Genomic DNA, 144179 nt, shown 5'->3' with positions numbered 1-144179 from the left:
TACAAATTTTTATAGTACTCCTAACATTTTTTAAGCCATTTTTTTAAATTATTTTGCATAGGATAAAATATTTTTTGTAATATAATTTAAAAAAATTTATTAAAAAATATTCATGAGCTATTAAAAATGGACAAAAGAGTATTGTATGGAATTCGAATTGATAGATCACAAATTACTGTGTGTAATTCGAACCTAGCTGGTTCGAATTAGTGTGTGCGTGTATTTGTATATAATTTCGAACCTAGCTGGTTCTAATTATGTAGAAATGGAGTTCGAATTTAGTTGGTTCGAACTACATATAAACGTGTATTGGTGGATTCATGAAGCAGTTTTCGTTTTGACTTATTAGTATAAAATTTTGCTCCCCTTGACTTATTATTATGATTTGTCCAAAAAAATATTAGGGTTTTTATTCAAAATAGGATTATTTAGTGTAATTATAGGTGGGTAAATTTTACAAGTTAATATGCACGGTGTGTATAACACATGTCAAGCTGTAACAACACCTCCTTGCATGTTGTATCCTTATTTTCTGCACATTTACAATACTGAATACACTTTAAATATCAATATTCAACCAAAATATTATTTTTATCTTCATATTAAAAATAATTTCTGCCAAATATTTTCTCTAATTAATGTGGTAGCTATAATATTTTTTTTACTGCCCACAAAATCTTTTAATCTAATAGACCAACAATTAATCTGTTGCAAATTTAAATTACATTTAAAAATTTATTATTTACTAATGAATTATTGTATACATAAAGCAAGATTTGAATCAGACACTTGCGTGAGTGGAAAAGAGATATTCAACAATTCAAATTAATTTGGTAATTTTTTTTGTTGGGTCTTGAGTTAGTTTGGTAGTTATAATCTATAATCATAAATAGTAATAAAAAGAAGAGTAAAACCCTTCTCCGGTCCCTAACTATTTATGAAATTGACCTGGCGCCCCCTTATCATTGGAAATTAACAACGCGGTCCTTAACCATTCTCTCCGTGTGACCAAAAGGACCCTCTTACCGGTACTTCCGGTTACTTTTTACCCGAAAACCGGCAAGAGGGTCCTTCCTGTCACACGAGAAAATGGATAAGGACCGTATTATTATTTTCTAATGGTCAGAGGACACCAGGTCCTTTTCTAGATAGTTAGGGACTAAATATTTTAATAGTAGGGTTGCACGTAGAGACTAAATATTCTTTTTAGATTTTTAGAAGTGATATTTGTTTCATTCAAATGTTCGTGATATGACGAATTAATTTTAATTTAATTTTACGTATTTAAATTTTGTTTATTTAGTTACTAATTGGAATTTTATGTCAGAGGGTTTAGAGTTTTCTTTATTTAACCTAAAGTTGAGTGAGTTTCTTCGATTTAATTTCTAAACCAGTGAACAAATTAGATTGAGGTATTTCTTTCTTGTTGCATCAAGAAATTGAATAAAAAATTAACTGATTCTTTTTGTATTCAATTTCTTGATGCAACAAGAAAGAAATACCTCAATATAATTTGTTCACTGATTTGAAAATTAAATCGAAAAAACTCACTCAACTTTAGGTTAAATAAAGAAAACTCTAAATCCTCTGACATAAAATTTAAATTAGTAACTAAATAAACAAAATTAAAATACGTAAAATTAAATTAAAATTAATTCGTCATATTACGAACATTTGGATAAAACAAATATCACTTCTAAAAATCTAAAAAGAATATTTATTCTCTACGTGTAACCCTACTATTAAAATTATGGTTGATGAATTTAATTCCACTAATAAAAAAAGCAGTTTAATTTTTTTAGGAAAAGGTGTATGAAATAATACTCTTGAACTAACTTTTTTTTTTAAGTTCAACAATATAGAACATACATGTCGTTCTTAAAACCCTAAATCCAAGACATAATAATGCTTAATCAACCCAAATAATTATCACTTTTGTGTTAAGTCTTGTTGTTAATGATTTCGTACTATCTATTAAATTTAACGTTGTTTGCTCTACCTCCACATGTAAAATATGGGAGAATGCATTAGATGCAAAACTTAAAACAATGCTTTTTTTTATTTATTTTCTAATTTTAAGTAAAATCCCTCCCCGGTCCCCTCACCATTAGAAAATAACAACGCGGTCCTTAACCATTCTTTCCGTGTGACCGAAAGGTCCTTCTTAACCGGAAGTACCGGTAAGAGGGTCCTTTTGGTCACACGGAGAGAATGGTTAAGGACCGCGTTGTTAATTTCCAATGGTGAGGGGGCGCCAGGTCAATTTCGTAAATGGTTAAGGACCGGGGAGGGGTTTTACTCTAAAAAGAATTCTAGCAAGCGCATATTCAACTTTAATCCCTCAGCCTGATAGATCAAGGATTAATTTATTGTGGATCTGAACTTTATTTAAAGATTTGTCGCTAGCCAATGGATTACTGTGTACATAAGGCAAGATTTAAACCATCGACACTTGTTTAAGCGGATGAGTAAACTAACCACTCAACTAATCCAAGTTGGTTAATTTTTTTTTTTATTTGGTTGTTGTGGTGCTGTGAACTTTATTCCCTTGATACCACGGCCCAGACTTTATTGGAATAATAGAGCCCATCTAATAAACTTGAGGCCTATTCTCAATTCAATCTAAGTTTCTGTTTTGCCACCACATTCTGCCTTCTTTTAATGACTTTCACACCATGATTTGCTGTTGCAAATTATTTATGTTAATGTTTGCACAGCTTTATGTACATATTTTCTTTTGTAGATTTTTTTAGATATATAAAAAAAATATTTTAACTTTTTTCATTTCTTATAAATAACTTTTAACATAAAAAAATATAAAAAAATACATAAAAAGATAATAGATATAACATTTTTCTATGTTAATGTCCCTCTAATTCAGTGCTATAACTTGTGAGCAATAAACTAATGTTAATACATTTTAGCCTTCACAGTTAGGGTAGAAGGTGTACCCTATTCTATTCTACCCGCACCTCATATATAACATATATTTTATTAAGGAAGTGAGAGTTGAACCCACAATCTTTTTTATGTAATGACTTATAATAAGTAAACAATCACTAAACTAGTTAGTTAATTTAGTAATTTAAAGCACTAATTTTTTATTTTTTATGTTATTAATATGTATAAAATTAAAAATGATTGAATTTTATATTTACTTTAAAAAAAATTGATATTTCTACGGATAGAATAGAATAGGATAGGGTTTAGAACTTTAGGGTGTAGGTAGAGTTAGGATTGAGAGATTCTCAACCTGCAGGTAGAGTTAGGATAGAGTCCAAACTCTACCTACTCTATTCATTGCAAGTCCTATTCACAGTAGTTCACATCCAAAAGTGATTCCATTAACTTTACCCAATGGTTAGGGTTTTTAGGGTTTTGAAGGACTTGTCAAAAGCTAACTCACTTAGGGCTAGTTTGGTTAAACTTTTTAAATAAGTTCTTTTGAAAAAAGAGTTTAAAATATAAAGACTTTTATTATAATAATTTTTAAATAAGTTATTTTGTATTTAAAAAGTTATTATAAAAGTCCTTGTTTTAAAGTTGTGCATTAAATAGAAGTAATAAAATAACTTTTAAAAATAAGAGAAATCACATTTTTTAATTTCTTCAAAAACTCTTAAATAATTTTTTAAAAAATTAAAAATTTATCTAAAAAATTATACCAAACACTATTAATATAACTTTTTATAAGTCAAAAACTAAAAAAAAAAAATAACTTTTGGAATTTTCCAAAAGCGAACCTTATTCTTACAATCTTACTTATTATATTAGGCAGCTTCTTCGTTATTCCACTAACATAACAAATGCAGGAACCCGATACCCTGAGCACAAGCTTCGCATTCAAAATCAACATCCGATAGTGACGAATTTCATGGATGCGATGCCCATCATTCTGCCTCTAATAATTTTATTCTTTGTCCGTAATATGATTATCTCCTATATATATTTGTGGACCCATTCCAATTTCCAAGACAGCACTTGTCACTCCCTTGTCTTAACTAGGACCAACCGCATCTAAAAAATCAAGCACATTTTTTGATAGCGGTAATATTAGAAAAATAAAACAATTTTAATTTTATTTTATTTTATATTTATTAATTTTAATAATATTATAAAAATTTTAATTATTTTTAACTAATTTTTTGTTTACTAACCATTTTCATTTTCCTAATTCACTACTAGTAGTAAAATTAAATTATGCACTAACCAGTTATCAAACATCAAATTACAGAAATAACATTTAAACTCGAGTCATAAATGTCAATTATAATAACAAAAATTATAAAAAATATTTAATAACAAAAAAATAATCAAAAACAAAAAAAAATTATAAAAATAATTAATAAATATTAAATAAAATAAATTCTAACTATTTTTATTAAGACAAACGATTAACAAAAGAGATAAAATTATGGAGAGTGCTAAGGAAACAATGAAAATTTTGAATAAGAACAACTACCAATTAAATAAAAATACACTACATTCTAATTTAATGCTACTAATCAAATTTACCCTTTTAACCCTATTAATTCACATTATTTACACATTGTTCAAAAATTTTGTTGGTTACTTATACTTTTCTTAAAATTATTTCCCCCCACTCCTTTCTCTTTTCTTAGTTCTACAAATGCAAATAAGTCCGGAAGAAAAATTTATACCCTACATTTATTCCGTTTCTTACCATACAAGATAAAGTTCATCTTTCCAATTGAAAGATATAAAGATAGGAGCCGAAATGGCATATATTGTTAGGCATGAATCCCTTTGGCTTTACAAAAGCATAGCACTTTATACTTTTAGAGGAGAATGATAAAGTCATTTGCTGCATCAATAAGTGCCATGCGTTCAAACTTGCAATTTTTTATTCTCGTCTGACAACGGTCCAAGCAGACAACTAAATTACTAAATTACATTCGAAATTCTACGTCATTCACAGAACCAAAAGAGTTTGGATTAGCAGAAAGAAGAAGAAACAGAGTCTCGTCATTAATTATATATTCCGGTTTAGTTTATCTAAATTCATAAAATGACCTTACTTTACCTTAGCTTAGCTTGAAGTGCACACAAGACAGTAACCAAGAAATTCTCACAAACTGTTTATCTCTATAATAATTTCTGGTTGGGAAAGAAATAACAAAAGAACTGAAAGAACAGGAAGAAGAGAAATAAGACATATATAAAACTAACTTTATTACAGTTAAAAAAAGTCGAAAGAGGAGGGCATTGCATGGCATATTGTATAGCGGCTAGTTGTTCAGACATCGACATGGCAAGGTGGAGCACCAAGAAGAGGAACCTGACCAACAAAGCCTTTCTTCAAACCCATGACAAGGTCGCACCTCACATAGAGGCCGTAGTGAGCGGTCTTAATGGCACCAGCCTTCCACCTCAGCCTGCCAAGGAGCACCACTCTCAGGCCCACAACTCCATATGCCTGGTCCACCATTAGACCATTGGAAACCTCCGCAGAGACGGGAACCGGGGTGCCTCCGATGACGGGGGCCACAGAGACGGTGCTGTGCTTGTCCTGGTGGAGGGGGGGCAGCATGACCTGCTGCGTGATGGCCTGGTTCCTGTAGGACACGAAGGCGGAGAACCTGTCCAGGTAGAGGGAGACGCGCCTGTTTGGGTTCCGAATGAGGAGGGTGAACTGCATGGTGGTGGACATGAATGGCGGGGTGGTTGTGTTGAGGGAGTAGATGGCGGCGCCCACCACTTTGAAGCGGGGTTTGTAGGGACGGTAGACGAGCCAGAGAACGAGGAGAGTGATGCCAGCAAGGAGGAGGAAGATGGTGAGGAAGGCGCACATAGAGCGTTTGGCGGCTGAAGAATCGTTCTTGTGGGGAGACCCCATGGGGGGTTTGTCCGTGTAGTAGTCTTGTTCGGTGTCTTTGAGAGGAGGAAGATGGTGATGTTGGTACGGTGGCTGTGGCTGTGGCTGTGGAGGTAGCTGTGGGGGTGGAGGGGTTGGTGCTCGAGTTGGAGGAGGGCGGCACTCTTCTGCTGCCATGGGAGTGAGTGCGTGCTGTCTCTAGTTAAAGAAAAAATGAATGAATACCAAGTTTGACAAAGACATACAACGAGAAAGAGAAGTGTGGAGAGGAAAGTCAAGCTTTGGCTCCAGCAGGACTTAATGGACCACAAAAAAAGTTATAAAAGGACTAAAGGAGGGTGGAAATGGGAATTGAATCACTTTGGAATTAAAGTGCATGACCCTAGACCCCAGTTTATCCTTCTAATTTAGATCAATGTTCCAGCCAGCAGTGATCACTCCTTTAACCTCAGACCGTGTGAAAAAGAATTAGGACTTATGTCTTGCTGCTTTCTATGTTTTACCGTTTTACCTCGCTCATTTATTCTATTTTCTTTTTCTTATTTTGCTTTTATTAGTCTCCTAGTGAAATGCAAAAATGTAGAGCATTATTAACGTGGGATGAAAATTTATCATGAATTCAGAAAAATGTAGAAACCAATACGTACTAAATGTATTTGTAGTCATTATTTTAAATTTTTAATTTCTTCACTTGAGTTGTAAGTACTAAGTAGTGTCACAACTGGCTTTTTTTTTTTACTTTCACAACTGACTTTTGACTCCTTTATTTTATGCTCCTTAGTCAAGGCCCACAGCTGAAAATTAAAAGACCAGGTCACCGTCTGCTTAAGTACGTCCATTTTTATTGTGTTTATAAACATCAAGAATTACTATTTTTTTTCTCTCCATTTAAGAACCATAAGATAAGATATGAAGCAAATAGGTAGACGTGTACTATTTGTATTATTAAAAAAGAAACAAAAGCGGAAGTGGACGAGCTGGGATGGAAAAAAGAGCCAAAGAAGGCGATGTGGCTGTTTTTAGGCCCTTTCACCGACAAGGGGATAAGCTTCGACGTTTGGAAAAATGAACAGTTTCAAGTGCTTATGTGTTTTCACTTCAATGATACACCCGTTTCCGTTTGGCATGCGTCGTCAGATCCAACAGCTCCCTAACATGCTCTGCATCCCACAGGTGGTAACCATATATCGCATACAATTTCTACACGTCAGTAATATTATTGCTAAACAAAACTCATCCAACTCTTCAATACGCCCAAACTTCTTACTGCTGCATGTGATGAATGCTAATGTATCTCCAGCAATCAAAATATTTACGTTAAATTTGATGGGAAAAATAAGAGAAATGAGTTTGAAAAGATATGATTATACCATTATACGACTGAACGCTTGCCGAGGCATAAGGTTTCAACCTATTCATACAGAAGCATACTACCTATACAACTACAGCCTAATTCTTCATCCAACAATAACCAAACCAAAACTTTAGATCAATACCACTAAATAATTACAATCCTAAATATCTAATAGGAAGTCAATGTAACAAGCAAGAAGAAACCACTAAGAATGCTAATATCAAACAGGATACACAAGACACGAACTTTATCAACCTACAGTTAACCCTTCTTGAGGCAAATCAGTATTTGAAGTCAATAATGAAGGTAACTTTAAAACGAACAAATTTCAGGAGCCACCTACACCTGCTACTGGATGATCATTTTGCACCTGGCGAACGAACTGCCCTTTCACCCTAGGGCGCTGCTCTGCCAGTCTTTTCCGGCTCTGATATCGAACCTACACAAAAATGAGCAATAAGCATCAGAAAAGTTTGCATCTATGGCATTTAGTGAAAAGTGAAAAACATTCAATTGGAAGTTCAAAACTAGCTCAAACAATTGATTGCATCAATGATAAAATAACGTCAGTTTGAAATGCTAATGTATGGTGATCTCAAGAACATACGGCTACAACTGCACTCACAGCATGGTTGCAGTACCTTCTTCTCGTAGCATCTCTCCTTCCTCTTCAGCCGAAACTTTGTTAGAGCTGCTTCTCTTTGGCTGCTCCGATGAGAATCTGTCCCTCTGAATCCATCATGACTATGTTGACTACTATCAGCAAAACTTTCAGGGTTGTTCTTAGTTACAACAGCTGAAGTAGCATTTGCATCACTTCCGCTGCCTATGCTTCCATATGCACCGCTGCTATTATGATTTTCAAGGTAAAAACTAGTACTTGCACTCTGACCACCAGCAGCAACAGAGTCATGCCTAACACAATCCAACTTGCTTTGATCATTTCCATTTTGATCAGAAGTGTAGGTGGCATCATCCGAGCATTGATGACATTCTGAATTGTCAGTTTCAGGGTTGGAATGAGAAGCAGCACTAGTGGGAAATGGAGAATTTTCTTTCTTGGACACTGGTTTCGGAGTCCATATGGGATGCACAGCTGATTGTGCACAGGGCATACGAGGGAAAGCATTGGCATGCCTCATAGAGTTATGATCAGAAGAAACACCAGTAGCACAAGAGAATCCAAGTTCATTGTTTGGTGATTTTGGTTCAATTTGGCCAGTCTGAGTGACCAAAGTGGTCATGTTCTGTTTATCTTGAATTTTATCACCGTGCTGATGATGAGTATGTGTATTTTCAGATGACTTATGGGATTCATGAGAATTACAACTGACACTTGATAGTTTAGCAGAAGTAATTGATTGAGATGGGAAAAGGGGCTGCAACAACTTACTGCTGCTATACCTGCACATGGGTATTGTATCACACATTTTATTAGAAATTCTATAATGTACTTTACTATTTTGTTCCAACAGATGAATGGGACACATGCTCCGGAATCTAAGGGAATACTATATTTTGGGTTACAAAAATTCAATCATGTACAGTTTGCAAATAATAAATCAAGGCATTCAAATTTAGTTAATTCAAACAATTCTTCAAGTTGCTGAGGATAAAGCACACCCCTATTACTACTATCTCTCTAAAGCATGGCAAAAATTACCATCATTTGTGAGCTTCGACTATAAATCCATGCTCTCAAAGATGTTTGTCCTATCCACCATATAAACTTCATTTTTCTTTTCTTAATAAAATTTGTTTCTTTGCTAGCACCCAATACATAAATAAAAAAGAAGAATTATTAAGTCTCTCTTAGTTATTTGATTTCAGTCACGTACTCAAAATCACAGGCAAATAACATACTCACCAAGAAAAGGCCGATGCAGTTGAATGGTTCAATATTTTCCTTTCTTCCAGTGCAGGCTTACATGAGCTACTAGGAGAATCTCTTCTTAAAGAAAGTCCCAATTGTGTATCAAAAACTGACTTGAATGCGTTGTCAGCATTGAAACTACAAATTTCACCCGTGCTCTTTGGAGAATTCTCAAATGTAGCAATCAAGTCAATTGCCCCTGTAGAAGGTTCTACCAGTGTATCATTGCATTTGTTGATCTCGGTATTAATATGAGGATGGGCTTTGCTTAATTCTGTTCTTAAAACTTCATCTTCATTTTCTGTTTCATCACAATCAAAGCCTTGATCTAGCCTTACACCTGTCGCATTAAGAGTTTTGTAGCACCTTGTAGCATCGGATACAAACATATTTGATTTCTCTGCAATAAATATGAACTATAAAATATCAGAAAATGAGGGCAAAAATTTGAACAAAAGTGGACAATACAAGAAAATTACAAACCACCGGATTCACTATAGTGCGTAGCTGATTCCCTTTCAAATTTGGTAGCCTCTTCATGCTTCACTGTGTCAATATCAATCAACTTCGAGGAACTTTTCAACGGGGACGTAACCTGCATATTTTTCATAGATGCATTCTCAGCTTCCAATAACGGTGAAGCACAAGTGCTCTGCACAAAACTTGACAGTACATGCAATTTCATGAAGCCAGCCTACTCTAGAAGGGAAATTTCATTGAGCTGTGATAGCTTCATATATGCATTGCACAAGTCTAATAGAACTTCAGGTATATAATTAGCATGGTTAAGAGTCAAAAGCAGTTTTATCCCATTTAAAATATAAAAAAAAAAAGGAGGGACAAGGGGAAAAGGGGGGTGGTTTCACAGTTTCCTAACACATTGAAAACTATAGGGGGATAAGGGAACACTTACTTGAGCATCACTTGCTTTCTCACCACTGTACTCTTTATTTTTCTGTGGGGAAGCCACAGAACCACTAGAATTATTGCTCGTAGCATTGTTTTCTGCAGCAACTTCAAATTTATTCTGCGGCAATGTTAAACTCTGATGGGACCGGCTAATCTGAATAAATAAATTAATGATTGAAATTAGAGGGAAAAAATTAAGCAAATAAAAGTCGATTTACTAAGCCCCCAATAAAAGATAAGATATGCACAAAATGTTGCTAGAAGAATATCGAAGAATTTAACATACAGCATGCCTTCTCCATACGTGCTGCCATAAGTTCCGTAGCTCATTCCTTCGAATGGGTTTTATAAGAAAATCAGCCGCACCTTTCAGCATGCATTTGAATACCATGCTAATTGAATCATTAGTAGACATCACTGCAAAACAATGAGAAATAGAAAATACACCTGAGATCACTATCCAGTTGAATTAAACAAGATTTAGTAACGTATGACGACAACATACTTATGACAGGAATGGTTTTGCAGATGTCATGCTCCATTATCAACGTGAGAAGTGAAAATCCAGATATTGACGGCAACTCCACTTCTGTTAATATAAGATCAATCTCAGGTGCTTTGCTCTTCAATGTCTCCCATGCCTTTAGGCCATCAGGAACTGCAGCAACTGTATGTGAAAACTAAAATTAGAAGATCCTGTGTGTTATACTTAAAGGAAAACATACAACTTCAACGCTGAAGCTTGAAGGATATAGCATTACTGGTGCCTACAAATTTAGAATACAACATGAAACTACTCTCTGTATGATTGAAGTTTGTAAGAATTATGTTTATCAACACATTGAGTTTTGATTAGTTTATGTAGCACTCAGATAAAGCTTTTAAAGCCAGACGCTCGATCCATTGAGCATTTTAGAAATTGATTTCCTCATAACAAGATAAACCAATCCATCCCTCAGCCAACAAGCTATGGATATATGGGAACCGAATAATCAGATTAAAAGATGCAAGTGTAACCATAAAGCTAAGGAAGACAGTGGATCGGTGGATCCATAGATGAATTGACCCACAGCACTGATTCGTTCCCTCACTAATGAAAGAATTGTCTTTATTCCTGACTCTAGAATTGACTTGATCGTGTTAGGGATGCATGATTCAAAGCCTTATGTGCTTAATTTTACTTTTCCTCTTTTTATTTCTATTAGTTTGAGTATAATTTTTCTTGGAGCATACAAGAGTGCTGAAAATGAAGTTGAAGTTGATACCATCTCAGATCCTTAAATATCTCCTTTAATAGTTTAGGGAGTCAAATTATGATCATAATAAATAAATACAGGTAAAAGGATGGAGTAATTTAGAACAGGATTTAAGTAGGAAGAAGAAGTACCTTTGTAACTGCATTTTCGGAGAAGGGCGGATATGATCTGGCGAGTAGAATCATCGGCTTCAACAAGCAACACTCTGAGCGCCATCCGAGGGAGAAACCTCTCCCACCTAACCACCACGTCCCCCGGTGGCGCATTCTCGTCCTTCAGCTTCTTGATCTGCTCCTCCTGCATTTGCATCTGAATCAGCTTCAAATTCAACTTCCCTTGTCAGCACTCAACGCCAGTGACACGTCATTCATCCATTCTCAAACAGCGTGCTGCCATGGTCAAATTCAGAGACCAAAGAAACAAAATCCGCATCAAACAGAAAAACCCTAAAAGACAAAGACAGAGACAAAAGCAGAAAGTAAAAGAAGCAGGAGCAGCTGAAGAAGACGAAGGAGGAGGATGAAAGGAAAATGAACCTCATCCTTAAATTAATTTAGAGGCTTTAATTTTCTCAAGTGTTGAGGAGTTTGTGTAGCTGTAGAGCAAGAGACGTGAAAATATCTGAAAAGTCCGCCAAATCGAGTGGAGGCAAAACGAGAGAGAGAGAGAGAGAGAGAGAGAGAGTTCAACACAACACAGTTAGAGTGGACGAGACACCACAGCGTTGGTTTAGCACCGCGAAAATCACAACAAATATCTTTCCTTTTTTCTTTTCTTACTTGTGAGTCACTCCATCCATCCACCCGCTTTGTTCTTGTTGAATCAAAACGTGGGCCGCCATTGGGGGCTGTCCGCTGACGTGCCTTCTTCTCCACCATTCCTTCCTGATTTTTTCATTCACATCCATGGGCTCCACCCTCTCCGCACGTGTCACTCTCTCCCACCTTCTCTTCTTTTCCCGCACTATTTTATTCTTCCCAATTTACCAAGCTTCCAATATGCTCCATTCATTATTTTATTTTATTTTATCTTTTCATTCGTTATAATAAACATATGTCATAGGTTTGTTTATCAATACCTACACTTCAATTTTTTAGACCATACGAACCAGAAGAATACAATAATGTGAGGATATAATAAAGTAATTTCGGTGCTAGGTGAAGAGAGATATTTTTGGGGTAAGAATGCCACGTAAGCGCCGTGCCACCACACTTTCTTTTGGATTGTGAGAAATCATGTGGTAGGGACTCAGACACGTGGGACGCCGAATGGAACCTTCCAGAAAGTTGTGTGGTTCTTCCGAATTACTGTCTCGTTCTCAGCAGCCACTAGCCAGCAGCCCCGGTGCAGTGTGCATCCTGTTCATTTTATTGATTATCAATATTTATTTTTCTTTCGCTTTCGATTTCCTTTCCACCACTCGTTTTTCTTTCTCACGTTTTCTATTTTCGTTGCTCCACTACAAGTTTAAATTGTACGACATCGGTAACACCGATCATCTATTTCTGTTGAAATTGACTCCACTTATACTTTTGAACAATTGAAGTGGTCCCGTTAAGGTTTATGAACCAGACAAATTGTTAGGTAAAAAACAGTTTGGATATTAAAAACATCCTTATATTTTTTAGTCGTACATATATTAACTTAATGACTATTGTTCGTATCTTTTTGCAGAGGTTACGAGCTGATAAATTCAAAGATTTTAATTTGATTATTTGAGCAACGTTGATATTAGGCTAAAAGGGCAATATGCGAAAATACTCTAATGCCTAAATTAAGTAGTGTTCTCAAGGTGATTGTAATGAACAATCTCAGTTGCTTTAATGACGGTTCTATCAATCAATGTTATTTTATATATCACTTTTTCTTTTCAGAAAATTTTCACATTTTTAAAAGGCTGATTTTTATGGTAATGGAAAATATGAGTGTGTAGTCATCTATTATGGGGTATGGTGTGCTTCACCATAATGTGGGGCAGCTTTATGTGACATTAGACAGGAGCAATTCGGACCATACGAATTGCTATGAATAAAATATATGGTGCAAATCGGACGGTCCGATTTTTTAGAAGGGAAAATTTGAATTTTAGATGGTGCAATTCGAACCGTCCGTTTTGTTTTTTTTTTTAATAAATAGGAAAATCAAATCGTAGGGTCCGATTTGATTATTATAAGAATTTTTTGAACGAATTTGAACAACTCGTAGGGTCCGATCTGTGGGGTTATATGTATATAAAAATGTGTAACTCATAGATAAGGCAGAGAGCGTCTTCTTCCCCACACCGTGTGTTCTTCTGTGTTTTTATACTTCTTCTGGTTCTTTTTCTTTCTTATGAGGTTAAAAAAAATTGATTGTGAGGGTTCTGTTTTTGTTTAGGTTGTTGAGGAAAATGAATGATAGAGTTCTTTTAAGAGTATATTATTTTAGTCAGATTTTGTTAGAAATATTTGAAGGAGTAAAATTTATTTGTGAAAATCCATTAGATGTTGTTATTCCCTTCACAATCTCATTTGAAGAGCTGAAAGGTGTCATATATGAGAAGATAGATTCTGCGATGTCAAGGAATATATCATGTATTTTATACAGATATCCCATCACAGTATTTGGTGGATTCGTTCAATTTCAAACCAAATATATAACCGATGAAGCGAGTATGCAAGAGATGTTTTCAATGTATATTGAAAGTCGTGGCCAGATGTCGTTCATCGAGCTGTACATTGAATTCGAACAATCTGAGGCTGACTGAAATATTATACGAGAAGATTACAATAGTGACAGTGAGGAAGAGTTCGAAAGCAATTATGAAGCTGTGGATCCAAATGGAGATGAAGATCAAGGTGATGGCACCACGGCTCCAAATGTGACAGACGTGGCAAATGCACTAGCAAATGAAGTGCTGTTCGAGGAGCCATCTTTCATGCGAGTGTTGGATTTGGAAGCCATGCATGCTCCGGAATTTTCAGATTACATGAGCGCCGGTACGTAATTGCCTATTATTATAAGACGAATTAGAATTCCGTAATAAATTATATTCAGTGATAGAGCAAATAGTTAAGTGACATGTGAAAGTATATTTAATTAGCATTTGTTTATGTGTTGAATAAGTTAAGTGTAGAATAATAATATTGTATGTTAGTTATTAATGGAGCAAATAGTTAAGTGACATGTGAGAATATATTCAATTAGCACTTGTGCAGGTGTTTATGTAGTTAAATGTAGGGCAATAAAAATTTTTGGTTAGTCATTGATGTAGTTAAATATTATTTACTATTTGTTAAACAATATTTATTTATGTATTTATGTATTTTATTTATTATTTTGTTAAGATTGAGATAATAACCTGATGTAGAGTTTAATAATATGACCATAAATGTATTGAGTGTTTGACTTACCTTTAATTTCGGTTATTAAATTTTCGTATGGCTGCCGTCATGGCAGAAGTCCCTCTTGTTGCAGATGGTGAATTTGCTGTGGGGATAGAATTCAGTTCAAGGGAAGCTGTTATTAGGGCGATGAAAGAGTATGCCATCTGGAGAAGTGTAAACTATCGGGTGTATGAGTCAGAGCCGATGACCTTTTATGCCAAGTGTACACAGTAAGGGGATGGGTGTGATTGGCTTATCAGGGTTAGCATGATCAGCAGAAAGTACTATTGGATTATTAGGAGGTATAATGGTAGTCACACTTGTACCAAAGCCACCATTTCTCAGGATCATTTGAAGCTGGATTCTAACACAATTGCAGAAGCAATAAAGCCGTTGGTTGAGGCTGACCCCTCCTTAAAGGTAAAATCAGTTATTGCAGAAGTGCAATCGAAGTTCAATTACACTGTCAGTTATCGGAAAGCATGGTTGGCTAAGCAAAAGTCAGTAGAAAAAATATTTGGAGGTTAGGAAGCATCTTACGAAGCTTTGCCGATTTGGTTTAAGGCCATGTGTCATAAGGAGCCATCAGTTATCGTCCATTTTGAGACTATGCCTGCATACCAAGGCGATGCCTTGGTAAATGATATCCGGGTGTTGCATCGAGTCTTTTGGAGTTATTACCCCTGCATTAGAGCATTTAGACATTGTAAGCCAGTTGTCCAGGTGGATGGGACTCACTTGTACGGAAAGTATAAGGGTTGTTTGTTAGTGGCAGTGTCACAGGATGGTAACAACAATATCGTCCCAATTTCATTTGCTATTGTGGAGGGAGAGACTTCTGATGCGTGGCACTTTTTCCTTAGTAACATGCGACAACATGTTGTGACTCGGGATGGTGTAGGGCTGATATCCGACCGACACGAATCCATCAATGCAGCTGTGGTTCGCAGTAACGGAGCATGGTCACCTCCTCGAGCTTTCCACATGTTTTGCATCAGGCATATAGAGTCAAATTTACTGAGAAAATTCAAAGCACCGTACCTACAAAAACTTGTCATTAATATAGGTAAATTGTGTATTTCAAAGTTTGTTATCAAAAGGGATACCTTCAATAAGTGTTTCGTAACCCATTTATTTTTTATTGGTCGCCATTATGCAGGGTATTCGAGGACGGTGCGCGAGTACGAAGTGCATTATCAGCGGTTATGAGAACGGGGTGAGACTTACACTAACTGGTTAAATCGAATCCCCCGGGAACAGTATGCATTAGCATTTGATGGTGGCTACCGATGGGGTCACATGACGACGAATTTAGTAGAATGCATCAACTCAGTCTTGAAGGGTGCACGCAATCTCCCCATCACTGCACTTGTCAAAGCAACATTCTACAGGCTTAATGAGTTGTTCACTAGAAAAAGATCTGAGGCGGAGGCTCGGATTAGTGCTGGTCATATTTTTTCTGAACTTGTGACCTCAAAATTGCATGCAAACCAACTTGCATCAGGGAACATCTAGGTTAATTGCTTCGACAGGCAGAATGAGGTCTTTGAAGTGCGTGAGATGCCAAGTGGGTTGGAGTATGCCGTTGACCTTCGTCGGCACCGATGTGACTGTGGTGAGTTCCAGGTGAACCGGATTCCGTGTCGGCATGTGTTTGCATATTGTGCAAATCAAAGATTGGATTGGCAAGTGTACGTTCATGATGTGTATAAGATGGACCAAGTTCGACGGGTTTACCGAGCTAGGTTTAGGCCACTGGGGAACCCAACTACGTGGCCTGCATACAACGGGCCGCGATTCGTACCGAATCCGTACCTCCAGCGCGTAACGAAAGGTCGCCCCAGGATGATGCGCTTCTTGAACGAGATGGACACGCGAATGCTGCGTCGTCCAAGGCGATGTAGGTAATGTGGGGCCGAGGGACACAATTGTAGTAGATGTCGTCAGTCAGTTGGTGCAAGTGGCGGGGATAATGCTCAGTAGAACTATATATATTAGGATATTTGAAACCTTATATCTTATATGAATCTACTCTAAGATATGCGTGTATTTAGAATTATATATTATGTTGTTTGAAATGTGAATTTAGATTTATGTATCAATCTATTCAATGGCAAATGTGAGTTTAGCATTGTTATGAAAACCGAACCGGACCGGTCAGTTCAATCGGTTTAACCAGAGACCGATCATCTGGTCGGTTGGTTGTGCTGTAAAAACTGTACCAGCAAAAAACGGTTCTCGCAAAAATAGTAATTTGCTGCTATATCTCAGTCTAATGTGAGCACTACATAAATCGTACTTGATATATAATTAAGTTAATTCATACATAGAAAAGTGAAATGAAATATAAAGTACACAACATCTATTTTCTCATTGCCCACTTTACATCTTTCACGAAACTCTTGCATTTCTTCGCGGCCTTTTTGAACACGGACGGAGTGAATCGATTAGCACTACGACGAGGCAGATCAACCCTGAGATTGTACCCTTTTCCTGTGTCATCTAGAGTGCGTCCCTCACCTAGAACCAACATAATTAGACAGACCATCTTAACATGATTATATTAACATCAAACACAAACATGTTATAATCCATTGACCTAACAAGTCCTATAATATAATCAACTAAACATAGAGACCACATATGAACATATTATAATCAATTGACCAAACAAGTCCTATAATATAATCAACTAAAAATAGATACCACATATGAACATAGTATAATCAATTGACCAAACAAGTCCTATAATATAATCCACTCAATCCTTGATATTACATATGAACATATTATAAACAAGTGATTGGCTAGTAAAGCAAAAAAAGAACCTGCATCATCACCATCATCAGGTGAATCATTACGGGATTCGAGGTCCTCGTCCATTTCCTCATCTTCCTCATCATCATCGTCCTCGTCATCTGGTTCATCAACCAGATACTCATCAGTCTCTTTCTCAAGTGTGTTGGTATTTTCTTCAATCAGAGTCATGGAAACACGATTAGGATTTTGACTATTCAGAACCCCTCGACCACCGTCACTCCTACTAAAGTCACCAGATACCAACCCTCCAGAAGCACATGACGAAGTGCGGTAACCAATCCTTGCATCCAATGAATACCTACCCGGCATGAAGTCAGCCTAATGGCCATAATGTGACTGCCCTGCATCTGTAGCTATGATATCAGGCTGCTGATCATATTGTGATTGGCCTGCATCTGCAACCATGAACCCAAGCAACTGGCTAAAAGAACCACCGTCTCCTGAGTCAAACTGTGGCACAGTCCAATACTGCTGATGCATTGGGTTTGACAGGGTAAATTGTGTCTGTGGCACATATTGGCTAGACTACTGAGGTTGTTCCTGTGGAGGTAGAGGCGGAGGTGGAGGTGGCGGTGAGTTTGGCTCCTGCTCCTCAACCTCTTCATTCTCTTGATCCACATCATCCATACCCTGGTCATCCTCGTCATTCTCTTGAACCACAAGATCGGACAAGTTCAAATGGTTGCCATATTTTGTTCGGTACCAGTGCATGTAAATATCTAACGGATGCTGTGGACCATCAACCTCAGTCGGAACGTGATTATACCTTTTTGTCCACTGCATCACCCAAAATTAATGACTCGTGGCTGTGGCCTAGTTAAGATTCTTAGGGCCAGTCAGGACTTCTCCGTGTGCCTTGTCTAGACTTCGTTCTTGATGAGGAACTCCCTGCACAAAACCAAACTGTCGCTTACACCGATCGGTTGCATGCCACTCAATGCATTCAAAAGATACCAACAGAACCGTAGCACTCCACACAACTGAGTGCATGTAGATGTCTGCAGAAATTATGTCCGGATCCACTCGATCCACAACATAAGCAACCCACACAAACTGTGAAAAATAAACTAAATTGTGTATTACAATCGGAATAACAATAACACTGCAACCCCAAACCGAATAATTCTTTAATGAAAATATACCTGGCCTTCCTAAAGTGAGCAAGTTTTATATACCTAAAGCGTCGGTCGCCACACTCCCAGTTACGCCACCTAATATCGCTTAATTAATTAACAGGATTGGATTATAAATATGAAGATACGGAGTAAATGTAAGATTTAGTTACCTGTTTGCAAGCAGAAAACTACGAGGTTCCCTAGGAACCGGCGCTAGAAATGGCAACCGAATCCAAGCCCAAACGAGAAGTAGTGTTAGCGAACTGTCGATCTTCTTATAGTCAAAACGAGATGCCCTGCATAACGCCCTGTATAGATGTGCGAGGCAAGCCTATCCCCAACTGAACTGTGCGATACTGCCAAAGTCACGAAGTAAAGGCAGAAATTTTTAGTGCACAGATGACCCCGACTTGTCTCCCAACAATATCGTATCGAGCAATAGCATAATGTGGCACTTCACGTACCTCTGTTTATTTTCTTTGTCAGTCAACTGTAACCGTTCTTTTAGATCCCGGAGCCACGTTAGCTTTATACCGCTTCCTCTACATTCTGACCTTCTCGGTGCAGCCCCAAATTGGTGCAAACACTCCGCATCTAAAGCTTCAACACTGCTGATAGTCATCCCTGTTACTGGAAGACCGTCCGTCAGAAGACCAAGAATCATAGCCACATCTTCAAGTGTCATAGCACATTCACCAATCGGAAGGTGAAAGGTATGTGTATCTGGATGCCACCGTTCGACTAAAGCATTTACAAGTGCTTTTTGACACTGAACTAAATTTGAGATGCATGATAAAAACCAATAAAACGTAAATGCTCCTCCACCATATCATCGTACCGATCCGGAGGGATAGGATGATCACACGTTAACATCCGTAAACTCTACAAAAACATAAATTATAATAAAAAAAAACTAGAACAACCAATATTATCAACAAATCATTACTACTAAATACAACAACATACTTAACTCAATTAAAAACATAGCGGTAAACAAATAATTACTATCAAAAAGCAAACACATTACATTATTATATTTTAAACTACTACTACTACTACTACTAATAATAATAATAATAATAATAATAATAATAATAATAATAATAATAATATCACCGTTATTGGCCCTAAATTTAAACCACTAACAACCTATGATTAAATTAATAATAATAATAATAATAATAATAATAATATCACCGTCACTGACCCTAAATTTAAACTACTAACAACCTATGATTAAATTTTTAATACTAATAATAACTATAATTCTAAATTACTAATAATAATAATAATAATAATAATAATAATAATAATAATATATTATTATTATTATTATTATTATTATTATTATTATTATTATTATTATTAAAAATTTAATTATAGGTTGTTAGTAGTTTAAATTTAGGGTTTAATTATAGGTTGTTAGTAGTTTAAATTTAGGGTCAATGACGGTAATAATAATAATAATAATAATAATAATAATAATAATAATAATAATAATAATAATAATAATAATGTTATCACTGAGATATGTTTTTCAAATTGACCTAACAAGAATAATTATAATATAACTAAATTAACAACAATAATTATAATTCTAAATTAATAATAACAATAAAATTAATTAATCATCGTAATAATAATAGTAATAACATTTTCATAGGAACGTTGAGCTAGTAACAGCAGCAACAATTATTATAACTCTCAAATAATAATAATAATAATAATAATAATAATAATAATATCACTAATATGTTCTTAACTTGAGCTACTAACAATAATACCTATAATTAAGTTTCTAATAATATTATTTATATTTTTTAAAAAATTAAAAAATAAATTAATTAACAAACTTACATCATCGGGATGGCTGAGATATTTTATAATATGAAGCTCAGGACGATCAATATCTTTAGATTTTAGTTTTTTTGACATTATAATTTTTTTTTTTACTCACTTTGGGAAGAAGAAGAAGATCTGGAGGAGGAAGGGTGTAACACCCTACCATACAGGGTCTTATGCTTAAGTCATAATTGCGAGATGGCAAGGTATTACGACCTCTAGAATTAAAATTTAGTACGTATAGTAGTATGAATGATTGATTATAACTAGGAGCCTTTATAGAAAAAGGGGTAAACAAAAATCGTAACTCGAAAGCGCAACACTCCGATCGATAACGTAACGAACAGGGATAAGCTAACGCGAGATTATATATATACAAAAGAGTGTCAAAAACGGGAATATCAAAACTCAAATCCGGATGCGAAGATAACCGGTCCGAGCATAGCAATATATACATATAATAAAATAAGGAAACCCCAAAGGAAACCCAAAGGGACACAAAAACAGAGAACCTAGTCTCCAAAATCCCCTCTAAGAGGAGTCATCACAGTTTGTATTATTCAATGGAGATAAAAGTATCTAAGAGAAATCATAAAATCAAAACAGAGTCCCGAGAACAAGGATCTTCGCTAATCCAGAAGTCTCCAGCATGCCTCAACGAGAAGCCTCGCGTCCTGCATCTAAAAACCACAAAATCCGCATGGGTGAGAACCAGAGGTCCCCAGCATAGTAACAGTTCCCCATATATAACATGTAATAATAGAGGAAAGCCGAAGGCAATCCTAGGACTTCCTCCAGATAATATTAAAGCTTATAAACAAGCTAAACCATAAGTGGCAACTGACTAAAGATCCTTCAGTCTAACTAATACTTCCCTTTCCAATTCCTTCAGACCTCCCAACCACCAGTAGGAGTATAATGTAGCAAACACAGCTAAATCAAACAAGAGATATACAAATAGGAACAGATAAGGCATTTAGACAATTAGCAAGTAATATGCAGTCAAATAGGCAATCTCAAACAATTCATATAGTATGCATATGATGAATGCCTGTCCCTAGTGACTGATGATATCATCTGTCGGTTATAGAGCCAACCCGACAAGTCCTGGTAGCTAACCATTGGACTGTCCCTCTGTCGTGTCTCCTCAACTCGAGTTATACTCAACAAATCGTGATTATAATCATGATCTATATCCATCACCCTCACTGGTGAATATTTATGGGGGTGAGCTCATCCGGGGCTTTCACAGTACCTGGCCACCCTGACGACATAGGGTCAAAAGAGCTTCGAGTCTCAACTTGGCGCACATAGTAGCTAGCCACTGCTTCCTCCCAGGGAAACCCTCATCTCCGATAGTATGCAAACATTCACAATTCATTCAACAGCATATATGCATTTATACTTAGCCATAATCATGGCTCTGCCGTAACACGGCAATGATCCAGCCATCCGGCTCACTGTTAAATCCATAACCAGCCAATTCATTAACAATTACGGCCCTTCGGCCCACGGTATAACAAGCACTTCCACCGCCATCCTCCACATCTCACATAATCATCTTTGATCCTCATTGATCATTCATTTTTCCCTTGCTTCACTCGTAAGTTACCACATTCACTAGCTCCTTGTCTCATTGCTAGGCATATCGTAATGATTTAAGACATAAGTGGTGAGATCGGAGGCTTAGAAGTATGAAATTTGGCCTTTAAAACTCAAAAATCAACTTTGGGATGAAAACAGGGCCACGCGTACGCGCACTCCACGCGCACGCGTGGATGGCCACAAAACTCATTGACGCGCAAGCGTCATACGTGCGGATGCGTGGATTGAAAAATTGCCAAACGACGCGCAAGCGTCAGCCACGCGTACGCGTGGGTGCTCTTGCGCCCCAGGCACAAAACTGGCACAACTTTGGCACAATTCTCGGAAAATAGCTGGGCATTTGGTGCAGTGTATTGACGCGCCCGCGAACACCACGCGCACGCATGGATGGTACTTTCTTGAAGAACGGCGCGTACGCGCCAAGTGCGCCTACGTGCGGAGGGTCATTCTGCTAAAAATTTTCTAAGTTAAAAGCTGCAGAATTCACAGATTCAACCCTAATCTTTCGACGGACATAACTTTCTCATTTTAAATCGTTTTCCGCCCGTTCTTCCAGCGGCGTGGACATCCCGGATCCAATTTCATTTCTAAACAAGTTTGGTACAAAATGGGGATCCATAGTCTAAGTTATGTCTCATCAAAACATGCCCGAAAACCATGTTTTCATACAAAATCACAATGTGCCATTCAAAACAAACCATTTTCAACTCTTTTCAAAATCAACCAAAAATGCCAATTTTGCCTTTTTTGAAATCAATCAAAATGTACCAAAATCAACATCAATCCATCCTCAACTCACACATTGACACTTTACCAAAATTCCCAAAACCACCGTCCAACCATTTTAACACTTCTCAATCAAATGGCTACAGGGCAAACACAATATCATATCACACATCCTACCTTATCCCAATTTCCGATAATACCATTTCCAAATCAAACATCATTATACATAATCATCATCATACTCACCATCAACATGGTACCACCCACCAATTCAACCTCAATCATTCATCAAACATATATCACAACATGCAGTTTCTCATATATCACACAATCAAGGCATCAATATTCATAATCACATATATGATCACATGATATATCTCAACCATTCAACAACATCATCAATTCAATGTCTATCTTAGGGCCTCTAGCCTAAGTATTTCCTACCATATTACATATTAGATACGAGAAACCGAGACCATACCTTAGCCGATTTCCCAAGCTCAACCGGAGCACTTCCAAACCACTTGTCCACAAGTCCTCTAGTTCTCAACACCTCCAAGAACAGATTTTTACCACCAAAAATCCCTTTTCAAGCTTTCCAAGGTCTCAATCAAGCCCCAATATTCACATATACACAACCTAAGCCACAATCATCATACCCATACACAACATCTCAATACCCAAACATCATAGAACAACAAATTACACTAGGGTTGAGAATCTTACCATACCCAAGGTCCAAGGAGACAAGATTAACCTTCTCCTTTAAGAGAGTTGGGTCCTATAACATCAAAGAGCCCAAAATCTCAACATTTTTGCTCATGAAACTCGAAATCAAAGCTGGAAATTCGAAGAGCAAAACGTGGCTTACCTCAAGATTGATTGTATGGGTTTTGTAGAGCTCTTCGTGGTGAACGCGTGGCCGCAAACGGTGCAGCAATCAGAGCTCTAGATCAAAAGTTATGGTGGTTTGAAGAACAAATGAAAGAAAGAACTTGAGAGAGTGTTCTTCCCTCCATGACCTCCATTTCAGCATGTTTCTTGAGTGTAGTGATGAGAGAGAGTGCTGAAATGAGTGTATTAGGTTTAGTTTAGTTGGGCTAAGGGCCCACTTTGGGTCCGGTTGGCCCGGTTTGGCCCGTTCGGTCCAATCTTGGTCCGATTTCTATAAAATTGGTACCGAAATTCTCGTCTCAATCTCCTCTATCATATTTAGCCATAAAAATCACATTTTTTGGCTTTCTAGAATAAATTCTCATTTATGGGTTAATTGGCCATTAATTAACCGGGTTTTACATTCTACCCACCTAATTGGGAATTTTGCCCACAAAATTTAAATTCAATTACTTGAGAATAAGTGCGGATAATCTGTTCGCACCTCCGACTCAAGTTCCCAAGTGTGTTCCTCAACACCGTCTCGACTCCAAGCCACTTTGACTAATGAAACCTCTCTTCCACGCAACCGTTTGATACTAGTATCATCAATTCTGACTGGAGCCACTGAAAGCGTCAAATCTTCTCTTAACTGAACCGATTCCGGTTCTAACACATGGCTAGCATCAGGAGTATACTTCCGAAGCTGTGACACATGAAACACGTCATGCAGGTTCGAAAGATGAGGCGGTAGAGCCATCCGATATGCCACCGGTCCAATCCTCTCTAAGATCTGAAATGGACCAATGTATCGAGGATTCAACTTCTTCGCTTTAATTGCCCTACCTACTCCTGTGGTTGGAGTAACCTTAAGAAAAACATGATCTCCTTCCACAAATTCCAAGGGCTTCCGCCTCTGATCGGCGTAACTCTCCTGGCGAATCTGCGCCGTAAGCATCCTATCTAAGATTTTCTTAACTTGTTCGGTGGTCTCAGCTATCATCTCCGGCCCCAACAAGCCTTTCTCTCTAGCTTCATACCAACATAGCGGAGATTGACATTTTCTCCCATACAAAGCCTTATACGGAGCCATTCCGATACTCGCATGGTAACTATTATTGTATGCAAACTCCACTAATGGCATATATCAATCCCAACTCGCCGGCTGGTCCAGAACACAAGCTCTCAACATATTCTCTAGTGTTTGGATCGTCCTTTCGGATTGACCATCTGTTTGAGGAGGATAAGCCGTACTCAAGCTTAGTCGGGTTCCGAAAGCTTTCTGAAATGCACCCCAAAACCTCGAAGTGAAGCGAGGATCTCTATCAGAGATTATAGTAGCCGGTACACCATGAAGTCTCACAATCTCCTTTATGTACAACCGTGCTAGTTCCTCAAGGGTGTAAGTCAATCCAAATGGGTAAAAAGTGGGCTGATTTCGTCAATCGGTCCACAATCACCCAGATAGCATCGAAATCAGTCCTAGTCCTTGGCAATCATGACACAAAGTCCATTGCAATACTTTCCCACTTCCATTGCGGAACCTCTAAAGGTTGCAACATTCCGGAAGGTCTTTGATGTTCAATCTTTACCTTTTGACAGGTTAAGCACTTTGAAACATATTCCGCCGCATCATTCTTCATACCCGGCCACCAAAACATCGCCTTTAAATCATGGTACATCTTAGTACTTCCCGGGTGAATAGAGAATCCGCTTTTGTGTGCCTCCTTTAAGATATCTTGCCTCAAAGTGCCAATATCCGGCACAATGATCTTACCCTTGAATCTCCATAACCCATCTTTTTCTTCCGACACTCTCCACTGTTTCCCTTGCTCAATAGCTGGTAACACCTTCCATAACGCTTCATCATTCTCATGGGCCTTTAGGAGTTCGGACTTAAAGTCACTTGAGATTTCTAATCGGCTCAAACACAAAGTTCCAGATACTTCTTGAACACCAATTTTTAGACTCTCGAATCCCTTGAGCAACTTCTCCTCTTGAAGCATCATCCAAGCCGCATATAACGACTTCCGACTTAACGCATCCGCCACTACATTCGCCTTTCCCGGATGGTAATTCAACTCAAAATCGTAGTCCTTCAATAATTCCATCCACCTTCTCTGCCTCATATTAAGCTCTTTCTGATCAAAGAGATATTTCAAGCTCTTGTGATCGGAGAAGACTTGGAACTTAACCCCATAGAGATAATGCCTCCACACCTTCAAGGCAAACACGACCGCAGCGAGTTCTAAATCGTGCGTAGGGTAACTAACTTCATGAGGTCTCAACTGTCGTGAGGCATACGCCACCACATTATGATGCTGCATCAGCACGCACCCTAGACCCTTTAATGAGGCATCACAGTACACCTCAAAAGGCTCGTTCGGCTCAGGTAACACTAACACAGGTACAGTGGTCAACTTTTTCTTCAATGCCTGAAAGCTCTCCTCGCACTCAGGAGTCCAAACAAACGGAGTGTCTTTGCGGGTTAACTTTGTCAACGGCAAGGCTAATTGTGAAAAGCCTTTGATGAACCTTCGATAATAGCCAGCTAAGCCCAGAAAACTCCTTATCTTAGTTACTGTGGTTGGTTGCTTCCAATCTATCACAGCCTCCACCTTAGCTGGATCTACAGCTATCCCCTTCTTACTCACCACGTGACCCAAAAATTTCACCTCACTCTTCCAAAACTCACACTTAGACAGTTTCGCATAGAGTTTCTTCTCCTTTGGGATCTGCAACACGATCCTCAAGTGTTCCGCATGCTCTTATTCAGTCTTGGAATAAATTAGTATGTCGTCAATGAAGACAACAACGAATTTATCCAGAAACAGACGGAACACTCTGTTCATATAATCCATGAATACTGCAGGAGCGTTTGTCAATCCAAAAGATATTACAGTGTACTCGCAATGATAATAACGAGTCCTGAAAGCGGTCTTAGGGATATCCTCTCCCCTCACCCTTATCTGGTGATAACCGGATCGCAAATCAATCTTGGAGAAAACCCCAGCTCCTTGTAACTGATCCATGAGATCATCAATCCTCGGCAACGGGTACTTATTCGTTATCGTGACCTTGTTCAACTGCCTGTAATCCACACAGAGCCGCATACTCCCGTCCCTCTTCTTTACCAGTAACACTGGCACACCCCACGGTGAAACACTTGGTTGAATAAAATTCTTACCCAACAGATCCTCTAACTGAGACTTTAGCTTGGCCATCTCTAATAGTGACATTCTATAAGGAGCACTTGAGATTGGTCCCGCCCCAGGCACCAATTCAATAGCAAACTCGACCTCTCGGTTAGGTGGAAATTCATTAATGTCATCGGGAAACACTTTCGGAAACTCACACACCACCGGAATCTTTTCCAACCTTTGATCATTACCCGAAACACCCGCGGTTAACAACAGGATACCCTGACATTCGATTCCAGAGCAGTTCACCATCATCGAATTCAAGTAACAATTATTCACCACGATCGGCCTTCTGTATCTTCCGGCATAACGTACATCGACTTTGTAGAACAATCAAGCAGGATATGGTTCTCAGATAACCAGTCCAATCCCAAGATAAGATCAAGACCGATCATCGGTAAGCAGATTAAATTATGGACAAAATCACGCTGCTTGAACCTAAACGAAACTTTTGGGCATCCTAGCCTAGTTACCATGGCTTCATGGGTAGCATTATACACTTTTAGGTCATAACCTAAAGCTACGATCTTCAATCCTAACTCATGGGCTTTCTCAAATGCAATGAATGAATGCGATGCTCCCGAATCAAATAAAGCATTCAAAGTTTGACCAGCCATTTCACAGTTACCTCGGATAAGTGCCTCAGATCCCACAGCACCTATAGTTGAAGTGGTGAACACCCGACCAGTCTGCTGCGCCTTCCCGGCACCTTGTTTCTGCTTCTCCGGATAGTTTGGGACCTTATGTCCAGCCTTACCATAGTAATAGCACAAGCCCCACCCGGCCTTGCACGGGGCTCCCGGATGGTGACTTCCACACCTAGCACAAGCTTGCTCATTCTGAGGCTGCTTTCCAAACCTTTTCTCTCGGAAGTTGTTGTTGTTGGGCCTCCTAAAAGAACCCCCCTTCTTGAAAGGTGGACCTCTAGGTGCAAAGCTCTTCCCTCGGTTCCGTGGGAATGATCCTTTGTGACTCTCTCAGCAGCTGCTTTCTTCACACACTCCTCAGCAACCCTACACTTGTTCACCAACACAGCAAAAGTTCTGATCTTCATTGGTCCCTGAGCTCCATTTCCGTCGTTGCCATGGTTGTTCATCTATTGACCAAGAGCCTCAGCAGTGGCTTGCATAGCAGCAGCCATGTTCTCCAACGCAGTCATAAAGTTCACCGGGTCGTTAGGGTTAATCTCTGGCGCATGAGCATTCGTATGACCTCTCCCACGGCCTCTACCACGTCCACGAGGCGCCATCTGGTTCCTATACACACCAAACATTCGATATTAAGTTGATCAGTCTCAATATCGGAAGTCTAGTGCTTCAAAGTCCCAAATGTATGCTCATGAATGTTTATGCCAATTATATCAAGTAGATATACTAACAGCACATAACACACATACAGAGAATGCACAGAAGCATAGTCAGTCCGTCCCTCAGGCTCTACAGGAATGAACTGCTCTGATACCATATGTAACACCCTACCATACAGGGTCTTATGCTTAAGTCATAATTCCGAGATGGCAAGGTATTATGACCTCTAGAATTAAAATTTAGTACGTATAGTAGTATGAATGATTGATTATAACAAGGAGCTTTTGTAGAAAAAGTGGTAAACAAAAACCGTAACTCGAATGCGCAACACTCCGATCGATAACGTAACGAACAGGGATAAGCTAACGCGAGATTATATATATACAAAAGAGTGTCAAAAACGGGAATATCAAAACTCAAATCCGGATGCGAAGATAACCGGTCCGAGCATAGCAATATATACATATAATAAAATAAGGAAACCCCAAAGGAAACCCAAAGGGACACAAAATCAGAGAACCTAGTCTCCAAAATCTCCTCTAAGAGGAGTCATCACAGTTTGTATTATTCAATGGAGATAAAAGTATCTAAGAGAAATCATAAAATAAAAACAGAGTCCCGAGAACAAGGATCTTCGCTAATCCAGAAATCTCCAGCATGCCTCAACAAGAAGCCTCGCGTCCTGCATCTGAAAACCACAAAATCCGCATGGGTGAGAACCAGAGGTCCCCAGCGTGGTAACAGTTCCCCATATATAACATGTAATAATAGAGGAAAGCTGAAGGCAATCCTAGGACTTCCTCCAGATAATATCAAAGCTTATAAACAAGCTAAACCATAAGTGGCAACTGACTAAAGATCCTTCAGTCTAACTAATACTTCCCTTTCCAATTCCTTCAGACCTCCCAACCATCAACAGGAGTATAATGTAGCAAACACAGCTAAATCAAACAAGAGATATACAAATAGGAACAGATAAGGCATTTAGACAATTAGCAAGTAATATGCAGTCAAATAGGCAATCTCAAATAATTCATATAGTATGCATATGATGAATGCATGTCCCTAGTGGCTGATGATATCATCTGTCAATTATAGAGCCAACCCGACAAGTCCTGGTAGCTAACCATTGGACTGTCCCTCTGTCGTGTCTCCCTAACTTGAGTTATACTCAACAAATCGTGATCATAATCATGATCCATATCCATCACCCTCACTGGTGAATATTTATGGGGGTGAGCTCATCCGGGGCTTTCACAATACCTGGCCACCCTGACGACATAGGGTCAAAAGAGCTTCGAGTCTCAACTTGGCGCACATAGTGGCTAGCCACTACTTCCTCCTAGGGAAACCCTCATCTCCGATAGTGGAAATGCAAACATTCACAATTAATTCAACAGCATATATGCATTTATACTTAGCCATAATCATGGCTCCACCGTAACACGGCAATGATCCAGTCATCCGGCTCATGGTTAAATCCATAACCAGCCAATTCATTAACAATTACGGCCCTTCGGCCCATGGCATAACAAGCACTTCCACCGCCATCCTCCGCATCTCACACAATCATCTTTGATCCTCATTGATCATTCATTTTTCCCTTGCTTCACTCGCAAGTTACCACATTCACTCACTACAAAATTTATATATATTTGTGGGTGTTTTTTAGTGAGAGTTTTTAAAACCTCCCTAATATATTTTATCTATGACATTTTTTATAAACTCCCACAAAATAACTAACAATAAAACCCATTGTTATCACTTAAATTATCATATAATTAAAACTCTTCTCAAAATCCAAAAAAAAACTTGAAGAGAAGAGAAAGAACAGAGCATGAGAGCTCACTGAAACCCTAAGATTGCGATAGCCATCACCACCGCCATCTCCGCCGCCGTCGCCGCCTCCTCCGCCATTGCTGCCGTCGTCACTACTAAAGTTCATCTCCTTTATGCTGTTGCCACTGAGATCGAGCCAAGACGCCTCCTTTATCAACGCGTTTCTAGATCTTGAGAAAGCACCTCTTCTGTCAACTCTCCTCCGCAAATGACTCTCGTGTTCTCCATCGGCATTCTCTCGCTTCTGCATGCTCTTCTTCGTTCCACTCATTCTCAATTTTCGGTTCTCTTTCTCTTTTTCCTTTTTATTCATTTCTTTATTTTTCATTTTCAGATTCTGAATGCTTTGCTATATGATATAACATTCAATGAGTTTTATTATCTCTTAATTGATAAACATTGTTTCAAATTCGCAAGCACTCCAAGTGTTTGATGAATTGTTTATTCTCTTAATCATTGTATTAATTATTGTTCGGTGAACCGATACTGTGTCTTATTTGCTCACTGTAAATTAAATATGATCATATCATAATTAGACTCTCCTGATAATAGCATTTCCCCTATTTCGTGTCATACTGCAAGTGGCAGCAACTATACTATATATTTGGCCACTATATATTTACGAGCAATGAATTTAGTAGTTCATTGTAATGAATTTTTTGTTTGATCTATTCAAGTTCAATTCCCTGAGTATATTGTGATCTTTTCAGGTTCTTGTAGTGTTATAGTATATATAGGAAGTTTTGTTTGTTATTCTTGTTTATAGTTTTGATTTAGTAGATTGAATATTACAACTTAAGAACTTTTCTTTACAACATTGTTGGACAGGTACTGATGTTACTAGAAAGCATAGGTGGACCAGTGCTAACAATGAAATCACATATTTTGGTTCATCTTTTGAGGTGAGTATTCTTGTTTTCAATGTTATCATCGACACTAATTTCTCTGCTTTGAAAGATTTCAAGCTCTCTAATTGTCAATGTTAAGTACTATCATGTCATATAAACAATCATTTCATTCCTTTCTTCCTGTTAGTTCAATTTTCAGTTTGCTAATGGGTGGCATTCTCAATTTTTTGCCAGAATTAGAATAAGTTGTATAACATCTGGAAGATTACCCCCAAGAGAGTCATCATTGCTTCTAAGATATAAAATGTCCTATCTTGGTTTCTTTCTTTAGAGAAGAGGGAAAGATATCACGCAAGCTTGTTGAGTGTATTAATACATATTATATTGTTTCAGTATTGTATAGAGACTGTGAAGTCCAATTCAAAAATAGAAGAGAGTAGTTATGCAACAGGGCCTTCCTCGCCCTCTCCACCTCTTTGCCGTTAGAGCAAGTGATTCCCACAACGGTAACCATGCAGGTCTACTCCACAAGCTTGGCCTCTCCGACGCAGAATGCGAAGCCGCCGTTGTTGCCAGTAACGTCCCGGAGGCACCTCCGATTCCCCCTAAACCAGCTTCTCTGGTTGGAACTCCCGTCGTCCCTTCACTTGTGAGTCTCCGATTCAATTTTTGAATAGGAACCAAATGTGTTGACTTTAGCCTTGCGCATTCTTGCTGATGATTTAGAAAAACTTGTTGAGTTAAGCAATTGATTTGATTTGATTTTGTATCAGCCACTTAACAGGCGTCCTCGACACAACTGGAGGATGCCGCGCGCTGAGGGAAGCTTTTCAGGAGACAACAATATCGCCTGCGAATTTCGTGTATCCAATTTTCATTCATGAAGGTTGGTCTTGTTTTTACTTGTTTTATGCATTGTTCATGTGTAGTGGAGGTAGTGTAATATGCTATGCTGGATCTGTTTTGATTCGTAGCAATTGAACTTGCAGGTGAGGAGGACACTCCAACTGGGGCTATGCCGGGATGCTACAGGCTTGGATGGAGGCATGGACTTGTGCAAGAGGTTGTTATTTACTCTTGTTTCTGTATCTCCTACTAAAAGTGCTCTAGTAATCCTCCTTAGCATTACACTTGATTAATTCCCTTTTTATGGATTGGCTTTAATGTTTTCTAGTATTATTCATTTATTTGAGTTACTTATCAGAACTTTGAAGCTGTTTAAATATGTTCAAGACGTTTAGATAGATTTAATTGTTTCTTTAAATATCTAGGCTGGAAAGAACTTGGCTAGTTTTGTTTGGGTATTCTACTTCCTGTCCTGAATTTTATCATGTTATTTTATAGTATTAATAGTGTGGTACTTTTTCCTAAAATTCCAGATGCCTTGAAGGTTCTATTCTGTTACTTACATACTGTAGATTTTCTGTAGTGTGATTTCAGTCCTGTATGACAGATTTTTTTCTTATAGTCTTCCACAGGGAATGAAGCATTTTTCCTTATAGTCTTCCACAGGGAATGAAGCATACAATGATAATGGTTTAGTGCCTCGGTCAATACGTTTGCTCAAGGATAAGTTTCCAGACCTTGTAAGTGAACATAATTTGAGGTTAATATTTTCTGGTGCTAACATGTGAGTTCAAACAAGAACTAACTATGTATTGCATTACACTATGATATACATAATAAAGAACTATCTTCTAATGAGCGTTGAAGTCATACAAATTATTGTTAGCATGACTTATAGGTCAGAGGCTGCTGTCCATTTGGTACATTGCGCCAGGCTTGGCGGTGTACAAATTTCTAAGATTAAAATTGACTTTATGGTCCTAAGAGACCCACAGTACCACGTATTTGCACTTTTAGGTATTAAAATTGACTTTATTGCTCACATGAATTCACACAAGAACGCTAAAAAATGCAGGTATACTAATACTACAATACAATACTATTAGATAAGAACATGTATATAGTGAATAAAAAAATGATATGTCTCTTTGTGTGTATTTTAATTTGCAGGATATGTATGACAATCTTAGCCAAAAAATTGAAGATGTGATGACCGCAAAGGCAATTCCATTCCCACTTGACGGAGAATATACTTCTTTCTTAAACACTGGCTGAAGAAATCATCCAAGCATAGTTAAGCTATATATAAACATGCTATATTATTAGTTAACCTATTATCTAATTATCGCTTACATATATAATTATTCATGTGTATCTTTAATTTTTCATCAAGCTGAAATTATTGATAGAAACCTTGATTCTTATGGATCAGATATGGTTGGAGAAGAGAAATGTCACGTATATAATTAACATGTGTTGTTAATTATTGCTATGAATTGGTGGTGTAGTGGACATGCTACAATCTTGCAAAGCTCAAATGTTGCTTGGGAATATAGGGTCAGTGGTCTTTTCTGGTATGCTAGTGGAGCAATAATTCAGGCATGAATCTTATATTACATTAAATATATTCTCTGCATGCTGCTGTTTTTTTATTTTCTTCTTTTTCAAATTTCAATCCTCCTAAATTTTGGAATTTAGAAAGTGAAGTAAGCCTGAGATTTGATATGATGCATTGAACATGAACAGAAATTGTTGTTTGGAGTAATGGCTATAGAGATTAAAAGAAAGGCTCCTCATTGTAATAGAAATTCCTAAATACTTCTGTTTTAGCTTTAACAGCTACTGAAACAGCTAGTGTAAGCATTAGGACTTGTTAACTACATTGTTAGTTTGTCATTATTTCTAGATGATAATGATATTGCAAATACATTTATCTAATTATGTTCATTGTTCGGGAGTTTGGACATAAGTTTGTATTTTATCATGTTATTTTTAATATTTTCTAGTTGTAATTAATGTGATTGGTATTTTTAATACTTTGTAGTTGTAATTAATGTGATTGGAAAATAGTGGTACAATGCTATATTTTGTTTTAATGTATTTCTTTTATTTTAATTTTCTTCTACATTTTTAATGTCTTGTTTAAATATTTCTTTTTAATAATAAATGATTAGTAGTGTAATAACAGTGTAGATTAATTTTTAAAAATTATATTGACAGGTTTGAAACCTCCATAGAATAGCTATTATTTTTAAAATGAAAAGTCTTTTTGTGGGGGTTTTAAACCGCCATAAACATTGACCAAAAACTGCCACAAAAGACCAATATAAAACCTCCACTAAACACACACAAAACCTCCACTGAATAGATTGTGGAGGTTTTTAAAAACCCCCACAAAAGACCTCGTGGCACCTCAAATTTTGGGGGTTTTAGAAACATCCACAAACCATTTGGTGGGGGTTATAAACCTCCACAAATAAGAGAAAAAACTGCCACAAATGAATAAAAATCTTGTAGTGACTAGCTCCTTGTCTCATTGCTAGGCATATCGTAATGATTTAAGACATAAGTGGTGAGATCGGAGGCTTAGAAGTATGAAATTTGGCCTTTAAAACTCAAAAATCAACTTTGGGATAAAAACAAGGCCACGCGTACGCACACTCCACGCGCACGCGTGGATGGCCACAAAACTCATTGACGCGCAAGCGTCATACGTGCGGATTAAAAAATAGCCAAACGACGCATAAGCGTCAGCCACGCGTACGCGTGGGTGCTCTTGCGCCCCTGGCACAAAACTGGCACAACTCTGGCACAACTCTCGAAAAAATAGCTGGGCATTTGGTGCAGCGCATCGACGCGTTTGCGCACACCACGCGCACGCGTAGATGGTGCTTTCTTGAAGAACGGCGCGTACACGCCAAGTGCGCCTACGCGCAGTGGGACATTCTGCTAAAAATTTTCTAAGTTAAAAGCTGCAAAATTCACAGATTCAACCCCCAATCTTCCGACGGACATAACTTTCTCATTTTAAATCGTTTTCCCCGTTCTTCCAGCGGCATGGACATCCCGGATCCAATTTCATTTCTAAACAAGTTTGGTACAAAATGGGGATCCGTAGTCCAAGTTATGTCCCGTTAAAACATGCCCAAAAACCATGTTTTCATACAAAACCACAAGGTGCCATTTTCAAAACAAACCATTTTCAACTCTTTTCAAAATCAACCAAAAATGCCAATTTTGCCTTTTTCAAAATCAATCAAAATGTACCAAAATCAACATCAATCCATCCTCAACTCACACATTGACACTTTACCAAAATTCCCAAAACCACCGTCCAACCATTTTAACACTTCTCAATCAAATGGCTACAGGGAAAACACAATATCATATCACACATCCTACCTCATCCCAATTTCCGATAATACCATTTCCAAATCAAACATCATTATACATAATCATCATCATACTCACCATCAACATGGTACCACCCACCAATTCAACCTCAATCATTCATCAAGCATATATCACAACATGCAGTTTCTCATATATCACACAATCAAGGCATCAATATTCATAATCACATATATGATCACATCATATATCTCAACCATTCAACAACATCATCAATTCAATGCCTATCTTAGGGCCTCTAGCCTAAGTATTTCCTACCACATTACATATTAGATACGGGAAATCGAGACTATACCTTAGCCGATTTCTCAAGCTCAACCGGAGCACTTCCAAACCACTTGTCCACAAGTCCTCTAGGTCTCAACACCTCCAAGAACAGATTTTTACCACCAAAAATCCCTTTTCAAGCTTTCCAAGGTCTCAATCAAGCCCCAATATTCATATATACACAACCTAAGCCACAATCATCATATCTATACACAACATCTCAATACCCAAACATTATAGAACAACAAATTACACTAGGGTTTAGAATCTTACCACACCCAAGGTCCAAGAAGACAAGATTAACCTTCTTCTTCAAGAGAGTTGGGTCCTATAACATCAAAGAGCCCAAAATCTCAACATTTTTTCTCATGAAACTCGAAATCAAAGCTGGACATTCGAAGAGAAAAACGTGGCTTACCTCAAGATTGATTGTATGGGTTTTGTAGAGCTCTCCGTGGTGAACGCGTGGCCATAAACGGTGCGATAATCGGAGCTCTAGATCAAAAGTTATGGTGGTTTGAAGATCAAATGAAAGAAAGAACTTGAGAGAGTGTTCTTCCCTCCATGGCCTCCATTTCAGCGTGTTTCTTGAGTGTAGTGAGGAGAGAGAGTGCTGAAATGAGTGTATTAGATTTAGTTTAGTTGGGCCAAGGGCCCACTTTGGGTCCGGTTGGCCTGGTTTGGCCCGTTCGGTCCAATCTTGGTCCGATTTCTATAAAATTGGTACCAAAATTCTCGTCTCAATCTCTTCTATCATATTTAGCCATAAAAATCACATTTTTTGGCTTTCTAGAATAAATTCTCATTTATGGATTAATTGGCCATTAATTAACCGGGTCTTACAAAGGGAATGGGAGAAAGGTTGCTGTTGGGAGGAAGAATGAGCTCAACTCAGATGGCTCGAATACATGCAGTGAAGGGAAGTTGGGGTTAGTGGGGCACCGTTCTGGGAACAACGGCTATTCAACACGTGGCGGGGGAGGAAGAGATCGGACCCACCGATCTGTTGAAGCAATACGCACCCTCCGATTTGTCAAGAAGATTTCGGACCGTGTGATTTGTTCACATCTGATCCCACACCATGGTAAAGCACATACACTATCCATATACCGGTCCTACCCCAAGGCCCTCTCCATAATAAAAATAAAATGCGTTTTTAAAACTCCTCTTTATTTAAAAGAGTTCTACAACTTTCTCTTTCATTGTCTTCTTCGCATCCTTGCATCCTGAAGCAGCAGGTTCTTCGCCTTTCTCCAAATTTTAAGCCAACAAATCATTAATTTTCAACCAAATTTAAGTAAGAATCTCATCATTTCCTTTTTACTTTTATCACGACTATTACTTTTTATTTCTTCATGATTGTTACTCAGTCTCTCCTTTATGAATCTTACTCTTTATTTTAGATTCCAAATTATTGCTACTTTAGCATGTATTTTGATAGAATTTTTCATCTTTTGCCCACTATCATAGTAATTTTGATTAGACAAATGTAGTAGGAGGATTACTATTTTAGTTTTCCCTCATTTAAATAGTGCTAATTAATTTTTTTTGTCTTTTTTTAGTTTTCTAGAAATTGATAGAGTTCTCTTTAAATTGATAGAGTTCTCTTTAAATTTTTTTACTGAGTTTCAAAAAAATGTTTTAAAATTTTTTGGATGTGTCCCTTTCCAATTTCATCCAAATAAATAGACCATCATATGAAGTTTTGAACTTTTTGCTCTTTTCTCAATTTAGATGTCACTATTAGAGTCTTTTTCAATTTTTTTATTTTAACCATGCTTTCAACTTTTAAGATCGCCAATTTATCTCTTTTCGAGGTAGTCCAAAGAGAACCTTTTTTAACCTTTTTGAGAAATTCTATCATGAATTTAAAGAAAAATATTCTAAGTGTTAGAAACAAGAGAATAATCTGAAAAGTGTATTATTAAGTGAGTTGAAAGGTACAATACATAGGAGTATATATAAGTGCTAGAAGAATCAAAGTAATAAAAGCATACAATCCTATAATTAATATACAGATATTCTATATAAATATAAATGATACTAATTGATCTAAATTGATTCTAATTTATTCTTTAACATTTCTCCTCAAACTCAAGTGGGAGCTACCATCTTGAGTTTGGATACTAGAGTTCGGAAACGAGTAGGATGATGAGCCTTCGCGAAGATATCAGCAGTCTAATCCAGAGTTCCAACAGTGACGAGGCAAACAGTGACAATCAATCTCAATGTGTTTGGCGTGTTCATGAAACACGTCATTATGCGCAATCTGAATAGCACTGCGATTGTCACAAAAAACATCGGTTGGGGATGACTGAAGAGCACCCAAATCTGCAAGAAGCCAACGAATTGAGACAACCTCAGCAGTGGTGTTAGCAAGAGCACAATATTTAGCTTCTGTGCTTGATCGAGCAGTGAACGTTTGCTTCTTAACTCGCCAATTAATGAGACCATCGCCAAGAAACAAACAATAACCAGTAGTAGAACGATGATCAGTGGGATCATCAGCCCAATCAGCATCTGAGTATGCCTGAAGGGACAAAGATAAATGAGAAGAAAAATAAAGGCCATGAAATAGGGTGCCTTTGATGTAGCGAAGAATGCAAAGAACTGTCGCATAGTGAGTAGTACGAGGAGCTGACAAGAACTAGCTAAGTACATAAACTGGATAGGCGACGTCTGGTCGGGTGACAGTCAAGTAGACGAGATCTCCAACTAACTGTCGATAAAGAGTATGATTATCCAAAATAGTGTCATCCATAGAGGTAAATAGAACATTAGGCTCAAGGGGAGTAGACTCAGTGCGACTATCTGTAATCCCGGCACGAGCAAGAAGATCTGAAGCATACTTAGCTTGAGAGAGATAGATGCCATCATCTGTGGATATGATCTCGAGACCAAGAAAATAACTGAGAGAACCAAGATCTTTCATCTCAAAAGTACGATGAAGGGAGGCTTTGAGATCAGAGATATTATCAACATCATCTCCAGTAATAATCATGTCATCAACATACAAAAGCAGAAGAACAACTCCACATTCACTTTTACGAATAAAAAGAGCATTCTCATGAAGGCTGCAAGTGAAATCGAGATTGTATATAGTGGTGCTGAACTTGTCAAATCATTCACGAGGAGCTTGCTTAAGACCATAAAGTGCCTTACGAAGGAGAAAGACTTTGCTAGAAGGATAAGAATAACCCGGAGGTGGTTTCATATAGACCTTCTTTTTCAAATCTCCATTAAAAAATTCATTCTTCACGTCCATCTTACTAAGAGACCATTTTTTGACCGCAGCAATGGTAAGAAGAGCTCGAACATATGTGAGACGAGCAACAGGAGCAAAAGTCTCTTAATAATCAATACCATACTCTTGCGTACAACCTTGAGCAACCAATCGTTCCTTATAACGATCAATAAAGCCATCAGAGCGAGTCTTGATCTTATATATCCATCGACTGCCCACAACTTCCTGATTAGAAGGAAGATCAACCAAATTCCAAGTGTGTGCTTTTTCAAGTGCTTGTATTTCTTCCTGCATTCTTTGTTGCCAATTTGGATTTGTGGAGGCTTCTCTGAATGACTTAGGTTCATGTTGATGAAGAATAGTAGAAAAATAATGATAATCAAGAAGATGAGGAGGTAGATTTCTTACCCTAGAAGAATGAGTAGAAGGAGGAAGCATGACGGTAGGAGCAAGATCGTCGTTTGGTCTGGAGTCATCGGGAGATGGAGAAGGCAGAAGAGTAGGAGGCTGTAGAGGGTGACTCGAGATAGAACATTTAGAATCATCACTAGGAAAAAGATCAACATTGGGATTAGTGAAAAAAGGTGACTGAGTAGGAGGAATGGACTCAAAGGAGAAGAACCGAGAAAACATGTGATGCTCCCAAAAGACAACATGACGAGATATACGAATACTTCTAGAGAGAGGATCCAACAACAATAACCCTTGTGTTCAGTGCCATAACCAAGGAAACAACACATGCGAGCCTGAGGTTCAAGTTTACTATGTTCATGAGGCTGAAAAAGAATAAAATAGACACAACAAAAAATTTGAAGAGAACTATAGTTTGGAGAGGTATGATAAAGACGCTCAAAGGGAGTAAAATTACCAAAACAGAAGAAGGAAGTCTATTGATAACATGAACAACAGTAAGAATAGCTTCACCCTAAGTATGCTTCGGACACGAAGAAGAAAGAATCATTTCACGAACAGAGTCAAGAATGTGACAGTGTTTACGTTCAGCTCGTCCATTTTGTTGAGACGTACCAAGGCAAGAAAACTCAGACAAAGTACCCTGTTCTACAAGAAAAGTTAAAAGTTTGAAATCACGCTATTCCATAGCATTATCACGTCGAAAAACCTTAATGACCTTGGAAAATTGAGTTTTAATCATAGTGGCAAAGTTAATATAAATCTGAGATAACTCATGGTGATTAGTCATCAAATAAATCCAAGTAAAGCGTAAATAATCATCAATGAAAATGATAAAGTATCGAGCTCCTCCCATTGAAGCGATAAGAGCGGGGCTCCAAACATCAGAGTGGATAAGATCAAAAGGAGAGCAAGCAAGAAAGGAATTATTATGAAAAGATAAAGCAGGTTGTTTGGCTGTTTGACAAGAAATATAATTAAAAAGCTCATTATTAACCTGATCCAAAATACCCTGAGACACAAGAGGACGCAATTTTTCCAAGGAGCTGTGGACAAGACATTTATTCCATAAGGAAAGGGTAGATGGAGAAAAAGCAGCACATATATTTGACATAGAAGGAATATGAAGATTCTCGAGTTCAAACAACTTTTCGACCTTACGTCCAGTCCCGATGATATGTCCCGTAGGATGATCCTATACATGACAACCAGAAATAGAAAAATTGACATCAAAATCGATATCAACAAGTTGACCAATAGAAATAAGATTAAAGTTTAATATGGGAATCGCGTGCAAGAGGGAACCATTAGCAGTATTGCAAAAGGTCCATTTGTAGTGGTAGACAAAGACGAGAAAAGATGACGCAAAGGAGACATGTGATTAAAGCCACCGGAGTCAAAATACCATTTAGAATTACCTAGAGGAGTCGAAAAAGTAGCAGGAGTATTACCAGAAAGGGAGAGAAGATGCTTAAGAAGAGACACAATATCAGATAAAGAGATAGGAGACAGGTTGAAAGGAGCAGATGTGGTAGATTTAGTAGTAGCAGCAACAGGAGAAGTAGACAAATTCTTGAGGTGATAAGGACATGGTGGACGAGTAGGACAGGTAGTAATTAAATGTCCCGAGAGCTTGCAATAATGGCAGAACAGTTGTGGACAATTGTAGCTAATGTGACCTTTCTGTTGGTATGTGCGACATTCAACAGAAGGATAGTTCGAGAAGATGTGCCCAGAACAATTACAGTGACGACAGAATTTACCCTTTCTGTCTGTGGCAGCAAAAACATCTGAGTTTTCCATAATAATAGATACAAAGATCAAAGAAAGAAGAGAAAAATGAAAATTCGTGGCCAAAAACAAGAAAACAAACGATAAAATCGGAAAGATCTCATCAAATAACCTTAGAGAGGCCCCACTGTCTGACACATCACTGCCACGTCAGATTTCACATCAGCAAGAAAGGTGACACATGGCGACGGCTGAGTGGAGAAGGGAAGCCACGTCAATGCTGAGTCAACATCGGCAGCGCGCGGGTCGCGAAGTGGTTCGAGTCAGGTCGGTGTGGGCATGGTTGCTGGAGGCGCTACTTCTGTGACACGTGGCGTGCTCTGGACTATTTGATCATTGCTGAAGATCGAACGGTGCTGGAGATGTCTAGAGAAGAAAAATGATGGAAGTAGACATCGAGCTTGCGGCGGCGCGTCTGGCTGTTTCCAGTGACGAGGCTGGTCTCGTTGAACTCGTGACGATGAGACGAAGACAGTGGTAATGGTGGTGACAAACCAAAGCGTCGAAAAATGATCGAAAAAAGAGACCAAAGAACACTTCCGGGAGAGAAAAATAAAGGGGCTATGAACGAATTTTTTATAGAAAAAAAAGAACCTATGCTCTTGATACCATGTTAGAAATAAGAGAGTAATCTGAAAAGTGTATTATTGAGTGAGTTCAAAGATACAATACATAGGAGTATATATAGGTGCTAGAAAAATCAAAGTAATAAAAGCATACAATCCTACAATTAATATACAGATATTCTAAATAGATATAAATGATACTAATTGATCTAAATTGTTTCTAATTTATTCTCTAACATTAAGATTGAAAGAGTCGAAGATACTACACTTTTTTTATGACCTTAGAAGATAAAAAAAGGTATAACCTTTATTGAAATTTCAATGTTTTCTCACCTAAGATTCAATTGTATGGGTAAATGCTTTCGATCTTACTAGCATCCATATGCTTTTAGAGTTGTGAAATGAGCGCCCCTCTCAATTTAAGAGATAACTTAACTGATGAGAATGTTGCTTGCAACACCATTGGTAAATTTTAAATTATACATTTTATTATCTCCCAACTTGATGAGAGTATACGCATGATGCATGCGTACGCGAGAATGCCCAGTTTTCAACACATGCGTACGCGATGATGTGAATGCGTACGCGAACCTTCCTCTCTGTTTTGGACAATCGCATACGCGAGAGGTGCTTGCGTATGCGAGTATGGCAGAATTACATCCATGTGTACGCATGGGGTGGCATAACCACTCTGTTTTGGAAAAGTTGTATTTTGTGATTTAAACATGTTTTCTAGCTTCTAAACCTTTATAGATACCTTCTAAAGTCCCAAAAATTAGTTCCTAATCATAGGGAAAGGGGTAAATCTAAAGAGGATAGTAACTTGGTAGCGAAAGAAGATGGTGAAGTGATAATTTATGATTGAAAAGTATGGAAATATTGAATGTGGTATAAGATTGAATCTGATTGAGAAAGAGACCTTGGGTAAGAGGCAATGGTGTTGTCCACCTGTTCCGGGTAAGAGATGAGATATCTGAGCAGTGGCAGTAGTAGTGGTTTGTTCCACTTGCTCCGGGTCAGTGATTGAGACCCCTAGGTAGTAGCAGCAGTAGTGGTTCATTCCACTTGCTCTGAGTTGAGTTCGTAAACACCCATCTGGACAGTACGCAGTAGTAGTGGGTTAATCTACTTGCTTTGGGTCAAGCGGATAGTATGCGATGGGTTGTGGCTCAGACCCATTTGCTCCATGAAGTGGTGTTTCTGTCCAGGGTTAGCTGCTAGGACATGTCAGGTTTGGCTATATAACCGACAGATGATATCATCAGCTATAGGACAGGCATACATCATATGCATTTGTATGTTTTGCTTGAGTGTATATTACTTTGGTTTACCTGTTTGATTAGCCATGCTTATCTGCTAATTGTCCTATTTACTGTAATTGCATCCTATTTATGTTTTATTTGCTTGTCTTGTTTGTCTTTACAACTAAGAGATCCCTCATCCTGGCGGAGGTGACGCTGAAGGTAGTTCCATCGGTATTTCAAAGGGCCGTAGGAGATAGAAAGTGAATAGGAGAGTTAAAATTAGACCTAGAACTTGAATACATTAGATAACTTACCTAATTTATGGTTTAGTTTACTTCCTTAAGTTTAATTCTGAGTGTTGGAGTTCTAGGAATGCCTCTCATTTTTCCGAGACCTTATACATTATCTATGTTGGCACCTCTACCATACTGAGAACCTTCGGTTCTCATTCCATACATATATTATTATTTTTCAGATACAGGTCGGGAGGCACCGCACTGACCATTCTAGAGACCTTCTGAAAGCGAAGAGCTATATTTTAGGTTTAGCATTATGTTTCTGCTTGTATATATATATGTACATAGTTGTTCTCCGTATTTTATATTTCGAAGTTTGTCCCTCTTAGAGGTTGATATGAAGAAGTAGGTGTTCATTCTGTAGTTCAGGATGTATTTTGGATGGTGTATATATATACTCCAGTCGGCCTTAGGTTTGCAGGTCGAGCCTGGAGCTTATTATTTGTATCTTTGGAACTCTGATCTTATATATATTATCCTTTTCATTCAATCTTATCTACCTTTTTACATTGACCTGATCGTGAGTGATGGGCTTTTCTGTTAGTGTTTTTGTTCAACTTCTTTTTCAAGACTCCCAGTTACAATTTCTTTCAACTATATTATATAAGTATTTTTATTTTTAGAGGTTGTAGTGCCCCGACAACTCTGATTTACGTCCTAGGCATAAAGCTCTGTGTGGTAGAGTATTACACTGGCTACCTTCAATAACACGTCAGCTTGTGTCTTCTGTTTCCTATGCACATGTTTAATGCAAAAAGAATCAAAGTATGAAATTTCATTTTGTACCTTTTTCAAGTACAACTGTAGTATGGATCCCTGACTTGATATTCGTCATTTACTTGAGATGTTATAATTTATGAATCACTAAACACAGTGATTTTTGTTGCACCGACATCACAAGTTAATGCTAACCCTACAAGCAAAATCTCATACTCAACTTGATTATTAGAAATGGGAAAGTCAAATCTTATGGAGGTTTCAATCACCATGTCTTCTCATTTAGTTAGGATGAGACCGGTGCCTCCATTTTTAACATTAGAGGCTCCATCTACAAAAACTTCTCATCTCGGTACCTTGTCACCCGGATGAGTCATTTCAGCCAGAAAATCTACCATCGCTTAGGACTTAATGACAGAGCGTGGTTCGTATTATATGTCAAACTAAGATAGCTCTACAGACCAACTCACCATACGAACTACTAAGTATGGATTTTGCAAAACCTTTTTAATCGATTGGTCGGTTCGTACGATTATTAAATAATTTTGAAAGTACTGGCATAACCGACACGCTTATGTGAGTAATGCAAAGGCTAACTTTTCTAACTTTGAATATTTTAACTCAGGTCCTTGAAGGACATTGCTAATAAAATATAAAGGTCGTTGTTTTTTACTTTCGTCCTCTAGAATTAGAGCTAAAGCCATAGTTTCCTTAGTCACAAATAAATATAAATATAAGGGTTTTTTAGGTTCCAATTTTGCTAGAACTAGAGGAGATGAAAACAAATATTTAAAATACTTAAAAGCAGTCTCACACTCTTCTATCCATATAAAATCTACTCTTTTGCTCATTAAATTGAAAAACGGCTTTGCTTTTTTAGCAGAAGATTCCAAATATTTAGACCAAGCGACTAATTGACCTGTTAAGAGGTTCTAAGGACTCGACATATTTAGAATAGCTTGGCACTTTTCAGGGTTAGCTTTAATACCCATTTGAGTTACCATGAAATTCAAAAATTTATCTCCCCAAACTCCGAAAGCACATTTAGCTGGATTCAACCTCATCTGATGAAGTCAAAGACAATTAAAAATTTCTTGTAAATCAACAATCAAATCAGAATCTTCTTTAGTCTTTATCAACATGTCGTCAATATAAACTTCTATATTTTTTCAATTTGTTGCTTGAATACTTTAGCCATCAGTCTCTGGTAAGTGGTTCCTGCATTTTTCAAACTAAATGGCATTACAGTATAACAATATATCCCTTCTGGGGTAATGAAACCTGTTTTTTCTTCATCAGACTGATGCATATGTATTTGATTGTACCCATTATAAGAATCTAAAAAACTTAATATCCGATATCCCGATACTGAATCAATCATGTTATCAATGTTAGGCAATGGGAAGCAATCTTTTGGGTAGGCTTTATTTAGATAAGTGTAATCAACACACATATGCCACTTTTCATTGAATTTTTTTACTAATACAACATTAGACAACCATGTAGAATAGGTTAGCTCTCTAATAAAACTAGCATGCATTAACCCTTGAACTTGCTCCTTAACTTCGGCAACTCGGTCAGGTGATGTCTTTCGACATTATTGCGTAGCCAGCTTAAACGCTGAGTTAATGGCAAGTTGGTAGGACATGAATGTGGGATCAAATCTGGATATATCGGAGGGTTCCTATGCAAACAAATTCACATTACCTCTTAATAAGTTCTGAAGTTCCAATTTCAAAAGATGAGGCAAGTCTTTGTTAATCATGGTGTATTTTTCTACAACATCTCTAATTTAAAATTTCTGTAAATTTTTATTGGGTTCTAGTCTCAGTTTCTCTTGAACTCGTGAGTCCAAGTCCACTAAGAATATTCCAGTAGAATCTTTAAATTTATCCTTTAAGGTCAAACTTGTTTTGTTGCACTTTATAACAGCTATCCAATCTCCTCGAATAGTGGCTACCCGACCTTTGGAGGTCAGGAGCTTCATCACTGAAAGCTTAGTTAAAATAAACTCATATGAATCATTTATTGTCTTCTTTCCAAGGATCACATTGTAAGCGGTTGAATTCTTTAGGACGATAAACTCAGCATGCACTACTCGAACATCAACACCTCCCACAGTAAAAAAGAGATCAATCTTCCCATCATGCTTAATGAAGTGATCTCCTAAACCCACTACCCCAGGAAGGTATGGCTTCAGATGTTGATCCTTCAATCCTAATGCATCATAAGCATTAACCATGATTCTTTTCACTATTTTATTTTCCAATTTTGCAGTAATTACCAACGGCTCATCATCATCATATGTGACATATTGGATCTTTACTTTGAATGATAAAGGTTATTCTTTTTTTCCCTCTTTCTGTTCTTGGTTTCAGATCTTGAATTCGATTTTTTTTTCCTTCAATTTTGAGTTCAAGCAACATAAAAAATTAGGTTCTTGTTATTTTTAACTCGTTAAGTTGATTGTAAAACTTGCTACATTAAGTTGTTTGGGGGCAAGAAGGGAGGGGGAGGGGGACACTGCAGATTAGTTTTGACTTTTGAGCATGTCATTGAAGCCGGTTAAGATTATTTGAAATTTTTGTATATGAGAGCATTGAGTGTTAAACTTATAATAATTATCTAATGTAATTGTGTGATTAGTGACATTTAGACAATAGATTTTCAATCATTCCTGGGGAGGAATCCTGGAATTTAATTGTGTTGCACTGAATTTATATTATGAATGTGAAGGCTGACTTAGATTAAATGGTGAAATATGTGATTACCCATTGTTTTCTATAAAGTGAGGTTTTTTGTTATTTTTTTTATTAAAATAGAATATCACTAAAATATTTATTTCTTTTGCTAGCAGGAGGATGTGATGTGAAGAAAATATTATCTTTGATAGAAATATGAGATGGGTTGGGTCTCATATACACTTTAACTATCTAAATATAATATTTTGCTCTCTTCTGTATTTTTATTAAGAGACTTTACCGGGTATTACATGTAATGGATATAATATAATATAATATATTTTGATTTGTACTGTTTGAACTAAAAACATATCTAACTTACAATATAAATTTTATGATTTAGATTACTTGAATTTGTATTTTTTAGACTTATTTTGTGATTATCATAATTTTGGAATATGATTATACTTAAAAAAAATAAATCTCATAAAATAGAGTAAGCTATGTTCACTCTAAAACCATGACCATAAATTAAGCTATGGTCACAGTTTTAAAATAGGGTGACCATAGATGAGGCTATGGTCACACTAAAATCGTGACCATAGATTAGGCTATGGTCACGGTTTTACAAAAGGGTGACCACAGAGTAAGCTATGGTCACGATTTTAAAATAGGGTGACCATAGATAAGCTATAGTCATGGTTTAAAATAGGGATGACCATAGATAAATTATGGTCATAGTTTTAAAATATGGTGGTCATAGATAAGCTATGGTCACACAAAAACCATGATCATAGATTAGGCTATGGTCATAGTTTTACAAAAAGGTGACCATAAATAAATTATGGTCACGAAAGATTAGACTATGGTCATCACGGTTTAAAATAGGGGTAACCATAGATAAGATATGGTCACGGTTTTAAATTAGGATGACCATAGATAAGCTATAATCATGCTAAAACCGTGACCATAGATTAAGCTATGGTCACGCTAAAACCAAGACCATAAATTGTCATGGTAAAAAAAATATAGTCTAAAGTGTCAGAATTTAAACATTGCAACTATGACTATAGATAAAAAAAATCGTGACTATAGATCTATGACCACGCCAGAATAGGTCACGGTTAAAAATCGTGACCATAAATAAAAAATTGTGACCATAAATCTATAATTAACTTTTTTACTAATTATTGTCATATTTTTTTACCGTGATCATAGGCTATTTTTTTTATGCATGAATAATATATATAGTACAAATATATGTTCACATATACTGCATGGTTTCCTATAAATTTAAATAGCCAAACTATTGCATAAGTGAATTGCGATCACAAATACCACATGAAAAGTAAACAAAAACTTACATGATCAAAATGCATATATTCACAAAAAGAAAAGCACTAACATAAAAACTAACAACCATTGTTATATCTTTAAAAAAATTTTAATCATTATAAAGATGAGCTTCAACAATTGTTGTGCATTGCTTTCAAATTTCTAATTAGTGTGTTTCATATAAAAATAAGAATGGCATACAGATAAAAATTTATAATAGACTAACTATACATATATATATTTATTAAAAGACAATCCTAAAATGAAAATATATTCATTACTAACTAACAACATAAAAAAAAAGATTATACACGCCAAATGAAATAAAAATGTAAATCTTATGTGTATGGATATTAGAAAAATAAAATTCGAATATAAAAATTCTAATATAAATATGATGAAAGATAGTAATAATAATGTCAATAAACTTAAAAAAAATTGACATAACTAATAATGAAATCAACAAATATTCTGCAATATATCCCTATACACAACATTTAAAGTACAACAATTCTTAAAGAAATTGTTACTCTTTATTAGTAGTTTCAACTTTTTTTTTTACTTTATCTTAAACATAACAACGTACAAAATTGGTCATGGATAAAAATAGGTTTAGATAAGTTTAAATTAACTATACTTAGAGTTTACTTTTGAAATTTATTTATGATCATTGTAAATGATATTATCAACGAAAATTGTCTACGTTAAAATCTGAATGGAAGTGTGTCATTATTGGAAGTGGTACCCTTCCACGATTTATAAAGAGAATGTTTTGGGCATAAACCGTGGTACCCTCCCACGATTTATGATTAAGTCTATATGTACATAATCTGCGAGACCTATTGACGGATTTCATTGTTGGAGTTAAAGTTTTTGGTGGTGAGGAGTTGAGAGAGAATCCGGGACCATCAAGAAGACTCTGGTGCGGTGGGGCCATGGAGGATGAAGTTCGCATGTACCGATTGAATGGCGTTGCGCATGTGGCTGGAAACATCGACCACTAGGTTAGTTTTTAATATGCTAAAATTTTGTCAGTAAGTAGTCAATTTTGTTGTTAATTTATTTTGTAAATTGTTACTTGGGCTCAGTGTAATTCCTAAGTAATTTATTTAGTGATTTGTACGTTAAATTTTGATTAGTATTAAATTGTTCTTTTCGCTAATCTACCTTATTTCTTTAGAGAACCAAGTTTGTTGGAAAATAATTTTCTGTGAATCAATTTTTTCGTTGGTGAGCCATAACTTTTAAAAATTGATTTTTTGAGCATTAATATTTTTTTGTGAACCTTTTTTTTTTATAATTTGCTATGTGTCGAATTAAATTTTTTTGTTAAAGAGCCATATTTTCTTAAAATTAGATTTTTTGCGAATTAATTTCTCTGTTAGTGAACCATAATTTCTTATAATTTGATATGCGTCGAATTAATTTTTTTTAATGAGTCGTATATTTTTAAAATTTCGCGAGTGTCGAAATAATGTTGTGTTCCACATGTTCCAGCCGACTAGGGTTATTTCCTGTGTAAGGAGACAATAGAATATGCCTCTGCATGTACGAATTATACTGTATTTGAAAACTACGGGTTTGTATCACTTGGCTAGGCTGAACAGTCAGTGGTTCTGGGTTGATGAGGCTCTACTTAGCGCATTCATTTAGAGGTGGCATCTTGAGATGCACACCTTTCACATACTGTTTGGAGAGTGCACTATCACTTTACAGGATGTGGCATATCAGCCGGATTTGCCCATTGATGGAGAGGCCGTTAGTGGGTGCCTCACTGATTTTGAGCATCTGATGGACAACGGAAGACTTGCATGGGAGTGGTTTCAGGAATTGTTTGGCGAGCTACTGCCGCCGAATAAAGTCAAGCAGATGACGGTTCACTTCACATGGTTCTATGGGAGGTTTTGGGTTCTCCCAGTAGATGCGAGTGAGGAGACAGTGCGTATATACGTGTGTGCTTATATTATGATGTTGTTGTCGTCTTAACTGTTTGGTGACAAGAACACGAACCCGGTTCACCTTCATTGGTTGCCATTTCTGGCATCGATGGATGACTTGGAAAGATATAGCTGGGGTTCGGCTGCACTTGCTTGGTTGTATAGATGTATGTGTTAGGCGACAAACAGAAACATTGTTAACTTGGCCGGACCACTTCAGCTACTACAATCTTGGATTTTCTGGAGGTTTCCCACTCTCAGACCTAGTGGTTTTGAAGTGTTTGGATTTTCGCTGGCCTCCAGGTATTGATTATTGTTTTGTGCGGATTACATGTGTATTTTGATGTGGCACCGGGTTTCACTTGCTTGGTGGTTTTGACATTGATGACGATGATACCATCGAGAATTCGGATTAGCATTTAGTTGTGTAGCCATTTGGTAGTACTTATATTTCAAGATATTTGTGGTATGCATATTTAGGGTATTACATATGCCAGTCCTATTATAATGTGCTATTTATATATGTGTTACGTATGTTGTATGATATTTACTTTTGAACCCCTTTATAACAAATTTTTTAAATATGTTATGAATCCATCATCGGTAAAAAGCTAAAACATAAACAACATCGTATATCAATTTATGCATGAAATGAAACATAACACATTTGACGTTAACGATGGTTTTAAACAAGTACAATAAAGTTAACCAACTTCTAATATTGAATGACTTAAACATACATAATACAATGAACTCAAAGACAACAAAAAAAATCATGACATCTAAGAATCCCTGGCAGCAGTATATCCTCGCTGGTCACAGTTCCTCCGCGTATGACCGGGCTGACAGCAGAGCCCACAGCGCTTTGGTTGGTTTGGAGCTGTTTGATCCATGCTACCCCAGATTCTGGTTGACTTTGGTCGTCCATCTCTTGCGCACCTCATGTTAGGGTCTAGAATGACAGTCAGACCAGCATATGGCGGCTAGAGTCCTTCGGGGATAGGGGACACAAACTCTTCCTTGTACACGTTGAACACCTCAGTCATACAATAGACATCATGAACATATGAGGCCCAATTCAGCCGTGAGTGAGCGCAACATGCTATGGCATGACAACATGGGTAATGCAGAGCCTGAAAGTAGTCACTGTGTGATCCCTAAGAGAAACTCGATAGCTACCAAGGGAGAAGTTACCAGTGGCCGTCATCTCAGCCATGGTATACTCGGACTGGTGCCTGTTGTATAAAGTGACGGTGAAGCATCTCGAGTTTCTCATGTTCTGCTCTATTACTTTCACCAACGCTTGACAAAATTCATGCCCAGTCCCCATTTGTGCCTCAACCATTTGTCCTTGGACCACGAATAGCTCAGCAAGCCTTCTGTAAGTGGACTTAACCAACGAAGTTATCGGGAGGTTCCTTGTCCCCTTTAACATAGAATTCACACATTTACTAATATTGGGTCCACTTGTCATATTCTATCCGATTGACCTAATCACACATAGCCGGATTCTCAGTCTGCATAATGTCAAACCAATAATCAAACTCTGCTTTGGTCTTCGCATAGGCAGCATTCACCAACATTCTTCTCACGTCTTGACCTTTGAAGGTCAAGCTAAAATTTGCCGTCACATGACGAATACAGAACGCTCGAAAAGCACGTGGAGGTAGCTAACCACCATTGGGTGCCTCAAGGGCAGCTTTGATGCCATTATGCCTGTCAGAGATAATAAGGATACCTTCCTGTGGCGTCACATGCTGTCATAGGTTGGACAAGAAAAAGGACCATGACTCCGCATTTTCTCTCTCCACAAGTGCAAACGCTATCGGCAAGATGTTTGAGTTCCCATCTTGCACTATAGCCAGCAGTAAGGTACCACCATACTTGCCATACAAGTGGGTATCGTCAATGCTCACGAGGGGCTTGCAATGTCGAAAGGCCTCAATGCAGGGTAGAAATGTCCAGAAAAGACGATGAAAGTAGACTGTCGACTCATCGACCTGATCCCCAAGATGAATTGGAGAAGTCTTCAACACTGTAACCGTGCCGGCCATGGTGGACTGGACGCCTAGCATCCAACGTGGCAACTCGGCATACGACTCTTCCCAATTCTCGTATATCTGTGCAATTGCCTTCTGCTTTTCCATCCAAACCTTCTTGTAACTAGGCCTGAATCCATAATTGGCTTCCGTTGCTTCCTGCAAGACCTTAATCGTAACCGCAGCATCCGCCCTAACCAATGAATAGATCCTCGCACAGATAACATAGTAATCAAGCTGCCGATGGTCACTCGAAATGGAGGTGGCCAAGCAAGTGTGCGGACCGTTGTACCTCCTCACCTCCCAAGTTCCCTTTCGCGCATGAAGCGAGATGCGAATCAACCAACTACAACCTTTGTCGAACTCCTTGCATTTCCTATGATACTTCAGATGATCCGACTCTAACACCCTGTACTCAATACCTTGACGGATGCTATAATCCTTCACACTCAAAACAACTTCCTCTTTATTCTGGAATGATTGCCTAATCTGAAATTCTGTAGAACTCCCAACGGCAGCATCTCCGTCTGACTGTTGCCCCATAGCCTCCAAGTTTAGAGTGGAGAAGTGCATAGGATACTGTTGTGTGCCAAAACTTAAAAGGCCATACTGTGTATGTGGATTGGCACCTGTATCATCATCGCTGTCTCCAATTATATCAACAGGCTCCTACTCTGAGTCATCGTCCTGCATTGCATTCTCAACTCGATCAGGTTCTCCGACCCCTACAACATCAGGAATAGTGCCAGCACCGTTATCCACCTCATATGTCTGCTGTCGGACCCCACGACTCTCGAATGGTACAGAACCAACTGCCTCCGTACGGTCTAAATCAGCCGCAAAGGAAGGAGATGCAACATACGGAACAGTTGGTGCGGCCGGAGCCATCGAACTAGAGGCACCGCCCATGGCAGTCGAGTGAGGAACCGGAGCTGATGCCCCAGAACTATCGACACCGACCTCCAACTTCGCATACAGCTCGTGTATTCTCACCTCTGGAAAACTCCTAAGACAATGAAACAGAACCCGAATATCTTCATCGGCCGCTATCACAAACATGTCATACTTAACATCGGTTGACACAACTGCGATGGGAATCTTATAAAATAATTTCTTCACCCACTTGCTCCCAAGTACCGTAAGCTTTGACAATATGCTGTTCTTTAGATCTAACAAGGTACTTGATAAACTGATAAATATACTCAACAGTTCTCTATATCAGTGAACTTCACACCGTATTTCTTGCTTCTTTGAATTTTTCTAGAGCAATGTACTAGCATCAGAAAACTCTCATCCTCACTTGCCATTGTGAAAATGCTCCTGTTCAACACAATGAGATTCACCGTGTATATATAGAATTTTCACTGAACATAAACCGTGCTAGAGTACCAAGGTTTATGTATAAAAATCTCCACTTCATAAACCGTGGCAGGGTTCCACGATTTATGTATAATTTTCTTTGTTCATAAACCGTGGTAGAATACCACCGTTTATGGTATAATTTTAAAACGTGGTAGGGTTCCACGAATTACATAAAACAGTAATAGGACACAAAAGTAAACAATTCTCAATTGTTGCAATTGGATAAACATTTTCTCCATTTATTTCATTTAGGTAAATTGCCCTAGTCTGATTAAATTCAATTTTAATTATTTTGAATATTAGTTTTGAAGTTGCAGAATTCGAATCAATTCGATTATCTAATTAGTTTAATTTTAATTAAAATAAATCAATAAAAGTTAATAATATATATAATTTTATCTTCTAATTGTAAAATCTTTCAAATAATAATTTTAAGCTTAAATTAATGATATATTATTTTTTTATTATTATATTATATATCTATTGTATTTAGAGATTTTTTTATTTTTTTAAATTTTATTTTCAATTGAAAATCTAATTAGTAATTACTCGATTCAATCTAACCCGAATTTAATTGTATCAGTTCATTTTTTTTTAATCTGAACCAATTCTGTCCGTGATCATCCCAATAACGTGTGTAACACAATTTGGGTTAAGCTAAACCCGGCCCATCAAAACGGGTCGGCGCTCCAGAACTTTTTATTTCCTCGTTTCTTGAATTAAAAAAAAAAAAAGAAAACTTGTTTCTTCATCCTGTTGGAGTGTTGGTTGTGATGAGTAGGGAGATCTGAGAAGAGAGAGAGAGAGAGAAAAGAATGGGGGCAACTCCTCACTCCAACGGGAACGGTTCAATATTGGATCAGGAAAATGGCACTCTATCATCCCCCGGCAGCGCCACCCACGCCATATCATCATCGGTGGACTTCGGGACGACAGAGGCGGTGGAGTACGTGCGCTCGCTGACGGACGTGGGGGCCATGACGCGGCTGCTGCATGAGTGCATCGCCCACCAGAGGGCCCTTGACGTCCAACTCGACGACCTCCTCTCCCAGCGCGGCGACCTCGACCGCCACCTCCTCCACCTCCAGCGCTCATCTGAGGTTCTCGATATTGTCAAGTCTGATTCAGACCACATGCTCTCTAACGTCTCCTCCACTTGCGACCTCGCCGATGACGTCAGCCGTAAGGTCCGGGAGCTCGACATCGCACAGTCGCGAGTCCGCTCCACGCTCCTCCGTATCGACGCCATCGTAGAGAGGGCCAACTGCCTCGACGGTGTCCACCGCGCTCTCGAAAACGAGGACTATGAGGCTGCTGCGAAGTACGTGCAGACGTTCCTCCAGATCGACTCTCAGTACAAGGATTCCGCCTCCGATCAGAGGGAGCGCTTGATGGGCGCCAAGAAGCAGCTCGAAGGGATCGTCCGGAAGAAGCTCTCCAACGCTGTGGACCAGCGTGACCACCCTTCCATTCTGAGGTTCATTCGGTTGTATACGCCGCTGGGTTTGGAGGAGGAGGGTTTGCAGGTTTACGTTGGGTACTTGAAGAAGGTGATTGCGATGCGCTCGAGGCTGGAATTTGAGCAGTTGGTGGAGTTGATGGAGCAGAATAGTGCCGGTGGCATCAATGCTGGTATGAATCAGAGCCCTGTTAACTTCGTTGGGTGTTTGACTAATTTGTTTAAGGACATTGTGTTGGCAATTGAAGAGAACAGTGAGATCTTGAGTAGTCTGTGTGGAGAGGATGGGATTGTGTATGCGATCTGTGAGCTCCAGGAGGAGTGTGATTCGAGGGGTTCTGTGATCTTGAAAAAGTATATGGAGTATAGGAAGTTGGCTAAGTTGTCCACTGAGATTAATGCTCAGAACAACAATTTGCTAGCTGTTGGAGGAAGCCCTGAGGGACCGGACCCGCGAGAGATTGAATTGTACTTGGAAGAGATCCTCTCGCTGATGCAGTTGGGTGAGGATTACACCGAGTTCATGATTTCCAAGATCAAAGGACTTACTTCTGTTGATCCTGAATTGGTCCCGCGTGCAACCAAGGCTTTCAGGAGTGGTAGTTTCAGCAAAGTGGCTCAGGATCTAACTGGGTTTTATGTGATTCTGGAGGGATTCTTCATGGTGGAAAATGTCAGGAAGGCTATCAGGATCGATGAACATGTACCTGACAGCCTTACCACTTCTATGGTAGACGATGTGTTTTATGTGTTGCAAAGTTGCTTAAGAAGGGCAATATCCACTGCTAATATCAGTTCTGTTGTGGCGGTTTTGAGTGGGGCCAGTAGTTTGTTGAGCAATGAATATCAGGAAGCCTTGCAACAGAAAACAAGAGAGCCGAACCTTGGTGCAAAGTTGTTCTTTGGTGGCGTTGGTGTGCAGAAGACTGGGACAGAAATTGCAACGTCTTTAAATAATATGGATGTTAGCAGTGAATATGTTTTGAAGCTCAAGCACGAAATTGAGGAACAATGTGCTGAGGTAATTGCAATATTTTAAGTACCTTATAGTTTACATTTCATCAAAGCAGTAAATTTGCTTGGTACATCCAGGTTTATCCATGGTTGTGCTCTATTTTACAGAGGAAGGCAATTTGATATTCTAGGGATTAGTCATACAAGAATTTGATTCTTATGAATTACAAAAACAATCATGATGAAAACCAATAGAGCAGTTGTTTCTAGCTGTGCACAGTAGCACATATGATCAAAATTATTGCTTCGAGTAATATTAAGAAATTAATCTTGGATGGATATAGAACAGCATCAATATTGAACTATACTATTCCCAGAATGGGGTGAAATATATATGGTCAATTTTTTTTAATCAACTTCAGGCTGGCGTAGCTAATACAGGCAGGTTATTTGAATTAGTAGATAATTTATTAAAGAATTGCTCTTAGTGTTCTTTGGAAATAGTATTCTGGATTATTTTCAGTTACAGGCCTATAACTTATATTTTTGGTGCCCATGTTCTTTTGAGAATCTTGTTTCACATTCTTTGACAGTGAGGACCCCGTAGAACTATGATTTATCTAACAATAAAATTCTCCCAGTTTCCTTCTGTTCTGTTTGTTCTTGTGTAGTTCGAACTGTGTTTCTTTGGTACTTATAGAGACTGATGTGATATCTAATTCTTGATGGGAAGTATCATTTTTACCATACATTGGACGGCAATTCTGCTAATTAAATGTGACACATATCTCTCTAGCTTCCACAAGACAGCCCCTTTCAGATGAAGGAACTTTATGGATCGATCAGAGTTACATTATTATTTTTCCAATTGGTCTTTAATATCTGGTATATGGTGCCATAATCTGTAATAGTATCAAAATGGCTCTCATGTGTAGTATTGCTTTGCCCAATATAATAATATAATCACTGTATAATTTTAGCATTAACTGACCGAATTACTTTTTGTAGGTTTTTCCTGCGCCAGCTGACCGAGAAAAGGTGAAATCTTGTTTGTCTGAGTTGGCAGATAGCAGCAATGCTTTCAAGCAAGCTCTGAATGCCGGTATTGAGCAACTTGTTGCAACCATTACGCCACGAATACGACCCGTATTAGACAGTGTAGGAACAATCAGCTATGAGCTTTCAGAGGCGGAGTATGCAGATAATGAGGTGAATGACCCTTGGGTTCAAAGACTTCTCCATGCTGTGGAGACAAATGTGGCATGGATGCAGCCATTGATGACTGTTAACAATTATGACACTTTTGTTCATTTGGTTATTGACTTCATTGTGAAAAGGCTTGAAGTCATTATGATGCAGAAGAGATTTAGTCAGCTTGGTGGCCTTCAGCTTGACAGAGATGCTAGAGCTCTTGTAAGCCATTTCAGCGTCATGACACAGAGAACTGTTAGAGACAAGTTTGCCCGTCTTACACAAATGGCAACCATTCTAAATTTAGAAAAAGTTTCTGAGATCTTAGATTTCTGGGGTGAGAACTCGGGACCTATGACTTGGAGATTAACTCCAGCAGAGGTTAGGCGTGTATTGGGTCTACGGGTTGATTTCAAGCCAGAAGCCATAGCTGCTCTTAAGTTGTGATACCAATCTATATGGTCTCTGCACATTCTTCTTTCCTTTAATTATTTTATTAAAAGAAAAATCTTCCAGATAAGTATTATATATTCATCCTTCCTGTTGTTAATTTTTACTGTTTGGGCTGGCTCTCAGTTATTTTATGTTGCTTGCATTACGTTGTTGTTGGCTTCATAAGGGAAAGACCGAAAGAGTGCAAGTATAATCAGTCTTTGTATGCAGAGCATGTTGTACAAAAGGTCATTATTCTTCATTGCTTACCGTCCAATTTTGAGATTAAATATGTTGTATCTTTTGTAAATCAATTTTCGAGAAGGAAATCTGTTGGATAACTTCCCATGCTTATAACCCATGTTAGTGTACTTGTACCTGTGTTGCCAATCTTTGTATAATTTGCTATTATTTTGTTCTGGTGATTCTGTCGCGTCAAGAATAGTAGCACTACAATTATTGACTATTTCCATTTTCCACGAAATCTCAACATATATTTAAAATTGCAGACACAGGAGATTGGTAATACGAAACTTAAATGAGTTTTAAGCATGATTTTCTTAACCTTTCCTTTGATAGAGGCTGCTGATGCCCATGTACATATAATGCTTATTTTATGCTGATCAGTGGCAGAGTCTTTTGCAATACTCACAAGTCATTAGAACATAAGGCAAGAAGCAGGGATTTAAAATGTTACAAGTAGTAAAAGTCTGAGAAATCTGCAAAAAAAAACAGGACAATCAAGCTTTCACACCAGTTTCACAAAGGGGGAAGTTCTGATCTAAACAACAAATCCTGCTTAGAAGGTAATACATTCTGTGAGCAACGTTTGAGTATTAATTTGACCTCTATTAAGTATATGAATTAGAGGAATATGCGTCCAAAACAAAAAATCACAAACAGATAGATGTCAGGATAAAAAAATAGTTTTAAAAAAAAAATTAGACATGAGCAGTCCCCTGGGTGAATTTTGGGTCCTCACATCTGTACTTGCCATCAGGGCCAATTCCAAAACCTTTTGGATCAGCGAAAACATTCTCTAGAAGCTGGCTGCGGGGTGGAAGGGGGCTCTCATCTGAATACTCAACAGCATCATCAAGGACCTCATCAATCTTTTTCTCTATGCTCTTCAATTCTTGTTCATTTGCTAATTTGTTCTCAATCATGTATTTTTTCAATGCAGATATCGGATCCCTAGCAGCATAGCGTGCCTTCTCAGCTGCCAAAGCATAAACATATCATGATAAACATGGGTTCAAAAGTGAATGTTACTAAGATACCATGAGAAATACATAATGGAATTGCTTACCAGGATCACGAAGCTCATCAGGATCAGCCAATGAGTGACCTCTAAATCTATAGGTCTCACATTCCACCAAAGTTGGTCCATCTCCTCTTCGGGCTCTTTCAATTGCCTCCTTTGCGACTTCCCTAACCTTCAAAACATCCATTCCATCTACATGAACCCCTGCCATTCCAAATGCTGGTCCTTTCTTCCATATCTCAGGATCTGAAGTTGCCCTCAGATGTGACATCCCAATAGCCCACAAATTATTCTCCACAACAAAAATAATTGGCAATTTCCACAAAGCTGCCATGTTAAGGCATTCATAGAACTGTCCATTGTTACAAGTTCCATCGCCAAAGAACGCCAGTGTCACGTGATCAGCACTTGCCTCTTTGAGCACCTCCCTCCTGTACTTGCTGGAGAATGCTGCTCCAGTTGCCACAGGAATACCTTCACCAATGAAAGCAAACCCACCAATCAAATTATGCTCCTTTGAGAACATGTGCATTGAGCCACCTTGTCCTCTGCAGCACCCTGTGGCCTTTCCAAAGAGCTCACTCATGACGGCACGTGCTGGTACGCCCTTACTCAGCGCATGAACATGGTCCCTGTAGGTGCTCACTACAGTGTCTTCCTTCTTTAGAAGCTTGATGAACCCAGTTGACACAGCTTCTTGGCCATTGTACAAGTGAACAAAACCGAACATTTTGCCTCTATAGTACATCTGTGCGCACATGTCCTCAAAGAATCTGCCTAATATCATGTCTTCATAGAGCTCCAAGCCTTCCTCTTTGGTAATGAGCTGCAACACAAATCCAAATAACTAAACAACAATCTCAAACATCTATTTCTAGAATCTGCAAGAAATGAGCTCTTCTTAACGTTTAATCAATCCCCAAAATCCATATCATCATGTTATGGAGTATCTCTACACGATTGAAAGAGCACAAATAAAAAAGAGAATTAAGCATCGAAAAGTTTTGTCCATTCTGTTTTTCAGAAGCCCATCACGCAGAATTGATGCAATGCTGGAAAGGGAGAGAAAACGAGGGAAAAGGGAGTACCATATTGGCGCTGGATTTGACCATTTTGCCGTTGGAAACATCGGTGACAGCGGCAGCAGGGGATCGGCGGCTGTGAGGAATAGCAAGCTTAAGGGGAGGGGTAGGATTGAAACGAAGGCTGTGTGGAGATCCAAGGAAAGATGGAGAACCTCTGAATCTGAATCTGAAGGGATCCGAAGACAATGACTTCTCATTGGATCTGATTCCGACAGGGACAGGACGAGGTTGAGCAAAGTTGGTTGCTGAGAAAGACATTATCGTAACTTCCAATGAAGAGAGAAAAATGTGTATTACGTTTTATTATTGTTATTATTAATTGGCTTATTATGTTAATGTAATTCAATCAGAAAAGAAAGGAGTAGGGGCGGAGGATACAAGGGAATAAGACAATAATCAGCGCCTTCACCTATCTATCTATTTAAGTATTTACTATTTATCAAAGAATGATGAACAAATCACCTTCACTTAACTCTCTCATTTCATACACAGGGAGAGGGAAAGAAGCCACATTCCAAATGCGACATGCAAGCCACCAAAACTCAACCAACTTTTCCTACAATTACTATCTTTACCTAATAATACTAGGTGATTGCTATGGTGCCTAAAAGTGTTTGCCTAACTTATCAAAAAAGGTTAAAAATTAATATTTAATTTTAAAAATATAAAAATAAATAATTATTAAATATTCAAATATTACTATAAAAAGTAAGTTAGGTAAAAGTTAGGCATCAAGTTATAGACACCATAGAATTCACCATAATACTATTCTTATATAATCATTAATCATTAAAACTAGCAAGTGGACCTGCGCGCTTACGCGCGGTGAAAAAAAAATTATGGCCTAAACTTTTATTTATAGGTATTTATATATATATATATATATATATATATATATATATATATATATTTTTAATTTTTATTCATTACATATTAGAAATTTAACAGTAGATTCAAATAATAAAGATTGATTATGATTTAGAAAAGAATGTATAATCAAGTATAAATTTTAATTATATAATATAAAACAAATGATTAATTATAGCAGCTCAATAATACAAATTTTTTTGTCCTATACGTATTGAAACCTTTATGAGAACTTTGTAAATCTAGAATATTGAAATATATTATTTGAGTGTAATTTGAATATTCAGCATTCATTTAAGAAAAAAAATGTTGAAGCACAAAATTAAAATTCAAAGAAAAAAATTTTGTTGTTTGAATCCAAGAATTGTATTTATTTATTTAAAGGCCTTGAAATTATAGTGTCAAAATTAATTTAATGTAGAAAAAAATTGAAAATGTTAGATAATAAACTAATATGGAAAATATTATTTGTACACTAAAATTAGCTACTAAAATCAGCCACCAATATATTTGTTTATAAATACATGTGTGATTTAATTTATTTTCAATGTGTATTTGTATTTTAACATGTGTTTTATACTAGTGGCTAACTTTGATAACTAATTTTAGTGTGTACACGTAGCATAACCCAATTAATATAAATGTAATTGTACAAAAATTATCTATAGTAACTTCATTGTGAATTATTGTTGTTCTAGATATAAGTTTTAATTTTGGCCCTGTAATAAAAAGTTAAGTTCATTTTCAAAAATGAAATTCTCTTACATACCGTACTCCATGAACTTGGATACCCATGATATATTGATATTTGTCTGCCTCTTTATTATTTAGTTTGCTTTATAAAAAAAAAAAAAAAGGAGTTATGTATGAGATTAATAAAGACAATAATATACTCTTTAATGTTCAAAATTTGAGTGACTAATGCACACTATACCTAAAATGTTAGTTAAACATGAGATGAAATCTTCAATTATTAAAATAATATCTTCCAAATTTACATTTTATATGTTAAAATCAATAAATCATTAATATTAAACTAAAAGCTAAAATAGTTATATTTGTAGCATTAACACATAACTTAGAAGCCTAGTGTAAATCAGTACATGAGTATGGGAGAGAAAATAATCTGCATCTTATACATAAATTTTAGAGGAAGTTACTGTTTATCCAAAAAATTATTAAAAATCAAATACAATTACTGATTATAAAATATTAATCCTTGGACTATCTCTCCCCGTTGAAAGCAAATGTTTTTGGGATTCTGATAGGACTTGTTTTGTTCTATTATTCTGGCAAACCTGCTGTAAAATATTAAATTAAATTGTAAAAAATATTTTAACAAATAAGGGTCCATAGCTCAGTGGTAGAGCATTTGACTGCAGATCAAGAGGTCACCGGTTCGAACCCGGTTGGGCCCTTTTTATTTCTTTTTCTATTTATTACCTTTTGTTTAATGAGTGTCGCAAAAAGACAAACTAAAAAATTATTAACTAGTAATTCTTTTTGGTAGGAAGCAATTATCAGCCGTCCTTATATACAAGGAAAAGGAATATAATTAGAGATGGTGTATGAACGACACCAATAGTTGAATCATATACGATATAAGAATGAGGACTTTTCAAGTTAAAATGGAGCAGAATTCATATTCATTTCGCGTGAAGAAACTCATGGTCGAGTATTAAGAGTATCGATACAAACTCCATATACAAGGAAACGGAATATAATCTTCTAGAGATGGTGTATGAACAACACCAACAGTTGAATCATATACGATATAATACACTGAAAACAAATCGTCTTCTGGACTTCTTGAATTTTAAGTTGGAGGTAGTTCTGGCAGAGAAAAGGAATATAATTAGAGATGGTGTATGAACGACACCAATAGTTGAATCATATACGATATAAGAATGAGGACTTTTCAAGTTAAAATGGAGCAGAATTCATATTCATTTCGCGTGAAGAAACTCATGGTCGAGTATTAAGAGTATCGATACAAACTCCATATACAAGGAAACGGAATATAATCTTCTAGAGATGGTGTATGAACAACACCAACAGTTGAATCATATACGATATAATACACTGAAAACAAATCGTCTTCTGGACTTCATGAATTTTAAGTTGGAGGTAGTTCTGGCAGAGAAAAGCAAACATGAAATTGGGATGAGAAACATTGCACTGAGAACCCAATAGGAGACGAAATGGATACCCAAACAGGTTCTTACTTACGATTCAGTTATAAAAATAAATCATCTTAAATAAAGGAAAACTCGGCACATCCTTTCGAGTCCAGCTTTTTACAGTAGTTGGCATATGGCTTGTGCAATCAACAGCTAAAGACTTCGTTATATTGCATGGCAACTTAAGAGCTGCTGCACACAAGAGGCATAGCTTGATTGTTAATTGAACATAATTCCAGATACACCACACTTCTTCATGTAAAATCAATAAACCAAATCTTAGCTACATCGATTACAAATCCCAAAACTCATGTTTCGTTTGATAATTTTAGCGCTCTACTAAATAAGTAGTTAAACACTTGACACTTCAGGACATTTTGATCCACACTTTTGCAAATGAAGCAATCAAGCAGATAAATAATAGCTTGCGGAGAACTGCAAATTATTGATTTAGGTTATACAGCCATGTTAACATAAAGGTGAATGCTATGGTGCCTAAAAGGTGGTGCCTATTTACTAAAAAAGATTAAAAGTTATTATTTAATTTAAAAGATATAAGAATAAATAATTTTTAAAAAATCAAAACTTACTACATTAAGTAAATTAAGCAAAATTTAGACATTAAATAAGTTAGGCAAAATTTAGGCAAAAACTCATAAGCACAATAGAATTGGCCAAACATAAAATGGGTCTGAACTCTGATCACATTCATGTCTACGGAAGATATAAACCATAAACGCAAACATTTCTACTGTCTGAAATCTCAAAATGGTCACACCCATATTTTCCAAAGTTCATACTTCATAGCACTAAAACTCATAAGGAGTCGCCAACGTATATAAATATAACCAACCCAAAATGGAAAAACTACAATATCCATAAGAATAATAAACCCTAGATAACACAAAAATTGACCGGACAGAGCCTCTAGTCAAATAAGCTGAATCCCATATCATCATCACTCTCTTCTTGGGGTTCTTCCTGTAAAATTGCAAGAAACAATAACGTATTAGAAAACCATAAGCTAGAACAACACCACCACCACCACAAATAATGAATTACCTTCTTCTTCTCCTCAGCTGCAGGAGCTGCTGCTGCACCACCACCACCACCGGCTGCGGCAACAGGGGCGGCAGCAACAGCAACTGGAGCCCCACCTCCTCCACCGCTGGCTATCAAATCCTCAACATTTCTTTTCTCAGCGAGTTTAGCGAATAAGCTGGGCCAGTATGACTCAACTGACACCTTGGCACTTTTCAACAAGGACGAGATATTTTCAGCCTAACAATAGATTAAGGAGATACACATCATCCTTGAACGAATTCATAATCATACCTACCAATCCAACTTACCCAAAACTTAAATTTACTCCAAATCAATTCAATCAAGCATCAATTAATCAACTGATAAAACGAAAATCAGATTATACCACATCCGATAACGTAATATAACTGAATAAATAATACCCTATTTCAATCAGCAAACAAGATGTTCATTATGAATCCCAACGACAAAGTACTCCAATTGATCCAATATATGCCAAGAAAACATAACCCTAGATCAATCAATTACAGAACACACGCACAGGTAGCCCTAAATTAAAGGATGAGGAAGGATACAGTGACAGGGAGTTTGTCGTCGTGAAGGATCATAACGGCGTAACTGCAAGCAGCCTCTGCAATCGACATTTTCACACTACAGAAGCAAAGAAGGAAACAAAAAAAAAGATTATATTCCGAAAACAAAAACAAGGCCTTCAGAACAAAAATGAAAATAGAATTGGTTTCGATGTATGGGATTGGAAAAAACCTTACCCGGATAAAAGGAAATTGGAGAAGGTAGAGTGAAGAGTGGTTTCTCTGCAACGAAAATTTGGTGCGCGCCGCAACGGTAATGCGATTCTAGGGTTTCGAGGGTTTATTAAATGCTATAACAGCAACCACCAATCGTTTATGCATTACATGGGCCTTTTGCAGTTTAGGCCTATTTCATATTTTTCACATTTCGTTTTACTAGGACAGCCCACCACAATTGGCCTAAAAATATCACAGATTTGTTTGTTTTTGTTTTTGCAATTTTTTCTCTAAGTCACTATATTTTGATATCCAAAAAGTCAAACACACAAGGCTCTAGAATTTGAGCAAACAATTCAAATTTTACTTTACCAAATTTTGCAAGTACTAGTTTTTTTTTTTGGTGACTTGCAAGTACTAGTTTGATGTCCTACACGGAACCTATTAATTTTTGTTTTAACTTTTAAGTGTTATTGTTAAGTATAATTTTTTGTCATATAATATTTTTTTGAGTAATATTATATGATCAATAAAATTTATTATTTTTTATTAATAAATAATTAATACTAAATTTTTTGAATATTAAATTTTAAATATTAAATATTAAATTTTAATAGTATAAAAATAAAGTACTAATCTAAAGTGTTGACTAATATTTTTGAGAAATATTAGAGAGTTATTAGAATTTATTGTTTTAGACCATCAGCTTATTTATCAATATTTAAAAATATAGAATAAAGTATATTATTGAATTACTATACTAAAGAAATTGAATTGATAACTAAGTAATAGCTAAAAATAAAAAATTTGATGGCCTTCTAATATTTTTTTTTGATAAAAATATTGGTTCTCTAATATTTTTTTATTTTTATTTTTTTGTATGTTTTTCTTTTCACTTAAAAATTATATGATGAAAAATTATACTTGAAAAGAAAAAGAAATTAAAAAGATTCTAATGAATAAATAAATCAATTAATCATTTAACAAGACATTAAAATTATTCAGTATAAGTATATGATATATCAGGATGAATATTAGAGTGTCACTAAAATTTATTATTTTTTGTCAATAATTAATTAAGTGTGGGTTAAAAATATATTGTTGGATTACTAGCTAAAAAGAATTAGATTGATAATTAAAAATATTGATAAAAAATAATAAATTTGATTCGTCTTCTAGTATTTTTTATATCACAGCTTGTCAGCTTGAAATCAATAAAGAATTACAGTAAGTTAGTCTATTGCCACCAAAGAAAACTTCAAAGGAGATTTTGTGAACTTTACTAAGCAAAGCAAAGTGATAAATTTGGAAGAGATTAAGAATACTACGCATAGCATATTGTGGGAACCATGTGTTGATGTGTACATGGGTCATGTTTATGAGCAACTCAGCTAGCAAACCATGCAGAATCTAAGGAGAGCAGGTCAACTAAGTACAAACTGAAACCTTTGTATGCATTCAGCATCCAACGTGCCGGCCTAGAAAACTAAAAAGTTTGCACTGCACAACTCATTTTGCAGATTTTAGAACATATACAATTACAGACATTTCTCTGCGCATGCCTTAATTAGTAGCAATTCATGAGATTCAGGACTCCGATAATATTAAATTAACAAGACCCTAGACGTTTATTTTTTTAGATATAGATAAAACTTTGATGTAATATTCAGTTATTAGATTGTGTAGTATTTTTTAAAATTATGACCATATTATCCAATAACTGAGTGTTATACAAAAAAAATTAGCCGACCCCTATAACCCTTTTTCTTTTTCCCTAATACTGATCATGCTCAAATAATCAATAATATAAATCAATAATAAAAATAATCTTTAGAAAGTTTATATATAAATCATACTGATAGTATAGTAAAGTTAATTTATTACCACGTGTCAAATTAGTTGCGCATTTAAAAATGATATATCTGCACTTTATTTAAACTAATAACAATGATAAGGAGTTAATAAAAGGATTAAATTTAACTCATATTTGAAAACTAAATTAACATATCAAAATTTTAAAGATCAAGTTAATTCATTTACGATATTTTAAAAATATTTTACATATTAAAATATATTAAATTTATTGTAAGTATAACAACCTATTGATTAAGATTAGGTATTCCAGAAATACTCTAATTGAAATAAATGAAGGAGGAGAGAGTGGTGAGAGTCGGGTAGAGTGTCTGGTGCACGAAATTGTGATCTCTGGTAATGGCTCCAAAGGTTTGGTGCTCTAATCTCAATTCATAATTTGTCACAACTTCGATACAACTAACCAGCAAGTGCACTGGGTCGTCCAAGTAATAAACCTTACGTGAGTAAAGGTCGATCCTACGGAGATTGTTGGTCTGAAGCAAGTTATGGTCACCTTGTAAATCTCAGTCAGGCGGATATAAAATAGTTATGGAGTTTTTGAAAATAAAATAAGGATAGAAATACTTATGTAAATCATTGGTGAGAATTTCAGATAAGCGCATAGAGATGCTTTCGTTCCTCTGAACCTCTGCTTTCCTGCTGTCTTCATCCAATCAGTCTTACTCCTTTCTATGGCTGGCTTTTTGTAAGGATGTCGCCGGTGCCAATGGCTACTTTCAATCCTCTCGGAAAAATGGTCCAAATGCTCTGTCACAGCACGGCTAATCGTCTGGAGGCATCACCCTTGTCGATGGCTGCATCCTATTCCTCTCTGTGAAAATGGTCCGATGCGCTGTCATTGCATGGCTAATCATCTTGGAGGTTCTTGGTCATACTGGAATAGAATTTACTATCCTTTTGCGTCTGTCACTACGCCCAACACGTGCGAGTTTGAAGTTCGTCACAGTCATTCAATCCCAGAGTCCTACTCGGAATACCACGGACAAGGTTTAGACTTTCCGGACTCTCATGAATGCCGCCATCAATCTAGCTTATACCACGAAGATTCTGATTAAGAGATCTAAGAGATACTCATTCAGTCGAAGGTAGAACGGAAGTGGTTGTCAAGCACGCGTTCATAGGGAATGATGATGATTGTCACGTTTATCACATTCAGGTTGAAGAGCGAATGAATATCTTAGAAGCGGAATAAGTTGAATTGAATAGAAAAATAGTAGTACTTTGCATTAATCTTTGAGGAACAGCAGAGCTCCACACCTTAATCTATGGAGTGTAGAAACTCTACCGTTTGAAAATACATAAGTGATAATGGAGTTCATTGGTCTCGGCCCCAGAGGGGAACCGGAGTAACCAAGACTCCTAAGACAATGATAAAAAGTTCTATTTATAATAAACTAGTCACTAGGATTTACAGAAGTAAGTAATTAATGCATAAATCCACTTCCGGGGTCCACTTGGTGTGTGCTTGGGCTGAGTTTGAAGTCTACACATGGAGAGGTCATTCTTGGAGTTGAACGCCAGCTTTTGTGCCATTTTGGGCGTTGAATTCCACTTTGCAACTTGTTTCTGGCGCTGGACGCCAGAATTGGGCAGAGAGCTGGCGTTGAACGCCAGTTTGCATCATCTAAACTTGGGCAAAGTATGGACTATTATATATTGCTGGAAAGCCCTGGATGTCTACTTTTCAACGCAATTGGAAGCGTGCCATTTTGAGTTCTGTAGCTCCAGAAAATCCATTTTGAGTGCAGGGAGGTCAGAATCCAACAGCATCAGCAGTCCTTCTTCAACCTCTGAATCTGATTTTTGCTCAAGTCCCTCAATTTCAGCTAGAAAATACCTGAAATCACAGAAAAATATACAAACTCATAGTAAAGTCCAGAAATGTGAATTTAACATAAAAACTAATGAAAACATCCCTAAAAGTAACTAGATTCTACTAAAAACATACTAAAAACAATGCCAAAAAGCGTATAAATTATCCGCTCATCAGTGTCCGAAGGCAAAATATGGTGAGAATTTCCTGATCAAGAAGATTAAGGGAGAGAGTGCGGAGAGGGTTGCATCAGGTGATAAGGAGGATTTTTAACAAGGTAGTTTTAGAGTGGCTTCAAAAATTTTATTCCGTGATAAGGTGGTCGGTTCCTCTAAATCCTTGGGGCTCACTAGGGTTGATGCCTTAGATGAAGATTCAATGGCGGTTATCACGGAGAAACAAGGTAGCCTAACGCCTCCAAAGATTAGGTTTTATGAGGAGGCTAGAAACACTCTATCTGAATCCTACAAAGAGGCCATCATGATTAAAGTTCTTGAAAAGCATTTCAGATATATGGCTTTGGTGCATAAACTTAAAGGTGCTTAAAGGAGGCTGTGAAGTCTTAGATGTTGGTTTTAATTACTTTTTAGTCAAATTTAATATCAAGAAGGATAAGGAGAAGGTATTATTAGAGGGTCCATGGATGACGTTAGGGCATTACATTGCGATCAAGCTATGGACTTCGAATTTTAAACTATGTGAGGCATCGTTTGGGGACACAATGGTTTGGATACGGATTGTAGGGTTGAGCATATGGTATTATCATGAAAAGGCCATGATGCGGATTACTTGGCTATAGGCAAACCTGTCAAGGAGAGGATATCGCAACCAAGTCGACAGAGAGGGAAAGTTTGCTAGGGCTTGTATACAAGTGAATTTGGGGTTGCCAGTTGTTCGGCGAGTGGTTGTTGACGACGTTGAATATAATGTGGAGTATGAATGTATGCCATTGATATGTAAGAAGTGTAACTGTTTCGGGAATATAGCAGGGGAATGTAGCACACACATGGTTCCTTTGGTGGCTGTAGATGTACAGGAAGGACCAGTTGTTCATGAGAGCCATCCGGTGAATCAGAATCAGTAGACTTTTTAATTTGGAATTGCATCCTTGATGCCGTGGTAGTAGTGGATTCTGCGAAGAAAATGCAGGTAACTACATTGCATGAAAAGGTAAATGTGAAGAAGCTGTTGGACAGAGAAGGGAGCTAGACTAAAATTGTTAGAAGGGGTAGAGAAAAATTTGGCTAGAAAACTAAGGCCCAAGCGGTGGCTAAAGACTTGACACCCCCCTTTTTGGACACCAGTTGCGAGAAGACTGGATTGAGTTGCGGGTTGCTTTCTTCTTCTCACCAAACTTCATCAAAGTCAAGGGGGAAGCTCAACGGCGTATCTGTAGCTGGGTCTTTGACTACTCCCCGCTCAAGAATGGCCACAAGAGACACAGACTAGCATCGCTGCAAAACTCGTCGACACACCAGAACAGTGACGACGCGGCGAAACAACAGCAACAGGGTAACATGCCGACAGTGGCTTCCGTTATAGTAGGGAGCATTCCTAAGCAGCTATTTGTGCCGAGAAGGTAAGGAACACGGGAGGTTGCTGGTCTTTCATCGGTTCACTAAGGGTCCACTGTGAGGTTGGTTCCATTTATGCCCATTTATTTTTATGGATCGTTTAGATACAAATTTCTTATCTTGGAATACTAGAGGGGCTTCTAACAAAATGGTCCAAGTGCATTGCAAAGAGTTAGTTCATAAATTTAGTCAAACTTTTTTTTATTCTTTATGAAACTCATGTGCCTTTTGAACAAATGAAACTCTTTTGGAGTAAACTTAGTTATCATGATATTGGGATTGTGGAAGCTAGAGGTCATAGTAGGAGAATCTGAGTGCTGTGCTCTAATTCTATGCTGACTATCAAAATGGTAGATATAGCTGACTAATGTATTAGTTTTGAAATCTCTATGGACAGTGGTTCTAGTTATTGTAGTGCTATATATGCTAATCCACATGTTCATAAGTGAATGGGTCTATGGAATGATTTGATCAGGATTTCCAATATAATTCAGGGTCCCTGAATTGTGTTTGGAAACTTTAATGAGATTTTGATGTAAAGTGAGGTTAGAGGGGGTGCTTTCAGTTAGGCTAGGACGGAGATTTTTGCAGAGACTCTGGCAAACTATTTTTGTTTGATATGGGGGTTATTGGAAGAAGTTTTACTTGGTACAGGAAGGTTAGAGGGGGTTTGCAGGTTGTGAAAAAGTTGGATAGAGCTATTGTTAATCAGGAGTGGCACATGTTGTTTTCTGAGTCTTATAATGAGATTTTGGGGCGTCTTCATTCTGATTACTGTCCTTTGCTTGCCAAATGTACATCGGCTGTGAAAGCCAAGAGAGGTTCGAGACCATTTAGATTCCAAGCTGCCTGGATGACTCATCCATTTTTAGCAATGTTATTTGTGCAGCTTGGAATAATTTAATTCTATTAATTTTTTGAATCATTTGGTTGAAGTTGAAAAATTCAACCATTGCAATGGAGGGAGTACGTTAAACAATTGAATTGTTTGGATGGTACAAACTAGAGTACTAACTCCGATTTATTATTTTATTATTTCTATTTAATTAACTGATCAACTTACTTTGCTTTGTTATCAAGCATTTTTTTGAATTTGATTTCAAAAGGGGTCCCTGATGTGGTTAGAAGTTTGATCGAGGTGCAGAAGGATGTTCTTATTTTCAATAAGAAAATCTTTGGTAATGTGTTTGTTAAAAAGAAGGAGTTGGAGAGGTAATTGAATGATGTTCAGATTTTTCTTGAGGGTATGGAGGATCCAAGGTTGAGGGTGAAAGAATAAGGTATTCATGATGAGCCAAATACTATCCTTCTCCAAGAAGAGCTTATGTGATATCAGAAATCGAGAGAGCAGTGGGTTCGGTATGGTGACAGGAGCACTAAGTTTTTTCACTTGCAAACGATCATCAGGCGAAAGCGAAACAAGATTCATGGACTATTTCTTGAAGATGAAACTTGGGCTACTGAGCCGTAGGAGCTAGAGAAAGAAACAAACTCCTTCTTCCAAAAGCTCTTTTCGACAAGAGAGAATATTGATCTAAATGCTATGGGAGAATTTTCCAGTCATTCCTTTAGTAATGAGGCCTATCAAAAGTTAGTTGAATCGATGGCGTTTGAAGAGGTAAAAAGGGCTGTAATGACCATGAATTCTTTCAAAACTCCGGGACCAAATGGTTTTCATGCCCTGTTTTATAAAAAATTTTGGAACTCTCTGAGCTATGATGTGCGAGGTTTAGTCAAGAGAGCCTTTAAGAGAGAGAATCTAAATGCTGCAATTTTTGAGACATACATTATTTTGATTCATAAAGTTGAAGCTCTTACTTCCTTAAGAGATTTTTGTCCCATCAGTTTATGTAATGTTCTTTACAAAATCATTACAAAAGTGCTGGTGAACAAGGTTAGATCCTTTCTTTCTGAAATCATTGGTCTGCTTTAGGGTGGTTTTATCCCGGGAAGAGGTATTATGGAGAACATCATGATTACAGAGAAATTTATGAGTTTCATGAAGAACACTAAGTCTAGGAAAGGAACAATGGCCTTTAAGATTGATTTGGAGAAGGCATATGATAGAGTGGACTAAAGATTTTTTGAAGCTTTGGTCCGGTTTGGCTTTCCGACAGCTACTATTCATCTTATTATGGCTTGTATGACATAATTTTCTTTGTCTATTTTATGGAATGATGAGAAACTCCAAAGTTTTAATCCCTAGAGGGGTTTGAGACAAGGGGTTCCCATGTTCCCTTATCTCTTTGTGCTTTGTATGGAGTGTTTTGCTTGTTTTATTGCCCATCGGGTTTCTCAATGTTCGTAGATACTGGTGTTAGTTTTTAGACATGGCCCAAAAATATCCCATTGATGTTTGCTGATGATCTACTGCTTTTCTGTAAAGCTACAAAAGCTCAGGTAGAGGAAGTTATGAAGTGCATGGACTTATTCTCCAAAGCATTAGGCCTGCAAGTGAATCTTATTAAGTCTAGGGCTCACTATTCAAAGAATCTTTCTGTGAGAAGGAAGGAGATGCTCTCAGGAGTCTCTAGTATTCATTTTTGTCCGTACTTGGGAAGGTACCTAGGGGCTAATATTGGGCATGAAAGGTCTTCTAGGAGGACGACTCAAAAAGTCATTGAGAAAATTCAGAACAAGCTTGCTAATTGGAAGGGGTGTCTGCGGAATAAGGCAGGAAGACTTTATTTGGTTAAGTGTGCATGTGAAAAAAATGATTCACTGATGCGATAGTTGTTATGGAAAGGCCATAATAATGGGAGAGGGTTACCAATGGTTAAGTAGGAAGTAACTATTACTCCCAAAAAGGCGGGTAGTTTGTGTGTAAGAGATACATACTGTGCTAATCTGGTGCTTCTTGACAAGTTGGTTTGGGATTGTTTTAACAATATAAACAATCTATGGGTGCAAATTGTGATGCAAAAATATAAATGATTTTGGTGGTAGTCATGGACAGAATACATCAGCCACTTGGAAGAACATTCTTAAAACATATGAAGCTCTTAAAGATGGGTTTAGGTAGAATGTAGGGGATGTATGTGCAGCAATCTATGTGGTATGATAAATGGACCCCATTTAGAAGACTTTGTGATCTTGTTCCCTATATTCACATATCTGAGTCGAAATTCGTAGTGACTGATTTGTGGCGTGATGGATCTTGGGTGGTAGATACGCTTGCTACGAAAATTTCTCTTGCAGTTAAGCAATTCATTTGTGGCCTTCCTTACCCAAATTCGCCAGATCTTAGTGGCCTGCAAGGGCAGAAGGGTACAATGCAAGAGAAGGTTACAGTTAGTTGTTGAAGCATAAAGTGAATTGGAAAGAAAATAGTGATTGGAGTTGGCTTTGGCATTTAAATCTTTTGAAAAAGATCAAATTCACTATGTGGCTTGAGCTTTATAACGCTCTCCCGACAGAGGCTTTCCGATTTAGGCGGCATCTAACTTGTTCGGATTTGTGCCAGAGATGCAATGCGACTCAGAAGATAATTGAATATTGCCTGCAGGACTGTGTTAAATTTTAGAGTCTTTGGCAAATGTTAGACCCTTGCTTTATTGGCTCGTTTGAAGGCACCTCCATTGAGACTTGGTTTAGAAAGGGCGTACTTAGTAATGAGGTTCTTTTTGGGGTCGGAGTCTAGTGATTATGGAGATATATGTGTAATGATGTTCTCAATGTTAGAAATCTTTGGATGGATCACAAGGTGGTTGCCCTTATTAGAAGCACTGTCATGGACTTGAGACTTTTTATGCACCGGTGTTCTTCCTTCAGCACCTTCAAGAATCACTAGTATTAGAAACTCCCAGTAAGTAAAAACTTTAAAGTTAATTGTGATGCAACTTTATTCCCTAATTTGAGTTTGGTTGGTTTTGGCTGTATTATTAAAGACTCTAATGGGTTGGATCTCAGACTGTTCTAGTAGTTCTCTTCTCTGGTCTATCACCAGATGTGAGTTTTTTGCAGTCTAGAGGGACTTGTCTTAGTCTAAGACTGTGGATTGAGAGACATTGTCTATGAAACGAATTGTTTAGATGTTTTGTACCTTTTACATAACTCTAGTGGTGGGTACACATCTTAAGTTGTTGATTTAGTTCACAAAATTCAAGAGATTTTATCAAGATTTTAATATGTTCAAATTGATTAAATAGCTAAAGAAACAAATAAAGCGACAAATTATAAGGCTAGATATAGAGCAAGAAGTAACCTATTTGTAAAATTGATTTGATGAGTCTAGTGATGTTCTCTAACAAATCATCAATTCTAATTTAAGATAAGTATTTGTTTTGATTTTCTCTTTTATTTAGACACTAAAAAAAAATTAAATTTATTGTAAGAATCCTCTTTGTGGAAAAAAAAAATTTCACCCAACGTAAGTTGCACCTAAACTGTGACAACACCATAGAACCTTGACTTCTAATTTACCATAGAAATTATTAGTACACGGAAAAAAATCCACAAAAACTTAAGGGTAACTTTTGAGTTAATCATGAGCAAGCAACCATAAGCGAGAGAAAAAAATTATTAAGGAAAGAAAGATTATATATCTGTCAAAGATCCAGACAAGCGGATCCGTCACATGACATGTAAAGTTTAAAAATGATGATTAAAGGCAAATTAACCCGTGAGGTTTTGCACTTTGGCTTTTAATTGCAAATCCTGCATGCAAGAATTCTCGATTAACATTATTATGCCATTGATTGTTATATTGGCCATCATGAATCCTTCTTCCTTCATAATAGCTACTTATTATTTCACATGTATATAGGTATATATAGAGAGAGAGCTAGTTATTGCTGGAGTACACATACACATGGCAGCTTGCTTTATGTAAAAAAAGATTAGAGCATGCTGTATGCTGAATAGATAAATGGCGAAGAAATAAGTATTGTGTTGATAGATAGTGAGATATTTATCTATTTAAAAGAATGTATCATTTTATTTTTGAGGAGTGTTAGGGGCCAGTAACTTTTGGTATTTGTAGCCATCAAATAGCCATCAATAATTATTTTAATGGTGTGAGATTGGTGTGAAATTTCATTCAATGGCTCACTTTTTCTTGCTAGTTACATGCTGGCTAGAATTTGAAGAAGTTGCTGGCCCCTAGATTTTTCCATTCAAGTTAGTCTTTAACTTTGATTTCATCACAGAACCGTTAATAGAATGCTGAAATAAATTGGTGGCGGTCACGCTGAACTTCTTAATAACTATTTAATGTGATAATTAAAACTTTTTTATTTTAATTTTTTTCTTATGAAGCGTTTAAAATTCAAATAGTAATTTTACTTAAAAATTTTAAAAATTTCTTAAGGAACAAATAATTAAAATAAAAAATATTAGTTATCACATCAAATAGTCTTTAAAAGCTTAATGTAGTAGTCCTCAATGTAATAGTCATCAATTTATTTGAGTACGTCATTAATAGTTCTATGATAAAAATAAAGTAAAAAACTCATTGACTTACGAATAACAAGTTAAAAAATGAAATTGAGTAAATTAAAATTTTTGAGATAAAATTAAAATGCTAATATAAGTTTAAAGATTAATTTAAATATTAATTTTTTTATCGTAGATATATTCCTCTTTATACTACATAAAAAAAATATTAAAAAATGATCAAAATTTATTATTTTTTATCATCAATTAGTTATCAATATTTAAAATATAAAAAAATATAGTTAAATTTTTAGACTAAAAAAACTTACTAAAAAAATTGAATTAATAACAAATAATAACTAAAAGATAATAAATTCTGATAATCTGTCTAACCTTTCTCATGCAAAAACCTTTTCTTTATAAAATTCTCATAAAAATATATCGCTACTCACGAGACCGGCCCTGTTGGTGTTCTCTTTTTTATGAATATAGTTTCATTGACTATCATTCTTAATAACAAGGATACTAATTATTTTTTAAAATTTAATCTTTTGATCTGTTTTTAAATTTAATAATATATTATTTTAATTTTTTAATTAATTATGTTTTTTATTTTTAAAAATTTATTATTATTTAATTAATTTAAATATTTAATATTAACTATTTAAAAAATTAAAAAAAAAATATTTTTTTTCTAAAAACTGAATAAAACACTTCTTATTAAGGAGCTTCCGCATTGGATCGTTGGCTTCTTTTAGGACAGCCTTTGTATGATAAATAATAGAAAATAAGAGATAGATAATAAAAATATTAAATAATATAAATAATAAATATATTAGATATTTAATTCATTATGTATATAAATAGTTATCTAATATTAAAATTTAGATAAATAATTAAGATGTAGTATGTTTTTAAGTTTATTGAACTAATTTTAAAACCTATTATTCACGTTGTTTACAAAAATCATTCTCTACTTATCAAAATCCTAAAATAATTCACGAATTAACCTGTGCTGGCCGCCGATTAAATACTTATTATTACTTTCTTTCCTACATTACCCCAAAGATTCCAAACAAAGAATATGAAAAAAGGGATCTAATAATGCTTTGTTTGCTTTTTGTGTCAGTCAGCAGGCAGCACTTATTAATTAATATATATATACATAAGAAACAATACAAGGAGCAAATCGAATTGAACTAGTTCTATAGTAGAAGAGAATATAATATGGGTAACTGCGCCTTAAAAGGGATCATCACCGCCACTAGTCATGGCGGAGTCTTAATGGATAACAAGCAGATGGTGAAGGTGGTGACCTCCAATGGAGGCATCATGGAGCTCTGCACCCCAATAACCGTTCATTCCATTACCAACGGGTTCCCCGGTCACGCCATATTCGCAAGCCCCTTCTCATCGGAGCCCCTTCTCCGCAAACAAGAGCTTCATGCCGGCCAACTCTACTACCTCCTCCCTCTCAACCCTTATTATTATTATTCAACTTCAAGAGCGAGCATGATAACCAGACAACTCTCTAACTCCACCTCAACACCTTACCGGATTTTCACTTGCAACGCTAACATGTGGTCGCAAGCAGAAGAGGGATCCTCTCCAAGGCATAATAATAATTACAGCGCCGGAGTGTGGAAGGTGAACTTGGTGATAAGCCCGGAGCAGCTGTCGGAGATTCTGTCACAGGGCTCGCTGACGGAGGCGCTCATTGAGAGCTTGAGGACAGTGGCAAAGTGCGGTAACGGGATCGCTTCGCCGGCGGGTTCAGGCCACTGCTCCAGTCTATTCAGCAGCAGGAACCGCTCTCTGTCTCTCAGAAACCCGGTTTAATTAATGCACTCTTAGGCCTAGGATCACATTCAATTATGTATGCTCACCAAACCAACCATGAACCATCGTTGCTTAAGCTAAGGTAAATCCCCTATTAGTATATTACTAGTCATCTAATTAAGTTACAAATAAAAGATGTAATTGGCGGCTAAAACTCTCTGTTACTCACGGTGTGCCTAGTCTATTCTATCCGTCCATTTTATTATATAAAAATTAAAAATTGAGTTTCTTACTTAATATCAGATTCCCGCTAGGGATGTAATTGAGTATTTTACAATGTGTACTGGACTGTTTATTTGACTTAATATAATATGAGTTAAAAAATTAACATCTAAAATAAAATACTACTAATTTCTTAAACATAATACATCCATACTATCCAAAATAATCATTCAAGTCCCAAAAATAATAAACATCTAATATATTTTACTGAATCGAATGTCTTTAAACTCCATTGTACACATTGTACATGTACTACATTAACTCTCTATACTTCCTCTTAATAATAAAATTAACATGACATATTTTTAAGGGTATTTTTTAATTTATTTTTTTAACTCATTAAATATAATTTATTATCATAAATTAATTATATCAACTAATTAATTAATTAAATATTTAAATATCACATAATTTATTATAATTTATGTGGATCAATAATTTTAATTTATTATATCAATTATTTTAATTTACTAATTTATAATTTATAAGATATATAATAAAATAAATAATTTATTATTTTTAATTAAATATGATAAATACAAATTAATTTAATTTAAAAAATCATTGCTTAAGAGAGTATTTTTATTTATTTTTAATTCATTAAATCACATCAATTATAATAAATTAATTATATTAACTAATTAATTGAATAAACTATTTATTTATTTATTTTTCTGAATTCAATAAATCAAATCAAATCAAATTAATTATACTAATTATTTGTATTAACTAGTTAATTTAATTAATTCTTAAAAGTATTTTTATTTAATTTGTTTTATTTATTTAAATACATTAATTATAATTAATTATTTATTTAATTTTATTAGGATAAATATCAAATTCTATTCCTAAAATAAAAATACAAAATTTTATTCTTTCTATTTAATAAACTATTTTTTTATTTATTTTTCTAAATTTAATAAATCAAATCAAATCAAATTAATTATACTAATTATTTGTATTAATTAGTTAATTTAATTAATTCTTAAAAGTATTTTTATTTAATTTGTTTTATTTAAATACATTAATTATAATTAATTATTTATTTAATTTTATTAGGATAAATATCAAACTCTATTCCTAAAATAAAAATATAAAATTTTATTCTTTCTATTTTTATTTTACTACTATAGAAGGCTATATATACTAAAAGAAAATCCTATTTTTTTACCAATTAAAAGAGAATCCCATTTTTTTACCAATTACACTTTCATTATGTAATTTTTATAACAGTTTTTTTCTTTCTATGAGGCACCGTCACAAAAAGACAACTATTGTAGACACAAACTACCAGACCCTCCAAATTTCGTTAATTGAGTGTTCATCACTCGAAGCTATATATAATATGTTAGCCATAAAGTATTCATGGAGCATGCATGGTGTTATCACGTATGATAAATAAAAAAAGTTCCGTGTTTGAACTTGGTTCATTTACCTGTGTTGTGTCGTGTATGTATTATAGTGTAGAATTACTTTCAATTTGTGTTGCGCAATGGTATTATGTCTAATTTAAACTTTTATTTTAGAATTGGTTATGATTGTATCTCATTATTTTCTCTCGAATATCAAATTGACGTATTTTTATTTATTATCATTGAAACAGATGTGATATAAAATTTATAAAAAAAAAAAAACTCTCATACTCAATTCATTTTATTGTAGTCTATTTCTTCTATTTATTTTTTTTATTTATTTAAGCTTTTTTAATTTTTTATTATGAATTTTATTATTTTAATTTTTATACATTAATTTATTTTAATTCTTTACAAGTCACATGTTAAGTATTTTTACTGTTAAAATTGTAATACCCTAACTATCAAAATGTCACGCTTCCAGCTGCGTCACTCTGATATCTTGGGTATTAAGACGACTCTTAAAATATTTAATACTAAAATATAAGCCTATTTAAAACTTAAACCGTATTTCTTAATACTTACATCCATAATTACATTACAAATTATAATACTCACAAGAATATATATATATATATATATATATATATATATATATATATATATATATATTATTAATTTACAAGCGTTTCATATCAATTTCCTATCCCTTTTACAAAACTTGTAAAATTAAAAACGAGGAAAAAATAAATACTAAAACAATACAAAATATAGGATAAACCGAAAAGTAATAAGCTCTCCCGAACTTCGTTGTCCATGACTTGAAATAGAAAAGACCTGTAGGGGAGTGAGAACATCATCCTCGCTGGTTCTCACTATGGGGTTAGGGAATTATTATAACAGGATACGTGAAAATAAAGTTGTTTCTAAAGTACCATGATTAATAGCCGCTTTATGTATCTTTTCAAAACCAAAGATTTAATATTTAAAATCCGAAATTCTTTTTAAAAGAGGAAGTTGTTAATTCTTCAAAAAAGTCTTAAACCCTTTTAAAAGTTTTTCCTAAATAGTATGAATAACCAGGCTGTTCCAAGCATAGGTTCATTAAGTCTATGCTAAACCAATTTAATTTTTCATACTTTTCTAAACCAAAAACACAAACCACAGGGCCTTCGGCCCATCTCATAATCAACCACGGCTCTAGGCCCAAGCAACTCAATCAACAACCAATTCACTACAATCCAACCAATTTTCAGTCATAAACACAAGTAAGAAGGTTCAAACCACCGCCAGCGCCACTTTCCGTCGCGCAGATACTTCCCGCCGGCGCCAGCTCTGTTCCACACTTCCACCCCGTCAGCCACTATCTTGCCTCTTGCCAGCCACTGTCCCCGCCAGCTCTGCTTTTTTCCAGGCTTCCAGCTTCTAACCCTAGGTATAAAATTTGTTCTGTGTTTTTTAACTTTTTGAACCTTCCAGGCTGCTATTTTAGTGTTTTTTAATTTTTGAATATGTTGTTTTTGAATTTTTGTTGATAGATTTATTGATTTTAGGATTTAAGGTGATTATTTGTTGCTGTTTTTTAATTTTTATGCTCTGTTCATTTGCTTCCATATATTTTCTTTGATAGTATTTTCCCGATTATAAATTCTGGTTTTGAGTCAAAACTTTGCATTTGTTTTGTCTGTAGTTTGATTTGAGATCAAATTAGATCTGATCTGATCCTATTAAGTTCAAACTATTCATGTGAATTTTTTGTGTAGAATTGTTGGTGACCTGTTTGAAGTGTGTATTTCTTGTGATTGGATCTGTTTTGAACTGGATTGTGATTTATGCTACATTAGGTTCTGATAGTTCATCTTGAGTGTAATTTTGGGATCATTTACTTGTTAATTATCGGACTTTTAGTTTGGTAAGGATCTTCTTGTACAAATTTGTTATCTTTCTTTAGGTTCCTTATAGGTTTATTTGTAACAAATTTATATAAATTTCGGATCATTTTGAATGTGTTTGTTGGCGCAACTGTAAGAAGTATACTGAAATTTTGGTTTCAATTTCAGTATCTCAAAGTCTTCTGGTTCTTTGAGTTTTTGTACTATTGTACACAAAACCAAACTCATGATAAATTAGTTGTTTCTTTACAGGTGCAGTTTGTATTAGTTCTATTGAAGAATTTGCTTGTTTTCTTGTTGAATAAGAAATATTTTTTTTCTTTCTGTTTTTCTGCATTTGTATGTCAGAATCTTGCCGCGAGAGAAGTACGAATGGTTCCTTGATCTTCAGCGAAATGGAATTGCGAAGAACTCTGGTTTCACTCTGCGGTTCGACCTTATGTTCCTCTTCCTAGCTGGTCTTACCAATGTTGGGGATGTTATCCCTTTCCCAAGAAGCTATGGCATAGCCAACAACTAACTAACTATGGATACAAGAGAAGTATGATACTATAGGTGTGTGTAGCATATCAGTTTGAATGTAAGTCCTACTGTACGACAACATTCATATTTTAAATGCCATAAGATTATATTAGAACATTCAACCAAGCACTATCTTAATTTCACTTGTTATTATTTAATTCTGAGTTTGTATTTTGATAAGATCACATGGTTTTGGTTAATGACATTTCATGTATAATTTTAAATTTAGAAGATATTTTAAGATTTATATTAGATTATAATTATATTTTAGGATGTTTATTTGTAATTTGTTTATTATTCTATTCTAAAATGATTTTTTCGGTTGAACTACAATTGAACCGGTTGGACCATTAAACCAGTAACTAAAACGGTTTGATGATCAGTTCGGTTCTCAGAATCTTGGTTCAAACACAATCAAGCAGTTACATTAAGTAGAGCAATTAGCAATTAAACATAAATAATTACATAAGCAAACCAATTACAATATACACACCCAAATAATGCCACAGATGCATATGATGAATGCCTGTCCTATGGCTGATGATATCATCTGTCGGTTATATAGCCAACCCGACACGTCCTGGTAGCTAACCATGGACTGAAACACCCATGCAGAGCAAGTGAATTTGAGCTACAACCCCCTTACTACTACCTGCTTAACCCAGAGCCAGTGGAATAACCACTATTACGGCTACTACCCAGGCGGGTGTTTAATAGCTCAACCTGGAGCAAGTGGGACGAACCACAACCCTTGCTACTACCCAGGCGTCACAATTACTGACCTGGAGCAAGCGGCATGAACACCACCCTTGCTAGTACCCAGGTATCTCAAACAATGACCTGGAGCAAGCGGGACGAACCACCATCCTTACTACTACCCAAATATCTCAAACATACATTCATTTATGCCATATATCATTTTCTCCTCAAATCACTTTACCTTGAAACCAAAGCCCTTTCTCTTTATAGCATTCTTTTCCACACCATCTAATTTTCCCAAAGCAACCTCAAAATCATTTCATTCTTAAACCATCTGCTTAACCACTTTAAATTAGGAATTATTAATTAATTACCACCACAAAGTCTCAAGATTTTGAGGGAGAATCTACCAAATTTTAATTTCTTAAATTCATTAAAGATCCTTAAAAATCATTGTTTTCCTAATTTAAATCAAAATCAAATCACAGAAATCAGAAACCCTAAATAATTTTCAAAGCCGAATCACTTAGAACAAAACTAGCCCATTCAAATCGAAATCACCTTCAAGTTCACTTTTAAGACCAATTCTCTGACTTCTTCCAAAACATCACAAATAGAATTACTTAATCAAAATTCAATTTCTTTTAAATCCACTAATACTCCTCCAATTGAAATCCTCAAGTCAAATTCAAAAACATAAACTCTTTTCACATTTAAAATAGCCTTAAGACATAAGTTTCTTCGAAATGACTTGCTCCCAAAAGAGATATAATATTTTTCTCAAGAAAATAGGATTAATTATAATTTTCATTTCAATAATTCATTTCAAAACATGGTTTATCACTTTCTTGAATAATTCAAGTAAAATAGTAAAAATCTTAAAATCATAATTTTCCAAATAACATTTCAATAAAATCTCGGATTTTATAGGAATTTCGGTATCATCTCCCCTAAAACTTGGATTTGCCACCCTTTCCGGGTCCCAACTAAACTATTCCACAACCCTTTCCAATGGTTCAAAACCAAATCAGTTTAAAATCAAGCTAATTCCAAAAATTCATGTCATTTTCGTATCTCAAGGAAATCAATTCAAAATCAAATCATTTTTAACGAACCAAACTCATTTCCCTAAACTTTAAAGAAATAATTTAACAAAACCAAACAATAATCCAATCAAACAATAGTCATATTCATCCCAAAACAGCCCGACAATACATAAGACTTACATAATCACCAGAAATTGTATTTATCACATCCATATCCATTTATAACAATTCTAAAATATAAAATAAGTTTTTTAGAAAAACACCCTGCCTCGACAAGCTGAGATCCGAAAACCAAATGCGTCAAGGAAACCTTCCCTCTTAGGCAGCCGCAACCACAACTTCTTTAATCACGACACGTAAGAACCGAACTCAAACCTAAAGCATTAACGTTGCAAGGACCTTAGAAACATATCACACAATAGCGACTAAAAGAAATCGGAACAGGGAATAGCTTACTGAACCTACGAATATCCGATAAAACAGAATGGCGGCGACTCCGTTGACGACGCGGCAGCTTGATGTCGCATGCACGACTACTGAACTCGGCATGCACGAACCACAATTCGACCCTATGTTACCATCATCTCAGTAACTCTAACAGGTTATGACAGAAAAGCCGATTTCAAAGGTCTTAGAGACGATAACACTTACCAAGACAGAGGATCCAGCGGCAGTCTCCGGTAGCAAAGGCAAGGCATGGCTAAACCCAACTCTTTCTCCTTCCCCGCGACTCAGACGGCGGCACGGGTAGCCACAGCGGCGGTGAGTTTCAGCTGCGATGGGGAACAGCAAAACAGCGCCGTTCTTCCCCTCCTCCAGCTCTTCCCTCTTGAATGTTGCGCGTCCTTCTCTTTCTTGGCAACAATGGCGATGAAGGCGAGCTTGGTGGTGACGGCGGCAACACGCGACGGTGGAGGTCCGCGATGAGGACGACAGCGGCGCTGGCTCCACAGTGAACCGACGCGGTCTCCCTCACTCCTCGTGATTCTGCTTCGACGGCTGCTCCAAGGTGGACCGGCGGCGACGTTGAGCTGGGTGGTGGCGTGGACAACTCCCCCTTCTCTTCCTCTCCTTCCTCGAGCTCCCTTTCCCGTTCCCCTTTTCTTTTCCTTTCTTTCATTCTTTTCTTTTTTGTGTTTCTACGCGTGTGTGTTCGTTTGTTGAGTGTGAGGGTTGTGTGTGAAAGGTGGGGAGTGCCGCTTAGTTTAGGGTTTGGGGGTAGATTAGGAAATTTTAATAAAAAATAAGGTAATAACATAATTTTATAAAATAAATGAAAAAATAGAATAATAATTAAAAACTAAATTAAATATAAAGCATCTATCTTAGAAAAGTACTTTTTAATTCTTAATCTGTAAATTATTTTCAGTTAAATACTAATTTAATAAAAATTAGAGATAATTAAATTAATTCTCTTTTATTATAAAACAAGATTAAAAATTTATATGTTAAAATTAAGGCATATAAAATACTCATTATTTTTTAATTATAAAAATTCTAAATAATAAATAAGAATTTACTCAACTTATATATAAAAATCTCCAAAAATATTATCTTAAATAAATATTATTATGGATCATAAATAATTTATTAATTTCTTTTCAAAATTCGGAGTCCTACAAAAATTATGTTTCTAATGTGCTTAATTTTATTGATTTATTAATCATGTGAAACTAAATTTAAATGTATGTTACCAATCTTAATATCCAATAATACAAAAACTATCAATTTCTTAATTTTATTTTTATTTATTTTACGACGAGTCAATAACGTTGTGAAATGTAAATTGTTAGGATAAAATACCATTTAATAAACGAAAATAATTAGATGACGATAAACAAACTTTATTCCAGCAGAATATTTATCTTCTTTTTCAACTTCAGATTAACATTCCTCAAATGGTAATAACATATTTAATTTTATAACTCAAAAGCATTGGAAAATATCATAGCATTTATTTTTCCATGTGCGTTCGTTTTTTCATATGTGCAAAAATTTTAATTTAGTTCCAAAATACTTCAGTGATATGTATATAATTTTTTTAGTTCTCGAATTGTTCGGTAGCTCGTGTATTGGACGGTTTGGGGAGATCCCCTGGATATTAGAGTGGGTTGCCGCCTGATTCCGGGTTGTGGATATGGAGGAAGGAGCGGCCAACTTCCCAAGTACTTCGTGTGGAGAGAAGGGGTGTCACCTGCAAAAACACTCCGACGCTCAAATCAGTAGCGTGTATAGGTGATGTGAGAGCTTAGTATATGGTGACATATCTTAGGGGAGGGGTAGGTCCCTCCCCTTTTATACCATGTCAGTGAGGAGGGTCCCACGAGGGCAGACCCACTTTCCAGGAACCTTCCTAAGCTCCAGCTGTCCACAATTGGCTTTCAGGAGGTGTCCGGGAAGGGGCCGGGTGAGCAGTGCCTTTGTTGCTCGTATTCCCGGGTCGGGTCGGGTCGGCCAAGAGGCCAGTTGGGCTGGGCCGCAACAGTACCCCCAACGCGCCAGCCATAGCCGCGAGCACCGTGGTTGGTGCGTTTGACTCTAATGTGAGCACTTTATCGTTTCGTCGGTCCATCGTGCTCGGGACACGCCTTCCATGCGCGTGAGCTTCCTTGGTGCAGGGGTGCGTCGTTTGACGCCTTGCTTTTCGCGCTGACCATTAATGCTTATAGTGGGTTATTTCAAAACCCCGCGAGTAAGGACAATTTTACCCTTGCCTTTCGCGCTTCTTGAGTCAGTTTCTTAGTTCCTTATTCAGTTTCGTTTCTCCTTCCCTTGCCATTATCACATTCTTTCTGCACTTGCTTTCTACATTCTCCCATTTCCTGCTGCAATTTCTGGGGTTGATTGCGTTCATTCTTCTTGCCTTTCCAGATCAGCACAAGCACCTTTGGTAAGTTTTGTTTCTCAATCTTAATCTTCGTTGTTTTACCTCACTGTTCATGCCATTTGTTTTCCTGCTTCACTTCCGTATGCATGCTGCTTTTAGCATTAAGTAGGCGCGCTAGGGGGTTACCATTCCATCATGATGCCTTTTAGGATTTACTTTGGCCGGAGATTTGTTCTTTGTTTGATTGTAGTTATAGAGTAAACAAGATGTAGTTTCTGGGCTTTCTCCGACCTCCCGGTAAATTAGACTAACTGTGAGTGGTGCCCCACTGTAGGTATGGCCCAATGTCATATTGGCCGGGTTCCCGCTGCAAGGGCGGCGTACGACCGGTATGCCTGGGTAACTTCTGATGTAAAGGAGACCCCTAACCAAATGGGCGTGGAGGAGCTTACCGAGTTCCGCCAAGACGAGTACTTGTGCGGCGGGACTGACGAAGAATTTAATTACGAGGTTTTTATCCCTGCTCCCCACGAACGGATATACGAACTCAACTTGCACTCCCCCCGGATTTCCAACTGGATATGGTTCTATAAGGAAATGTTTACCCAGTTGGGGGTTTGACTCCCTTTCTCTCCCTTCCAAATGGCGCTACTCAACCGGTGTGACGTGGCGCCATCTCAGTTGCATCCAAACAGCTGGGCTTCTATCCGCTGTTTCGAGATGGTGTGTGAATATTTGGAGTTGCCGGTCTTCGTCGAGGTGTTTCTTTTTCTCTTCACCTTGACGAACCCCTCCAAAGAGGGAAAAGTGAAGAAAGGTTTTATGTCTTTTCGATCTGCCCAAGGCAGGAGGATCTTTGGTCTGTTCGAGGACTCTTATCATGGGTTCAATGACAAATACTTCAAGGTTTGCCCTGTCAGAGGTCGGCATCCCTTCTGGCTGACGTTGGAGGGAGAACGCCATATCCCAATGTATTGGAGCTTCGGGGCGGGAGCTAACACTTTTACTAAAGTAACTTATAAGGGGATGACCCCAGATAATAGGAGAGTTGCCGATGTGTTGCTGGCCGTTTTCGGGAAGAACCATGTCAATTTCCATCTCCTCATGGGCAATCGGGACATGGCTAAGAACTATATATGTGAGTAGTTGCTAAATGGTGTGTGCATTTATTATTATTATTACCTATCCTCCCGATTTGATGATTAACAACGCTTTGTGTTTGTTGCAGTGTCAATGTCTGCCGAAGTGACTGGCCTTAACGCTTTATTCAACACATTTCTGGCTGGCGATAGCAATGAAGAGCCGGCCAATGACAACCAGGAGGTGCCCCCCGAAAATAACGAGAACCAGGCGGTGCCTCCCTCCCATGCTGCCGAGGTGCCGCCTCATAATGCTGCCGAAGCGCATGCCTCTCCTACCCAAGGTGAAGTGGTCGGTGCTAGCGAGGGCTCGACCTCTCAGCCAGAATTTGAGGAGGATGTGATTATTGTGAGCAATCCAAAGAGGAAGAGGTCGTCCTCCAGCCCCGAAGGAGCCCTCACTGTGATGGAGAGGAACTTTGATGCCGGAAACTTTATTAATTCCCAGTTGCTCCCCGGCACGGAGACTTCTTCCATGGTGGGGATCTTCCTTCACAAGCGAGGTGGATGTACCGAAGTCTTCTTCGTGGGGCTGCCATAGCGAGGAAGGCAGAATTCGCTCTGGCAGGGACGCAGTCTGTTAAGAGAAAACTTGAGTCTTCTGTTCAAGCCAATAATAAATTTAAAGTTGAAGTTGAATCACTTTGGGAGCAGCTGTCTAGCGCGGATGAGAAGCTCAAAGTTGCCGAGGAGAAAGCCAAAGTCGCTGAGGAGAAATTGAAGACTTCTGATGCAGCCGTTTCCCGGCTAACCGAGCGAGAGCTGACTTTGGAGGGTCAACTCAATGCTGCTCAGGGTCGGGTGGCTGCATTGGAGAAGGAACGCGACGAGGCCGCCTCGTCCACTAAGGCTTCTCAAACTGAGGCTGCTGAATTTAAGAAGAAGTACAAGGAGACCGTGAAACAGGGAAAAAGCGCCATATTGATGACTGAAGAGGCTCTTAAAGCCCAAGTGAAGCTCGTGGCTCCTAACTTCGACACATCGGCAATTGGGGTCTTTAAGACCATTAGGGATGGTAAAATTGTCGATATGCCGAAGAAGTGATCTTTGTAATCTTGTATAAATTTTGTAATTTTATGGTTTTGTGGACTTTGTCGTTTTACATGCTGGACCTTGTAGCTTTGAATTACTTTGCCAAAACGGTAGCCGCTTGGTCGGCTTATGATTATTGTTTGTTCCTCACTTAGTCGGTAATGCGCTTTCGTTCTATTTTGTTACCGTTTTGTTGGTATTGGCTTGTCGCTTGTGTTTATTTACCGTTGCGTTGGTAACTTGACGAAGCCAAGTCGTGGCTTTATTGTTGCTATGGCCTCTTATTATGGTGTTAATTTGGGTGGTTCCCGGGGTGATCAGTCCTAGGTTACCGTGTCGTCGCTGCATTTATCACTTATCATAAGAAATTCATTAACATGGAATATAAAGGGGAAAAGTGAATTTAATCACAAGTGAACATTAATCGGCAGTTGGTTAGACCTATAGCGATAATAAGTATTTGACAAAAGTAAATTATTTAATCATAAAGCAACTTGGGTCTTACTGAGCCTGGCAGGTCGCCTATTCGGAGCACTTGGTCTAAGAATAAAATCTTCTTAAGTTACCCGCGTTCCACGTTCTCGAGACTTCCTTGCCGTCAAGTCTTTCCAACTTGTAGGCGCCCCTGCCGATTACTTCCTTTACCTTATACGGTCCTTCCCAGTTTGCCGCCAGCTTACCTTCCCCCTGAGTCAATAGCCCGATGTCGTTGCGTCGCAGGACTAGGTCGTTTTGTTCAAATTCTCTCCTGAGCACTTTGGCGTTGTAGCACAAGGCCATTCTTTACTTCAGCGCCGCTTCCGACAAATGAGCCATTTTTCTAGCCTCGTCTATCAGGTCTTTTTACACAGCTTCTTCAACTCCTCCCAAGAGAAGCCGCGGGCTCGGTTCACCGACTTCTACAGGTATCATTACGTCCACTCCGTATGTCAAGCGAAATGGTGTCTCCCCAGTAGATGACTGCTAAGTTGTGCGGTACGACCAGAGGACTGAAGCAAGCTCGTCAGCCCATGTCCCCTTCTTCTTATCAAGTCGCTTTTTGAGGCCTAGCAGGATGATCTTATTCGCGGCCTCGACTTGGTCGTTGGTTTGAGGGTGTTCCACGGATGAGAACTTTTGCTTTATACCCAAATAAGCGAGGAACTCTCCAAACTTCTTATCGATGAACTGCGTCCCGTTATCGGAGATAACGACCTCGGGGATACCGAACCGAGTTACTACTTACCTCCACATAAACTTCCGACAATTAGACGAGGATATGTTGGCTAGTGGCTCGGCCTCTATCCACTTGGTATAATAGTCGATGGCAACTATCAAGTACTTGACTTGCCCTGGACTGACCGGGAAGGGTCCTAGGAGGTCGACTCCCCAGTGTGAAAAAGGTCGGGAAGACGTCAATAGACTTAGTTCGGTTGCTGGCGCCTTGTGAAAATTGGCGTTCTCCTGGAACTTGATGCATTTTCTCACGAATTCTTTAGAATCCTTCATCATTGACGGCCAGTAGTAGCCGGCTCTGATGAGCTTCCTCGCTAAGGCTTTGCCTCCGATGTGGTGACTGCAGCATCCTTCATGGACCTCCTTAAGCACATAGTCCATTTGGTCGGGATGCAGGAATTTCAGCAAGGGTTGGCTAAGTCCCTTCTTAAACAACTGGCCTTGTATGATTGCATACTTGGCCGCCTCCCTTCTCAACGCTCTTGCCGACTTCTTGTCTTCAGGGAGCTTACCGCTTTCCAAGAAGTCGGTGATCGGGTTCATCCAAGAGGGATCTACCTTTGTTAAATGGAGGGTAACTGCTGGTTATTTTATCAAGCCTTAGATGAGAGATCGGTTTCTCGCTCCTGGCTTTGTGCTTGCCAGCTTTGAAACAGGTCTGCTCGCGTGTTTCTCTCTTTCGGGACGTGCTACACCGAGACCTCTTCAAATTGCCTAGTTAACTCTCTGACCTTCTCCAGATATTTTTGCAGTTACGAGTCTCTGGCCTGATATGTTCCATTGATCTGTGAAGTCACGACCTGTGAATTACTACATATTTCCAATCTTGTGGCTCCGACCTCCTTAGCCAGGACTAAGCCGCCCAGAAGGGCCTTGTACTCTGCTTGATTGTTTGATACCGGGAATTTGAACTTGATCGACTGTTGATATACGACTCCCTTTGGGCTTTCCAAGATTATCCCGGCTTCCCCGAATGTTTGGTTGGAAGCTTCGTCCACGTGGAGCTTCCACTGTGTACTTGGCATCTCGATTGGGTCTCTTGTGACTTCCACCAGAAAGTCAGCCATGGCCTGAGCTTTAATCACATGCCTGGGTTCATACCGCAGGTCGTACTAGGACAGCTCAATAGCCCAAGTCATCATTCTTTCCGCTAGGTCGGGTTTCTGGAGTACCTGGCGGATTCCCTGGTCCATCCTCACGATCACTTAATGACCTTGAAAGTACTGTCACAATCTGCGGGAAGAGGTCAGGAGCGCAAGAGCTAGCTTCTCTAATTTGCTGTATCTTAACTCTGCTCCTTGCAGTGTTTTGCTCACAAAATAGATTGATTGTTGGATCTTTCCTTCTTCTCGCAGTAAGACCGCCGCCATCGCTTCATCAGTTATGGCCAAGTACAGGTATAGCGGTTTCCCGTTCTTGGGTTTCCCAAGAACAGGTGGTGTTGCAAGTATCTCCTTGAAATGCTTGAACATTTCTTCACACGCCGGGGTCTATTCAAATGCTATCCCCTTCCTCATCAAGTTGAAGAATGGTAGAGCTTTAGCAGTCGACGCCCCGAGGAAGCGGGACAGTGCGGTGAGCCTTCCTGCCAACCTCTGAATGTCTTTGATGCACCCTGGGCTCTTTATTTGGAGTATTGCTTCACACTTTTCTGGGTTGGCCTCCACCCCTCTTTGGGTTATCATAAACCCCAAGAATTTTCCTGCTTCCATGGCAAAGGAACACTTAAGCAGATTGAGCCTCATGCCATGTTACCGGAGGGAGGCGAATACATTTTCTAGATCACTTATGAGGTCCTCAGGTCGGTGGGTCTTTACTAGGATATCGTCTACGTATACTTCCACCGTTTTGCCTATAAGGTTGCTGAATATCTTGTTCATCAACCTTTGGTATGTGGCCCTGCGTTCTTCAGCTCGAACGGCATTACCTTGTAGCAGTATGTTCCCCCTGGCGTTATGAACGCCATTTTCTCTTCGTCTGGCCGGTGCATCGGTATCTGATTGTAGACAGAATAAGCATCCATGAAGCTCAGATACCGATATCCCGCTGCTGCATCGACGAGCGCATCTATGTTGGGGAGGGGGTAGGAGTCCTTGGGACATGCTTTGTTAAGATCGGAATAATCCACGCACATCCTCCATTTTCCATTGTGCTTCCTAACTAGAACTACATTCGACAGCCAAGTCGAGTAGTCGAGTTCCCGGATAAATCCTGCTTCAAGAAGGCTGGCCGTCTGCCTGGCTACCTCCTCTGCCCTTTCTTGTGACATTTTCCTTCTCCTCACGGCCAGGTGGTGTGACATGAGCTGGGGTCTATCCCTGGCATGTCCGCTGGCGTCCAGGCAAATAGGTCACCGTTAGTCCTGATAATTTCCATTAAAGGTTCTTTCAAGTTGTAGGTGAGGTTTCTGTTCACGAAGGTGAACTTCTCCTCGGAGTCGCCGACCTTGAATTTTCTAAATTTCCTTCCGGCTCGGGTCTAGGCTTGTCGTCGACCCTGGTGTCCAGGTTGGCGAGGAACACCCCCGATGCCTCTTTGGATTTCTTTCTTAAGGAGAGACCGACATTGTTGCACGCGACTGCTGTTTCCAAGTCTCCCTTGATGGATCCCATGGATCCATCATCAGTGATGAACTTCATTATCAACATCTTTGTAATGATCACTGCCCCGAGATCGTTGCTAGTCTTTCTTCCTAGGATGATGTTGTAGGCCGTGGAGTCTCGCAGAACTACGAACTCTGCCATTACCGACCTTTTTCCCTGTCCCAGTCCTATGGATACTGGTAGGGAGATTATCCTATCGGGCTTGATAAAGTGGTCGCCCAACCCGACTACACCGTGCTGGTGAGTCCTTAAATCGGCATCCCGAAGACCCAAAGTGTTGAACACGTTGCGAAACATGATATTTGAGTCGGCACCGATGTCTACACCGGTTCCCACTCTGGCCGTGATGACCATCTGAGGGTTTTCCGCGACCTCATCAAACCATTGGTCGTCTGGACCGAATGATATGGACGGAGTCCTCTTGGAGTTTAGCGCAGGGCTGGATGACGAGATAGCCAGGATCTTGTCCTCGGGCTCTTGACGTTGCTTCACCGCGCGGCTCTTGTCCTCTCCATCTCGGTCGCGATCTCGTATTCTTGGCTCCCTGATGAGGTGGGAGAATTCGGCTAGCTTTCCGTCCCGGATCGCTTGTTCCAGCGCGTCCTTTAGGTCAAAACAATCCTGTGTTTTGTGTCCATAGCCCTTGTGATAATCACAATAGAGGTTCTTGTTCCCTCCGGTTCTATCCTTTAGAGGTCGAGGCTTCGACAGAATTCCCTTCTCAGCTATCTGCTGATAAACTTCTACAATGGGGACTGTGAGGGGGGGGGGTATAGTTGGTAAACTTTCCGACTTGGGGAAACGGCTTGAATGTCTTGGCCGGTGCTCCATCTTTGGCGTGCTCCTTTAGCCTTTCCCTGCTACCGTGCTGCCAAGGTTGGTTGTAGGCAGGCTGCCGCTTGTTGGCTGCCACCACTTGACTGACTTCTTCATCGTTAATATATTCCCTAGCCATGCTCTAGATTTTTTGCATCATCCACACCGGCTTGGTGGTGAGATGCTTCCTGAAATCCTCATTCAAAAGTCCATTCGTCAAACATAAACTGGCCACCGAGTCGGTTAGGCCGTCAATTTCCAAGCACTCATCGTTGAACCTATCCAAGTATTTCCTGGTCAGATCGCCGGATCTTTGTGTCACCCCGAGCAGATTGATCGGGTGTTTTGCCTTTGCGATGCGGGTAGTGAACTGGGCCAAGAAAGCGTGGCTGATGTCTGAAAATTTGACTACAGAACCTTGCGGGAGGTTGTTGAACCACCGAATTGCAGGTCCTGCCAGGGTGACCGGGAAGGCGCGGCATCTCACCTCGTCGTCTACCCCTTCCAAGTTCATCCTGACCTCGAAGGCCGTCAGATGCTCTTGTAGGTCTTGGGTCCCATCATACCTCATGTCCGTTGACTTATCAAAGTGCTTTGGTAGCCGGACCTCGAGGATTGAATGATAGAAAGGGGTTGCACCTATGATCACAGGGCGTCGTATTCTCTTCGGCCTTTCTTCATCGTCCTCCCGATTCTGCTCAGCGGCTGGTCTCCTTACAGGTCGGGTGTATATTACGAGGTCACACCGTCTTCTTGGCGCTTCCCGATTCTCCCCTTGGAGACTATCCGATCCAGATCGCGGGCTTGGCATACGCCTAGAACGACTTCTCTGGGGAGTTCTCCCCCGTTTGTCGGGAGATCGTGAATAGTTTGGTTCGGGAGTTTGCCGATGACGTCCGTGATCTGGTAGCTGACGTTCCAAGTTCTGCACCTAATGCTGCAGTTCCTGCATTATCCTGGCGCTATCGTTGCCTGTTCTCCCGAAGGGACGTCGCTCTTGGGAGCGTGAGGATGGCTCGGTTTGTGGTAGAGGAAATCTCATGCACTCGCGGGAGGAAGTCACAGAGGCTGCCCCCTGGGTTCGGCTCCTTCGCCAGGCTCTCCAGGGCCCATTAGGAAATTCATCTTGACGGTCCCCACAGACGGCGCCAAATGTTCGGTAGCTCGTGTACCGGACGATTCGGGGAGATCCCCTGGATGTTAGAGTGGGTTCCCGCCTGATTCCGGGTTGTGGAGATGGAGGAAGGAGCGGCCGACTTCCCGAGTACTTCGTGTGGAGAGCGGGTGTCACCTGCAAAAATACTCCGACGCTCAAGTCAGTAGCGTGTATAGGTGATGTGAGAGCTTAGTATATGGTGACGTACTGGTGCACGAATTGTGAATCACACTTTTCACAACTCGTACCACTAACCAGCAAGTGCACTGGGTCGTCCAAGTAATACCTTACGTGAGTAAGGGTCGAATCCCACGGAGATTGTTGGTTTGAAGCAATCTATGGTTATCTTGTAAATCTTAGTCAGGAAGTCAACTATGTTTATCAATTGAATTGTGAGTAACCAGTAGAGCATAAATTAAAAGTTACTTGTTGTGCAGTAATGGAGAATATGTTGGAGTTTTGGAGATGCTTTGTCTTCTGAATCTCTGCTTTCCTCTGTCTTCTGATTCACGCACGCACGTCCTCCTATGGCAAGCTGTGTGTTGGTGGATCACCGTTGTCAATGGCTACCTTCCATCCTTCCAGTGAAAACTACGCTCACGCGCTCTGTCACAGCACGGCTAATCACCGGTTGGTTCTCGATCCGGTTGGAATAGGATTTACTATCCTTTTGCGTCTGTCACTAACGCCCAGCCTTCAGGAGTTTGAAGCTCGTCACAGTCATTCAATCCTTGAATCCTACTCGGAATACCACAGAAAAGGTTTAGACTTTCCGGATTCTCATGAATGCCGCCATCAATTCTAGCTTATACCACGGAGATTCTGATTAAGGAACCTAAGAGATACTCATTCAATCGGATATAGAACGGAGGTGGTTGTCAGGCACACGTTCGTGGTTTGAGGAAGGTGATGAATGTCACAGATCATCACCTTCATCACAGTTAAGCGCGAATGAACATCTTAGATAGGAACAAGCGTGTTTGAATGGAAAACAGAAATACTTGCATTAATTCATCGAGACACAGCAGAGCTCCTCACCCCCAACAATGGGGTTTAGAGACTCATGCCGTCAGAGAATACAAAGTTTAGATCTGAAATGTCATGAGATACAAAATAAGTCTCTAAAAGTTGTTTAAATACTAAACTAGTAGCCTAGGGTTACAAAATATGAGTGGACTATGATGGATGATGCAGAGGTCCACTTCTGGGGCCCACTTGGTGTGTGCTGGGGCTGAGATTTAAGTGAGTCACGTGTAGAGGCCATTTGTGGAGTTGAACGCCAGTTTTTATGCCAGTTTGGGCGTTCAACTCCAGTTTTTTATCCTTTTCTGGCGCTGGACGCCAGAATTGGGCAGAGAACTGGCGTTGAACGCCAGTTTACGTCGTCTATCCTTGTGCAAAGTATGGACTATTATATATTTCTGGAAAGCCCTGGATGTCTACTTTCCAACGCAATTGGAAGCATGCCATTTCGAGTTCTGTAGCTCCAGAAAATCCACTTTGAGTGCAGGGAGGTCAGAATCCAACAGCATCAGCAGTCCTTTTTCAGCCTGAATCAGATTTTTGCTCAGCTCCTTCAATTTCAGCCAGAAAAATACCTGAAATTACAGAAAAACACACAACTCATAGTAAAGTCCAGAAATATGAATTTTTCCTAAAAACTACTAAAAATAGACTAAAAACTAACTAAAACATACTCTAAACTATATGAAATTATCCCCAAAAAGCGTATAAAATATCCGCTCATCACAACACCAAACTTAAACTGTTGCTTGTCCTCAAGCAACTAGACAAATAAAATAGAAGACTAATAGGTTGAGAGGCAATAATATCTCAGAGTTTTTGAATGAAGCTCAGATTCTACTTAGATGAGCGGGACTAGTAGCTTTTTGCTTCTGAACAGTTTTGGCATCTCACTTTATCCATTGAAGCTCAGAGTGATTGGCATCTATAGGAACTTAGAATTCAGATAATGTTATTGATTCTCTTAGTTCAGTGTGATGATTCTTGAACACAGCTTCTTTATGAGTCTTGGCCGTGGCCCTAAGCACTTTGTTTTCCAGTATTACCACCGGATACATAAATACCACAGACACATAATTGGGTGAACCTTTTCAGATTGTGACTCAGCTTTGCTAAAGTCCCCAATTAGAGGTGTCCAGAGTTCTTAAGCACACTCTTCTTTTTGCTTTGGACCTTGACTTTAACCGCTCAGTCTCAAGTTTTCACTTGACACCTTCACGCCACAAGCACATGGTTAGGGACAGCTTGGTTTAGCCGCTTAGACCAGGATTTTATTCCTTTAGGCCCTCCTATCCACTGATGCTCAAAGCCTTGGGATCCCTTTTAATTGCCCTTGCCTTTTGGTTTTAAGGGCCATTGGCTTTTTCTGCTTGCTTTTTCTCTCTCTCTCTCTTTTTTTTTTTCTGCAAACTTTGTTCTTTGCTGCTTTTTCTTGCTTCAAGAATCATTTTTATGATTTTTCAGATCATCAATAACATGTCTCATGTTCATCATTCTTTCAAGAGCCAACATATTTAACAGTCTTAAACAACAAATTCAAAAGACATATGCACTGTTCAAGCATTCATTCAGAAGACAGAAAGCATTGCCACCACATTTAACTAATTAGAATTTCTCTTATTAAAACTCGAAATTTTATTGCTTCTTATTCAAAAGATCTACTACTTTATTCATGTTTGCTGATGATGAGAAAAATAAACTATAGCTTAATTGGAGATAAAATCAAAATAGATACTAATTACTACTATATGACTCCTAAGGTAAAATTAAAATAAGAACAGTTATCACAGAGTTAAGGCTAAGATTAGAACTCAACAACCTTGAGGTTTGGGAAGTGGATGTTCCTCTAGTCTGTGAGGTGCTTGGTCCTTCAAGAGAGAATTTCTGGCGCTTCAGTTCCTTTAAATCACGCCCTTGCTCCTCTTGGAGTGGGTTGTTTTCCTTTAGGGGCCATGATCTTAGTGATCACGGATAAGCACACCAAACTTAGAGCTTTGCTTGTCCTCAAGCAAAAGAAAAAGAAGGAGATGGGTAGAAGGAGAGCTCCTCCCCACCATCCTGGCGTTTGAACGCCCAAACACTGCCTGTTTTGGGCGTTCAACGCCCAAATGCTGCTCTCCTGGGCGTTCAACGCCCAGTTGTTGCCCTTTTCTGGCGTTGAACGCCAGATAGCTATCCTTACTGGCGTTCAGCGCCCTCTGGATGCCCATTTTGGGCGCTGAACGCCCAAAATGGCCTTCACTGGCGTTTTCTTGCCAGTAAGCTCTCTATCTCTGTTTTGTGTGTAGATTCCTTCTGTAACCCTGTAAACTTATGCAAATGATTCTTTACCTTAGTGTCAGTGAACTTTATATAAACAAATAAAAATAGGGCAAAATGCTTGGAGGATTGTTGCCCCATGGCTAGGTTGCCTCCCAGCAAGCGCTTCTTTATTGTCTTTAGCTGGACCTTGCTGAGCTTTTAATCTAGCTGCAGCCTTGAGCATTCTTGCTCAGTGTTGCCTTCAAGATAATGCTTGATTCTCTGTCCATTGACAATGAACTTCTTATCAGAATCAATATCTTGAAGCTCCACATAACCATATGGTGACACACTTGTAATCACGTATGGTCCCCTCCACCGGGATTTCAGTTTCCCGGGGAATAGCCTGAGTCTAGAGTTAAACAACAGGACCTTCTGTCCTGGTTCAAAGATTCTAGATGACAGCTTTCTGTCATGCCATTTTTTTTATTTTTCTTTATAAAGCTTGGCATTTTCGAAAGCCGTGAATCTGAATTCCTCTAGCTCATTTAGCTGGAGCAATCGTTTTTCTCCTGCTAATTTGGCATCTAAGTTTAGGAATCTGGTTGCCCAGTAGGCCTTATGTTCCAGTTCCACGGGCAAGTGGCATGCCTTACCATACACGAGTTGGTATGGAGAGGTCCCTATAGGGGTCTTGAATGCTGTTCTGTAAGCCCACAGAGCATCATCCAAGCTCCTTGCCCAATCCTTTCTACGGGTATTTACTGTCCGTTCCAGGATTCTCTTTAATTCTCTGTTAGAGACTTCAGCTTGCCCGTTGGTTTGTGGATGATATGGTGTGGCCACCTTGTGGCGAATTCCATACCGAACCATGGCAGAGTAAAGATGTTTATTGCAGAAGTGAGTGCCCCCATCACTGATTAACACTCTAGGGACACCAAACCTGCTAAAGATATGTTTCTGGAGGAACTTCAGCACTGTTTTAGTATCATTGGTGGGTGTGGCAATAGCCTCAACCCATTTTGATACATAGTCAACTGCCACCAGAATATAAGTGTTTGAGTATGATGGTGGGAAAGGTCCCATGAAGTCAATTCCCCATACGTCAAACAACTCTATTTCCAAGATTCCTTGTTGAGGCATGGCGTAACCATGAGGCAGATTACCAGCTCTTTGGCAACTGTCACAATTACGTACAAACTCTCGGGAATCTTTATAGAGTGTGGGCCAATAGAAGCCACATTGGAGGACCTTGGTGGCTGTTCGCTCACCTCCGAAATGGCCTCCATATTGAGATCCATGGCAATGCCATAAGATTCTCTGTGCTTCCTCTCTGGGGACACACCTACGGATAATTCCGTCTGCACATCTCTTAAAGAGATAGGGCTCATCCCACAAGTAGTACTTTGCATCAGTAATTAGTTTCTTTTTTTGTATTCTATTGTACTCCTTGGGTATGAACCTTGCAGCTTTATAGTTTGCAATATCGGCAAACCATGGTGCTTCCTGAATGGCAAATAGATGCTCATCAGGGAATGTCTCAGAGATCTCAAGGAAGGGGAGGGACGTCCCTTCCACTGGCTCTATTCGGGACAGATGATCAGCTACTTGGTTCTCTGTCCCTTTTCTGTCTCTTATTTCTATATCAAACTCTTGCAGAAGCAATACCCATCTGATGAGTCTGGGTTTTGAATCCTGCTTTGTGAGTAGATACTTAAGAGCAGCATGGTCAGTGTACACAATCACCTTTGATCCCACTAAGTATGATCTGAACTTGTCAATGGCGTAAACCACTGCAAGTAGTTCTTTTTCTGTGGTTGTGTAATTCTTCTGGGCATCATTTAGAACGCGACTGGCATAATAAATGACATGCAGAAGCTTGTCATGCCTCTGTCCCAATACTGCACCAATGGCATGATCACTGGCATCACACATTAACTCAAATGGCAATGTCCAGTCTGGTGCAGAAATGACTGGTGCTGTGACCAGCTTAGCTTTCAGCGTTTCAAACGCCTGCAGGCATGCTGTGTCAAACACAAATGGCGTGTCAGCAGCTAGCAGATTGCTTAGAGGTTTTGCGATTTTTGAAAAATCCTTTATAAACCTCCTATAGAATCCTGCATGCCCCAGAAAGCTTCTGATTGCCTTAACATTGGCAGGTGGTGGTAATTTTTCAATTACCTCTATTTTTGCTTGATCCACCTCTATTCCCTTGTTTGAGATTTTATGCCCAAGAACAATTCCTTCAGTCACCATGAAGTGACACTTTTCCCAGTTTAAAACTAGGTTGGTTTCTTGGCATCTTTTCAGAACAAGTTTCAGGTGATCAAGACAGGAGCTGAATGAGTCTCCATATACTGAGAAGTCATCCATGAAGACTTCCAGAAATTTTTCCACCATGTCAGAGAAAATAGAGAGCATGCATCTCTGGAAGGTTGCAGGTGCATTGCATAGCCCAAAGGGCATCCTTCTATAAGCAAACACTCCGGATGGACATGTGAATGATGTTTTCTCTTGATCCTGGGGATCTACTGCAATCTGGTTATAGCCTGAGTAGCCATCCAAAAAGCAGTAGTAATCATGACCTGCTAGTCTCTCTAGCATCTGGTCTATGAATGGTAAAGGAAAATGATCCTTTCTGGTGGCTGTATTGAGTCTTTTGTAGTCAATACACATGCGCCACCCTGTAACTGTTCTTGTAGGAACCAGTTCATTTTTTTCATTATGAATCACTGTCATGCCTCCCTTTTTTGGGACGACTTGAACAGGGCTCACCCAGGGGCTATCAGAAATGGGATAAATAATCCCAGCCTCTAGTAATTTGGTGACCTCTTTCTGCACCACTTCCTTCATGGCTGGATTCAGCCGCCTCTGTGGTTGAACCACTGGTTTGGCATTATCTTCCAATAGGATTTTGTGCATGCATCTAGCTGGGCTTATGCCCTTAAGGTCACCTATGGACCACCCAAGAGCTGTCTTGTGTGTCCTTAGCACTTGAATAAGTGCTTCCTCTTCCTGTGAATTTAAAGCAGAGCTTATGATCACTGGAAAAGTGTCACCTTCTCCTAGAAATGCATATTTCAAGGATGGTGGCAGTGGCTTGAGCTCTGGTTTAGGAGGTTTTTCTTCTTTCAGAAGAAAGTTCAGAGGCTCTTTCATGTCCCCTGAATCCTCCAAATCAGGCTGAACATCTTTAAAGATGTTTTCCAACTCTGATTCGAGACTCTCAGCCATGTTGATCTCTTCTACCAAAGAGTCAATAAGGTCAACTTTCATGCAGTCTGTTGATGTGTCTGGATGCTGCATGGCTTTGACAGCGTTCAACTTGAACTCGTCATCGTTGACTCTCAGGGTTATTTCCCCCTGCTGGACGTCAATGAGGGATCGTCCAGTTGCTAGAAAAGGTCTTCCTAGAATGAGAGTAGCACTCTTGTGCTCCTCCATTTCCAGCACAACAAAGTCAGTGGGAAAGGCGAATGGCCCAACTCTGACAATCATGTCCTCAATCACGCCTGATGGGTATTTAGTGGAACCATCAGCAAGTTGGAGACATATCCGGGTTGGTTTAACTTCTTCAGTTAAGCCAAGCTTCCTGATAGTGGATGCAGGTATTAGGTTGATGCTTGCCCCAAGATCGCATAAAGCTGTCTTGGTGCAATCACCTTCTAATATGCATGGTATCAGAAAACTCCCAGGGTCTTTAAGCTTTTCAGGAAAGCTTTTCAGAATGACTGCACTGCATTCTTCAGTGAGGAGAACTCTTTCTGTTTCTCTCCACTCCTTTTTATGACTCAAGATCTCTTTCATGAACTTGGCATAAGAAGGTATTTGCTCAAGTGCCTCTGCAAATGGAATCTTTATTTCAAGAGTCCTCAGATAATCTGCAAAGCGAGCAAATTGCTTATCCTGCTCCTCTTTCCGGAGTTTTTGAGGATAAGGTATCTTGGCTTTATATTCCTCAACCTTAGTGGTTAAAGAAGCCTTTTTAGAGGGGTTGTTATCAGCACTTGTGTGTGTCTGATCCCTCACTGGCAATTGAATACCAGAGTCAGAAGCTGGAGTGACGTTAGACGCCAACTCACTGTCTGTTCCTGGCGCCTGAACGCCAGAAATGTGCCCCTGTTGGGCGTTCAACGCTGGATTCTGCCCCATTTGTGGCGTTGAACGCCAATCCTGCCTTGTTTCTGGCGCTGAACGCCAGTTTTGGGCATGGTCTGGGCGTTCAGCGCTAGCCTTCCACCCATTTTCTGGCGTTTTAGTGCCAGAATTATTTTTCCCTGGGCTCTTACTGTCCTCATGGGAATCTTTGGTGGGGTGCTCATTTCTTGAATTTTTGATGCCTTGAGGTGGGGTATTTAATGTTTTCCCACTTCTTAATTGAACTGCTTGGCATTCTTCTGCTATTTGCTTTGATAGCTGCTGCTTTGTTTGCTTAAACTGTTCTTCCATATATATGTTAGCTATCCTTGTCTCCTGTAACCTGTCTTTGAATTCAGCTAGCTGTTTTGTTAGAAAATCTAATTGCTGATTGAATTCAGCAGCTTGTTTTACAGTACTGAATTCAGCAGTTACTGTTTTAACCTCTTCATTCATGGAAGGGTTGCTGCTTAGATACAGATGCTGATTCCTGGCAACTGTATCAATGAGCTCTTGAGATTCTTCAATTGTCTTTCTCATATGGATAGATCCACCAGCTGAGTAATCTAAAGACATCTGAGCTCCTTCTGCAAGCCCATAGTAGAAGATGTCTAACTGAACCCACTCTGAAAACATTTCAGAGGGGCATTTTCGTAGCATCTCTCTGTATCTCTCCCAGGCATCATAAAGAGATTCATTATCTCCTTGTTTAAAGCCTTGGATGTCCAGCCTTAGCTGTGTCATCCTTTTTGGAGGGAAATATTGATTCAGGAATTTTTCTGTCAGCTATTTCTATGTTCTTATGCTGGCCTTAGGTTGGTTATTTAACCACCTCTTAGCTTGATCTTTTACAGCAAATGGAAACAGTAATAGTCTGTAGACATCCTGATCTATTTCCTTATCATGTACTGTGTCAGCAATTTGTAAAAATTGTGCCAGAAACTCTGTAGGTTCTTCCTGTGGAAGACCGGAATACTGGCAACTTTGCTGCACCATGATAATGAGCTGAGGATTCAACTCAAAGCTACTAACTCCAATGGAGGGTATGCAGATGCTACTCCCATATGAAGTAGTAGAGGGGTTAGAATATGACCCCAAAGTCCTCCTGGACTGTCCATCTCCACTTATGTCCATGATGGATATGTGGATATAACTTGGACTGATTTATCTTTTTATTTATTTTATTTTATAAGAAGTAAATACTTAAATAAAATAAAATAACTAAAAAGAATTTGAATTTTGAAATTTTTTTTTTCGTAAAAAAAAATAAAAATTAATTAGTTAAAAAAAAGAAGAAATTTTTGAAAAAGAAGGAAGCTATTTTCGAAAATTAGGGAGAGAGAGAGTTAGTTAGGTAGTTTTGAAAAAGTTAAGAAACAAACAAAAAGTTAGTTAGTTAGTTGAAATAAATTTTGAAAAGATAAGAAGTTAGGAAGTTAGAAAAGATATTTTAAAAAGATATTTTTGAATTTAGTGAGGAGAGAGAAAAACAATAAGATAGTACTAGATTTAAAATTTTTAGATCTAATGCTCCTTGTTTTTCAAAAATTTTGGAGGGAAAACACCAAGGAACACCAAACTTAAAAATTTTAAGATCAAGACACAAGGAAAACTCAAGAACACTTTGAAGACTCACAAGAACACAAGAACATGAAGGAAGAACACCAAACTTAAAATTTTTTGAAAACCAAACAAAATTTTCGAAAATCAAAGGGAAATCAACAAGAAAACACCAAACTTAAAGTTTGGCACAAGATTTAATAAAAAAAAAATATTTTTGAAAAAGAATGTTTTGAAAAGAGTATAAAAGATTCTAACCCAATCAAATTAATGTTCTAGCCAAATGAGTTATGGGACCTTATTTTAAGAAAGATTATTTTTGAAAACACCAAACTTAAAGTTTGGCACAGGATTTAATAGAAAAATTATTTTTGAAAAAGGTTTTAAAAAATATGATAGCCAATTATCATGAACATAAACACCACGCTCTAACTAACTGAGTTATAAATTTAAAGTGTTTTAACAAGGGATAAATAATAAAAGACTCTAAACCAAAAAGAAAGATTTTTTTCCTAATCTAAGCAACAAAATAATCCGTCAGTTGTTCAAACACGAACAATTCCCCGGCAACGGCGCCAAAAACTTTGTGCACGAATTGTGAATCACACTTTTCACAACTCGTACCACTAACCAGCAAGTGCACTGGGTCGTCCAAGTAATACCTTACGTGAGTAAGGGTCGAATCCCACGGAGATTGTTGGTTTGAAGCAATCTATGGTTATCTTGTAAATCTTAGTCAGGAAGTCAACTATGTTTATCAATTGAATTGTGAGTAACCAGTAGAGCATAAATTAAAAGTTACTTGTTGTGCAGTAATGGAGAATATGTTGGAGTTTTGGAGATGCTTTGTCTTCTGAATCTCTGCTTTCCTCTGTCTTCTGATTCACGCACGCACGTCCTCCTATGGCAAGCTGTGTGTTGGTGGATCACCGTTGTCAATGGCTACCTTCCATCCTTCCAGTGAAAACTACGCTCACGCGCTCTGTCACAGCACGGCTAATCACCGGTTGGTTCTCGATCCGGTTGGAATAGGATTTACTATCCTTTTGCGTCTGTCACTAACGCCCAGCCTTCAGGAGTTTGAAGCTCGTCACAGTCATTCAATCCTTGAATCCTACTCGGAATACCACAGACAAGGTTTAGACTTTCCGGATTCTCATGAATGCCGCCATCAGTTCTAGCTTATACCACGGAGATTCTGATTAAGGAACCTAAGAGATACTCATTCAATCGGATATAGAACGGAGGTGGTTGTCAGGCACACGTTCGTGGTTTGAGGAAGGTGATGAATGTCACAGATCATCACCTTCATCACAGTTAAGCGCGAATGAACATCTTAGATAGGAACAAGCGTGTTTGAATGGAAAACAGAAATACTTGCATTAATTCATCGAGACACAGCAGAGCTCCTCACCCCCAACAATGGGGTTTAGAGACTCATGCCGTCAGAGAATATAAAGTTTAGATCTGAAATGTCATGAGATACAAAATAAGTCTCTAAAAGTTGTTTAAATACTAAACTAGTAGCCTAGGGTTACAAAATATGAGTGGACTATGATGGATGATGCAGAGGTCCACTTCTGGGGCCCACTTGGTGTGTGCTGGGGCTGAGATTTAAGTGAGTCACGTGCAGAGGCCATTTGTGGAGTTGAACGCCAGTTTTTATGCCAGTTTGGGCGTTCAACTCCAGTTTTTTATCCTTTTCTGGCGCTGGACGCCAGAATTGGGCAGAGAACTGGCGTTGAACGCCAGTTTACGTCATCTATCCTTGTGCAAAGTATGGACTATTATATATTGCTGAAAAGCCCTGGATGTTTACTTTCCAACGCAATTGGAAGCATGCCATTTCGAGTTCTGTAGCTCCAGAAAATCCACTTTGAGTGCAGGGAGGTCAGAATCCAACAGCATCAGCAGTCCTTTTTCAGCCTGAATCAGATTTTTGCTCAGCTCCTTCAATTTCAGCCAGAAAAATACCTGAAATTACAAAAAAACACACAACTCATAGTAAAGTCCAGAAATATGAATTTTTCCTAAAAACTACTAAAAATAGACTAAAAACTAACTAAAACATACTCTAAACTATATGAAATTATCCCCAAAAAGCGTATAAAATATCCGCTCATCACGTACCTTAGGGGAGGGGTAGGTCCCTCCCCTTTTATACCATGTCAGTAAGGTGGGTTCTACGAGGACAGACCCACTTTCCAGAAACTTTCCTAAGCTCTAGCTGTCCACAGCTGGCTTTCAGGAGGTGTCCGGGTAGGGGCAGGGTGAGCAGTGCCTTTGTTGCCCGTATTTCCGGGTCGGATCGGGTCGGCCAAGAGGCCAGCTGGGCTGGGCCGCAACACGAATAAAGATAAAAAATCTTAAAAATAAATTATACAAGCTATATATTTTAAAGGAATGGGACACCAAATGATTTGATAATACAATAACAATAATACTAATTTTTTAAATATATTAAAATTAAATTTTTCTTCAAACTAATAAAAGTGAGGTAACGAACCTTCATAGTTTTTGTTCCCTCTAACATGAATATGCTCTTATTTACTATTAATTAATTATTTGTTATTTTTTAATTTCTATTTCTGAATATTTTTTTAAATTTTCAATTCCAATTATTGCTATTTAATTCACTAATTTTAGATAACAATTAAATTTATTATAATACTGACTAATCCTCTCTATATTAAATCAATTAATAAAAAATACTATTTATCAATAATAAATTGTAAATTATAAAATTTATTATTAATACTTGCTAATTCAATTATTTATTATTCTTATTCTCGTTTATTTTGATGTAAAGTCTTTTTCGTAATAAGTTTATTATTGTCAACCTTCTCTATAATAATAATAATAATAATAATAATAATAATAATAATAATAATAAATAAATAAATAAATAATAAATAAATAAATAAATAATAAATAATTTATAATAATAAAAATATTATCATTTATCAATTAAGTAATATGTACATCAATATCTCTTTATTATACTATAATGTAGAATAATAATTTCCCAAAATAAATAAATAATCATTAATCCCTTTCACGTTAAAAAAAATAATAAAATTTGATCAACCTAAACAAATTTGCATATAAATAATAATTATATGAAGTAAATATTATGTTAAGCAAAATAATAGCAAATATATATTATAATGACAATGAAAAAAAAGGATCATATTATTCTTTTAAATAGGAGAAGAATATAATTTTTATTATCAATTCTTAATTACTTATTTTAACTCAATAAATTTAATTTCTATTAATTAAAAATAGAAATTAATTCAATTATTATTGTTTAATTCACTTTTTTTAGGTAACAATTAACATTATTATAATTGTTGCTAATCTTCGTGTTAATAGTTAAATTCGTCCCTGAAAAATGACTCATTCTTTAAATTAATTCTCAAAAGATTTTTGTAGTCATATTAGTTCTTAAAAGATAAAATGTAAGTCAAATTAATCCTTCCATTAGTTAGATGATGACGTATCACATTAAGTACCACGTGGCATGATGACGTGGTAGGTTAACGCCACGTATTACAAGATATTTGGTTGACGTGTTAGGTCAGTGACACCTAGCATATCATGTATTAGTTAACATGTAAAAAGTTATTTATAATAAAAATAGTCCCTGAAAGTCCAGACGCAAGTCATTTTTATCCCTAAAATTTTAAAAATTAATCAAATTAGTCCTTATATAATTTTTTTTATTTTTTTCATAATATTAAATTTAAAATATTTTTTGATAGTACTAATTTTAATATTATTTTTTAGACCTTAATAAACAAAATTCTCCTCACATAAAATAATAAAAATAATTAAATTATTATAAAATTATTTTGTCATTTGTATTTTAAAATTTTATATTTTCAGATTGTAATTTTTTTATAGTAAATTTTTTTTATTTAAATGAATTTATCAAATTATTGTTGATTATATATTTAAAAATTTAATATTTTAAATTTCACTAAATAATATAGTAGTTATTTTGAAATCTTTTAAATTTTTAAAATTATAATTTTTATTATTATTTAATTTATATGGTAGAACTCAATAATTAAAAAACCGAGGAGACATGCACCGGCAACCGAGGAGGGTGGCAGCAGCGGCAAGGGAGGAGTCGAAAGGGAGAGAGAACAAAGAAGAGGAGACATAAGAGAGAAGAGAATACGAGAGAGAGGAGGGTGGCAGTGGTGGCGACGGAGGAGGGTGGTAGTAGCAGTGGCGATAGAGGAGACGAGAGGGGAGAGAAGTGAGGAGAGAGAGAGAGAGAGAGAGAGGGGTTCGCAGAATAAGGGAGAAGTGTAACACCCTCACTATCAGAATGTCACGCTTCCAGCTGCACCACTCTGATAGCGAGAATTTTATGATGATTTTCATATATTTAATAATAAGATATTAGCCTTTAACTCGAAACTGTATCACTATTTTTTTTGAAAAACCGGAAACGCTTTTTATTTTAATCAAACATACATATATAACCCAATTCAAATCACGATCCTCATAAATATATATATATATATATAACTTACAAATATACATACATACATATCATTACAATTCTTATCCCTCTCACAAATATAATAATAAAGGTGAGGAAAAACTATAACTGGATATACAATAATATAGAATACAATCAGATGCTCAAAAGAAGCTCCTTAAACTCTTCATCTGTCCCAAAAAGGAAAATCTGTAGGGGATGAGAACATCATCCTCGCGGGTTCTCAGTGAGGAGTTTTTAAGAATTGTCATAAGAGGATACGTATAAAGAAAACTAATTTCAATTGCAGTGATTATCGTTCGTCTTATGAATCTATTCAAACATAAACATATAAATAAATCCAAAAATCCAACCGCATATCTTAAATTTTATAAAGAGTTCCATTCTCGATGAATCACATAACATTCAACATATACCAAAGGATTAATCAATCCAAACTCACCAATCACGGCCTCCGGCCCAAACATAACAAATCACGGCCTCCGGCCCAACAAAAACATAATCTCGGTCTCTGGCCCAAAATATAAACAGTCACGGCCTCCGGCCAAAGCATAATCAAACCATCACTCCAACCACCATAGTCCGAACCAAACAGTCACAATCACAAGTAATAAAGTTCAAACACAATCAAGAGCAATTACAACAAGTATGGAAATTAGCAGTTATACAGAAATATTCACATAGGCAAACCAAATACAATATGCATACCCAAACAATATCACATAGATGCATATGATGCATGCTTGTCCTACTGACCATGAGCTCACGTATCAGTTAATTTTCAGAACCCGACACATCCAGTAGCTAACCCGAACATTGTCCTCTCTGCTATTTACTCGCTATATAAATAGTATAGCCTCACAGGGTGAGTGCCCTGTACACCTTGCAGAGTTAATATTCTGTATATCTCGCAGGGTTGAGAGCTCTGCACACCTTGCAGAGTTAAGTGCTCTGTACACCTCACAGGCAGAATAACATGTATTTCTCGCAGGGTGAGTGCCTTGTACACCTCGCAGGCATAATAACCTGTATCTTTTTCAAAACTCATTACTCCACGAGCGGGATAAAACCACCGTCCTCCGCATATCAATCCAAAACTCATTTCAATCCAACATAGTCAAATATAACCAAAATTAGAATTAATAATAAAGAATTGAATCGAAGAGAATCCTCAACCTTCTATCCAACTTTCCGGTGCAACCTCAAGCTTGTCCACCGCAACAAAAGAGGAAATCCTCAACCTCATCTTTAATTCAAATCAATTCAATAAAATTCGTTTTCACCAAATCAAAAGTCTCAAATTAACCTCGATAATCCAATCTACAATTCCGTTTGAAAATCCTCAAAAGCATAACTCTCAGATTTGAAGTAATTGCATAGAGCCCACTTTCAACTTCATTCTCAAGCTCAATAATTTTTCGAGATCTAAAAATCATCTTTCTTCACCAATCAAATTATTCAAATACTGTAAATTCACCAAAACTCCTTAAAAGATAATTCTTTAATCAAACTCAAAACATAAGTTTTTTCATATCAAATCAAACTCAAAACATAATTCCTTTCTAAAATAAATCAAACTTGAAACATAATTCTTTTCTTAATAAATCAAACTCAAAATAATATAATTCCTTTCTTAAATAAATAAAACTCAAAGCCTAATTAATTCTTTTCTTAATAAATCAAAATCAAATAATATAATTCTTAAATCTAAATCTTTCTAAAGAATCACTTCAAACAAAATCTCCAATTTTTATAAAAATTTCGACAGCATCTCTAAAATTCGGACTTTGTCATCGTTCAAGGGTCCTAACCAAACCAAACCAAATATCTCTCAATCATTCAAATCATGTCCAATAAACCATTATCACAACAACAATGCTCAACTCAAGAAAATCAACAAAATCTAGAATTCAATCAACCAATCTCATCAATCCCAATTTTAAATCAACTTCAATAGTATCAATCAATAATGTTCAAATATCAAACTGCTTCCAATTTCAAACATTTTCAATATCAATTCATTTTCAATAAATCATTTTCAATGTCGATTCATTTTTTATATGAAATCAACTCCAAAACAAAAAAAAACCACATTTCATAATATTCAATCGAATCAACTTTCCAAATCGTATTTTACCAACAACCGTGCGCCAACCCAAGAAATCAATAATTCAATCAAGCCAACAATTTCATTCATCCAAAGCAACTCAGTTCAATCCATAAGACTCACATAATCACCATTTTTTGCATCAATATCGATCTATAACAATTCTTGACAATAAAATAAGTTTAAGAGAAGCGCCCCTACCTTGATCGCGACTCAACTATGCGATAAAAACTACGTTTTCTCTCGGCCCACAACCGCGGCAACCGCAACCACAGCTCCAAACCACTTTTACAACAACCATAATGGTAAAATATAGAAAATATAGAAAATTAAACTATTAAACTTTATAATTTAAATATAGAAAATTATCCAATAATGGTAAAATTAGATAAAAATTCTAATTTAATTATCAAAACTTGATTTAATTAGCTTTAATAAAACAATTTCTAAAATTAAAGTATTTAATGAATAAATAAATTGAAATTAACTCATAATAATATTTTTCCAAAAGTTCTGGGTCTTACAAAAATAGCACCAAAACGGCACGTTTCATTGTTGAGTATTACCGTCAAATTTTTCTGCCATTCGACGGTAACTTTGGCACTATTAAATTGCTTATTCACGCCAAAACTCACTACTAGGAAATTACTTATTACAAACAGATCTATAGCAAATTTGGTCTTCATTACAGACAATTGTTTTGTTACAGGCGAATTTTGTCCATCAATAAAAACCTCATTGAAAGTTATTTACCAAAATATTTTTCCGTCAGTAATTTACCGACAAATCTTTTTCTGTTACTGACTGATTTTTCTTTGGTAATTGTCCCTTTTATTTCGCAAAAAATGCCAGACTTTCTGTTAGTAACTATTGTCAAACTTTTTATAGATTTTCTATCGGTAATTAGAGACTGGAAAAGCATTCACAACTCTGAATATAGATGGATTTTTCATCTATAAATCCGTTATTAGTAAGGTAAAACATAATTTTTTTTAGATTTTTTCATTGCAAAATAAATCTGATTTGATACAAAATAAATATAAATTTAATCAAGATAAATTTTAATCTAATTTTCATCTAACTTGTATTCGAACATTTATAGTATTTTAAATAATAAACAAGTTCATCGTATTATCAAACTATAAACAAGCAAGTCAACTCAAAACATAAATAAAGTGTATTGAAACACCAACTATAATCTTCAGTATATTATTCAACCATACTAAAAGTATCAGCTATTATCCTCAGTGTCATCATCTTAATTAAAACGCAACATTTTAATAATTTAAATATAGAAGGATTTTTTGTCGATAATTATTTTCCACGAAAAGACATTAATTTTTTCGATAGAAGTATGACAAATTCGATCTCTATTACATCAGTAAGTTCATGCTTATTCATTTTTCTTTGTTTCTGACGAAAATTTTCTCGCAAAATCTGTCTGTATTTTTGTAGGACAAAATATATTAGAAATATTCATCTGTAATAAGCAGTTTTCTAGTAATGATTACAGTAAAATTTTGGGACAGAATACCAAATTTAATGGTAATTTTTTTACCAAACAAAATATGATAACAATTCCATGCAAAATCTGATGATAATTAACGAATTTTTTGTAGTGTGTTCTCAACTTCTCATTCATTTCAAATGGTTATATTACAACCCTTTGTTTGCACCGGAAAATAATGAGCTTATTTTTTTTCAAATGAGATATCATAATATATATTTTCACACTACATGCAATATAATTTGTATAATTCTAACTGAATATCTAATGCCAACTTTCTTTCGTGTATGAAGTATAGGTAGCTTCACTATAAAAAATTACCAAATTAGCAACTGATTTTAGCGACCAAAAAAAGTGGTTGCTAATAGCGACCGATTTAGCTATCGATATAGAATTTCTAGGACTAGAAAAAAATCGGTTGCTAAAATTATATTCAGTGACTGATTTTAGTGACCAAAGAAATCGGTCACTAATAGTGACCAATTTAGCGACCAATAAGTTTGTTATACAAGTAATATAAAGTTGGTCGCTAAAATGATCGCTATTTTTTTAACTTAGCAACTGGATTGAGGAAGTAACGCTTGGGATTGTTGGTCACAAAATCGGTTGCTATTTTTTGATTTAGTGACCGATTTTGCGACCACTAGAAAAAGAAGCTAAAAGTGGTTGGTCGCTAACTTTGTCGCTAAGCCGGTGGTCGCTAAATCGGTTGATAATAGTTAAGGTAGCAATCGATTTAGCAACCAACTAGAAATACTGATTTAAAGTGATTGGTTACAAAATTGGTCACTATTTTTACTTAGCGACCAATTTTGCAACCGATAAAATAAGAGGGTGGAAAAATTTTGTCGCTAATTCGGTCACAAAGTCGTGGTCACTATATTAGTTGAAAATTTAATCCTTAGCGACCTAATTAGTAACCAGTAAAAAATACTGTTAAAACTAATCAGTCGCAAAATCGATCGCTAATTTAAATAAAATAAAATAATTATTGAATTATTCTACTATCACTAACCCTAATTCATCCACAACACCATTATCTTCTCACACAGTTACCGATGGAACCACCGCCGAAAGTACCTCTCCTCGCAGGGTCTTCGTCATCAACTGAGTTCGCTGCACCGCCGCCTTCATCTTTGAGATCTCGGTGCCGTCGTCGTTGTCTTCTGTGCCATCGCCGCCGTCGTCGTCGTCTTTAGCTCGCGGCGCCATCGCCTTCGTCTTATGGTATCTCGGTGCCATCACGGTTGTCTTCATCAATTTCTCAAGCATGTACTCTTCCCTAATCCAAATTCTGATCAATTTCATCTACTCTGTTAGGGCTTTTTCACCTATTTTGATCAATTTCATCTATTCTGAATAAATTGAACAATTGGAGATAATAGCTATAATATTATTCTACTCTCTTGCTCCTTGCTGGTACTGCTTCTTTGTTCTGCTCTCTCTTGTTTGTGGTTTTGCTCTCTCAGTTGGCGTTATGCCTCTTCTCTGCTCTCTCTGCCATCACTGTTCTAGGCAGGTACGTTCTAAAAAGCTCCTTAAAATTTATATTTGTTAAAGGTTAATTGTTAGTTTGATATATTTGTTAGTTGATTGTTCTGATGTTAAAAAACTTGATAATAAATGATACTTTAATATATCTATTTAAAGCTATTCAGAAAATTTGTCATTGAAGGCGCATGCATTTTCCTCCAACTAAATAACCTTATTATGTGCATATCAACATAAGCATTCAGAATTATTTTGGTAGTTAGAGCTAACAAAATGTCCTTGGTTCTTTTTATTTTGAATCAAAAGAAAGATGTGTAATTTCGGTTGCATCAGTTAATCAGTTAGGTATTCTTCGGTTATGCATTTTCATGCTTCTTGGAGTTGTAACTTCTTTCCTTATGTTGAGGGGATGAGCTGGTGTTATTCAAATATTGACTTAGAGAGCATGTACTTTTAGTACACACAGTAATGAGGTTGATGAACCCTTCTCCTTAAGGTACTCTAGTAGAATATGTGGCTCATTTCTCAGTTGTTTTGTCACAGCACCATCACAACGATAAGGGATTGGTCTTTGAAAATTGTTGAAAAGATTGATAGTACCGTATTCTGCTGCACCAAAAGTATGCAATGGTGGGGAACCTGTTGCTGGCTCCATGTATGTATAATGGTAAGGAATAGGATTACCCCATTGATCATGATGGAAACTGTTTTCATGGTTTGTTATTTTTGTTTCAGTCTTAATTATAATCTATCTTCAATATCTGGTTTGCTCTTATTATTTCAGAGGGTTTATGGTGAGGAACAGAAGAAGTGCAGTAATAAAATAGACCTGACATTGAAGCTGTCATCTTGTGGTGATGAGAAAGAAGAAGAGAGGAGGAGGAAGCTGAAGAGGTCGTTATCAGTGATCAAAGATGGCAGCATCACATAAATGTAGTATACATAAATATAAATTTGTTGTATTTGTGTGAATTTGTTTCTGCTTTCATTTTTACCAATACATATATGTAGTATACATAAGGGATAAGTACTTTTTTCATCTCCAACGTCTGGGGTCAAAATCAATTTCGTCCAAAACCTTTTTTCCTTATTAAAATCATCATCAGCGTTACAAAACGTTATAAAATTATCCTTTTGTCCATAAATAATATTTTTTGGACAATTTTGCCTTTTACAAAAATAAAAAAATATTAAAACTAATATTAAAAAACAAAAGAAACCCTCTCCATCCCTGGCGTATCTCTCACTCTCTTTCGGTCTTTCTCTTCTCTCCCTTTCCGTCACCCCACCACCACTGCCCCCACCTCCTTCTCCATCTTCTTCTCCCTCTCCATCACCACCTCTCTCTCTCTTCACCACCACTACCACCACCTCCACCACCATACCACTTACTACCTTTAACTTTAACACCAATCCTGCTAACTCTTCATCCATTAAAATCAACATCTGAATGGTTGAACAATATCACCCAATCGGTTGAACAAAATCAACACCCCCGCACCAACATCAATTAAATGCTCAAATTTGACGATTAAGACTTTAAATGAAGAACAGAAAATAGAAATTAACAAAATCATTTCACCTGAAGCCGAAACAATTGGGTATCCAATTACAAAACATAGCACGATGAATATGCTATTCACCACACTACAAAAAAACTGGTTTAAAACGGCATTTTTATTAGGGCGGTTCTTTTTAACTGCCATAATTCTCTTTATTTTCGGCGGTACATGTTATTGTCGTAACTTCCTTTTTGAATATGATAGTTTTTGTGATTTCGGCGGTTTCAAACCGCCTAAATATTCTTTTATTAATTAAAGAATTACCTCATTTGTGCAAACCTAGCTTAGCAAAGTAGAGTGCGCGAGAGTGAGTTTTCTCCTCCGGCGATGCCTCTTCAGAGTTCACAACTTCCATAGATGCGATCTGCGTTCTCACTTCTAGGTTTGTATACAAAATTCTCATTTCTCTTCTTTTTCTATGGAATGCGTAAATTACCTCTTCTCTCTCTCCCTCTCTCTCTTTCTCTGAGTAATGCGTCTTCTTCTCCAAGATTTTTAGATCTGTTGCGGCATGGAAGCCCGACGCAGAGGTTTTAGATCGAATGCTCCAGATGAAAGAGTGATTAGTGTTGCTGCGTATGAGAAAGTGTGAGTGATGTGAATGATGAACCCTAATCTTTTGTCGCCCTTCATCTTCCGCAGCTATCGTTCATCTCGTCGTTGTTTCTCATCCCCTCACGCCACCAAATTAGTTCTTCCAACATTTTTGACGGCCTCTTTGATTGGGAATTCATCGAGAAATGGTTCTACACTTTGATTTCTCTGCTTCTTTTCTTCCTTCTTAATACCTTTCATTGATTGTATTTATGCAGATTTTGATTTTTAATTTTGCAGTTTATCTCCTTTTGTTTTTCAGTAAATCGTTGATTAAACAATCAAGGAATCGGATCAATGTGATAAGGAGAAAGAGAAATTCAGCAAAGAAGTTTCTTAAGCGAGACAGCATTGATCTGCTTGCGAATCATTTCCAGGTTTCTTACAATAGAGTAATTGATTTATTTTTTCTGCTTTTGTTTCATGAAATTTAGAAAACCTGTATGCATAAACTAGCGGTTTTATTCTTTAATTGTAATTACTTTCGCATACAATTAGTAAACCACATTGTTTGACATATGAATTATTATAGTTGTTATTATACCGAGCTAGGACCAAATACAAAGTCTGAGTCTATTTTAATATTTTTAATCAATTTTTAGTATTGAAACTGTTCAAGCAAATTTGGCATGTTATCACATAAGGCTGTGCACCTGATTCAAGGCATAAACGAGAAAAAGGCAAAGTTTCTGATTCATAATGCTTAATTGCTCAGATAATTGTTGTTGATGGATTAATTTCTATATTTTGAAATATGAACTGGTTTCTAGTCTTCCACATAGTCCAGCTAAGAAAACCTATGTTACTGATTAAGAACTAAGAACACTATTCCATTTAATTGTAGCGAAAGAGAGAAAATCCTAATGAACCAGGTTCACCATCCCTTATTCAGAGCTGGACAAGTCTCTGCTGTGTGAATCTTTGATTTCTCTTGTGAAATTTGAACCTTACTTTTTTTTTCTAATTACACAATATCAATTGGTTTACCAAAGGAATGGTTCTTATAATTATGCCAGGGTGATCCATGGGAGTGGTATGAGTGGACCAATTGCTTCTGGAATTTCATTTCTGAAAAACCTTACTGACTTGTAAGCATGTTATTTTGAATTGTAGCCACCAATGCTTGAAAATTCAAAAGTACTTAGGTGTTGTGTTTCAACATGCTTAAAACATGCTTTGCAGGAGAATCAGCGACTTGAAAGGACCAGATTCTTATTTTCCACCACTTAGTAACTTGACAAACTTGCAAACATTGTGAGTTTAATGCTTACATCTTTTTTAGTTTTTCTTTTTATTTTTTATTTTATGAGTTAATAATGCCTAACTAATAAATTCTCTTAGCAATGGGAGAAAGCTAATAGCAATGCCATTTTGATCCTCAATTGTTGAATTGTTTCCAGAGTACTGAGAAGTTGCAATCTTATAGGATCGATTCCAGAATATTTTGGAAATGTAACTACTTTAAACTCATTGTAAGTGATGCTTTATTCTTTTCAATTTTTTTTTGTTGGCAATATGCTTCTAACTTGGAAGTTTCATGCACTGAATGTATTTTTTTGACAAATTTTTGCTGTTTAACTTTGATAAAAAAAATATAATAACGTTCAGAAGAATGACATGAGGTTTGGGGACAAGTGATCTTCACAAAAGCAAAAACAGATAAATTAAAAGCATATTTTTTAATTAATTTTGCCTTTTTTAATTAAAAGCAAAAATAGATAATATGTATGAAGGCTATGCTATAGACTGGAGTCTTCTTGTTCCTGGAGCCGGAAGGCTTGTATCTGGTAATATTTGGTTATTTCTTTTTCTCTATATTTAGCTACATTTTATAAACATGGAATATTGACAATACTCCATTTATTGGGCATACTGCTAGTGTTGAAGATCTGCAAGTTATATTGGGGTTTATGAGACCTCTTAACTATCAAATAGCATATAGTTTATAGATGATGATTGAGCATATATGTGAATGCTTTTTTGGATCTATATAGTCTTTTTGTAATTATATACTGCTTTGTATAATTTTTTCAAGAATTCCATCAGAGCAAAATCTTCCAAGTAAAATGAAGGTATTTAACTATTTATATTTGTAATTATATACTTCTGTAATTGGTATTTTGTGGGAAGTATGAAGGGTTATCGGATTATTTCCAAGACCCTTTATTAACTTAGCTTTCTATTTTCTGCCATTGACTTGAGTTGTCAATTCTTCATATTAAATTGGCATGTGTGATGAGTGTGAATGCTAATTCATATTAAAATCCACACACATATGACATTATATTGGGAATATTGGGGATTTATCAAGCTTCAAGTAACCTTTGCTCCAAGCTATTCTTCTTCTTTCACACAAATCCATCTCTTTTAAGACAGAATTCAATTCAAGAATGGCAGTTACACATGTTGATCTCGAACCAAACACAGGGAAGACATGTTTGATGAGCAGCAAAACTGGTGTATTCCTCGTACTTGTCACAATCCTATTGGGACTCTCCTCCTTCACTCTCTACCTCATAGCAGAAGCCACACGTTCTCAGGTACATAATAATCATATATATTAATCACTTAAATCTCTTAATTAATATATAATTAATGATATGGCAGGTGACATGGATGAACACAAGAAAACAGAATGTGTATACAGAATTTAGTAAACCAAAGCTAGGACTATTCAGTTTACAATTTAGTAATAGTTCCTTTTGTTTAATAAATTGAATGCAGAATTTAGTAAACCAAAGCTAGGACTATTCAGTTTACAATTTGAATGCAGAATCTCAAGGATAGCTTTGATTTTAGATGAAGTGTACTCACTCTGCTGCAGCAGAAAACATCTCTTCTTCCTTTTGATTTTCCTTTTCTGCACTTATACTTTTATGTGGTCAAATTATAAAATTTTCCTTTTCTGCACTTGTACTTTTATGTGGTAGGATCATGGGATTGGATTCATCACTCATTTATGGTGGACTTTAGTACCTTGCGGCCAGTTCTACTACTACTACTTTCTGCACTGTCAAAAAATATTAAAGAATAAAATTGTAAGTTTTATTTATTTTTATATTTAATTATTTATGTATTTTTTTCAAATGAATTATTATGTCTGAAACATTTTTGCATTTGTAACCTGGACAAGTTTCCAAGTAAGTGCACAGTAGGTAGTCTTTGGTTTTTTACTTATTATAATAAGATGTTAGAGTGAGAGAGAAACGGTTTAAGTGTTGAATTGTGAATAAAATAATTTTATTTTTTTAATCCCTTTCCAATAAGAATAACTCAGGAGACACAAGTAGTTATTACTAGTTTAGTTATAAGAGTTAATAAGAATAAATGATTGATAGCGTACAAATTTAATTTTGTTGTATTTGTAAGAATAACTGAGGAAGAAGTAAGAGCTGTTGCAGCTTGTGCAGGGGAGGAAGTATTGATTAGAACTCGTTTTCTAGAGATGAATGCTCCTAGGGACAGTTCATCTGTCAACAAGTGAGTTTGTGTTAGTTAATCTCTATTTAATATGCATGTTTATGATGATTTGTTTTGTTGTAAAAATGCTTGGGAGATTGTAACTTTAGCAAATGTTGCTCAAGATATTTTTGCTTATTTTATTCAATTTTCAAGTGCCCTGATCTTATTTATAATGTTTTTCTTTTAGAATTTTATTAAATTAGCCTTGTTATGTGTAACAATGCTCTGGGTGCTTGATTGTCACCATTATTGGCTTCTTTTCAGGTATTACAACCTTGCTCATGCCAATTTCCTTTTCTGTTACATTTTTGCAGGAGGTTTGTGCTATGAAGTTTAATGTCCTTGTGACTACTTATGAGTTCATCATGTATGATCGATCAAAGCTTTCAAAATTCGATTGGAAATATATCATAATTGATGAAGCACAGAGAATGAAGGATAGGGATTCAGTCCTGGCCCGTGATCTTGATAGGAAAACTCCCAATGTAATAGAACTAACAATATTTCTTAGTTTGATACTTTGTATAGGAGTTATTATTTTTTATTTGTAATACTAAAATATCATATATTATGTTTAATACTGAGTTATATAATATTTTGTCTATGGATTATGATTTTGTTATTGTGAAATTTTAATAAAAAAATTATTTATTTAGCAAGATAAAAATAATAGTAAAAACTGTATTTTTAAAAGATAAAAAAATATCATTTTTATCCGGTAAAAATGGCAGTTAAAAAATGCCATTTTAAACGAAAGGGATGCCATTAAACCCTGGTAAAAACGGCGTTTAGAAATGCCATTTTAAACGAAAAGGATGCCATTAAATACAGGTAAAAACGGCGGTTATAAACGCCATTTTTAACAAGAAGGATGCCATTAAACCCAGGTAAAAACGGCGGTTACAAACGCCATTTTAAACGAGGAGGATGCCATTAAACCCAGGTAAAAATGGCGGTTACAAACCGCCATTTTAACCGCCAAAAAACCGCCGTATTATCCACTGGTTATTACGGCGGTTTTCAGAAAACCGCCGTAATAACCAGAATGGCGCCCAGAATTTCGGCGTTTCTTGGAGGCGCCATTTTCGGCAATAATGGTGGTTGTAACCGCCGTAATTACCTTAAAAAACCGCCATTTTAACCCCTTTTTTTTGTAGTGCCATGGTTAGTTCTAGACCAGATGGTTGGCTATCAAGTGATAATCCCGAACCAAATGCATTCTGGTAAGTCATGCCAACAGTGTATAATATCGGCCCAAGGCATACTAAACTGCCGAATGCAAGGAACATGGTCCATGTGCTTGCCAATGCAAAAACCATAGACAAATCTTCCTACCATTATTGGGGAAAACGCTTGTGAACATTCTAACTACACAACTATCTTGATATACCACTAATTATGTACTAGCTACAAGCAGTCGATAGAAACACATCACATCACACACAACCCAAACTTTCTCAGAGACACAATGAGCCAAAAAGTGGAAATCACCAACTCTATATGGGGGTGGGGGAAATTACCTCTGCATCAGCATATGCTGATTGCCTCCTGATGCTGAATCGAGGATACTTGATAACCGATTTTGAATGGTACCATCTCAGCTTTAACTATTTCCAAGATTGATTTCAATTAAGGAACAGAGAAACAAAACCCCCACAAAATCAGCACAAAAAACAATTTAAAACAATTTTAACTATTGATTTCACGGAGGGCTTTGGCTCCTCTTTCTAACGATTCGGGGTCGAAGCCGGACTTGTTAGGTTCATCGGGGGGAGGCGGCTCCGTCTTAGAATCGGAAGCAGGGTTGGACGGCGAAGGCGAATTGGAAGGTGAAGAAGAGAAGAACGGGAAGCAAAAAGAAGAATCGGCGTTGGCGGCTCGATCGGAAAGCGAGGACATGGAAGCCACCGCGGCTGCCACCGCGGCGCAAGTGGTTAACCTAGACGCTGCCATGGCTTCAGAATGGATCTTGAGGATCTTGGATCTTGGTGACGGTGGAGCTGTTGGTGGCGCGGGAATGGTTGGGCCATCGTGAGAACAAGGCGGCGGTGGAGTTGTTGACGGCATGGGAGTGGTTGGGCCATCTTGAGAACAAGGCGGTTGCAGAAATAAGGAGAGAGAGAGAGAGAGAGAGAGAGAGAGAGAGAGAGAGAGAGAGAGAGAGAGAGAGAGAGAGGTGAGACATGATGGTGTTACGGTTACTGGTGGCCTGGTGGGGTTAGTGGTGAGGGTGGTGTGAAGAAGGTAACATTTTTTCTTTGTTTTTATTTTTGTAAAAGGGTAAAATTGTCCAAAAAATATTATTTATGGACAAAAAGATAATTTTATAACATTTTGTAACGTTGAGGATGATTTTAATAAGAAAAAAGGTTGGAGACGAAATTGATTTTGACCCCAGACATTGGGGACGACAAAAGTACTTATCCCTATACATAAATATAAATATTTGTATTAGAATTCATTTTCCATTTCATCTTTATACGATTTCGTTTTTGCCTTCATTTTGATTTTCAATAATTGTTGGCATTTGATCCTAATAAATAGTTATCTATCTTTAATTATTTATATATTTTGTTGAATTAGAATTATATTTAAAAATTAAGTTTTAATAGTGATATATGTGAAATTTAGTTAAAATTTATCATTAGGAACCAGTAGTAGTGACTGATTTAGCGACCGATTTTGAAATTTTGAAATTAACTATTAACGACTGATTTAGCGACCGAAATATTGATCGCCATTTAGCGACCGAATACCTCAGCGACCAAAATATTGGTTGATATTTAGCGACCGATCTTGTTAGCGATCGATTTAGCGACCAAAATTATTTTGTATGGGTTAGGTGGCTTTGGTTGAAAATCGGTCGTTAAAATCAATTTCTAAATATTGGCGACCAACATCGATTGCTATTTTGAATTTAGCAACCAAGGTTTTAGCGACCACCAGAATCGCTCGCTAAGCTGATAGCAACTGATTTTCAAGAAATATCGGTCGCTATTCTGATAATTTCTTGTAGTGCTTATGAATTCTTGTCATCAACCTTGAACACTTCAAAATATATAACACATAGTTGTCATTGTTAGTAAGACAGTATATCTTTATATATCATATTGGAAAAATACTTCTTCACTACAAGAAAATAGAATATTTGTAACAAAAATTTTGCGTCAAATTTAAAATTAATATAAAAAAATAATTTTTTATAATAATAATTAGTGATTGTTACAGCCAATGAGTTATAACTCAAATGGCATAGTCTCCCCATACTCAATTAAGAGGTTGCGGGTTCGAGTCTCCTATCTTTGGCAAAAAAAATAAAAATAGTGATGGTTACAGAATAATAATATTTTGTAGCCATATGATCTGTAGACAAGAACTAGATTGATCTATCACATCTTGTATTCTACCTTCCATTGGGCATTATAATAATAAGAGGAAATGTCATCTTTATGACACTTTTTTTTTATTTACAAAATGCATTTTTTTAATTAAAAGGGATAAGTACTTTTTTCGTCCCCAAGGTCTGGGGTCGAAATCAAAATCGTCCCCAACTTTTTTTTCTTATTAAAATCATCCCCAACGTTCAAAAATGCTTTAAAATCATCCTTTTTCGAATTTTTGGCCCAAAATACCCTCATCATCATCATTCTCCTCTTACCACCAACATTACCACCACAACCAACACCAACACCAACACCAACACCAACACCCCACTCCGGTAACCCCCCACCCCTTACTGCCTCCCCCTCACCCCACTCCCTCACCGTAACCTCCTCACTCCCTCAACCCCTCACCCCACTCCTTCACCCCCTCACCCTCTCATCGTAACCCCCTCACCCCTCACCGTAACCCCCTCACCCCCTCACCGTAACCCCACCCCCTTCCTTATGCCCCTCTCTTCATGGTCATCATCATCATCAACAGAAAATTCAAACAACATGCACAACAAATTTTACAAAAAATCCAGTCCACAGATTTTACCAAAATTTCAACAACAATAATATTTCACAACAAATTTTACCAAAAATCCAGAAATTTCACAAAAAATTCAGTTCACAGAAGAAGAAAAAGAAGAAGAAGAAGCGGTGGTGGGGTGGTGCGGTGCGGCAGAACGGCAAAGTGGCTGCGAAGCGGCGGCGACCAGCGTAGCTCGTGGCTCCATAGGTGATTGATGAGCGGATAATTTATACGCTTTTTGGCATTGTTTTTACATAGTTTTTAGTATGATTTAGTTAGTTTTTAGTATATTTTTATTAGTTTTTAATTAAAAATCATAATTCTGGACTTTACTATGATTTTGTGTATTTTTTGGTGATTTCAGGTAATTTTTGGCTGAAATTGAGGGACCTGAGCAAAAATCTGATTCAGAGGCTGACAAAGGACTGCTGATGCTGTTGGATTCTGACCTCCCTGCACTCAAAGTATATTTTCTGGAGCTACATAGATCCAAATGGCGCGCTCTCAATTGCGTTGGAAAGTAGATATCCAGGGCTTTCCAGCAATATATAATAGTCCATACTTTGTCCGAGTTTAGACAACACAAACTGGCGTTCAACGGCAGTTCCATGTTACATTCTGGAGTTAAATGCCAGAAACAGGTTGCAAAGTAGAGTTAAACGCCAGAAACAGGTTACAAACTGGCGTTCAACTCCAAGAGAAGCCTCTACACGTGTAAAGCTCAATGCTCAGCCCAAGCACACACCAAGTGGGCCCCGGAAGTGGATTTCTGCATCATTTACTTATTTCTATAAACCCTAGTAACTAGTTTAGTATAAATAGGACTTTTTATTATTATATTCGAAGTCTTGGTCACTCCGGTTCCCCTCTGGGGCCGAGACCAATGAACTCCATTATCACTTATGTATTTTCAACGGTGGAGTTTCTACACACCATAGATTAAGGTGTGGAGCTCTGCTGTTCCTCATGAATTAATGCAAAGTACTATTGTTTTTCTATTCAATTCAAGCTTATTCCTATTCTAAGATGTTCATTCGCACCCAAGAACATGATGAATGTGATGATTATGTGACGCTCATCATCATTCTCACTTACGAATGCGTGCCTGACAAACACTTCCGTTCTACATGCAAACAAGCTAGAATGAATATCTCTTAGATATCTAATACAGGGGACCGAGTCCGAGATATTAGAATCTTCGTGGTATAAGTTAGAACCCATGGATGGCCATTCTTGAGATCCGGAAAGTCTAAACCTTGTCTGTGGTATTCCGAGTAGGATCTGGGAAGGGATGGCTGTGACGAGCTTCAAACTCGCGAGTGCTGGGCGTAGTGACAGACACAAAAGGATAGTAAATCCTATTCCAGTATGATCGAGAACCGACAGATGATTAGCCATGCAGTGACAGTGCATTGGACCATTTTCACATAGAGGATGGGATGTAGCCATTGATAACGGTGATGCCCTACATACAGCTTGCCATGGAAGGGAGTAGGAATGATTAGATGAAGACAGCAGGAAAGCAGAGGTTCAGGAGGAACGAAAGCATCTCCATGCGCTTATCTGAAATTCTCACCAATGAATTACATAAGTATCTCTATCCTAGTTTATATTTTATTTATTTATATTTTTTATTATCAATTCACCATAACCATTTGAATCCGCCTGACTGAGATTTACAAGGTGACCATAGCTTGCTTCAAGCCGACAATCTCCGTGGGATCGACCCTTACTCACGTAAGGTTTATTACTTGGACGACCCAGTGCACTTGCTGGTTAGTTGTGCGAAGTTGTGACAAAGTGTGATTCACGTTTGAGAGCACCAAGTCTTTGGCGCCAGTGTGGAGGATCGCAACTTCGTGCACCATTGACGGCGTGAGGCGCAGCTGACGGCAAGGCGTGACGGGTTCGGTGGATCAGTGGGCGCGGCAGTGACAGGAGGCATGGCAAGATGTACGACGGTGCCAAGCTTCTCTCCCTCTCTACCTCTCTGCTCTCTTGGACCTCTGTCCTTCGCGCGGATCTGGCGGTGAGGCGCGGCGGGGCACGCATCAAGCTGAGCACGGCGCGACGGCGGTGTGACCGGACGGCGTGGAGCGCGGCCCCTTCCCCTCCGATTTCCTTCTCTCCCCTCTCCTCCCCCCTCTCTTTTTCTTGCGGCCTCCCCCCTTTCTTTCTCTCCCCAGTCCCCACCCCCTTTTCTTCTTTTTTTATTTATTTATTTTATATTTATTTTATTTTATAATTTTTTAATAATAAAGGGTATTTTGGTAAAAAAAAATAAAATCGAAGTAGAAAAGGACGATTTTATAACGTTTTGTAACGTTGAGGATGATTTTAATAAGAAAAAAAGGTTGGGGACGATTTTGATTTTGACCCCAGACCTTGGGGACGAAAAAAGTACTTATCCCTAATTAAAACAACATACACTGTATATTTAACTAAAATATTGATAATAATGATTGTAATTATATATACATAAATTACTGATAATTATTTTTGTTGATTCAAATAATAATAAGAATAAATATTCATTATTATAATAATTTTATTTATTTTTAAAACTTTATCATGTTATATAAAATATTTTAATTTATTACAAAAATATTTAATTTAAACTTTTTTATATATTTCATGATTAATGATCAACTGTGAAAATAAATAAAATTTAATATATTAATAAAAAATATTTATATTATTATTATTTGAATCAACCAAATAAATAATCACTTTTATAAATATAATTATTCAATGCCATTTTAGTCAAATAAATTAAAAAATATGTTATTTCAATTTAACAGAAAAATATATATTTTATAAATAAAAAATGTCATTTAGACATTTTACAACGAAAGTCCTTGTACTTGGTCTTTTTCTTTTTTCTCTTTTATTCTGTGAATCTTTCATTCTTTTAGACTAGTCTATCTATCTATGCAATGAGTAATATTATATCATCTTTCAAAAAACTTGATTATGATTTCAAAAACAAAGACAGCAGAGTCAGTACAGCAAACTCGTCGAATAGCGACTGTTTGCAAAATCGCATTCCAACGGTTCATCAACCAGCATGGTTTAGGGCACGAAAATTTGTATTTGACGGCGGTTTTTAGCAACCGTTTATATAACCGCCGTTAATCCAATATAATGCGTCAGATTATTGGTAAACCGTCACGATATGCTAATACAAGTTTTACATGTCGTTTTTCGACTGACACAAACCATTGCAATTTGGAGTGGTTACTAACCGCCGCTATCTAAAACCACTCAATTTTTAAATTTATTTTTGGCTATTTATAATTGCTGCTAGATTGAGTTTAAACTGCTAAAAAATGTTATGTTTTGCAACCCAAATCGCTGCTATTTTTTTCTTTAAATATTCTAGTTATATTTTTTGGCGCTTTTTTGGATTTTTTAATATTACAAATCTTATTATGTTGCATCTAAAAATATAAATTGATGGCAAAAATTCATGAAAATATAACAACAAACAAATTAATATATTTATATAAATATCAATAAAGTATACCTCTTATTAAAAGTTGCATAGTCAACTTAAAAAATATATATACTTCAAATAAAATAACATCCAATCTTAATATTTATTTTCTGCTATGTCTCTCTAAGGAATTCATCCCTGCAGTAATGTCTGGTGGTAGCTCTTCATCTTGTCGTTGAATTAGATATCTCAAGCACTCTCCATTATCTGCCTCTTTATGGGAAAGGGAGAGATGAAAGGGTTACAGAAAGTAGTGAGAGACGAGAGGGTGAGGAGAGAGAAAGAGAGAGTATAATTCGAAATGAGGGGAGAGATGATATGTGCTTCAAATGTTCGTGATATGAAGAGTTCAAGTGTTATTTAGAAGATACTAGTTTACATTTTTAGAATATTTTAATTTAATTTGAAGTATTTTGATTTTATTAATTTAATTACTAGATTGGACCTTATATTTGTGGGCTTAGGGTTTTCTATATTTTAACCTAATAAGAGGTTATAAATGTCTCATAAACTAGGGTAGTCGTAATACAAAATGATTTAGAGATTTGAAACCCCTTTTTTAGTTTCGTGATGAAACCATGATATGGACAATTGAGGTTGAGGAGTCTCTTTCTTTTTGCATCGAGAAATCGGGTAGAAGATTGAGGAGTCCCTTCTATTCAATTTCTAAACTATGGCATTGACAAGTTAGGTTGAGGAGTCTCTTTCTTATTGCGTCAAGAAATTGGGTAGAAAGTAGAGTAATTCTCTTTGTATTCAATTTCAACCTATCTTTTTTGTTTTTATTTCAATTACAATTTATCTTATCTATTCAATTTCAATTCTGTCTGATAAATTGTTGAAGATTCAAGAAGGAATTCAAAATTAAATTTCCAATGCAAGTCGCAAAAGAAGGGTGAGGTCGGGTTGCGAAGAAGCGTTGACGCAATCCTTCACATATAAGTCTTTCTGTTGTTATCTTCCTCTTCTTCTGACATAACCGGTGTTTCACATTGGAAACGCTTAATTAAACGGACTTCGTTTCTACTACTCACTCATCTAGCTCTCCAAGTTCTGTCGATTTTAATAGTGTTATCATGCATAAGGTAATCAAGAATGATTCGGTCATCGACTCTAATCTTTATCGATACTTACTCTCTCTCGCCACCTAAGCAATTTACAGCTAAAAGCTAAATCCGTGTCATGCCTCTTCTTCGTAGTTCGGTTCTTAATTTCAACATTTAAAACCCTAATTCGGCTTAGGTATGGACAAGTGCAATGTCTCAATAATTCTATAATGTAAATATAATTCAGTTATCAGTTCCACGATTACCTCCTCCTTGTCATGGTCGATTGACATCTTGGCCCCTCATATGTGGACAAACTATAGCTTTATGCCCTGGTAAACCGCATTTGAAACACCACAACTCATCGGAATATGTCTTTATCTGCTTTCCTCTTCCATTCCCATCGTGATTGTCATTCCTCCCGTGATCGTTCTAGCCCTGTGGATGTAGAGGGACATAACCATTTCTCTTTAAATTTTGACTCCTCGGCGTAAGGTTCTTTCCTTGGTTCCTCTAAAAAGGCATCCTCTGATTTCCCTTCTCCACTGCTGTCTTCCTCACACACTTCTCAGCCACCCAACTCTTATTAACAAGCTCAGAAAATACTCTAATCTCCATCAGTGGAACGGAGCTCAGAATGTTACTCCAAAGGCCTCCATCATATTTTATACACTTTCATTCAGTGAAATCCTCAGGAGCACCTTGGAAAGTTCGAGAAAACTGGCACAACTCTTCAAACTTATTGGTGTACTTCGCAACTGTCATCTGACCCTGCTTTAACTGCAGCAGCTCAAGCTCCTTAGTGTTTCTAACTGAATTAGAAAAATATTTTCTGTAAAACTCTGTTCGAAACACCTCCCAAGGTATCACAACACCATCTGGTCATAGGATATGCCATGTCCCCTGCCACCAGTACTGGGCTTCACCCTGTAACTGGTAGGTCACGAATTCCACCCACTATTCTTCAGGCATCGCCTGTGCTTGCAAAGCCCTCTCCATTGCCTAAAACCAATTTTCAGCCTCAGTGGCGTTCGTAGCTCCTCTGAAGGTCGAAGGATGCACCTTCAGAAAAATAGCAAGTGTCATCGGCCTGTCGTCCCCATTTCCGCCATTCCCATTGTTACCTTGATTCCCTAGGGCCGCAGTTGTAGCCTGCATAGCCACAGCCATCTTCTCCATTGCAACTATGAAGTTTGCAGGGTTGTTCGCGTTCATCTTGGGTTCCTCATTTCGATTCCTACCTCTCCCTAGACCGCAACCGCATTCGCGAGTTGACATCTGGTTCCTATTCACACCAAACAAGTGATATCAAGGTGATCAGTCTCAATATCGCAAGTCTAGTGCTTCAAACTCCCAAATGCATGCTCATGGACATTTATGCCACATATATCAGTTAGATAACCTAATTTAGTATTTATAGACACTCAGAGTATGCCCAAAAGCATAGTCAGTCCGTCCCTCAGACTCTACAGGAACGAACTACTCTGATACCATAATGTAACACCCTACCACACAGAGCTTTACGCTTAAGTCGTAAATCAGGGGTGGTGTGGTATTACAACCTCTAAAATAAAATATATACGTATAATAATTGAAGGAAGGTAATATACCAAGAGACTTGAAGAATAGGTAAAGCAAAATCGTAAAAATTAAAAGTGCAACGCTTCGGGATAACGTAACTTGTGTGCGAAGAAAACTAAAGCACACATACATATGTATATAAAAAGAGAGTAGAAGGTCAATGGTACAACTTAAGCAAGCTTCTAACTCATCCTGCGAAGTTAAGGCTAGCCGGAGAATATTTATGTACATACATATAGATATCTATAACCTAAAATACATAAAGTAACCCTAGTTCTCCATAAATCTCTATGAGGTGTAACAGTAAAGTATATATACATAAGGAGAGTCTGTACATATATAGATAACAAAATAAAACAAAATGTAAACTCCCAAAAGCCCACTTCGTTGCAGGGGACTTCAGACGCCTAGCGAGGTGCCTCTCGACCTGCATCTGAAAATCACAAATATCCGTATGGAATGAGAACCGGAGGTTCTTAACATGGTAGAGGTGCCACATACATAAGATATAAGGTCTTGAGAAAGCCAGAGACAATCCTAGAACTCTGACATTCAAATTATAAAACTTAAAGATTTAAAACCGAAACCATAAACAGGGTAGTTCTCTAAGGCTTCTTATACTTAACCAAAACTCTAATCAAAACCCTCAAGTCTCTGTCTTCCTCCAATCCTCCAAACTCTGGTAGAACCATAGAGACAAACAAACAGGCAAAGCAAGCACATATAGAATATAAATACAGTAGGTAGCACTTTAGCAAGTACGCATAATAATCACTTAGGCAAGCCCAATTAATGCACAATCAAATATAATCATACAAATGCATATGATGAATGTCTATCCTACTGACCGTGAGCCACTACAAAAAAAAAGAGTTTAAAATGGCATTGACATTACGGCGGTTTTAAAGAACCGCCGTAATACCCGGTTATTATGGCATTTTTGGTTCCTGCCATAATTAACTTTGTGTTTGGTGGCGGTTCTGGTGATTATGGCGGTTTTGAACCGCCGTTTTCACACGTATATAAAACAAAAGAATTGTAACCCTAGCCTCATTAAACGAAACACACGGCACTCTCGATCTCCCTTCTCTCTCCTTCGTCTCCTCCGTGCTCCGACAATGCCGTTCTTCCCTCTCGGGCTTCTCCTCTCTCCGCCGGTTACGATTTCTCTAGGTACCTCTCCCTCTCCGCCAGTGACTGATTTGTTTCTCTGCAGCTCCCTCTCAAGTTCTCTAGGTACCTCTCCCTCTCCGCCAGTTACTGATTTCTTCATTTTTGCTCGGGTTATGGTTTCAAAATTGTTTTTGTTGCTGATTTTTGTGGTTTTTGTTTTTGTGCAGCTCCGCAATCTGGTCGACACTGCTTGCAAAGCCAGCGAGGTTGTTTTTGTAACCTTACCCCTTCCTCTCTCTCTCTCTCTCTCTCTCTCTCTCTCTCTCTCTCTCTCTCTCTCTCTCTCTCTCTCTCTCTCTCTCTCAATGTCTTTAGTAGCTTATGCTTTATGTGATTTGCAGTTGAGGTAGTGCCAATGTCTTCTCAGATCTAGTGCCAATTTTGATTCGGAAGAAACTTTTAGGGTTTGGAAGAAATTTTTGAAAGTGTCGAGGAGCAATTTGATTGAGAAAGCTGTTGTTCAGGTGAGTGGTTACTGCCTAACTCCAATATGCATGTGTTATTGAGAAAACTGGGATGAAGTTTATTCACTGTTTTGCTACATTATTTAGGTCTTCGAAGGTACCTCTGGGATTGACAATAAGTTACAACTGTGCAATTTACTGGAGAGGTATAACTTGTTTTTATTATTGTCTACTTTAGCTTGATGTCCATGTGAAATTGAGTTTGCAAATTCATTGAGTTTACTGTCTTTGATTTTTGCTCTCTGCTGTTTACTTCTTAGATGACCCTTTCTTCTGATTGCTCATTTTTGTAAAGAAAATCTGTTGTCCTGTGTATTCCTTCTCTGCTGTCTAATTTTCTCTTTAATCCCAAAACAAAAAATAAATAGCTATACTTTTGATAAAAATAAATGAATTCGGTTTTCTATTGCAAAATGGCTCGCGAACTTTTCTTTGATAAATTGGTAACTATCACTTGCTGTGTATGAAATTCATTTTTGCATGTTTCAGGAAATCTAACTGCATCGGACTTCTTTCTTAGTTTAATATTGTAATATTTGTGTTTGGATTAGCTTTAGTTCTTTCTAAACTATTTATTAAAAATGTATAATAAAGTGTAATTAAGATATGAAAAAGGAGTTTTGATTAATTTTTCCTGCTCAATTTAACGAGTGATTGAGTTCACTAAGAAATTAGTTGCTGTATTTTAGTTATTGATCCGAAGCTAAAATACGAGTGCGAGGAGGTAAGCATATACAGTGGTACCACAAATATTACTGCCTTTCTTAGCAATTAAGTTATGGTTTATGGTTGATCCTTATTTATTGCTTAGTTATCCCAATTTCTTATATTATATATGATATTTCTAGGCATTGAAGGAGGGTGACTTGTTAATGAATTTGGGAAAACTGAAGGAAGCATTGCCCTACTATGACAAGGTCATGGATAACTTACCGTTCCAGGTAACTATTTTAATTTAAACCACATTTCTGTATTTTGTGGACAAAAAATTGCACATGAATGTTTTAAGATTAGAAAAGCTGTAGATAACTTACCCTTCCTAATATCCAGTTTATGAACTTTCAACTGTAGTGACATATACCCTAGTAGGGAAACTAGGGAAAAAAAATATTTGGATGAATATAAACATGATGAGGTTAATCATGTTTGTGCAGAGTGAGCTCCATGGTTTAGCTGCTTTGCAGTGGTCAATTTGTCAAGACTCTCTTAATAGGTATGTTCAGAAACTCTGAAATATGTAAATATTTGAATGCTGAGAATTGATTGTTAGGAATAATATTCTTGTCACTGTAGTGCACTGTACTAAAACTCAAGCTTCTATTAATATAAGACCTTGCTATCTCTTCAAAAATAATTGCATGATTTTCTTGGCATTCCCAGCACAGTCTTAAGAAAATATTTAGATTCTAAATCAAGTGTATGTGTGTGCACTACAACTGAATTAGAAAGTGAAGGTGCTTTTCATTATTGCAGTGTCTGTTTAGTGATTCTAGATTTCCAAACATATCTTGATGTATTGATAGGTCTGTTTAGTGATTCTAAATACCAATTACCTTTATTTTTTTTCCCCTTCTCTGGAAAATGTGGTTTTGATATGGTGCATGATATTTGAATAAGGTATTTTGTATGGAATCTACTTTGTTTTTCATTTTTCTTGTTTAGATAACATAGCTGGACTTAAAAACCAAAATCTTTTAAAAAGTAAAAATTCTTACATATAGTAGTATAAAACTCACATGCATAAAAATAATAAAGAATATCACACATCTTTGCACAATATAAAAGAAAAAAAATTGAGCCTGCTACAATGTATATATCTAATTTTTTTATTTAAATTTTCATTTAACCGATGTTACTTTGACGTATATTATTAGCATCTGATTTTATGATAAGAACACGAAAAGCAAAACTATCTTTTTATTCTTTACAAACATTAATATAAATGACAGAGTCATAATTGAGTATAAGAAAATACTGAGAGCAAGTATATTTACATTTGTATTATTTCTGGCTATATATGTTTTTTCATTCTGCACTTTTGGTTGGTACCAAATTTTTCTAGCATATCTAGGGTCAGTTGGGGGCAAATTGGATGCACCACCCTCATTAAATACTATAATTGGATTATATCTCTGATTTTTTTCCCTTTTCTTGCTCTTATTCTTCAACAATAAACACTGCCCGAATTTGTGATGCAATGAAATAACAACTTCATAGTTTCAAAGCCATGCCACTTGTCAGAGATTGAAAGGAACATCCCAACCCTTCCCTGCTTCCCAATTCTTATAAATGCAAGACTGTGATACTTTCTTGTTTGAATTCAATTTACAAGTTACATGTTTATTTGTTCCATTAATATTATTTATTTGACATCATCAGATTTTTTGTTTTTGCTATCTATAACCCATTTATTTAATTAGCTTCATAGCTTGTGTTCTTATTAATTTTATTTTTTAAAAATATTATGTACATATTAAAAATTAGTCATTAAATTAATTATAACTTATTTATATATAAATAATTTAATCTATTTTCCATTCCTTTCTTCTCCCACAATTCTAATCTATTTTCATGTGAAACAGGTTTTAGATTTTCTTCAATTCTTGCCACTAGCTACTTTACTTTAAAAGTTTCAAGTTTTAATATTTGCTGGAAAAGAGAAAAGAAGAAAAATTATCATTTGAAAGAGGTAATTATAAGTTTCTTATATTTTCTTTTAGAATACTATTTAAGTAAGTTTCTAATATCATTTTTAACCATGATATATATGCTTTATTGAATAAACTTCCAAAATTGTGCTGAGACATTTTAATATATGGATCTAATACATGATATATATCTCAATCTCCTTTTGTCTTTGCTTTCATAGTAAGGAAATCCTATAGCTATTTATGGATTAATTGCTGAAATTCTTTTATAATCGTTCCTCAGTTCATAGTTATATACACGTGAATATGGTTCATAAAATCTTTGCAGCAGTGATATTACTGTTGACTTTTCACTCTCATAAAATCTGGTTCATAGTCCTTGTTTCATTTCAGTCTCAGGTCATCAACATCAAACATATCCTTGCACTTAGATTTGATTAACATGCTGTAATTCTCTCATGATTCATTAATGATTTTTTTTTAACTGTTTGTTGTAATTTTAATTATTTTCAGTTAAGCAATGTATGTCTAATTTAATTTCTTGTTCAGTGTTCAACATTGAATGAAGAAAAAATATTTGAAGTTCAGGACAGCTTATCACTCTTTCCTTTAGGTTGGATACATGTAAGCTTCATTATCTTGACTGTCACTTATTCATTCTTAGCTCTGATGGTGGGTTGAACCATCAATGTTTTTCCCAATAATAGATAGTTAGATACAACTGAAGATAGTATAAGCTGTTCTTCTGTTCTTTTTTCTTTCTCCAACAAAATCACAACTTGCAACGTACAATCAGCAAATGCATGTAAGGTTTTAAATTTACCTACCTGAATGGTTGTATATTTTTTTTCTTTATAGATTAGGTTGAGAAGTGAGTGAAGTAAGGAAGCTTGCTAATGATAATGTCGTAACTGGAACTTCTTTTAGATGGATATATCCATTGTTCTTGGATGCTATTTACATTGTCAATAGGTTCTTATATATTTATTAGTTATTTATCAAAGACCTTACAACAAAACAATGGTCCCTTTAACCTCATATAACACCATTTTATTTCTTATTGATATGATCAATGACATTTCCTGGACTTTTGGATCTCTTTCTACAGTCCTCATTGTTCTTTTAGCTCCTTGCAATAATTTTTAATTATATTTAGCTAACACTTTGGACCAACACTATATATTAGTGTAGCCTCTCATCAAATCCTCTGATTTTTTAACCATGCTATATATGCTTTATTGAATAATAGGATAACTGATTTGCTATATATGCTTTTCACCATTTCAACAATGACATCAATTTTGTTGAATTTTGTCAAACAAGCAATGGAAGATACCTTTGAAAAAAGTACACATTAGTTTATTAATTTATATATTATATTACAATCAGGATAGTACACCAAAGGGTGAAGAAAATTTCTTTAGTTTCTATTATGTTTGTATAAATTTCATCTCTTTTATTGTAAGTGAATATAAATAAATAATAAAATTGTATTCATGGTGCAGAAGGCCGAGAGGGTAATTGAGCCCAAAATGTAAATCAAAAATATCTCTTTTAACCATGAAAAGATATCTTGATTTATATAATTGAGCCCAAAACGTAAATCAAAAATAGGATAATTATTGTTATTACTATAATAATAATAATAATAATAATAATAATAATAATAATAATAATTGTTGTTGTTTTGCTCTCTTTTTAGTTAGTTAGTTAATATAATACGAGTTTTATACGAATTTTTTTTATAAATTATAATTTGAGAATAATATATTTGATCTATTATCCTCAGGTAATTGTGGCGGTTTTCTGAAAACCGCCGTAATAACCAGAATGGCGCCCAGAATAACGGCGTTTCTTGGGGGCGCCATTTTTGGTAATAATGGCAGTTCTAACCGCCGTAATTCTCCAAAATAACCGCCGTTTTAACCCTGTTTTTTTGTAGTGAGCTCACGTGTCGATTAACTGCCAGAGCCCAACACACCCAGTAGCTAACCCGGATACCATCTCTCGACTGCGCATCTCTAGGAGGCATAAAATCGAGGGATTAGTGCCCTACCACCTTCTCTTGGAGGCATATACTAGGGAAAAATAAATTGGGAGATTAGTGCCCTACCATCTTCCCCTGGTGAGGCTGGGCCATACCGGTCGGGGGACTAGTGCCCTACCACCTTGCAGATAGAAAGAGAAAGAGAATGTGAAGGAAAATACGTCAGGGGATTAGTACCCTATCACCTTCCTCACATCCTACAAAAAACAATCACAAGGAATGTGAGGAAAAGAATCGAGGAATTAGCGCCCTATCGCCTTCCCCACATCCAACACATTAATATCATCATTATGTCCATTACTTCTCAAATTTGTTATTATCATTCCTTTACATTCATTCATTATTAATCAATAATTATCACTTTGTTGTAATTCATAACGCCATCATCATCTCCGCACTCCTAGATCATAATTCATTACTTTCATCATCTCATCAATTTAAGTACCCCTTTCTTTTATCACAATTCACCTTTTACAAAACTTCTTTCACCTTCAAGTTACTTTTCTTCCTAACTTCACCTCATCACTAGGTATACCACTAAGGACTAGGGGTTAAAAGAGTAAAAATAGAGGTTTAGAGGTTCGAAATTATGTTTTAAAATACAAAATTTATTTTTTTACTGAAAACAGGGGGTCACACATACGCGTGGGCTGCATTTTTTTCTGAACACGGGAGTCACGCGTACGCGTGGGCGTGTATTTTTCCTTCCGTGCGTATGCAGCACCCTGCTCGCGTACGTGAGATGTCCAACCCAAAAAGGTTGGTCGCACTGCGTGCTGTGGTCGCGTACGCAAGACATGCAGAATGTCAAAAATGTTGAATGCTGCAAAATTTTCATTTTTGTACTCCGAACTTCTGACGTACATAACTTTTTTATTTTAAAATATTTTTCATCTGTTCTTTGAACGACGTAAACTTCACGGACCCAATTTTCATATGAAATAAGTTTGAAACAATTTGGGGGTCTGGAAGCCAAGTTATGGCTTATTGAAGTTCGGAAAAAAAATCATATTTTTCACAAATCCTCAAACCTCTATTTTCATAAAAACATAACTCATACTCATATTCACACAATAATAACCTACACCAAAACATACCAAATCACAGTAGCACAGCTCCACATCCTACCACAACCAATCATACCTCAATTTTAAATAGTCTCAATTCCAAAAATTCTCCAATTAACACAACACAATCATCAACAACACATGCCCACATACAATGTTCTTATCCATTACCATCAATATCGTTATTCATCAATCTTCCTTACCAAACTAACAATCCACACCCAACATGATATTATACATCAATGAAACATCAACAATAATTCATGTTCATAATTTTCACTACATCATCAACTATCAATCATAAGCAACAATCATCAACCCATTATCATACTAATTCAACATCCTTCATAAACTTTACTAAGCATTTAACACAGACATACAATTCCAACCTATCCTATGGTTATCTAGCCTAAGTTTTCACAAAACATCACTACAACAAATATGGGCTTTAGCAACGCCAAATTTTGCAATGCCTTAAAACCGTTCTCTAAGATAGTTTTAGACAATGGTTTTTTGTAGTGTTACTGTTGAATTCAATTTTTTATTATTTTATAGCAATAAATTAAAACCGTGACTATTTTAAAGAACGGTTTATAACCGTTACTATTACCGTTCTATTAGATGGTTTTAGACAATAGTTTTTACGGTGTTGCTGATGAAGTTCAATTTTTTATTACATTATAGCAACAAAGTAAAACCGTTCTCTTTGACTATTTTAGAGAACAGTTTTATAACCATTACAACAATTATTTATCAAACAACAATTATTTATCAAACAACAATTTTATAATATTATTTAAATAATTATACAAATTAAAAGATACATATAAAAATAATTATAAATAATCATACAAATTTAAACAATTTTTTTCTATAAATACTAAATTTATAAAATACTCAAAAATAATTGTTATAAATATATAACACATATTATTTTTAGAAAAAATAAAATTAAAATAAATTTATAATAAATATTATATATTTTTATTATAAATATATAATGTAACATCTCGCATTTTTGAAAATCTAAATATGAATAAATTGTGATTTTATCTTATTAAGTTTAAACTTTATAATTTTAGAAATTATTCTATTAGAAAATAATTAAAGAGATTTAGAGATAAATTCATTTTGAATCAATTAATATTCCTAAGTAATTTCATTATAATAAAATATTTTGTATAAGTTTAGTAATTAAAAAATAAGAAAGAATTGTACAATTTAATTTAAGTAACTTTTATTATGAAAAAGTTATGACTTATTATTAATTTGAACTTCTTATTTTATATACTAATCTATTAAAAATAATTAAATTAGTTTTATTAATATTTGGAGTTAAGTTAATTAATATTCTTGTGTAATTTTTATTAATTGGTTATTTCATATAATTTGAAATTAAAGTGCTAGCAATGAAAAAAGATGAAAAGTTATATTATTTAATTTGAATAATTAATATTTTTAGGTTTAAAATTGTATTTTATAAAATGTGATTAATATATTTATTTTATAATTTAAATTAAAAATAATTATTTTAGCTCATTAATATATTGATGAATAAAATTTTATGCGTTTTGAAAGTAATCTTTACCGTATTAAAATTGAATTCTAAATTATTATTTTATCTCAAATATTTTGTAAAATTATTATATTACTCGTATATATTTTACCATAATTCTAGAATTACCAAATAAAACCCTACTTTCACAAATTCCTAAATTTGTTACCTGAATCCCTAAACACACATACAGAAAAGGAAACAGAAGGAAAGGGAAAAAGAAAGAAGAGGAAAAAAGAGACGGGGGAATTGGGGAAGAAGAAGGGAAGGAGAGGGAGAAGAGCGCGCCATCGCTGCACCCTGTCCTCCTGTCGCCGCCGTTCCGTGGAGCCGCTACCATCGTCGCGCGAATCGTAGGGTGTGGAAACAGAGAAGAGTGCACGCGAGAGAGCAGAAGTAGCCACCATCGTCGAGGACTCCATCCCCGCCGCTGAAGGTCCTGACCGTTAAGCTCGTCGTCGCCGTCGCACCTCCCATCACTGCCACCACTGAGGAGCTCGAAGAGAGAGAAAGGGTTCGCACAGAGAAAAAAACACGATGAGGGAGGAGGAGGTTGCCTCTGTTTCTGCCAAGCCATCGCTGGCGCCATTGAGCTGTGTGCTACCGTTGGCGTCTGGATCGCCACTCTGTTTCTGGTGCAACTCACCACTGTCCTGGTGAGCTTTACCCTGCGAGTTACTTTGCTGTCGCCTAATATTGATTTTAATGTTGATTTGGTATAATGTTGTTCTGATGTTGGTTTGGTAACTGGCTATTTGAAAATGCTGTTGTGATTTTATTTTGATTTTAAGATTGATTTAGTATGTAACTGGTTCTCTGGCAATGCTGCTCTGATTTTGTTTTGATTTCAATTGCCCTCATACTCAATTTCACCAAACTGGACATACACTTATCTTGAAGCAGCTTGGTCTGATCATTGGCAAAGGTCAGTTATTCATTATTATTAGAAGCTTGACATTGTGATTTAGTTCTTTTACTTTCATATTCATTGCATAGGACAATAATTTGTGCATTTTTTTTCCTTTGAATCTACTACTGCTTGTGTAATATGATGATGAGAATTTTTTTTAATGGTCGAGTATATGGCTAAATTCTTGCATAGGACAATAATTGGTTTCGATATTGTGTTTCTAATTGAAATAGCCTAATTTAAATAAGTTTGTATCCTTGAAAGGCCAGCGTGGAAGGAAGCTTGTGCTACTCTTCAAAAGCTCCTTTCAGGTACAAGTTGCAACCTCAATTTGTTCTTTTCTTTTACAAATAGGACAAGGTGATTTGTGTGGTACAATATTGGAGGAATCCGGGTAGGAAAGAAAGAAATAAATAAAAATAAAAGGAAAAGAATAAAATAGAGAAAAAAGTAATTTTTAGTTGAGCAAACAAACATTCCAATGCCTTAAAAGCTACACTGGCTTCTACTTCCATTAACACTTTCGCTGGTTTTGTTGGATGGAAATCTTCTTCTTTGTTTCCACATTCTAATGCCTTAAAGGCTACACTTTCACTCCCTTTCAACCCAAAACCACACTTCTCCGTCACTTGCTCTGCCTCTTCTTCCGATATCACATTTTTTCCTTCTTCTCATTATGCTCTTCATTTTGTTCAATTTAGCTTCTTTTTATTTTTTATTTTTCTTTCAGTTCATTTATTTTTTAAAGTGGTAATGTAGCTACTTTATCTATGTGATAATAAAGGTGACGTTGTTGGTTCCTAATAGCATTCAGTTTTAACAAATTTGTTACTTTAGATGGTGGTGCAAATTGTTATAGGGTTCTAGGAGAGGATAATTCAGGTATTTTTTTAGTCTTTGAGATGAATCAATTAATGGAGATTGTTGAAGTTGATTGATTGAAGGCATGGAGAAAGAGGGAAAAAATTTCTGTTAACAATTAACATTCATTTATATGTTTTACAGAAATGAGTAATATTGTTCAAATTTGAGAGACTGTTATAAGCATTTCTTTCTCTTAATTACTCTTTTATTTCAGATCCTCTGCTGGTGAAGGCTGCTAGAGGAGAAACTATTAGTCGGCCACCAGCATGGATGATTTTGTCTTCATGATATATTTGAGCATTGTTTGTGTATTGACATTTGACAAATCTATTTGTGGTATCAAATTATCTTCAAATCTTACATTTTGTTTGTGATTTTTTAGTTGGTATTGATGCTTATATTTGCAAGTTACTCTGAAACAACAGGGTTAAGTCGATTGTGAGGAGCATAGCTATATACTTATTAACAAATACTTTAACAAATAAAACTATATAATACTACGACTTTTCTCTTAGCTTATTATGCTATACCAGCTCAGTTCGTTGTTATTGTGAGGAGCATAGCTATATACTTATTATAGCTTATTATGCTATACTAATTAGTTTAGTGAGATTATATTATTATTAATTATTATTGATGGATAACGTGAATTAATCTCAATTTCTTTTGGGTCACTAACTCACCTGATGTGGAACTTCTTAGTTTATGCAAAGAAGTCAGGGTTGAAGTGGAAGCTATAGGCCATGTTTGGCATAAAAATCTTATGCGGTTGTTTGGATATTGCATAGAAGGAGTACACAGGTAAAACTTTTTCTGAACAAGTTGCTTGAAAATTATTACAAGTTTCTGTTCCCAATTGATGTTTCAGCTTCATGATTTATATGATCCAGACAAGTTGGTACATAACTTTGTGTTTGTCTTTTTAATGCTTAGTATCCAGGTTTTCTACCAAAAATGTTTATACAGATAAAGATCATATTTAAGATTCTTTCTAGTTCTTTATGTGGAGCAGTTGCCATTGAAACCAAGAGAGTCCACTCAAGCTGAGTTACCACACCAACTTTGATGGAGAAAATGAAGAAATTGCCACCCTTAGGTTATAGTATTATGGTATTTTAAAAAATAATGATGATATCAGTAAAAGTAGTTATGACCTAGATTAGTATTATGTTATTTTGCAATGATGATATAATGTGATTGTGGATCTTACAACGATTTTTGTAAGTCAAATTTGATGGTAAATGTTCAATTAGTTTTCTTTAGTAATTTGATTCAAATAGTTTAGGTTATTTATTGACACTAAATTTAAAAAAAAAGTTGGAACTAATTTCATTCATGAGAAAACTCTTGTAAATAATGAATTATGTTACAAAAACCATTGTCAAAAGTCACAAAAGGCAATAGTGTTAAAACCGTTGTCAAAGATAACTATAAAATGGAATGGTATTAAAACCGTTGCCAAAAAGCGACACTAATGGCAACGCTTTAAAACCGTTGGCTTTGTGAATAATAAAACTACAACAGTTTAAAACTGTTGCCTATCTAGTTATGATTTTAAACCGTTATGTCATGAAAGAGAACGGTTTTAAACCGTTGTCTATTCAGCAACGGTTCTAAACCGTTCTTTAAAAATTATTGTCAAAACCGTTGTCTATACCAGTAACTTTGGCAACGGTTTTTTTGTTACTGTTGCCTTAGGTAAAAAACTGTTGCCTTTGAGCATTAGCAACGGCCGCATATACCACAGGTCAAAAACCATTGCCAAAACGTTGCCTAAAGTCTTGGGAACGGTTTTTCAATCTACGGCAACAGTTTTTTACCGTTGCGAAAACCCTTATTTGTTGTAGTTATATATTAAATATGAGAAACCAAAACCATACTTTAGCCGATTTTCCGATAAACCCAGAACACCTCAAGCGTTCTCGCACCACAAGCTTATCAACACAGCCCCCTCACCAACGAACCTAGCTTCTAAAATCGATCTCAAGCTTCTATTTTCTCAAATTGACTCCAACCCACAACCAATTCAGAATCTAACATCATAATTACCAATATAATTAACATAGAGTTCATCAACTCAACATTTCACCAAGAGGTTGGAGAAGCTTACCTTGCCCACAGTTCAAGTGAACCTCACCCAACAAAATTCACAAGCTAATTCGAACCTAAACACTGAAATTAAACAATTTTCAATATCTTTGTTTTTTGTCTTGTTTGTCATTTTATTTATTAAAAAATTTAAAAATTATTTGTTACTATAAGTATTAATAAATACTTTTAGAATCTATTAAAAACACAATTCTTTATTTGTTTATAATTTTAAATTTTTAAAATAAATAACTTCATGTCATAATATTAATTAAAGTTAATTTCTAATAAGGCTTTAATCAAATGTCTACGAGAGACAAACTTGATGAAGCAAAGCTTTCTCCCGTGGTAACATTGGAACAACCGAACAACTAGCCGTCTTTACCATTGATCCTAATGATCTTGAATATCATAGAAAGAAGGACAACATTTCATAACGTTATGCAAGTGATGATGATCCATATATGACTCTCCAGAGTAAATGAGTAAACTCGTAAAATATAAAACGAGAGGTTAACTATTATTAAATTATAATTTTTATTATAGGATAAAGTATATTTTTTATCCTTGAGGTTTGGCAAAAATTTTAAAAATATTCCTAAGTTTTATTTTATTTTAATTTTGTCCTAAAAATTTTCGATTTGCATCAAATATACCCTCGACGACTAAATTTTCAAAAAAATTAAGACCAATCTAACAATAGTGCATAAAAATTATGCTTGATTTGCTTGTGTTGAGGGTTGTTCACTTGTTCTTATGAAATTGTTGTTGCATTGGTCTTAAATTTTTTTAAAAATTAGCCGTCAGGGATATATTTGATATAAATCGAAAATTTTTGGGACAAAATTGAAACAAAATAAAATTTAGGGGTATTTTTAAAATTTTTATCAAACTTCAGGGATAACAAATATAATTTACCCTTTATTATATATGAATTTTATTATTTTAATTTAAAAATAATTAATTTTTTATTAATTTTATTATTTTATTGATTTTCTTATTTTAAAGTAGCTTGATTTCTTCTAAAATTCTAATAACATGTTATTAAATTTCCCATAAGTAAAAAATTTAGAATTTGATCTTTATTGATTTAAAAAAGGTTTAACATAAGACAAAAAAAAGTATTTATGCAAAATTTATACAAATTCCAAAAAAAATACTTTTACATGAGATATATAAAAATATAATTATTTATGTATAATGTTTTATTAACTTAATTTTTTAAGACAAGTAGTTTTATGATCACAAAATTCATAAAAAAAAATAGAATAATACTAAAGAGATAAAAAAATTAAAATTTATTTTATTTAATATTTATTAATTATTATAATAATTAATTAAATGTTAAATAAAATAAATTCTGGTTATTTTTTATTAATTTTTTTTTTGTTATCAAATATTTTTGAAGAAAATGCAACGTAAAGTACTATTCTTAGCAGTTAATTTCAAAGTGTTATGATTGAAAATAAATTATTATTCTCCCTATTTTTAATTAAGTTGTTCATTTTTTATTAAAATTTTATTCTTCTATAAACAAGTTTTCGCTTAGTAAATTAATATAATATTATTATTATTGTTTCCAATGATATTCCTAAGTTAACGTAAGTGAAAAAAAAATTATAAAATTAATTATTATTATATAAAAAATAATTTTGAAATTTATTGTTTGACTTTTATAATTTCAAACATTTTAACATATATGGAAGCGTGAGAATAATTTTCAAAAAGAAAAGGCGCCTTAACTTTAGTTCTAAAGTTGTCATGATTGCAAGATATTAAACCCTTGCGATTTCAAAGTCCTTATGATTTTAAAGTAAAGTCGTTGCTATGAATGCGAAATATGAAATTTATGTAAAACGTTTATGCATCAATTTTTTGCTTTGTAAATAACGAAAATGTAATAAGAGGCATAGTTTGAGAATTATAGAGAAACATAATTTTTTTTAGCTTTTTTTAATTCATTCGTTTTTTTTTATTTTATATTCTTTAATTATTATTGTAATAAATAAATGGATAGTTTTAGATATATAAATATATAATTTTAAGTATTATATATATAAAATTATATATATCAAATTAAATAAGATAACTTTGTATTATTGGTTCTCTAAAATTACTTATAACAAAGAGACAATATAGTGCGTCATTATATAGATCTGTCGGTTTGCAAAGAAATTGCATTTAAAATCTACTAGTAGAATATTGATGTGGATAAATTTTTCACGCAACATTTCTTTGGTGCATAAAATTTTACTCCGTTTCTATTTTAATAAAGGGATTTAAACAATATTATTATCATTCCCCTTTTTTTACAAAGTCTAAAAAAATTTGACGATTGAATATTTTTGTTAATTAAATCTTATATTTTATAAATATAATATTATATCAATTTTTTTATAATTAATTTTTTTAGCATTTAAATTTTTTATAGTTAAAAATAATAAATTATTCTCTCTTTTTCTCTCTATATTTATGTATTATTATTATTATTATTATTATTATTATTATTATTATTATTATTATTATTATTATTATTATTTTGTGAGTGAATACGAGATGAATATGAAGCAAACCGATCACAAAACCATATTTAAACAGAATTTATAAATGGTTGAAAAATTAATTCCAAACAAAATGAAACGGATCAAATCAGTTCAAATTGCCAACCACAATATTGTAACAATACGAAAAGTCTCAAAAAATAAAAATTTATAGTAAAGAAATTACCAAAACTTATTATTTTTAATTTTATTTAACGTACACTATAATAAATAAATATTAAATAAAATAAATTTTATTTTATTATTTTTTTTGGTTTTTCTAATATTATCAATAGCAATATAATTATTATTTTAGTAGAATAAAGAGAGTTAAATAAGTAATCACATAAAAGATTCGAAATTAAACTATGTTAAATCACTAATTAATTAACACTTATTAGAAGAAATCGATGATATATAGCTCTGACAATATTTTTATTTAATTTGATGTTAATAATCTCATATACATTATTTATATATACATATTACTTTTGTTAATAAAAATAATTAATAAAAAATGATAAAAGTATTTTTTATACAATAAAAAATATCAAAAAATATAAATATTATTTTTTAATTTGGTCACCTGGCATGAATATCTACCAACCGAGTTTCTCGTAAAGCTATATGTGCAAAGAAGTGAAAGAACTGAAAGAAGGGCGACCAACACGTCAATATATTACTTGATACACGCCTTAATTCATGTGTTCAATGACCAAATTGCTCCACGCGATATATTATATTATAATTAAATATTAATTATAGAAAAGGTATAAGTAACTGGTAGAACTATAGTCCATTTGAACCAATTTTTTAAATAAAAATATTTAATAATAAAAATATAACTAAAATTAATTAGAATTTATTTTATTTTATTTAATATTTATTAATTATTATAATAATTAATAAAAATTAAATAAGATAAGTTTTAATTAATTTTTTTGTCTTTCTAATGTTATTATTTTTTAAACTTTAAAAAGAGAAATGTTGGAGACCATAATTTATTATTTTTTGTCATCACTTAACCATTAACTCATTTAGTTTAGTTTTGTTAGTATAATAATCTAACAATATATTTTATTCTATATTTTTAAATACTAATGACTAATTAATAATACAAAATAATAAATTTTGATGACCCTCTAATTTTTCTCTTCCAAAAAACTTTTAAATTTCAAAAAAATTTTAAATTTCAAAAGACGCGCCCTTAATATTTGCGCCACACATTCGTCTTCTTATTCCCTTTTTTCCTCTTCTTCTTCTTTCTCTCACTACAAGAAAATGGAACATTTGTAACAAAAAATTTTATATCAAATTTAAAATTGTTACAAATTATAGTTTTTTTGTAACAATAACAGCAAGAAAATTTATTACAAAACATTTCAATATTTTGTAACAACATGATTTC

General features: G+C 36.4%; 11 protein-coding genes, 2 long non-coding RNA genes, 1 other non-coding gene and 1 pseudogene across 19 annotated transcripts; 7 read left to right on the top strand and 8 right to left on the bottom strand.

Annotated features, from left to right (window-relative positions):
- Positions 1–5086: 5086 nt before the first annotated feature.
- LOC107646127 (Late embryogenesis abundant (LEA) hydroxyproline-rich glycoprotein family) lies at positions 5087–6324 on the bottom strand. The gene has a single exon (XM_016350321.3). The coding sequence runs from the start codon at positions 6011–6013 to the stop codon at positions 5258–5260; it is 756 nt and encodes a 251-aa protein (XP_016205807.1). The 5' UTR covers positions 6014–6324; the 3' UTR covers positions 5087–5257.
- An 857-nt stretch (positions 6325–7181) lies between these two features.
- LOC107646126 (two-component response regulator-like APRR9) lies at positions 7182–12268 on the bottom strand. Of its 6 annotated transcripts, none has more exons than XM_016350319.3 (9): positions 11765–12268; positions 11360–11617; positions 10478–10639; positions 10259–10389; positions 9977–10126; positions 9547–9658; positions 9058–9463; positions 7798–8594; positions 7182–7629 (listed from the first exon to the last, which is right to left on the bottom strand). In XM_016350319.3, the coding sequence occupies exons 2-9, from the start codon at positions 11535–11537 to the stop codon at positions 7586–7588; spliced, it is 1980 nt and encodes a 659-aa protein (XP_016205805.1). In that variant the 5' UTR covers positions 11538–11617; positions 11765–12268; the 3' UTR covers positions 7182–7585. The 6 variants fall into 6 exon arrangements, with proteins under 6 accessions (XP_016205805.1, XP_016205806.1, XP_016205803.1 ...); XM_016350320.3 differs by having other exon boundaries at positions 7816–8594; XM_016350317.3 differs by having other exon boundaries at positions 7832–8594.
- Positions 12269–15160: 2892 nt separating this feature from the next.
- On the top strand, positions 15161–16501 carry LOC107646637 (uncharacterized). Its single transcript, XM_016350811.2, has 4 exons — positions 15161–15659; positions 15753–15766; positions 15854–15996; positions 16126–16501. Exons 1-4 carry the CDS (start codon positions 15161–15163, stop codon positions 16499–16501), a joined length of 1032 nt encoding a protein of 343 aa, XP_016206297.2.
- Positions 16502–31210: 14709 nt separating this feature from the next.
- On the top strand, positions 31211–32889 carry LOC148554851 (delta-aminolevulinic acid dehydratase 1, chloroplastic-like; annotated as a pseudogene).
- An 18385-nt stretch (positions 32890–51274) lies between these two features.
- LOC107646635 (uncharacterized) lies at positions 51275–52096 on the bottom strand. Its single transcript, XM_021105466.1, has one exon. It carries the CDS (start codon positions 52094–52096, stop codon positions 51275–51277), a length of 822 nt encoding a protein of 273 aa, XP_020961125.1.
- Positions 52097–53657: 1561 nt separating this feature from the next.
- Positions 53658–57289, top strand: LOC107646123 (conserved oligomeric Golgi complex subunit 4). Its single transcript, XM_016350314.3, has 2 exons — positions 53658–55395; positions 56337–57289. The coding sequence occupies exons 1-2, from the start codon at positions 53731–53733 to the stop codon at positions 56964–56966; spliced, it is 2295 nt and encodes a 764-aa protein (XP_016205800.1). The 5' UTR covers positions 53658–53730; the 3' UTR covers positions 56967–57289.
- A 329-nt stretch (positions 57290–57618) lies between these two features.
- On the top strand, positions 57619–59768 carry LOC148554850 (uncharacterized). Its single transcript, XR_015885725.1, has 2 exons — positions 57619–57757; positions 58135–59768. It is a non-coding gene; the product is annotated as an uncharacterized LOC148554850 (long non-coding RNA).
- LOC107646124 (pyruvate dehydrogenase E1 component subunit alpha-3, chloroplastic) lies at positions 57686–59841 on the bottom strand. Its single transcript, XM_016350315.3, has 3 exons — positions 59304–59841; positions 58261–59041; positions 57686–58170 (listed from the first exon to the last, which is right to left on the bottom strand). Exons 1-3 carry the CDS (start codon positions 59556–59558, stop codon positions 57893–57895), a joined length of 1314 nt encoding a protein of 437 aa, XP_016205801.1. The 5' UTR covers positions 59559–59841; the 3' UTR covers positions 57686–57892.
- A 1672-nt stretch (positions 59842–61513) lies between these two features.
- Positions 61514–61585, top strand: TRNAC-GCA (transfer RNA cysteine (anticodon GCA)). The gene has a single exon. It is a non-coding gene; the product is annotated as a tRNA-Cys (tRNA).
- Positions 61586–63033: 1448 nt separating this feature from the next.
- Positions 63034–64314, bottom strand: LOC107646125 (large ribosomal subunit protein P1). The gene is made up of 4 exons (XM_016350316.3): positions 64162–64314; positions 63967–64042; positions 63410–63628; positions 63034–63328 (listed from the first exon to the last, which is right to left on the bottom strand). Exons 2-4 carry the CDS (start codon positions 64033–64035, stop codon positions 63275–63277), a joined length of 342 nt encoding a protein of 113 aa, XP_016205802.1. The 5' UTR covers positions 64036–64042; positions 64162–64314; the 3' UTR covers positions 63034–63274.
- Positions 64315–75983: 11669 nt separating this feature from the next.
- LOC107646633 (uncharacterized) lies at positions 75984–76897 on the top strand. Its single transcript, XM_016350808.3, has one exon. It carries the CDS (start codon positions 76003–76005, stop codon positions 76612–76614), a length of 612 nt encoding a protein of 203 aa, XP_016206294.2. The 5' UTR covers positions 75984–76002; the 3' UTR covers positions 76615–76897.
- Positions 76898–82466: 5569 nt separating this feature from the next.
- LOC107648069 (uncharacterized) lies at positions 82467–83656 on the bottom strand. The gene is made up of 2 exons (XR_002348474.2): positions 82999–83656; positions 82467–82916 (listed from the first exon to the last, which is right to left on the bottom strand). It is a non-coding gene; the product is annotated as an uncharacterized LOC107648069 (long non-coding RNA).
- Positions 83657–88308: 4652 nt separating this feature from the next.
- On the bottom strand, positions 88309–88941 carry LOC148554849 (uncharacterized). Its single transcript, XM_088490520.1, has 2 exons — positions 88813–88941; positions 88309–88512 (listed from the first exon to the last, which is right to left on the bottom strand). Exons 1-2 carry the CDS (start codon positions 88939–88941, stop codon positions 88309–88311), a joined length of 333 nt encoding a protein of 110 aa, XP_088346646.1.
- Positions 88942–92121: 3180 nt separating this feature from the next.
- Positions 92122–92790, bottom strand: LOC148554848 (uncharacterized). The gene has a single exon (XM_088490519.1). It carries the CDS (start codon positions 92788–92790, stop codon positions 92122–92124), a length of 669 nt encoding a protein of 222 aa, XP_088346645.1.
- Positions 92791–114908: 22118 nt separating this feature from the next.
- LOC107646122 (uncharacterized) lies at positions 114909–117886 on the top strand. The gene is made up of 6 exons (XM_021104210.2): positions 114909–114961; positions 115056–115127; positions 115274–115325; positions 116246–116413; positions 116804–116911; positions 117650–117886. The coding sequence occupies exons 1-6, from the start codon at positions 114909–114911 to the stop codon at positions 117884–117886; spliced, it is 690 nt and encodes a 229-aa protein (XP_020959869.2).
- The last annotated feature ends 26293 nt before the right edge of the window (positions 117887–144179 follow it).

Source organism: Arachis ipaensis, chromosome B6 (genome assembly GCF_059453495.1).
Source record: "Arachis ipaensis isolate K30076 ecotype BB chromosome B6, ASM5945349v1, whole genome shotgun sequence".
Lineage (NCBI taxonomy): Eukaryota > Viridiplantae > Streptophyta > Magnoliopsida > Fabales > Fabaceae > Arachis > Arachis ipaensis.
Note: the sequence above shows the minus strand (reverse complement) of the source record. Positions and strands in the feature narration are given on the sequence as shown.

What these genes read in the sequence shown, in the direction of transcription:
- LOC107646127 (XM_016350321.3), bottom strand. Translation starts at nt 6,013, where the DNA reads ATGGCAGCAGAAGAGTGCCGCCCTCCTCCAACTCGAGCACCAACCCCT.
- LOC107646122 (XM_021104210.2), top strand. Translation starts at nt 114,909, where the DNA reads ATGAGTGGACCAATTGCTTCTGGAATTTCATTTCTGAAAAACCTTACT. An exon ending in CTGAAAAACCTTACTGACTT is followed by an intron (nt 114,962 to 115,055) that starts GTAAGCATGTTA and finishes CATGCTTTGCAG; the next exon opens with GAGAATCAGCGACTTGAAAG. An exon ending in CAGAAGCCACACGTTCTCAG is followed by an intron (nt 116,414 to 116,803) that starts GTACATAATAAT and finishes TTTATGTGGTAG; the next exon opens with GATCATGGGATTGGATTCAT.
- LOC107646635 (XM_021105466.1), bottom strand. Translation starts at nt 52,096, where the DNA reads ATGGGGCAACAGTCAGACGGAGATGCTGCCGTTGGGAGTTCTACAGAA.
- LOC107646633 (XM_016350808.3), top strand. Translation starts at nt 76,003, where the DNA reads ATGGGTAACTGCGCCTTAAAAGGGATCATCACCGCCACTAGTCATGGC.
- LOC107646637 (XM_016350811.2), top strand. Translation starts at nt 15,161, where the DNA reads ATGTGTCATAAGGAGCCATCAGTTATCGTCCATTTTGAGACTATGCCT. An exon ending in TTCTACAGGCTTAATGAGTT is followed by an intron (nt 15,997 to 16,125) that starts GTTCACTAGAAA and finishes TTGCTTCGACAG; the next exon opens with GCAGAATGAGGTCTTTGAAG.
- LOC107646126 (XM_016350317.3), bottom strand. Translation starts at nt 11,537, where the DNA reads ATGCAAATGCAGGAGGAGCAGATCAAGAAGCTGAAGGACGAGAATGCG. An exon ending in AGAAAGCAAGTGATGCTCAA is followed by an intron (nt 9,659 to 9,976) that starts GTAAGTGTTCCC and finishes AAAAATATGCAG; the next exon opens with GTTACGTCCCCGTTGAAAAG. An exon ending in GCACTATAGTGAATCCGGTG is followed by an intron (nt 9,464 to 9,546) that starts GTTTGTAATTTT and finishes TATTTATTGCAG; the next exon opens with AGAAATCAAATATGTTTGTA.
- LOC107646124 (XM_016350315.3), bottom strand. Translation starts at nt 59,558, where the DNA reads ATGTCTTTCTCAGCAACCAACTTTGCTCAACCTCGTCCTGTCCCTGTC. An exon ending in TCAAATCCAGCGCCAATATG is followed by an intron (nt 59,042 to 59,303) that starts GTACTCCCTTTT and finishes TTTGTGTTGCAG; the next exon opens with CTCATTACCAAAGAGGAAGG. An exon ending in TGATGAGCTTCGTGATCCTG is followed by an intron (nt 58,171 to 58,260) that starts GTAAGCAATTCC and finishes ATGCTTTGGCAG; the next exon opens with CTGAGAAGGCACGCTATGCT.
- LOC148554849 (XM_088490520.1), bottom strand. Translation starts at nt 88,941, where the DNA reads ATGGACTATGTGCTTAAGGAGGTCCATGAAGGATGCTGCAGTCACCAC. An exon ending in TGAAGGATTCTAAAGAATTC is followed by an intron (nt 88,513 to 88,812) that starts GTGAGAAAATGC and finishes AACGGGACGCAG; the next exon opens with TTCATCGATAAGAAGTTTGG.
- LOC107646125 (XM_016350316.3), bottom strand. Translation starts at nt 64,035, where the DNA reads ATGTCGATTGCAGAGGCTGCTTGCAGTTACGCCGTTATGATCCTTCAC. An exon ending in ACGACAAACTCCCTGTCACT is followed by an intron (nt 63,629 to 63,966) that starts GTATCCTTCCTC and finishes ATCTATTGTTAG; the next exon opens with GCTGAAAATATCTCGTCCTT. An exon ending in CAGCTGAGGAGAAGAAGAAG is followed by an intron (nt 63,329 to 63,409) that starts GTAATTCATTAT and finishes GCAATTTTACAG; the next exon opens with GAAGAACCCCAAGAAGAGAG.
- LOC148554848 (XM_088490519.1), bottom strand. Translation starts at nt 92,790, where the DNA reads ATGCCAAGCCCGCGATCTGGATCGGATAGTCTCCAAGGGGAGAATCGG.
- LOC107646123 (XM_016350314.3), top strand. Translation starts at nt 53,731, where the DNA reads ATGGGGGCAACTCCTCACTCCAACGGGAACGGTTCAATATTGGATCAG. An exon ending in TTGAGGAACAATGTGCTGAG is followed by an intron (nt 55,396 to 56,336) that starts GTAATTGCAATA and finishes TACTTTTTGTAG; the next exon opens with GTTTTTCCTGCGCCAGCTGA.